The 144,179-nt window shown below is 40.7% G+C and overlaps 1 protein-coding gene across 1 annotated transcript; it reads right to left on the bottom strand.

The window, feature by feature from the left end:
- Positions 1-30,795: 30,795 nt before the first annotated feature.
- LOC122795036 (ubiA prenyltransferase domain-containing protein 1-like) lies at positions 30,796-80,381 on the bottom strand. Its single transcript, XM_044063617.1, has 2 exons — positions 79,841-80,381; positions 30,796-31,283 (listed from the first exon to the last, which is right to left on the bottom strand). Exons 1-2 carry the CDS (start codon positions 80,379-80,381, stop codon positions 30,796-30,798), a joined length of 1,029 nt encoding a protein of 342 aa, XP_043919552.1.
- Positions 80,382-144,179: the final 63,798 nt, after the last annotated feature.

The following is a 144,179-nucleotide window of genomic DNA, read 5'->3' as shown; positions in this document are numbered from 1 at the left end:
GCCTTGCTCTAGTAAGTGAACTAGGGAACAGTAATTCTTTAGATTGGTCTGGAAAATATAGTGAGATCTGTTAAGCATTGTTTTTCTATATCTGTGTGAATCTTTCCATCTGTGTTATTTTTAATATTTCCTGTGTCTGAAACCCTGGTGTTTATTCTAAATAGATATTTAGTATTTTCATGTTCTTTTATTATTGATTAAATATACTTGAACTTTTCATTGTGGCTGGTCTTTTAGAAAATATTTTAACCTTTGAGACTATATTTATTTGGTGAGACTGTAGCCACTCCTGAAAGCCTTTCTGCATTGGTTAAACACTACCATTTGTATTAGTATTAATTTTACTCTGTATAAGTAGGTAACCTTGAAAGAGCCTTAGAGTAGCTAGCTTTGGAGTGGTCTGGTGGCAACACCTTCCTTACAGTCTGGACAGAGGGGTTACAGCTAGAAAATCTGTGCCAGCCTTTCTGAGGTGAGTGTGTGTGTGTGTGTGTGTGTGTGTGTGTGTGTGTGTGTGTGTGTGTGTGTGTGTGTGTGTGTGTGTGTGTGTGCGCACGTGTCTGTGCGAAAATCAAATCTCAAACAATGTGCATGTCAGCTACTTGGACCAGGGACACAGAGCATTGGTTTTACAGAGTGGGTGGCAGAAGATTTGGCTTGGAACTCTCGGATGAGTACTCAACCCTACAGCTGTATCAGTAGGGAGTTTTTTTGGAGGCCTGGAGAGAGAAAGAGAAATCCAGCCCCAGGGCTGAGTGTGTTCCCTGTGTTCTGTTAAAGGAAATTGCACTTGCTGCAGACAGCTGCATCTGGAAATATTGTGTGTATCCATTTTTGTTCCAAGTGAACATTCCTTATCAGTGTCTATGGTGAGGACTGGCACTCCTTGACTACTGGCCTAGAGAAGGGACATCACAACAAAAAAGAAATTAGTATTATTTATTAAGAACTCTGGAAAGGCAAAAATGATCAGGCTGGACTATGCTTGAAAACTGAAAGAAAAACCCTTATCCTGAACAATTTTTATTCTGAACATCTAGAGTGAGGACATTGTTCTGTTTAACAAGGCAACACAAAAAGCGATGATCATCTAAGAAAAGTACTCAACACAGACTTAAACTAAATTGTCTAATACCAAAAAAAAAACATCCAAAGTTCCCATCTAAGCACAAAAGTAGTAATATATTCAGAACTTGGATCAAAGCAAAACACTGCCAGATAATCTTCTTCTTTTTCTTCTTTCGGCTGCTCCCGTCAGGGGTCGCCGCAGCAGATCAATTGTCTCCATTTCTTCCTGTCCTCTGCATCTTGATCTGTCACACCAACCACCTGCATGTCCTCTCTCACCACATCCATAAACCTTATCTTAGGCCTTCCTCTTTTCCTGTTACCTGGCAGCTTCATCCTTAGCATCTTTTTCCCAATATACTCTGCATCCCTCCTCAGCACATGTCCAAACCAACGTAATCTTGCCTCTCTGGTTTTGTCTCCAAACCTTCCAACCTGGGCTGATCCTCTAATATACTTATTCCTAATCCTGTCCATCCTCATCACACCCAGTGCAAATCTTAACATCTTCAACTCTGCCACGTCAAGCTCTGAATCCTGCCTTTTTGTCAATGCCACTGTCTCCAACCCATGTAACATAGCTATAAGCAATATATTAGTTAAAAATAAAAAATAATTAACATTAAATGTGTGGTTGTTATTTCTTTAAGAAATAAATAATCTGTCACATCTTTACACGGGTAACCATGTATGATGAACAGATACCCAGAATACTTAAAGGAAGAAAATTGAAAATAAAAATTAAGTTAAAACCATTTTTGAAATATTAAGAAAGAATTAAACTAGGCTGTAAAAACTATTATCATAATACGGTTTAATGCATTGAAGTAAAGTTAGTGCTGCTCGTGACTTAAGGGAAAAATGATTAGCTGATGAGTCATTACAATTCCACAAAAATGTAGGAATATTAAAAATATTTAAAGTTTAATGTTAAATACACATAAAATCATAAAGTAAGTAAGGCAATAATAATAAAACGTATGTGAATAACTTAAAACATTTAATAATAAATAGTGAATGCATAATATTAAAAGTAAGTGAATATGTTAGAGGGAGAATTCATATTTTAAACTGATAGCAATAAAGGTAAATAAGGTAATACAAGACAGTATTTAAAACTACAAGTGTGAAAATATATTGTTGACTACTCATTCATCAAGACTTCAAAAATATTAATGAAAAAATGTGACTAATTTATTCAGCCCAGGTTTTTAAAGATACTAAGCTGCTAAATCAGGAATGAAGACAAAACAGGAATAAAGTAAGAAGAAATTAAATGACAAATGCTCTGAATATCCTGCTAATATGGTAGTAAGAATACAGATATGAAAATGATAAAATATGAAATTACAAAGTATATGTCCTCTTTCTTTCCTTTGATGAAGGAGACTGTTGGCTGTCTTTTGCTTTTTATTAATGATGTCCATACATTGTGATCTTTCAGATTATCTCTTTAGTGAAGCAGTAATCTAATTCATCTCATCGGTGAAGGAAATTACATTATTGTTTTTGATGTATACAGTAACTTCTTCCAGAGAGCTGAATGCCTTAGGGGTAGACTACAAAAATATTTGAATTCTAGATGGAAAAAGAACCTGAGTTTTAATATTGTTTTGTTTTAGCAGTTTGGTTAGTGGCCAGCATTTCTTTCTCTTTGTCTTGTAACATTGTAATTGTCAAATCTAATTAAATTTTGACAGAGCTTAATGGATCTTTAGGCCATCCAGTATTCAGTAATAAGTCTTTATGTAGAAAATCCAACTCTTCCTCAAAGACATTCCTCTACAACAATTCAGGCACCGTTGAGGTTTTTAAGTATTAGGCCCTCAACTTTGGCATGCACTCCTTGAAATCAAGTCTCTGCCTCACAGCCAGTTTAAAAAAAAACTTAAAAGTAAATGACTACCTTAAAGATGAATCAGCTTGCAAATGTGTAGGCACAATAAGTTAGTCACAACCTAACTGAGATACGATGGTCTGGGGGCTGGCCGGTAAGGATGAGTGTGACATACATTCTTAGTATGATGCGGACAGTAGTTTACATACTCTTTTATAACCTGATGGAGTTATGGTTCATAAATTCATAGCTGTATATTAGGCTAATGCCCATTAGTGCCTTTATAAGCCTAGCTGCTCAACCAAATGTGTCCCTTTAGCTGTTATATCTTGAGAGTTTATAATGAGAAAGCGGTATGTTAGTTTGGTCGTTACTGTAGATTATATAGAGGTTGCATGTTAGTTAGAAAATGGTTTACTGACTGCCTCTATCCATCAGAGACATGGGGTCCAGACCTCAGATGAATTTCCAATTTTTCATCCACTGATCTAGGTTATGCTTGAAAAGGGTTAGTGATGGACTCTGCTTCACATCAATGGGGATACTACTCCAGAGAATGGAGATTCTCTGAGATACCTATTGGTCTTTCCAACATGTCCTATTCATGTTCCAAGCAAAATTTAAATCCTTAGATCTACAAGTTCTGATGCTGTTCATTTTGCAGATGTGCAAAAGTTCCATCAGAGCAGAATCCAAGGATGCCTCATATGTCAGGCATAGATCACCTCTCAATAGTCTGTAGGAGACCAGGTATAGAGACAGGGCTTTAAGGGGATTCCCGTAGGACAATGTGTTTATGCCCTGGATTATTTTGCCAAGGAACCTTTGCAGATGTTGCAGCTATTGCAAATGTTTGGTCAGTTATATGCCAAAGGAGGAATTATACTCAGTGATGGGTCTGATGAGGTATTATGAAACTGTGCATTGTTACAAATCTACATTTTGGTAGTATGTAACTGTGCATTATGTAGAACATGAACAGTCAAAGCATGTGTTTGAGGGAATTGAGTATGTGACAGTTTGTATGTATTAAAATGTACTGTGTACTGTGAACTTTGAATGAACTCTGAGAAACGAGAAAATACTGAAAAACAAGAGTCGGCCTGAAAGCAGAAAATGTGCCTTTTATGGAAGTGCATCCGATTTTCCTTCTCTGCCTAGAGATATGATGATGTGAATTGTCTTATGTTTACGGGTAAACCTTTGATTGGTTAATTGCCCTGTATAATGATCTAATTGGTTCATTTTTATATTTTTGTACTGTCAGCAATATCACCAGTATATAAGCTTGTTTATTCCTTTGTTCTGGGAGTCTCCCTGGTACTTTCCATGAGGCTCCTGCACGTGTGTACTGTAGATAATAAAAACCACTGAAAGAGAAAAAGAACTGTTTGTCTTCATTTCTAAAGCATTGTGTAATGTAACAATTATTATAAATCTAAGTTTTTTTAACATCTTTATTAAATTATCACTTAAGACACAGTTCACACTAACATTAATAGAAAATAAAACAAACCATATTAACATTTTTTTTCATTTACATACATTATGCATTACATATATGTCTTCTTTATTTATGCTAATCAGATTAGATTCATATGAAATAAAGGCAACTATTAACAGTATAAAAGATACTTAGGCCTTAGTAGATGTTGAACATTGAGCATGTGAAGGGGTGTACATCATGTGATTAGTGCTAAGAAATTCTAAGAGATACGGTAAGGGAAAGAACTAGGCAGAGCAGAAAATACATTATAGTAAAGAAGTGGGATATAAAGCAGGTACAAAGATAGTTATATATGTGTCTGTCATAAGGTTTTTATTAGAAGTGGGGGTAAGCAGTGTCACAAAACTATGTATATGGCAGAGAGATGCTAGTAACACTATTCAGGTACTGGTGAAGACTGGTTGCGGGACATAAGATTCTGAATGAAAAGAAACAGTTTGACAATATGGCAAGCTGAAGATAACAGTCACATTTATCCTGGATATATACAGGAGCAGATCCACTGATTTGATAGATTAAGTTTTAATTGTGTTTTAAATCAGTTTGCATTCTGAATTGATTTCAGTGGTAATGGGATGTGGTTCCATAGTTTAGCTACACTGAGTATAGAATGTTAGCTGCAGTATTACATAATTTGGTTACAGTGAGCTGAGATTTTTCTCTATATGGTAAATTTCTATGTGGGGAGTGGTGTTGTTTATGTTATTAAAGGCTGGGCAATCTTCTGGCATATAGATAGAGCAGTTAGTTAAGAGAGAGCTAGGTGATCTGGTAGTTCTAACCAGATTAGTTCTCTGAGGGTTAGGCACCGGTGTGTTCTAGTTTACTAAATATTTGGCTATTTTGTTATAACAGAGGTGAAATAACAGTAAGAAAGTAGAGGCTCTATGTCTTCTGGCTGTGTCAATGAGGTAGTTTTTCACTCTGTGTAATGTACCTAGTTTGTGATGAGTTTTTTTTAACAATGAGTGATAACATGATGGTCAAATTTCAATTGGTGGAAAGAAATCATTTTTTTTTCCATTTGACTGCTTCTGCTGTGTTTGAGACGTAGCTATTGGACCATTGCAGTGAAGAGCTGATGAGCCCTAAGGATGAAAGTTGATGTAAGAATTTTTAGCAGGAGATAATATCAAAAGTTTTGACAAACTCTAGGAAGATAGTGGAGACTAGACTTCCAGTATGTTAATGGGCATTGACAGTATTAACAAAATCCAGCAAAGCTGTGATTAGAAGAAGGGTGTGTTGGGCTAAAGGCAGAAGCTGGTTGTCTATTAGATACTTGAGAAGTTGTGTATGAATACATTTTTCTAATATTTTTGCTTGGGAAGATAAAATGGCAGTTGTCCTATAGTTAGAAAAATCTGTATTGATTCCACCTTTGAGCAGATGAATAGTGAATGATTTTTTTTCCTAGAGAGGGAACTTTATTTTCACATATGGATTGATTATCAGAACTGAAGCTGGCTATGCCTAGCTCTAAGTCATGGCTATGCCTAGTTCTAAACCAGCTAGCTCCCTTACATACGTACATGCAATGCTAGATCTGCCCACTAGGTGGCACCCTTATCCCATCTTTAATCCCCTGCTTATCCCTCTGTATTTCTTCTGTAATTATGCTACATCTCTTAAGTCCTAGACCTGCTCTTATTTTCTCACTTACCCTTTACTTCACTGTCTACACCCACCTGTTTTTTTTTCATAGACTTCTGTTTTATCTCTGATCTTTCCCACTCTTGAATTGCCTAACTTTCTTTCAGTTCATAGGTTCATAGATTAGTACTAGGCTAACTGCCCTTGTGGGCCATTTCAAGCCTAGCCAATTACCTCATGTAAGAATCAAACCTTGCACCTTGTGACTGTAAGGTAAACACCTTAACCATTATGCCAACCTCCCTCCCAGTTACTAGCATTGCTGATAGTTTCTTCTCTAGCTTCTCCTTCACTTGTCTCTACCCACTCCATTTGCCCTGCGGGCTCACTCTGCTCCCCTACCCTACCCCCAAATCTCACCCACCCCCAGGGGTCCCACTCTTATACCATCTAACCACACCTCTTCCCTCTTCCACCAATCACAAACCCTTCACCAATGACCACTTAACTCCAATTCCTTCCTTTCACTTACCACTCCCTATCTCTCCCACCATACCCTCCACCTATTCCTTTCCACACCTAGTATACATCCGAGCCTATAACAGCACCTAACAACTTACCCTTCCAGATGTTTAAGCTACCCACCCTAGCCCTCTTACAGGGGTTACTCATACTTACACTTCTACCACCTCTAACTTTAGCTTACCTGCTAACCTCCTATGAACACCCAATATATCCACACCTTCTCTACCTTAATACACTATCTACCTCTCCTTCTCTACCTATTTTCACTAACCATGTTAACATAACATCTACACTCAGCTATCTACTAGCAAAATACCATAGGATAGCCCACATTAGATATTACTCTCCCAATCCCAGAAAATCTCTACCTCTATATAGTAAATTCCCAAATCCTAGACTTCAAACACTACTCTTCTCTTTAAAAGATGGAGACATTCACCCAAACCCAGGCCCAACAACTGCTACTACCACTCAACTCCTCAAGCCCAACCCCTCTACTATCCATTCCCTTGTCAAACCACCTAACTCACTCTTATTAGCTCACCTCAACATACGTAGCATTAATAACAAAGTTGCACAACTCCATGCTCTTTTGGTAGTCTACTCCTTTGACATTCTTTGTTTAACAGAAACTTGGTTAAAACCTGTAACTAAAGACAATGAAGTCATCCCACCCGGTTATAATATTTTGCGACTTGACCTTGCAACCAAAAAGGGTGGTGGTGTAGCTATCCTATTTAAATCTGGGTTACAGATTACTACCGATGTCTATAAACCACCTCAAGACTCCAACACTGAAATTCTTATTACCAGGCTTCAACTTAACACATTCAAATCCATCTATATTTGTATCTATCTTCCTCCTGGTAATAACATTGCCACCACAGAAAATATCCTTTGTTGGTTAGCCCAAAATTTACCCCAAGAAACCATAATCCTAGGTGATTTTAACATTGATTAGAAGTGTTGTAGCAGTAGCCACCCTACCAGCCATATTAACCTTTTTGGTTTTTCTCAAACCATTACCTCCCCTACCAGGATAAACAAGCCTAATAAGAAAGAAAGTACCTTATATTGGATTCACATAAATAATCATCCCCAGACATATGAAGCTGGAACCCTCCCTGATGATGTAAGTGACCACTCACTAACCTGCATCATCAGGCTTAAATCCAATCTACCTAATCCAACCATATCTAGGACAGTTAGAACCAAAAAAAAACTTCAACCCCGATCTCTTCCAGAGAGAACTAAGAGCATGTAACTGGTCTCCCTTAAAATACCTCACACTGGAGGAAGCTGTTAATTACTTTAATTCTAACTTCCTAGCCATACTAGACCACCATGCACCAACCTGCTCTATTAGAATGAGAACTAAGTCTGCCCCATGGCTTTCAAAAGAAACCAGGCAAAAAAATCCATCTCAGAAATAAATACTGGAATAAATCTCATTTAACTAAAAACCCAGTAGACCAACAAAACTTCAGACAGCTGAGAAATGAAACTAAAAAAGATATACTGTCTGAGAAAAGAAACTACTACCTACAATTCCAGCAGACTCACCATAATAAACCACAAAAGTTCTGGGTGAATATTAATCAATTATTACACCCAGGTCAATCCATCACACCAAACCCACAATGCACAGACCAGGAGAATCCCAAGCAGACTGCTAATGCCTTTAATACCCTTTTCACTGAGGCCATTCAAACTCTTGCCAGTCAGTTATCTACTCAGAACTTAAGTATATCTAACTCTAACTCTAAACCATCCCCTCCATTTCTCTTCCAACCAGTCCCAACAACATATATTCTTACCCTTATCCAAAAACTGAAACCGTGCACTCCTTCAGCAGACCAACTACCCGCTGAATATCGACAAAAGGCAGCTAAATCCATCACCTATCCCATTTCCATTCTCATCAATAGAACCATCAGTGAAGGACACATCCCTAAAATCTGGAAAGTATCCCATATTATCCCCCTTCACAAGGGTGGGAACTCTACTGAACTCTCCAATTACTGTCCCTTAGCCCTATTTTCTCCCTTAGCAAAGATCATGGAAAAATGCATCCACAGACAATTGCTAGACCACTTAATCCAAAATAACTTACTTTCAAACTCTCAACATGGTTTAAGACCTTCCCACAGCACTACTACTGCCCTCCTTTCCTTTACTGACTGTATTAACAAAAACCGTAACCTCAATTTGCTTTCCTCTGCACTGTTTATAGATCTGTCTAAGGCATTTGATATGATAAATCACCAGATACTTATAAATATCCTCAAATCCCTGTCACTAGATGCACTGGGTATAAAATGGTTCCAGTCCTACTTAGATAACAGACAACAGGCTGTACTTTGGCATAACATTCTATCTACCCATCTGCCCGTTAACATTGGTGTTCCTCAAGGGTTCATATTAGGACCTCTCCTGTTTTCTATATTTATCAATGACCTTCACCTAGCAATCCCCCAAGCTACATGCATACAATATGCAGATGATGCCACACTTATATGCTCAGCCACATCTATATCTGAACTTCACTCCCTTACCCAAAATGTGTTTAACACAGTTCATAGGTAGGTACTAGGCTATTGGCCATTGGGCCTATATAAGCCTAGCCAAAGGTACCCTGGCTTTCGCCACCCAAAAAAATTATTTTCCTGTGCCACTGTTGAGCAGAGCCACAGAAGTGATCCCCAGGGTGAATTTCATATCTCCCATCCAATCATCAAGATTTTTCTTGAAGAGTGCTAATGAGGAGCTTTGTTTGATATAGATAGGTAGTTTGTTCCAGAGTATGGGAAGTCTCTGGGACAGGAATCTATCCAATGATTTACACAGCGCTGTCTCCTTCTGAACCCCAAAAAAACTAAACTCCTCCTTTTTACTCCTACTTGTAAGTCCCCCCAATAGACTTCACAGTAACATCCAATAATGGTACTCTCATATCCCCAGATCCAACTGCCAAACTACTAGGTATCACCATAGATAACAACCTTAACTTCAACACCCATATTAACAATACTCTAAAATCTGTTAATAGAAAACTAGGCTTTCTCTACAGGATCAAACCCTTCCTCTCTCCTGCAGCTAGAATAACTATTGCTCACACCCATCTAATTTCTACTCTCCTCTATGCCTCACCCATATATACTAATCTCTCTTAAAACAACCTTATAAAATGGAAAACTCCTACAATAACATAGCCAGATTTGCTACAGGTAACCCTTTCAGAACCCACCACTGTTTTAATCTAAAGCAGCTAGGATGGCTTGAATTACAAAATCAGCCTAAATTCCACCAACTGACCATCACCCATAAAACCCTTTACCAACCTACCAAGATCCCTATACTATCTACCCTCATTACCCCCTACAACAATCTAAAGACCTTATGATCATCACATAAACTTCTTGTAAATATTTGTAAGTCAAACAACAGGGCTGGGGACTCTCTTTTCTCTAATACTGTTAGAAAATCCTGGAACCTTCTTCCTAACTAACTTTCCTCTCTTCCCTCTATATCACTCTTTAAAACCAAATTGAAACTTTTCCTCAGAACACACTGGTTGTGCCCTTGTACTAAACCTGACTGATAACTAGCTCTTCCTACTTGGTTCAACCTACCCTCCTCTTCTCATTAATCAAGTTCCTTTTCTTAATAACAACTTACCTTGTCCTTTTATACTATTACTTACATCTTCAGAATCTCATTAAGGAGACTACTTTTACTAATATATTGTATAATTTCAGCTCCTACTTTTTCTTTATGATTACTTGTATACTAATATATTGTATAATTCAGCTGCCATCTTTTTCTTTATGATGTATTGCAATTACATTTGTATTGTACTAATTGTATCTGTATATTTTGCACTATGCTATGAACGAATGACCTCTTTGATTATTCTCTGTACTGCACTTGTAATGTTCATTGTATACATTCATTTTGGTATATGTGATTTTGTTTGTTTCCTCGGAGCTTATCTCCCCAGGCCTCTACTGAAAATGGACATATATCCAGTTAGACTAGCTCGGTCAACAAATGTAAAATAAATAAAATAAATAAATAAATAAATATGCAACAGCCTCAGCTGCTGTTTAATATATTTGCCAAGTAGATTGTCAGGGGCAGTTGTAGTAGGCTTTAATTGTTTCAGGTATTTTATGATGGCATCTGTTGGAATGGGCTGGAAGGAAAAATGTTGAAGGAGGTTATTTGATTAAGTAAGCTGTGGTGGTGGTGCTGCGGAGCTGCGGTGGTGGTGCTGTGGTAGCGTTGTCGCCTCATAGCAAGACGTTGTCCCGTTCGATTCTCAGCTAGAGCGTCTTCTGTGTGGAGGCATATGTGAATGGGCGTGCCTTCGTTGAAGGTTGTGCGTCAGGGCTGGTAACCCGGTACGTAAAAATCCACTACCAATCATTAGCGGACCGGAGTTCCGCTGTGGCGACCCCTAACCCCTAAAAGCTAAAAGACACAAACAAAGAGAGACATCAAGAGCTTGATTAGTCACTTCTCTGTACTGTCTGAATAAAGTAGGTATTTAATTGTTTGTATAGAGTATCATTTTGTTTCTATGTGTTTGTTGTTGGCTGTTTAGCTTGTTCTGAATTTAAGAGTTTATTGATTGAGGCTCAGAACAATTATAATTTTGGATTATTAGTGTGTATGTTTTGATTGATTGAGTAATAGGTGTTCTTATCTTTGCTGATCAGTTGTTTTGTTGGGTTTCTTGGTTGTCTATATGCTATTAAAGTAGGAACTGTTTTATTTTTTGTCCATATCTTCCATAGTTTGTATCTTTGTTCAAGAGTTATTTGGTTGCTAAGGAGAGCCATGGCACAGCATTAGCTTTGACTCTTTTTATTCTGGGGGGGGGGGGGCTAATGTATTTACAACACCTAGGAAGATTTTATTGAACTCAGAGACAGCATTATCTATGGGGAGGGTCTTCAATGACACCCCATTAAGGAAATGTAGTGTATTAATAAAAGTGTCGTCAGGAAAAGTAGTAGATTTTGCTCTGTTTTGGCGCTGTTGTTTTGGTACCTTATGGCACTGGTTGGTAAATGATCACTTAGGTTGTCTGACAGAGTTCCATGGGATGATATTTCTGTATAGAGAATGGTAGGACCCAATCAAGGGTTGATTGCCTAACTGTCTTTGTTATACCTAGCTGGTGTGTTTATAAGTTGGATGAACTTGTAAGGATGTACATTATTAGATGGATTTGCAGATTGTATTATTTGCCAGTCTATATCGACATCACACAAAATGGTGGTTTCATGAGGGATTTTGAGGAGGCCCAGCAGAGAATATCTTCCATTATTTTAGCATTGTTACCTGGGGTAATTAGGGTTATGTGTCTGTATGTATGTGTGTGTGTGTGTGTGTGTGTGTGTGTGTGTGTGTGTGTGTGTGTATGTGTGCAGTCAAGGCATTTCAGTATTACTATACACTTATAGTTCCTTATTTTAAATGCCCTTTCATGGTATATTCAAAAATCTTTCTAATTTAAAAAAAAATCTTTCTAATTGACCTCTAATACTCTGTTGTAACAGATATCTGTTAGAAACCATAATTTCATTTCTTACGTTGAAATACAACTTTATCCTCTAGCTTTTTTCAGTATATATGCAGCTAGGATTTCACATAACTCTCAGCTGTATATATGTGGATCTAGGACTATTGAACAAAAGTTCAATAGTCCGAATCCACAATACCCGAACGCACTTTAACGAAAGCGCTTTCACTGAAAAAGCACTTTCGTTAAATTCCATTCAAAAAAAAAATAAATCTTCTTTTATGCAGGGGGGCAAGCCCCCCTGCACCCCCCATGTGGTGGGCTGTGCCCCCCACAACCCCCCTACTATTATATTCTCACTCCAAGGTTGCACTACAGTGGGGAAAAGGGAATTCTCCCTTAACCGCACCGTAGTGCGACCGGCACAACCAGCATACATAACCGAAAGTGCTGCTTCTGTGAACAGCGCTTTCGGTTATGTATGTTCTGTGATTTCTGCTTTGGCAGAAAGTGTGTCGGGGATCTGTATGGATCCCATATATATATATATATATATATATATATATATATATATATATATATATATTTTTTTTTTTTCCCCGATGACGTAGCAAAATTAATAAGATTTTATAATTAAAAACCTTGCCTGGATAATGTTTTTTCCCTAGTTTTTCCCTGAGATTGTTTGAAATTATTTACAGTTCTAGAGCCTAAATACAAGGTCTGACTGCATGAGAGTGTGAAGGCTTTGTAGCCACTGTTATCTCACTATCCACTGCCTTCTTCATTCTTAGCTTATGAATGCAACTGTGAGGGTTGTTCGTGTCCTTAGGCCCAAGGGACACAGAAATGATCAAATCTAGGCCCTCCTCAATACCTTCAATCAGGTCACAAGGAATGTGGGCCATGTCACTGGTCTGGAATGAATTGCAGTAAAAAGTTTTCACCTTTTTCTAATGAAGGCAAGCCTCTAAGCCAGGTTCAGACAGAACTACTCTCCACTTATGGAAATCCTTTCAGCCTGCAATCATGGGACTGCCCAAGCCATGAATGCTGCAAGTGTGTTCTGCAAAATGACCACCTGAATCCAGTTATCTATTTAAGGGACAAATGGAGTTCCATCTCATACAAGGCCTTTATCACACAGGCTAGCACTTTGTTAAGTATTGTAGGTGTGGATGAGAAGCTAAAAGGCAACACATTGTAATGAAAATAATGCTGTCACAGAGAAACCAAAAGGAGCCCCCTGGGCAGATCCAAGACATTGAAGTGACAAAAGGCATATGTCATGCCTAGAGCTGCATCCAGCACAAGGCAGCCCAGGCAGCTGCCTCAGGCCTGGTGCTTGCTGGGGAGGGGGGCAGTAAACCTTAAAAAAAAAAAAAATTGTCCCACTCCCTCTCACATCTTCAGTTATCAGTGGACTGTTGTTCTTTTGACAAGCAAAAAAAAAAAAAAAATTCAGGAAGTCTCTGTCTCATTGACTGAACTGTAGAGTCAGTGAGTGATTTCCTGTAACTTTTTCACTTAAAAACACAACAGCAGTATTTTTGGACAGGTTAAGAGCATAATTTAGCCTTGCAGGAAGTCCTGTGTTCACATTTTACCTGCATATGGAGAACTGCTGTCAAATAAGTACAGTTATGTTGGAAAAACTAATTCAAATAGCTGAAAGGCAATAGTATTTTGTGCAAATAAAATAACTTGTGCTAAAATATGGAGAGAAGCGTGCATAAAGGTCATAGTTATATGTAGGTGTAGTTAGCCAGCTATGTATCCAGTATTTAAGTTCTTTTTATAGGTTCATAGGTAGGTACTAGGCTATCGGCCCTAGGGCCCATACAAGCCTATCCAAAAAAATGTACCCTGGCTTTCGCCACCCAAGAAAATTATTTTTCTGTGCCCCTGTCGTGCAGAGCCACAGAAGTGATCCCCGGGGTGAATTTCCCATTTCCCATACAATCATCAAGATTTTTCTTGAAGAGTGCTAATGAGGAGCTCTGTTTGACATAGATAGGTAGTCTGTTCCAGAGTATGGGAAGTCTCTGGGACAGGAATCTATCCCTCCAGCATGTTCTGTTTATTGTGGTGACAAGGTTAAGGTCCCTAGAGTGTGTAGCTCGGAGGGATTGGGATTTCTTTAAGTGGAGCATGTCCAACAGCTCTGGGTTTGACATAGCTTTGTATGTTAGGCAGAGATCGCCCCTGAGTAGGCGATATGCGATGGAGTAAAGCTGTAGTTTTTTGAGATGGTCTGCATAGGGCATATGTTTGAGGCCAGTAATCCTCTTTGTGAGGTATTTCTGTGGTCTTTCCAGTTGTTGTAGATGTCTTGTGAGGTACATACCAAAAGGGGCGTTGTACTCTATAATGGGTCTAATGAGTGATGAGTAGAGGGGAACAATGACCTCTTTTTCTGGATGAGAATCCTTTTGTGATGAGATGAGCCACGTAGAAGGATTTCCTGACCACTGTGGCAATGTGATTATCAAAGGAGAGACTACTGTCCACCTGTGTCCCAAGGTCTCTTATCACATTTTCGGCATTAAGTAGACTACCAGCTATGTGGTAGTTCATAGGTACAGAGTTTTTACCAAAGGGGATGACAATACACTTTTTGCCATTGAGCTTCAGGCCATGGCTTTGACACCAGGTATCTGTCTCATTGAGGCCCATTTGTAGTTTGTCCACATCGTTAGGAGTTTTGATTATGGCTACTAGTTTGCAGTCATCTGCAAACTTTGTTAGCCAAAGACCTGCTGTGTTGGCCTGCACTTCAGAGAAGTAGATACCAAACAGGAGAGGACCCAGGACTGAACCCTGTGGTACTCCACTTGTCACTGGTCTGATGTCGGATTTGGAATCCGCTACTTTCACAGTGTGGGTTCTGTCCGTGAGCCAGTTGGCAACCCATCTTGTGACATAGGGATTTATACCTAGTTTAGTGAGCTTATCTATAATTCCAGAGTGGGGGATGGTGTCGAAAGCCTTGGCGAGATCTAGATAAGCTGTGTGAACCATTTTACCCTGATCTATGGCTTTGGTGACTGCTTCAAAGAAGTCAATCAGGTTTAGGAGACATGATCTGCCTTTTACAAATCCAAACTGTGTAGGGTCCAGAGTTTGGAGATTACCAATGTCTTTGTTTATGAGTTCCATGATGATACGTTCCATGGCCTTGCAGACCAGGCTCGTCAGGCTAATGGGGCGGTAGTTCCCAGGGTCCGTCGTGGCTCCCCTTTTGTGGAGTGGGATAACTGTCGCGGTGTGCCATTCAGTGGGTACAAAGCCTGAGGTGAGGCTATGATTGAACATGGTACTTAGGTAGGGTGCCAGTTCATTCTGTAGTTCATGTAGAACGCAGCCTGGGATATTGTCAGGTCCCATGGATGCTATGTTCTTGGCTTTGGAGAGTGTGTTTTTTACCTGTGCAGCCGTGATTATAGGAACTTTGCATTCTTCCGGTATAGAGATGGGCCCTCTAGTGGGTGAGAGGGGGGTAAAGTTAGCACTGAACCTATCTGCTAGGATGTTGGCAATATCAGTTGGTTCTGTATATTTAGTGCCATTATGCTGTAACTCAGAGCAGATCTGAGTGTTCCCATTTAGATTCTTGACATAGCTATAGAATGCTTTGTGGTTGTCTTTAGAGTCAGTGGCAATTTTGTTTTCGTAACTAGCTTTGGAGGATTTTATGAGGGATCTCAGCTTCTTACTGAGGTTGACCAGGGAGTTCCTCCAGTCATGGGATTTTACTCTTTTGCAACAGTTTCTTTCTTCTGTTGTAGAGTTTGTTTATGGCAGAAGTCCACCAGATTGGCTTCCCTTTTTTTTTTTTTTTTTTGAGGATAACATCTTGGTTCTATTAGGGATAGCATGAGCCATACACTCGTGTAAGTGCTTATAAAGTGCATTTGTGTAGGATTCGGCAGTCATACCTCTATTGTCTGTCTGCATGGGTGTCATGAAGTTTGCCACTTCTGTCTTAAGAAGTGTGAAGTTGGCTTTTGAGAAGTTTTTTACGATGGTTTCCCTAATTGGGGCTGGGGGTGGGATGTGCATGTCTAGGCTGATTAGCTTGTGGTCGGATCTGACCAATGAGGAATTGACCTCTGGTGTGGAACACCGGTTTCCCATGTCAGTAATGACCAGGTCTAGGATATTGCTGCCCCTGGTGGGGGTGTGAATAAGTTGATCCAAGGAGTTGGAATTTATGAATTCTAGAAAACGTTGAGCAAAAGAGTTGGTACATGAGTAGTTTTCCCAGTTAATGGTGGGGTAGTTGAAATCGCCCATTATTAGGGTGTTGGGTTGTACCCTAATACTTTCCAGTGTATCAAGATATGAGGAGTGTGAATCCTGGGGCATGGTGGGGGGTCTGTAGCAAGCTACAATTTGGATTGCGGTCTTGCCCAGAGTTAGTTGCACTTGGATAATCTCGGATGCATTATGCTGTGCAACTAGCCTGGAGGTGTGGATATCCTTAATGAATATGGACACGCCTCCGCCTTTAGTGCCTCTTTCTGGGTTAGGTGGTCGAAAGGTGTGGTATGAATTGAAGTCTGGTAATGCAGGGGTGCTCTCTGGAGCTTTGAACCAGGTCTCTGTCACTGCACAGATGTCAATGTTCTCCATTTTAAGGAGTGCCTCGACTGAGTGTATTTTGAGGTTTAGACTTCTAGCATTGAGTAGCATTACCCTCAGATTTTGCTTGCTTGTACCTGTTACATTGGTGAATTTGTCATTTGAGCCTTGCCTAAAAAAGGCACTATAGGGGTTGCAAGAGTCTTAGCCAGTATCCGGAATCCTAAGGGCGACAGGTGCAGGCCATCTCTGGCAAGGCATCGTGGACTGTCAATCATGTCGTCCCAGGCAGACAGATACTGGATCCCCTTAGAATGACACCAGAAGCTTAGCCAATTGTTGAAGTCAATCATTTTGTCCTTGTACTGTGATATCATTCTGGGTGATGGCAGGATGCTACTCAGGGTTAGGGTCATACCTGCCTGGGATACAAGATTGGAGAGCTCCTCCATGTCTCTTTTCATGTAGTCCAGGGAGGTACGTCTCAGGTCATTCACACCAACATGGACAATGACAGTGTCATATTTGTACTTATTGTGGAGTGACCTGAGTGCATGCGTTATGTGGCAGATCCTGGCACCTGACAGGCAGCTGACAGTAACTTTCTCCTTGTTTAGTCTAGTGAGTGGAACATCAGTGTGCCTGACTATAGAGTCACCTATGACTAGAGTGTTGGGTACGTTGTTATGCCTTATGGGCTGTGGTTGAGTGGCACACTGAGTTTATGGGCTATGTGTCATTTGGGTTGTGTTGGGGGGTGGAGTTTGCTTGCATTTATGCTTTGGATGTCCCTGATGCTTGGGCAGGTTTTTATTGAGAGCCTCCGCGAATGTAGGTGTGTGTTTTGTGTTTCTATGTGTGTGTTTTGGTGGTGTAGGTTTTGAGGGACTGTGTGATGAGTGTGGTGCGGTGCAAGTGTTTACCTTCTCCTCTTGACTGTCTAGTCCAGTCTTGGGTGAAGAGAGCTTTGCTTCCAGTTTGGCTATATAAGTGCATCTCTCACAGGTTGTAGTGTTGGGTGGTAGGAGGAGAGGTTTGTCTGTGTACATGAGGCAATTGCTGCATTGCCCCAAGATGCCCAGATTCATCAGGTAGACAGGAGAAATCACTGGGAGCTGAACCTTAGACATGCCTGGATAGGTGCTTATTTATTAAGTACTAAAAACTGCTTTCCTCTAGACAAGTGAGGAAAGTTGAGTGCTGTAGTAATTTGCAGCTTATGTAGTGCTTACAATGAGTTCTGAACAAGTGCTGAGATCAAAGAAACAGATTTGAGTGCTGAAACTAGAAAACTGGCTAGTTATTAGAAAAAAAAACTAAGCTAGAAGGCTTCCCTCCAACACAGAAGGGCTTGGGGGCTCAGAAGCCTACAAATAGTCTATACCACTTAACAGGAAAGGCAGGAAACAAGCTTAAATTTTTTTTTTTTTTTTTTTAGGACAGTAATTTATTTTTAGACCAGCTAGCATTGTGAAAGGGAGATGCTTTCACAATGTGTGGTTACCCAGGAAAAATGTATTTCTGAAAAGCTTTTACTTTTTTTCTTTTTTCTTTCTTTTCTGCCCAAAGGCAGAGCTCTACCACACTTAATTCTCTCTATATATATTTTTTAACTCATATTGTTAAGTGTACGGGGTTGAATTGCTTTAGTACATTATGTACTGTACGTACATGTTCATCATCATTCTGTTGTTGGGCATTTTGGAGTGAAATATCTAACCAAGAATATGTAACTGGATGTTCATGGCACTGTGGAAATCTCCATATTGATTTGTATTATTTATCTTGAGCAAGTCAAATACAGACTTCTGATTTCAGGTTTCCATTACTTTTAGCAAAGAATTAGTTATCTGGCAGCTTTCAAATTACAGGGTAAAATGACTCTTCTGAATGTTAACAGAACTCTGTAGATCTTTATTCATTCATTCACGGTCTGCTTATATTCTGAATGCACTTTTTATTTGATTATTTCTCTAGATTATCACTTGGTGTGGAGAAACCTGTGCTGTTGAAGACAACTGTTGGGGTTATCATTTTATTTTTTTGCTTCCTTCATGGCTTGCCCAACCACATAATGAGTGTCCAGTGTTACACTAATGTTTATCCACACCACCCGGTAATTATATATTCCAACTCCGAGGTCACACTACAGTGGGGAAAGAGCAGGTTTCTTTATAAGTATGTTACCAGAAAGTAAGTATTTGGTAAAGCTTCCTTTATGATGGTCAACTATCATCATTTGATGAAAATCATTATGATGATACCGCCATTCAATAAAAAGAAATTTTGACAATTAGTATTTGCAAACAGCTGTTCAATGAATGTACTGTTTGACAATTAACCATAGACCCTGACACAAGACCTGCTTTGCTAGCAAATTTCTAAATATGCTAGGTCAATACTTTAAATCTTTAACCAATTTTTAATGTTTATCTTGATTCTTGACCTAAGAGGGTGGGAGTGAGAGGGCTGTGAAGGGTTGCAACTTGCACTGCATGGTTCTTACAGCAGTTTGATTGCAAGCAAACATCTGATGTGTACATCATTGTAAAAGGGTCTGTAATTGATATCACATCTGTGTGCATATATAAATTCTTGTTTGCTACATCCCAGAGTAGTTATGGTGTAAAGGAAGGAATTAATTGTAGTAAACTGGAGCGTCATTATATGAATCATGTTCTTTGAATATGATTCTTGGCTTCTTTGTTTTGTTCACTGACAGAGTGCTCATTATTTGGCTGTGTATAAACTGGACAGCTTGAAGTATGAGTTTGATGTTAATATTTTAACTATGAAAACATTTTTAATTTAGCTTGTTTTTTTTGTTTTTTTGTTTTTTTGCAGGCACACAGGGTTGAAATGACTGTGTTTGGGCTTCAACTGTTTGTCAAGGACTTAATGCAGATGAGTAAGGCTTTGAGCCATTAAAGAATAAGGCTGTGAGCTGTTCAGTGCTCCTGAAAATGGGCACTTGCTTCCAGTAGGCTGTCCCAGACCTTTAGCAAATTTACTGCATGCCTTTTGAATTACTTTACCTTGCAGATTACAGCTATTTAAGGCTTCACAATATATTTGACTTAAAATTCCAATATGTGTCTTTTAGTTTAATGTAGTGGTTTTCAACCTTTTTACACTTAGGGACCAGTAAAAATAGGAAAGTTATTTCAGGAACTGCTAAGGCAGAAATAAAAAAAACATTATTTATAAGGAACCAATTAAAACAATTGCTGTTTGAGCATTGTATCCCAAAGGATATGAAGTGTAAAACTTCACTCCTTTTTATGAGGAACAGACCAAAAATGTGGGGCAAAAATCTGAACATTCTGCAAAAATCAGGACAGTTAAGAGGTCTGCTACCTACCTACCTCTTACATACACACACAAACTCACACACACACACACACACACACACACACACACACACACACACACACACACACACACACACACACACACACACACACCTCCCATAGCTCTCAACCAAAAAGGGACAAATCCCAACAGAATCAGGGACAAATGCAGAAATAATCAGGGACACTTTTAATAAATTAGAATTACTAACTTGAGACATTGACAAAATAACAGCATGAGTCAGTTATGCTTTTTTTTCTAAAGTAAAATAAGTCTGTAACTCTAATTAATGTAATTATTAATTAAATGTAATTCATCAAATCAGTCTCCAGAGCTGTGGACGAGGGTAAGGCAGTCCACACAACCTATCTGGACCTCGCCAAGGCCTTCGGCACCATCCTCCACTCTGGAATCATAGATAAACTTACTAAGCTGGGCATTAATCCCTATGTCATTCGATGGGTTGCCAACTGGCTTACTGACAGAACTCACAATTTAAAAGTAGCCGACTCCAAATCTAGGTCCAGACAAGTGACAAGTGGAGTACCTCAGGGTTCAGCTCTGGGACCACTCTTGTTTGACATCTACTTCTCTGAAGTACAGGCCAACACTGAGGGGACTCTGGCTAACAAAGTTCACAGACTGCAAGCTGGGAGCTATTACTGAATCCCCAAATTATGTGGATATTCTACAAAATGGCCTTACAGAAACAGATGCTTGGTGCCAGAGCCATGGGCTCAAGCTCAATGCCAAGAAATGTATAGTTATCCCCTTTGGGAAAAAACACGTACCCGTGAATTACCACATAGGTGGCAGTACACTAAACACCAAAAATGTGATAAGAGACTTAGGGACACAGGTGGACAGTGGTCTCACCTTCGATAACCACATCGCCACAATAGTCATGAAATCCTTCTATGTGGCACACCTCATCTCTAAGGGCTTTTCATCCAGAAATAAGGAGGTCATTGTCCCACTGTAGTCATCCCTCATTGGACCCATTATAGAATACAATGTCCCATTTGGTATGTACCTCTCAAGACATCTGCAACAACTGGAAAGGCCGCAGAATGCCTCATTAAAAGAATCACAAGCATAAAGCAGATGGCCTGTGCTGACCATCTAAAAAAACTCCAGCTATACTCTGTCACATATCTTCTACTCAGAGGCAATCTCTGCTTAACATACAAGGCCATGTCAAACCCAGACCTGTTGGACATGCTACACTTAAAGAAATCCCAATCCTTCACACGCTCCAAGGATCTAAACCTTGTCATTACAGTAAACAAAATATGCTGGAGGGATAGGTTCCTGACCCATAATCTCCCCAGACTCTGGAATAGAGTGCCCATACATGTCAAGCAGAACCTTGATGATTGGATGGGCGACAGGAAATTCACCCTGGGGATCACATCAGTCACCCTGCTAGACAGGGGTCCAGAGAAGTAAATATTGTGGGAAAAAATACCCAGGGAATTGTTATGGCTAGGCTTGTATAGGCCCTAGGGCCGATAGCCTAGTACCAACCTATGAACCTGTAAAGTTTTTCTCCAAAAATCACCACTTTTAGATGGGATTAAGAGGGGCAGTGCTAAAATTTCAATCAAAATCAGGGATGTCCCTGAAATTCAGGGACAGTGGAGAGGTATGCACCTCCCTCCAAAACACACACACCTACATACCTACCTCCTTCCCTCTTAGACACACACACACACACACACACACACACACACACACACACACACACACACACACACACACACACACACCATACCTGTCAACCTCTTAGCACAAAAAACATCTGGGCAAAGCCAAAAATAATGATAGGCCAAAGCCCCAAAATAGGGACAAACTTTAAATACTGCTCTCATATACTTATAAAGTTGCTATAATAAAAGGTATTGTGTTTATTGTAAATTTTCTGAAGGATGTGAAGTCTGAAACTCAAATGCCTGTCATTATTTAGAGAATTCTGTCTTTGTGGGTTTGCCACAATAAACCTAAAAAAGCACAAATTTTATGAGGAACAGACTAAAAATATGAGGCAAAAATCTGGTCAGTCTGTGAAAATCTGGACATTTGTGAGACACTTCCCTCCATCTTTTTACTCACACACACATCCGCACGTGCGCGCACCCACACACACACACACACACACACACACACACACACACACACACACACACACACAATCTTCCTACCACTTAAACACACACACACACACACACACACACACACACACACACACACACACACACACACACACACACACCTACCTCTCACTTGTCCGTTCATGGTCTATACATTTCAAACAACTTCTGGCATTCGAATTCTGCTCATGCGAAAGACAAAGATGTAAACAGCAAGTTACACAGATGCAGAAGATGAAAACAGGTTACACACACCTCTCACGTCTATTTTAATTAAAAAATAAGTCTCCCAGCAGGCACCACCCCCCCTCAGCCAGTGAGCCCTTTTTCAGCCATTGGACACTAGTCTTTCACAGACCAGCAGGAAATTTCTGCCACACTGGACTCAGTCTGTGCACCGGCAGTTGAAAAACACTGGTTTAATCGGTTGCTAGATGCATTCTCAATAAATGTTGTATCAAGGGAAGAAAAGTTTACTGTTGTTCATGCTAAATCTGTTTTCAATATAATACTTTTTCTTTAGCAAATGTCTATCAATATTTTTCTGTAAAATTTGAAATTAATGTTTTAAATTAAATCCAAATCTCTGTGAGCACTGTAAAAGTAGAAAAGAAATGTTATGTATATTGAGAGGTTTGAATAGTAACAAACAAAACAGGCAAGGAAAACATGAAAAAAATGTATACTAAAAAAAAACAATAACTACCCACACTCTACTATGTGGCAAACCAACTCCAGAAAGGAAGACCACTGTAGACAAGTGTCTCAATGTAGTAAACACCACAGAGCCAGCAAATAAATGAATTAAGCTTGTATTTCACTATGAGCTTTTTATCTTAAATCAAAAACAGACTTCATCAGATTGCATGCCAGTAACAAACCACAATTTTTTATATTCAGACCACAAGTTGATTAAGTAATTAAACAATTAGTTAATTAAAAACTAAATTAAGATTAAATGTGTTTAAAAATACATATGATAACACAAATAAAGATGTGCAAGGGTATGCATAGTGGTTTCTGGTAATTGAACAGAGTTGATAACTGAGGATAGATTGCAAGTGATGTGATATTGGTATGGATGAGGGGGTCCTGGTGCATTACCATGCCTAGGGCCTCATTTGACCATGATCCAGCACTGATCATGCCTAGCAACACCATCCAGGCGACTATAAAGCAAGAATGTGACTCCTGGAAGGTTATCGTCTGAAATTTCATGTACCAGATGTGCTCCCTGAAGTCATTGAGGTCCAAGATGAGATAACAATCTATTTTCCTCTTTAGAAAAGTAATGTGTTGCAATACAGCAAGATCAGACTCCACAGTTCTTTTGTGAAGTCAAAACAGGGACTTTTGCAACAGCTTTATGTAGCTGGCTTGGTCGCTCACAGAGCTCTTTCTGGGGGAATAACCTAACAGTTCTAAGATGTGGTCATCTGTGATGAAGTGAATAACTCACTGGTCTCTACAACTGCAGTGCAAGACAGGACTGAAACTTTCATACCAGAAACTTCCATACCAGATGCTTAGCATTTCCCCATTCTTTGAAAAAGCAACCTCCTATAGAAATAGGATGGCCTAGAATAAAAGAACGAGGGAAGTAAAGGAATCATCAAAACCTTGCACTAGGTCCGTTTCCATTTGCACAGGTCAATGGTGAGGTCCAAGTGAGCTTTACTATAGAGAAGACTGCTTCAGAAAGTTGGATCAAACATAGCCTGCATGAACTCAACTTTAAGAAGAAACATAGCCATGCAATAAAGTGCAGGCAAAATCCAGAACTTGTAGCCCATTATGGTATTGCCACAGACAATGCTGTAGACAGTATGAAGGCCTAATACAGCAGCTATAACAAGAAAGTTTTCAACTCAGGTAGATGAGGCTTAGTTAGTAACAGTTAGAATTGGAGGAAATGAGATAAAATGGTGATGTATAACAAATCTACAGGAAAGCCTCAAGAATTAGTTGGTCCTGTGGAAGTTTGGAAGGAGAAAAGAAAGTGATAAAGATCTGGAAGGTTTTGTTTAACAGTATTTTAAAAGGAAGAGAAATACCAACATCTTGGAAGAAATCTGTGGAGGCTGCAATACCTAAAGGTGGTAATGATCCATCAGATCCAGATTCATATAAGCCCATTTCAATTCTAAACCATGATTATAAAGTGTTTTAGCAAACATGATGACAAGATTGATAGTTCTAGATCAATGTGGTTTTGTCAGGGGGAGGCAAACATTTGATAACATTAATAGAAGAATGATGAGCCAGAGGAAAGTAGAATGTAAGAAAATACCACTGTTATTGGTGGTTCTTGATGCAGAGAAAGCATTCAACAGAGTAAGCTGGCATTTTATGAGAAGGGCAATGGAATCATTTGCATTACCTGACACAATAGTACTGTTAATTAGTAGATTATATGAGGAATCAGAGGTGAAAATTAAAGTGGGGGTTCCTCTCGATAAGTTTTGTTTGAACAGAGGAACCAGGCAGGCGTGTCCTCTTTTCCCCTTTGTTATTTGTGTTATATTTAGAACCATTGGCAAAGAATATAAGGGACTCAGAAATTCAAGGATATAATTGATATGGTAATCAAGAAAAGTTAGCTTTATTTGCAGATGATATTATTTTGTACCTGATAAAACTAGAAAAAGACATTTAAATGTTGTGGAACATTTTTAGCTGGTTTTATGCCTTTTCAGGATACAAAATTAATGAAGATAAAACAAAGGCAGTAGCTGTAAACCATGTACAGCACACAAATTGGATCAGTAATACCCACATTTATGGGGACATGATAAAATGAAGTTCTTAGGAGCATGGGTAAAAAAGATTCTGTTATGGAGTATGTAGGAAGAGACTAAACAAAAGATAATAAAAAACCTGAGAAACTGGAGGCTCTGTTTTATGCACATGGATAGCAAGATACAGGCAGTGAAAATGTTTTTCCTCCCTTTACTTTACGCACAGGTCAGGCATGTTTTTATCAACCAGAGGAAAAGCTGTGGATAGCAATTAAAAAAAAGTTGAAGGATTTTATCAATAGGAAGAGGGCAAGAGTCACTTGGGATAAGTTGATCCTTCCAATAGAACAAGGTAGAAGTATTTCAGAGCTACCTAGTTAAAACTTCTATACACAGCAAAGCAGAAAGCTATGATTTAAAGTGGAAAGGGATGATGATGAAACAGGAGGGAAGCTCAAGAAATAAGGAGAGAGTGGGATTTTGGAAGCAGATCCTTAAGGAGAATAACAATATTCATACAGAATATTATATTCATAAAGCAGCAGAAAGTATTCTAAGAACTATGCTAACACAACAGTTGAGAAAGGTGATTCTGCTGATAGGGATAACTGCAATTAGGGGTACAGATAATAGACAAGAGGGAATAGAATTTGCAGGAGAAAACTGGCAAAGGAACCAAGGTCTTGGGAGCAAATAACTAGTGAGGGAAAGGTAATAGAATGGGAAGAGACTAAGAATACATTTGGACTGCAAGCTAGAGATTGCCTTCCATATCAAGGATTGACATCAGAATACAAGCAAAGAGAAAGGAATCCTAAGTGAAAGACTGTCACTGGTAGAGTTTGTAGTAAAATCTAGAATAGAAGCTGTTGTTAAAGAGGTATAATTAGAAGGTCTTATAAAATATGCATGATAATTGCAGGAATCAGAGGAGGCTAGAAAGGATTGGGAAGAGAGATTGGATAAGCAATTCACAACAAAACAATGGAGGGATGTATGTATGGCTCCCAAACATGCAACAAAATCTAAAAGATTTAGGATTTTTGCTTGGAGATGTTTGCACAGGTATTTTATACACTAAGCAGAAGAATTTGTGCTCAGGTAGATTGCAAATGTTGGAGGTGTGATGAGGAAGAAAGAGGTAATTGGAAACATATGTTTTGGGAGTGTACTGAGTTGGCAGACTTTAAAAATTCCCTGCAGACTACTCTGTCAGAAATATGGAGTGAGCAAATTGGTGAAAATAAGGAAATTATTTTTTTTTGAGCTGTGATACAGAATTCAAATTGCCTAGACATAGTTAGGCCCTGCTGAGTTTAATTCTGGTGGCTGTCAAAAAAGCAATTATTGGAAAACAGAAATCGAAATCTAATCCAACCGTACTAGAAGTAATTAATATAGTAAGAGAGATTAAAAAAGGGGTTAGGAGCAGATTACATAGAAAAAAATAGGAATTGTGGAAACGATACATAGAAAATAATGTTTTGGAAAAGGAATGAGATTTAAGGGAAGTCAGGAATTACAGTATGTAATGTTCAATTGACAATGACTGCATAGAAGATTATATGTGATGTATAATGTTTGCAACTGAAAAAATGTCAATCTGATTTGTTTTCATTTACATAAATGTATGAATGCCTGTGTCAAAAGTGCTAATTCAATAAAGATGTTTCTTGTTTAAAAAAAAAAAAGAAAGAAAGAAGGAAATTTGCTAGTCCTCCTTGGATCCAGAATCAGTGAGATACACCAGGTTTTCTAGTGTCTGATTTATTAAAGAGGACTGTAGCCTAGACAGGTAAGACAGAGATATGTCAGAGAAAGGATATGTGTCAATCAATCAGTAGCACTTATACTGAATATTGAAAGACGATATGAAAAGTAGAGAAAGAACTTTTGCGGAGCCTCTCCTACTTAAGTACACTTAATCTGAGGTCGCACAACAGTGAAGAAAAAGAAAACTCCAGTGCTGGCAAAAGTTTCTTTACTCCTTTTTGTTTGATCATTCATCAGTCAATAAAAGTTTTGTGTCTGAATGACAGGTACCTGCAGAGAAGAAGACCTAAAGCCTTGAACCCCTTTTCAAGCAGTAAGTTGGAAAAGTGAAGCAGGCTTTAGGACCTATGCCAGATAAAAAAGCTCACATAGGAGACTGCCCTAAGATGGTTAGTGCGAATATCACTCAAGTCCACTCCACTGACTAACTAGTAGAGGAATCAACCATCTTAAGAGTAGAGGAGGCTGAATCTGGATATTGCAGGCTGCGTGCATGTCATCCTTGGGGACAAGTTCCATGACAGGGATGACGCATGACACATGACTCACTTTCCTTCTTGTTAAGATACTAATCAAAGCATTTCTGGGAAAAAGCAAACATACTTCAGGCTAGTCATTAATGGTCTTTACCAACCAGAAGGTCTCTTCAAAGCTTGAACCATAGAGAGGGATGTTACGTTACCTTTGTTTATATCAGAAAGAAAGGGACCTGGGTCTTTAGAGTCTGGTTGTCAGGACACTGAGAGAGACTCCTTCGCCTATGCTTACCTCTAGGAAGGACCTGCCTGGGCTCACTCAATGTGTGAGGCATCCAGTATTACAATACGTAGTGTGGCGATCCTAACCCCTGATAAGCAAATGACTGTAACTTTCTCCATACTCAGACTGGTGAGATGAACATCAGTGTTTCTCACAATGGAGCCTCCAGTGACCAGAATGTTGGATCTGGTCCTCACTAATGTGGGAGCATGCTGTACATCCCCTTGTGTAATGCCTTCTCTGGTAAGGTCAGACCACAAAATGGTTTCCTTTGAAGTAGAAATAAAACTTGGAACACCAGTTAACACTGAAATATTCAGGAACTACTCTAAGGCTAACTTCCTACTATTACCTGATAACCTGGCAAAAATGTCAAGCCCCATAAACCCTGAGAACACTGCTGCCTATGCAGAACTGTTCGCAGAAACCCTATACAAACATGGTAGTAGTTGCGCAGAGGTAGCTGTGCCAACTAAGAAGTACAGAACTAATTCAAAAAACAAGCCACGCTGGTGGAATCACAACATCATTTGGATTAATGTGGCCTCCCAGACCAAGGACAACCACAAGGAATTCCTTAGCTATGTCTGCAACCTCAAAGGCAATACACAATTGTGTACAGAGCTCATTATTAATGGAGCCACCTATACTGAACCAGAAGGTGCATTGGGGATTATGATAACATTATAATATTGAAGTAACTGCTCCTACTATCACTTGGAAACATGAGCCATAAAGCATTATACAAAATGATGACGTTTATATCACATGGGATCACCCATTACTCAGAGATTAAAAAATGCATGCGAGAAACCCAAATATAGTAGTCCATGAAAAGACTTGGTTGATCACTGAAATTGCTACACCTGGTGACTACAGTGTCTTATGTACAGAGAGACACAAAGTCATAAAATGCCAGGATTTGCAGGCAGAAATGACAGGAATGTAGAAGAAGGACACTCAGACAGTTTCAATAGTAGTAGGAGCAATGGGTCCTATAAAAAAGAATTTACAATCATACTTTGATGTGTCTTTTGGCTTTTCCCGGTTAGGGGTCGCCACAGTGGAACTCTGGTCCGCTAACGATTGGCAGTAGATTTTTACATGCCAAGTTGCCGGCCCTGATGCACAACCTTCAACGAAGGTACGCCCATTCACACGTCTTCACACAGAAGATGCTCTAGCTGAGAATCGAACAGGGCAACATCTTACTGTGAGGCGACAACACTACCGCAGCACCACCACCGCACCTACAATCATACTTAGATATATTACCAATACATGTAACTCCATATAAATTGCAGAAAGAGTCATTACTGGGCACATTGCAGATTCTGCAAAGAGCACTTCTGGCTAACATCAAAGATTGAAACAATGCTAATTTCATGAACTTTAATCATTCTTTGACTTAAGAATGGGGTCCATTCCCATCATGGTATTAGAAGCTAAAAGATTTGGGAAAATTAAAAAGGGAGAAACCAGAAAATATAGCAAACCTACTGTATGACAAATTCAGCTTCAGTTTTAACTCTCTCTCTCCCCTTCAGCCTTCCTTCAGGAAAATATCATCAAATATAACTCCCCCTACTATCACCAGGGAATAGGTTCTTAATGCTCTCTCTATGGCAAAGAACACTGCATCAATGGGCCCAGACAGTATTCCAGGATGCCTTCTAAATAGCATGAAACATGACCTAACAGGCCCTCTGGAACTGCTATTTAACTGTAAGCTTTGTGCCTTACAAATGGAGAACAGCAACAATAATCCCTCTGTACAAAGGTGGGCCATCTACAGACCCCGGAAAATACACACTCATAGGTATCACTAGTCTCCTACGCAAAGCCATGGAAAGAATTAACATGGAAATTATCAATAATGACATAGTAAACCTCCAGACAATGGACCCAACCCACTTTGTTTTGTCAAGGGCAGTTCTTGCCTACTCAAACTGGTGGACTTCTTTGAGAAAGTCACCAAAGCACTGAATGAGGGAAAAATGATTTGCACTGCCTACCTTGACCTGACAAAAGGCATTTGGCACAATAACCCACCCGAGCATTGTTGACAAACTCAGGAGGTTAGGATAAACCCTTATGTCACTTGGTGGATAGCCAGCTGGCTCACAGACAAAACCCAGGAAGTTAGAATTGAGGAACGCACCTCTACAAAGAGGCCAGTCACAAGCAGTATCCCTCAAGGACTGGTCCTGGGACTGCTCCTTTTTGGCACTTACTTCTCTGAAATTAAGGCCACTGTCAATGGCCTCTGTCTGACTAAATTTGCAAAAGATTGCAAATTAGAAGTCATAGAATCCCCCAACAAAAAATGTTCCTCAAGAAGGGCTGACACAGACATATACCTGGTGTCAGAACCATGGACTAAAACTAAATGACAAGAAATGTATAATGGTATTATTTGGGAAGTCATCCATCCCTGGTAACTATCATATTGACAACATAACCCTAAGAGGTGACCCAGTAGTCAGGGACTTGGGAGCGCACAGAGACAGCAAGCTAGCCTTTTACTATCATGTGTGTATAGCTTTGAGAAAATCATTCTATGTTGTGCAACTTATAAACAAAGGTATAGCACCTAGGTCCAAGGAAGTCATTATTCCACTGTATTCAGCATTCATCAGACCTGTCATTGATTACATTGCCCCCTATGGTATGTACCTAGCCAGGCACATCCAATAATTAGAATGTCCACAGAAGTTACTCACTTAAAGGAAGAAGGGTGTAAATAACATGTCCTATGCAAGACCTATTCCTACATTCTGTCTTCTACAGGTTGTTGAGGGGAGATCTATGCCTGCTATACAAGGCATTGTCAGACTCTGCCCTGATGGACCTCCTGCATATCCTCAAAATAAACATCACCAAAATTACCCATTCTAAAGACTTAAACCTTGCCTCTGATATAAATAGGACCTGCTGGAGAGATAAGTATGTATCCCAAAGACTACTGCTTCTCTAGAACAGGCTCCCCATCCATGTGAAGCAGAGTTCCTCTCTAACCCATTTCAACTGTAATTTGGACAATTGGATGGGAACAGGAAATTCATCACTGGTTTGGCCTCTGTGTCTCTAGTGGACACAAGGAGCCATGGTTCATCTCTCAGGCCACTACTTGTAAATGTTTCATCTCCCATGCCCCTGCTTACACTTATCAAGGGTACGAGAAAATGTCCAAGATCTGAGATGCATGGCTAGGCTTAAAAAGGCCCTTGTGGTTGTAGCCTAATAAACACTCATGAACCTATGAATATTGACATACTAACAAAGATACATGATTAAAGTTTAGTTGACAGAGAAGAGATACAGCTATTGAAGTGAACATTTCTGAATATTTTAAATAACAACTGCATAAGACAGAAGTACTATAATTTTGGCAAACTCCCAGATGGAGACAATATTAAAGCTAAAGTGAATAAAAAACCAATTAATAAATTAAGCTTGGCAGTTTCTTCAAAAATAGTGGCATAATTTTGGGTCCGTAACTGTCTCTCCAGTGAAAATGCCTTAGGCAAGGAAAGAAGTGTCAAAGCCATAATAAATGAATAACGACATGCTAAAATACAAAATATGATGTATGGTACAAATAACAAAAGGTTATATAGGATGTAAGATAAAGTCGGTCCAATCAGGATGGCGAGGGTAACAATTCCTGCCTTGTGGTCAGACTGCATATCTCTGGTGTTGTTGCTGTGCAGCATAGCCTCTGCACTTAGGACAAGAGGAACTGAATATAGACTTGGTGCAACAGACAGATGTCCCACTTGGGCAGAATAAGCAAATGTCACTAACAGAGGTCCGAACACGGTTAACATGGCAACATCACCAAGTGCAAAATATTTCAATCCAATACCTGTGAAAAGCAAAATAAATAGTTAGTGTTAGTATAATAATTCAAATAAATATTCAAACATACTTGATCTCCCCTGAAAAACACACAAAATTAATTTTATTTGTAAGTCATGGCTACAATATTTAACATAAAAGATGTCTGTAAACTAAGGCTGTTAACAGAATGGATGTTATTAAAATAAGGCACATTTGAGAGTTAAGAACTGTTCCATACTGATGTTAGAACTAACTTATTTTAGTCTGCAGGATTGTATCCAACCCATCCTCCTTTTTTATTCAATCCCTTTTTTATATTATTTTTTATCTTTTGTTAAATGTATTAGTCCCACTAGACTGTCATTCTCCTTTTAGGAAATACCTGAGATGGGATTTATTGTACTAGAGGAAATTTGGCCAGCACATCGGTGACCTTTCTGGGAGAATAGGTGCCATGGGGTATTTTACATCCACCTGAGCTACCACCACATAATGCAGATGGGGCCTCTGTTTAATGTCTCATCCAAAGGACAACACACTCAAGAGTGTAGCACCCTTCTTATACTGCTCTGTAGTATCAGCAATCGATCTACCCGGTGTGAGAAAAGAACTCACAGCTTTCCGCACAAAAGGCAAGTGCAATACCTGTTGTGCCAGTGACACAGCAAAGCTACCTTAAAACTGTTTGTTAAATGTTATACAGACTATACAGCACACTCAAACATAATACCATATGGTGGTGGGGTGTAGGGGTGTGTGTGTGTGTGTGTGTGTGTGTGTGTGTGTGTGTGTGTGTGTGTGTGTGTGTGTGTGTGTGTGTGTGTATACACCATACTGAAGGAAAGGACATATTCGCCATCCTATCAATTTCACAACAAAGTGAATCAGATTTCCCAACAACCAAATTAAACAGGTAGGAAAGCTGGAAACTTTTTTAGCAGTTGCTCAAGTTATCCAGACCCATGTTTGTCTGTGTGTGTGTGTGTGTGTGTGTGTGTGTGTGTGTGTGTGTGTGTGTGTGTGTGTGTGTGTGTGTGTGTGTGTGTGTGTGTGTGTGTGTGTGTGTGTGCATGTGCAGAGGAGTAGCTAGGCCACTGGAGCCCAGGGCAGGACCCTCATTGTAGCCCCACACCACGAACACCATCTACAGGACGATTTTATTTTTGAACAGGTGTTGGAAAAATGCCTTGACAACAACTTTTCACAAAAACATACATCAAGAGGTAGAAAAGCATTTAAAGAAACCACAGAGATATTAAAAATAAAGCAGAATTCAGCACAGTCCACCTCTCTTTGCAGATACAGTCCAAATGCCAAGAGCAACATAATAAATTATACTATTAATAGCTTGGTAAATAAAGGGTTTGATTCTTACCTTTGGGATGAGAAATTTGGCAAGGCTTAAAATGACCCACAAGGGTAGATAGCCTAGTACTAATACGAACTTATACACAACACAAACACACATACTAACACGCACACACAAACACACACACATAAACACATATACACAAGATCATTCTGATACTGCACAAAACAAATTATGATAGGTGTGTATATCCAACTCTCATGCTAGTCATCAATAAAGGAAGTGTCCAAGCTAAAATGACTTTCATTATAATTAAAACACAGATTTTATAAAAGCCCAGTAATAATCCTAAATATAGAATTCAATAACTACTTGTATATGGCATTACCCAACCACATCCTATTTTATGATACTCTTCAGCTGCTTAAACACCAACAGGAGAAGGAACATTTCCAAAGCCCTACACAAATCTGTGGCTCAGGCATACAGTGTCATACTTTGGGCAGCACAATTTGTTATTCTGTATCCAAAGCCCTACACCAATCTGTGGCTCAGGCATACAGTGTAATACTTTGGGGCAGAACAGTTTGTTATTCTGTATCCAAAGCCCTACACCAATCTGTGGCTCAGGCATACTGTGTAATACTTTGGGCAGAACAGTTTGCTACTCTGTATCCAAAGCCCTACACCAATATGTGGCTCAGGCATACAGTATAATACTTTGGGCAGAACAGTTTGTTATTCTGTATCCAAAGCCCTACACCAATATGTGGCTCAGGCATACAGTATAATACTTTGGGCAGAACAGTTTGTTATTCTGTATCCAAAGCCCTACACCGATCTGTGGCTCAGGCATACAGTGTAATACTTTGGGCAGCACAGTTTGTTATTCTGTATCCAAAGCCCTACACCGATCTGTGGCTCAGGCATTCAGTATAATACTTTTGGAAGCACAGTTTGTTATTCTGTATCCAAAGCCCTACACCGATCTGTGGCTCAGGCATTCAGTATAATACTTTGGGAAGCACAGTTTGTTATTCTGTATCCAAAGCCCTACACCAGTCTGTGGCTCAGACATACAGTATAATACTTTGGGCAGCACAGCTTGTTATTCTGTATGCAAAGCCCTACACCAATCTGTAGCTCAGGCATACAGTATAATACTTTGGGAAGCACAGTTTGTTATTCTGTATTCAAAGCCCTACACCAATCTGTGGCTCAGGCATACAGTGTAATACATTGGGCAGAACAGTTTGTTATTCTGTATCCAAAGCCCTACACCAATCTGTGGCTCAGACGTACAGTGTAATACTTTGGGCAGAATAGTTTGTTATTCTGTATCCAAAGCCCTGCACCAATATGTGGTTCAGGCATACAGTATAATACTTTGGGAAGCACAGTTTGTTATTCTGTATCCAAAGCCCTACACCAATCTGTGGCTCAGGCATACAGTGTAATACTTTGGGCAGCACAGTTTGTTATTCTGTATCCAAAGCCCTAACACCAATTTGTGGCTCAGGCATTCAGTATAATACTTTGGGAAGCACAGTTTGTTTTTCTGCAGATCTGCAGTCTTCCTCTTTCGGCTTTTCCCGGTTAGGGGTCACCACAGCAGATCACCTGTCCGCTCATGATTGGCAGTGGAGTTTTATGGTGTCGAGTTGCCAGCCCGGCGCCCAACCTTCCACAGAAGGCACACACACACAAGCACTCATTCCTAGGGCCAATTTAGAGTGTCAAATCCACCTACAGCATGTCTTTGGGATGTGGGAGGAAACCAGAGCACCCGGAGGAAACCCACGGGACCACAGAGAGGACATGCAGACTCCGGACAGAAGGCACCCCAGCCAAGGGTCGAACTGGCAAACCTCTTGCTTTGAGGCAGCAACACTGACTGCTGAACCACTGTGGTAATCATGATTATTTCAAGGTATCTAATGGAGACTTAGAGAAACCCATTAAGAATATAGAGTAGAGTCAGCTCTCATTTTGACTGATTTTTCTCCTTAGTTCACCCAGGCAACAAACAGACTTTTAGAGTATGAAACAACATGTGCTGAATACTTAGTCCTGACCCCTGACCACATCACTCACCTTCCAGATTTTTGCATAATTTCCAGACTTTCACCTCATAAGATTTGTGGCTTTTTGGCAAATCTGTGAGGATTGAACTCATTAAATATTGACATATATTTGTGTTTCAGACTTCACTTTTACTCAGAAAATGCATATTAATACCTGTTATTCTAGCCTCTTTCTAAGTTTAAACATTGCAAGAGCAATATTTAAAACCTGTCCCTTTTCGGGCCTCTAACCACATTATTTTAGACTTTGTCCAGACTTCTTGTGCTTAGAAGTTGAGGAGTATGCTCCCTTGACCCTCCTTTCATAAGAGGCAGAGACCTAATTACCTTTTTTCAGTAACCAAGAAGAGACTGGTAATATAAATGTGGAGTGTGTGGGTGGTATACCCCAATATTGGGGATGTAGGGGAGCTTGTCCCTCCCTGAAAAAGACACTTAAATTTAATTGAGATCTGTATTCATGGGGTTTAATCTTCAGTGAGGGAAGGATTTACTATATCCTTGTTTTAAAATCAAGAAGAACATGCATTAAAATAATTCTTGACATTGCTGCATTGCTGCCTATAAACAGTGTAGCTGCACTGTTTGCTTTCTTTCTCCAAATGTCATGGCAGTCCCTTCAGTAGTTTCTCCATGTATGCACAAGCATTTTACTGACATCAAAATGAATAAAGTCCCCCAATGACCTTTCAGTAGTTTGTCTGTGTATGCACAAGCATTTTACTGACATCAAAATGAATAAAGTCCCCCAATGACCTTTCAGTAGTTTGTCTGTGTATGCACAAGCATTTTACTGACATCAAAATGAATAAAGTCCCCCAATGACCTTTCAGTAGTTTGTCTGTGTATGCACGAGCATTTTACTGACATCAAAATGAATAAAGTCCCCCAATGACCTTTCAGTAGTTTGTCTGTGTATGCACAAGCATTCTACTGACATCAAAATGAATAAAGTCCCCCAATGACCTTTCAGTAGTTTGTCTGTGTATGCACAAGCATTTTACTGACATCAAAATGAATAAAGTCCCCCAATGACCTTTCAGTAGTTTGTCTGTGTATGCACAAGCATTTTACTGACATCAAAATGAATAAAGTCCCCCAATGACCTTTCAGTAGTTTGTCTGTGTATGCACAAGCATTTTACTGACATCAAAATGAATAAAGTCCCCCAATGACCTTTCAGTAGTTTGTCTGTGTATGCACAAGCATTTTACTGACATCAAAATGAATAAAGTCCCCCAATGACCTTTCAGTAGTTTGTCTGTGTATGCACAAGCATTCTACTGACATCAAAATGAATAAAGTCCCCCAATGACCTTTCAGTAGTTTGTCTGTGTATGCACAAACATTTTACTGACATCAAAATGAATAAAGTCCCCCAATGACCTTTCAGTAGTTTGTCTGTGTATGCACAAGCATTTTACTGACATCAAAATGAATAAAGTCCCCCAATGACCTTTCAGTAGTTTGTCTGTGTATGCACAAGCATTTTACTGACATCAAAATGAATAACGTCCCCCAATGACCTTTCAGTAGTTTGTCTGTGTATGCACAAGCATTTTACTGACATCAAAATGAATAAAGTCCCCCAATGACCTTTCAGTAGTTTGTCTGTGTATGCACAAGCATTTTACTGACATCAAAATGAATAAAGTCCCCCAATGACCTTTCAGTAGTTTGTCTGTGTATGCACAAGCATTTTACTGACATCAAAATGAATAAAGTCCCCCAATGACCTTTCAGTAGTTTGTCTGTGTATGCACAAGCATTTTACTGACATCAAAATGAATATTTTCCCCTCACCAATCACTTCAATAGTTTGTCCATGTATGCACAAGCAGTCAAATGCACAAAATAGATAAAAACAGCAAGTACTTGACTAAAAATATATACTTTTTTATTTTACATAAGAGAGTTGAGTCCCGGACAAAACAGTGGAGCTTTTCACCCTGGACCTCCACTGAAAAAGGGCTTCTGCCCAGTCGGACCAACTCGGTCAAGAAATGTCAAATAATAAATAAATAAATAAATAATAAATGATGCCAAAATTAATTATTTCCCACAAAGGTCTCTTCAGTAGTTTGTTCATGTATGCACAAGCACCAAAATTAAACACTTCCCCAATAACCTATTCAGTACTCTGTCCATGTATGGACAAGCACTCAAGTGATAACAGAATGAAACACGTCCCCCAATAATCCCTTCAGTAGTTTTGAGCACAGAAACACCACCAAAATTAATCATTTCCTCCCAGAGATCCGTTCTGTAGTCTGTCCAACTATGCTCTAGCACTTCAGTGACAAGAAACTTAATCTTTTCCACATAAAGATCCCTTCAAGAGTCTATCCAGGTATGCACAAGCCCTCCAATGACATCAGACTGAAACATTTTCCCCAACAACACCTTCAGTAGTCTCTCTAAGTAAGCACAAGTACAAGAACCAAAATTAAAGTTTCCCCCAATGCCTCCTTCAGTACTTTGTCCAAGTAAGCATAAGATCTAAAATGAAACATTTCACCCCAACCACCCCTTCAGTAGTATGTTCAGGTAAGCACAAGAACTCCACAAAAACACCAAAATGAAACATTTCCTCCAGTGACCCCTTTAGTAATCTAGCCAAGTATGCACAAGCACTCCAAGGACACCAAACTTAAACACTTCTCCCAATGACGCCTTCAGTAGTCTGTCTAGGTATGTACAATCACCAAAATGAAACATTTCCCCCAATGACCCCTTCAGTAGTCTGTTCAAGTATGTGCAATCACCAAAATTAAACATTTCCCCCAAATACCCCTTCACTGGTCTGTCCAAGTATGCAAAAGCACCAGAATGAACTAGTAAGTAACCTTACCTACTTCAGAGACTAGTTTTTTTTTTTCTTCCTAGTCTTTGTCACCACACACCAAATGGACCCACAGTGATCAATTTCAAATGATAAAACACTACATCCCTCAGCTCACTATGGGCACCAATGATACAGCCAAAGACACTGGGCAGGATTCACGAAGGCTTGCATGGAGTCTAAGAGTAGTGTAAGACTCCATGCAGCCTTCGCGATCCAGGAACAGCCCTAAAGTCCGTGTAAGAGACCAGCTAAAACGTCTCTTAGACGGAGTGGGCATGGATATGCTAATCACCTCACTTGTAGCCGAAAGGCATGCAAATGAGGTAGATTAGTGATCCACAAAGCCCAAAGCAGCCCGTGTAAGAGCCGTTTTAGCTGCAGAAATGTACTCAGTTGACAACTGAGTATGTTTCTGCAAAAATCACAATGGAGCCATATCAGCTCCAAATAAAGGGTGCATATGTGTCAGGCAGCATGCCAGTGGCCAAATATGTGGCCATTGGCAAGGTACCCTGATGCAAATATGAAAAATAATTTTTTTTTCGGCGATCGACGATGTTTAAACGCAGCGCAGCCCCGCGCAAACGGGCTGCGCTGTATAAAACATAAAAATGAAGGTTATAAACCCACAAATGTGGGTTTTATGCAATACATGGATTTACAATGCAGGGACCAGCAGACCAAAAACAACATGGCCACCGTTTAGTGGTTGCTAAGGGGGGAAGCTGAGTCTAAGACATGTAACTAAGCATTAGTAGGCAATCTGATGTAAATGAGTGTTAGGATACTGAATTCCACTGTTACATAGCAAATGAGTACATTCTGAGTAGTGTAAGAGATACATAAGGGGGAGGAATAGAGTAGGAGATAGGTGACATCACAGGGGGGAAGGGTAGAAAGAAATGCAGTTCATTGGAGGTCAGTGTTACATGACAGGTGTCAGACACATATCATGGAAAGAGGAGTGCCACAAGATAAGCATGGGAAAGTCAAGAAATGGAAGGTGTACACTGTTGCTTACACCAAAGTTTCTTGCTGGGCGTGCATGCGCACGTGTGCTCGCCATGAGGCGCAAGTAGGGCAGTGTGCACGCATGTAAGGCAGACTGAGCATGTGGGAGCATTTTGACAGACTTCTAAGACTGTTTGCGCTGGTGTGCACGTGTTTTAACCCGAATAAGCAGATTTTGAATCGTGTAAGCATGTGTGCGCGTGTTTAAGCCACTGTGAGCGTGTTTCTGCTGGTATGCGCATTGCTCCCCCCTGAGGAAACAGAAAGGAAAAAGGAAGCAACAGAATTAGTAGGAAGCTACCAGGGAATACTGCTGGAGCTAGCAGGTGAAAACAATTAGAAGCAGGCAATTACACAGGCAGAATAGTAGCTCAGCCAAGCACTTAAAACTCTGCAAACAGCAGTGCAAGATGTTTCTCTCAAGAGACACTGCAAGACAGGAGTAAGCTATTAGAAGTGAAAACTGAAAAAGCTGAACTCAGAGCAGAAATGCTAGGGGCTGTCATAGCTGTCATAAGGAGACATAGGCGACTTGCTGAGGGTGGTGACAATGCAGATGGTGCCAGACAACCCACAGTGAGGAGACGGAGAAGAGTGTACAGGCCCAGGGTCACCTACCACGGGTTACATGAGCTGGAGATAGTAGAGCGCTATAGAGTGGACAGAGACCTCCTGCAGCAAATTGTCAAGCTGTGCAGGCCACGCCTCACACACAGAACCAACAGAGGGGAACCCATCCCAGTGGAAACCAAGGTATGTGTTGGCCTAAGAATACTAGCAACAGGTACCTTCCAGAGACCAACTGGTGATATGATGGGGATATCACAGGCATCAGCCTCCAGGGTACTGCACCAGTTCCTGGATGGCATGTCAGCACATGTCGGTGATCATGTATATTTCCCCAATGCCCGTGAGGTATTGGCCAGCAATATGCATCTCTTCCAGTAAATAACGGAATACCCTGAGGTAGTGGGTGCAATAGACTGTACGCACATACGCATCAAAGCACCAGCCGGTGAGCAGGGTAGGGCCTACATTAACCACAAGGGCTTCCCCTCCATCAACTGCCAGGTCGTGTGTGATGCCCAGGGCATAATAATGAATGTGTGTGCTGGCTGCCCTGGGAGCTACCATGATTCCCATATCTGGCATTTGACACAGCTGTACCAGACATTTGCCAATGGAGACATCCCACATGGACACCTAGTGGGGGATGCAGATTATGCACTGGAGCCGTGGCTGATGGCACCCATCAGAAACGCACACACACCTGAACAGGATAATAATGAGGCACACGCACAAACACGTAATGTAATAGAGCGTGTGTTTGGGCTGCTCAAGTCATGGTTCCGGTGTCTGAACACATCTGGTGGAGCCTTGCAGTACTCACCAGCTACATGTACCCAAATTGTCATGGTATGTGCTATGCTACATAATATGATCTTGCAAAAACAGCTGCAGCAGGACCAGCATAGGGCCAGGCCAAACAGCCCCCACCATTGCCAAGGCCATCACAGGCAGAGCGTGACTCGGAGGAGGAACAACCTGAGCCTGCCCCAGTAGGCAGAAGGAGGCGTGCCCAGTATGCCCTGGCCTTGGCAAAGAGGCAACGCATAGCACATACACTGGCTCAGTAGGAACCCTGGGAATGATACCCCTCTGACTCACTCATATAATAACAGGGATGCCTAAAATGACATAACCTGCTCTCAAACATGTACAGGGAGTGTAGTATGTGCATCCGACAGAGGCAGCCCTGCAGCACCACCTGAGGCATGAATGCCATGTGTTAAGCAATGTAACACCATGTAGTATATGCACACTTGAGGACCCTGACTAACATCCTACCCTCACCAAGCATGATGCCACAATATGACGATGAGATGATCAATTGCAATAATTGGCTGAAGTATTGCAGTTAGTCAAAGGGGATCCAATGTGTGCCAGCCCGGGAATGACACGCTGAGCATGACATGATGCTCCACCTGCTAGGGCTGGCATGCACCTATCAGTGCAGGCCATATGGATACTGGCAAAGGCTGTTGTTGCCCACAGCATGCCCTGAATAGGTAAGGCTCAAAACACAAACCCACCTCCATAGGTATCACAAGGGATAAGAACCTATATGTAATGCTACCCAATGTCAGAAGTCTAAACAGCAAGATGCATGCAGTCTAAACTCACCCAGTATGGAGAATGTTGATATCTGTGCTGTAACAGAAAACTGGGTCAAGGCTCACAACAGCACCCTAACACTGCCAGGTTACACCTCATACTGTGCTGTACAGCCTCAAAACATGGAACAAGCTACAAAAGGAGGGTGACTAGCAATAATTGTCAAGGATAACCACACCCCCATGTTGGTACCACAACAAGAAGCAGCATGGACTAGCCATGGTCAAGTAACAGTGGCTAAAACTGCCTCCCAGTTTATAGCCTGCTACAGACTACCATCCCAACACCAGGAACTGCACCTGGCCTATGTTGGAATACATGAATATATCAAGTCCTCCAAACCACATTATATTGGGTGACTGAAAATACCCAGACATAGACTGGGAGCATTATACTAGCTCCAACACTGTAGGACAAAAGTTCCTAGAATCCATAAACCAAAATGCCCAGGAACAACATACCACTCCCACAAGAGGAGTAAGCATACTGGATGTGATAATCAGCAACATGGGTACTGGATGGCAAGATGAGAAGTGTATCCCTCACTGGTAAGACCAGACCATAGAGTAATCACACTGGATATACACATCCTGACCACAGTCCCTGGCCAGAAAACCACAGTGAAAAACATGTGTAAAGCAAAAGTTGCACTCCTCCAAACTGATGTGGAATCCATTAAAGGCCCTGTGCAAGTGCAAAATATGGGCCACACCTCAGAACCTGTTATACAGGCATTCCATGAACACTGCCAGGAATGCTTGGATTATGCAATCCTAAATTAAAACAAGACACAATGCCATACACGCAGGCATCTGGCATGGTGGACTCCAGCCATTACCAAACCATGCAAGAGAATGAGGAAGCTACTACATGATAGAGAAAACATAAAAAGGGACGTAATCACTGATCAGTAGTATGGCAATAAAATATGTCCACACATACAATCCACTAAGGCCAGCTACAACAAGTTGAATCTGTGAATCTTGAGACAATGTTACACCTGCCCCAAGTACACAGACAACCCTCAACACCCCCCAAGAAATACAAATATATGTGAGAGATGCAACCATTTATCCAAACTGGAGGCTGAGCTCCCTCAACTCAGTACTGTCAAAACTAGTCAGGAGGAGAAGGTAACCACACACCACAAACCCAGTCCCACATAGACCTATCACAACTGTAAACCAAAGACATAAACACAGAAAAACATTCCCGGAGGCCCGAATTACAAACACACCACACCAACAGAGGCCTCCAAAGCAGACACCCAAGCAACCACAACCTCCAAACATAGCACATGCAACACATAGTACACAAAGCTGGTGTGCCAAACAGTCACAGGCCAGAAGGAGAAACAACATGCCTGATACAGTTGTAATAGGTGACTCCATAGAGAGACATGCTGCTGTCCCGCTCACCAGACTGAACAAGGGAAAGGGTACAGTAAGCTGCCTGTAGGCTGCTACAATACGCCACATAACACAAGTATGCAGGTCACCCCAAAGCAAGTAGAAATATGATGCAGTCATAGTCCATGCTGGTGTGAATGACCTGAGATGTACCTCCCCAGACTACATGAAAAGAGACATAGATGAGTTCTCCAATTATGTAGTCCAGGCCGGTATGACACTGACCATTTGCAGCATCCTACCCTCACCAAGAATGATGCCACAGTACAAACACAGAATGATCAGCTTTAACAAGTGGCACAATTACTGGTGTCATTCCAAGGGGATCCAATGTCTGTCTGCTTGGGATGTCATGCTTGACAAGCCACGCTGCTGTTAGAGGGATGGCTTGCACCTGTTACCCCTGGGCGTCTGGATATTGGATAAGGCTTTTGCCACCTCCATAGAGCCTTTCGTAGGCAAGGCTGAAAAGACTAACCCACCACCCTAGAAAACACAAGTGGAAAGAAACATAAGGGTAATGCTGACCAATGCCAGACATGTAAACCTCAATATGCATGCTCCCGAGGCCCTCCCCAGTATGGAGAACATCGATGTCTGTGCAGTGACAGAAACCTGCTGCAAGCCTCCTGACAGCACACCAGCACTACCAGGTTATACCACATATCATGCGTTATGGCCCCAAAACCTGGACCAAAACATAAAAGGAGGGTGAGTATCCATATTCAGCACAGACACCCATACGTCCAGGTAACTGACAATGCAGAAAGCATTGGAGTCCACCCATGTGCAACTAACCGTAGGCAAGACTGCTGTACAATCTGTAGCATGCTACAGACCACACTCTCACACACAGGAACCCCACCCAGCTGTCCTGAAGACACTGGACAGTATGAATGTCCCACCAAATACCAAACAAGGTACTCACAAATTACCACATAGGTGGTAAACCATTATGTATGGAAGGAGTAATCAGGGACCTAGGGACACAAGTGGACAGTAACCTGTTATGTGACACTCACATTGCCAATGTGGCTAGGAAGACTGTCTATATTGGACACCGTATCATGAAAGGATTCACATCTACGTCAACAGAGTTCATTGTGCCCCTATACTGTTCTCTTATCAGACCCATAATCTAGTACAATGCCTCATTTGGGATGTACCTTACCTGACACCTGCAGCAGTTAGAAAGACCTCAAAGGTACCTCACCAAGAGGATAAAGGGTCTCAAATATATGTCATATGCTGCCTGGCTGTAGACACCCCAGCTGAATGCAGTCACATACTGCCTACACAGAGGCATTGTATGTCTGTTGTACAAGGCCATGTCCAACACAGGAGTAATGGACATGCTCCACCCCAGAAAACCCAAAGCCATCGGAGCTGTGAGAGTGAGAGATGTCAACATCAACACATAATGAAATAGGATGTGCTGGAGGGACAGATACATAACCCAGAGGCTCCCCACACCCTGGAACAGAATCCCACTCCATGTTAGGCAGAGCCCCTCACTGACACTCTTCAACAGGAATCTTGCCAAGTGGATGGATGATCGTAGATGTACACTGGGGTCTTCACTGTGTCAGGTCAGACAGAGGCACAGTAAAGTAAATCATAAATGGCCATAATATTCACATAGCAAGGGGTGGCGAAAGCCACACACACTCTGGCTAGGCTTATAAATGCCCTAGGGTGGATAGCCTAGTATGAACCTATGAACCTATGAAGATACAAATTGTACAGGACACTAAGGATAATCACAAGGCTTTCTCAACTGATGGTAGGAACCGTGTTGGGAATTCACAGATATGCTCTGAATCACACAAATATTACAAACAACATACCAAACACACACACATATTGCCAACATACAACCTGACAGGTGCAGTGCAAGCCCCCCTCAGAATGCAAAATATCTATCCCAGCAGACTGCTGGCCCCCTGACATTGCAGATGCTGAGGTAACAGCCAGCATCTACAAAGCAAAACACACAGCAGCAATGGTATGAGATGGTGTCCTGGGCTGAGTCCAACATGGACTCCAAGAAGAATGGAATGCCAAATCACACTACTGCTCAATGTCAACCTTACCACAGGATATGCACCCAAAGAGCAGTGTACAACAACAGTGGTCCTTCTCAACAAAGGTGTTGCCTAAATTGATACTGCAAACTACCACCCCAGAATCCTGAGAAGCATGGTCTGCACAGCTATGGAAAGGATCAGCATGTACCGCAGACATAAAGATATTGGGGACCTACTGACACCAGACCCTACCCAGTGTGGCTTTCTTAAGTGCAGATCCTGCCCCTTAAACATGTTTGACTCATTTGAAACAGTCATTAAGGTCATTGATGAGGGCAATGTGGTCCACACAGCGTAGCTGGACCTTACAAAGGCTTCCATACAGTACCCTACGTGTTCATTATAGATATGCTCACCTGCTTAAATATAAACCCCTATGTCAGTAGAGGGATTGCAAACCAGACCAAGGACAGAACTGACATGGTCAGACATGCTGCAGCCATGTCAGACTACAAACCAGATATAACTGGCATCCCACAAGGCTTGGTCCTGGGACCTCCCTCGTTTGGTATATATGTCCCATAGGTACAGGCCAACATGGAAGGACTGTGTCTGAACATGTTTGCAGAGGACTACAAACTGCCCACCATATCTGACCCTCCAGCTGACACAAGCATCCCACAAAAGGGCCACATAGAAACAGACAACTGATGCCATAGCCATGTTAGCAAGCTAATTGCAGAAAAGTGTATAGTCAACCCCCGTGGATATACAGTAAGTGCCCACCAATTACCACATAGGTGTTAACCCATTCGCATTACTTAACATGTAATGAGAGACCTGGGGACACAAGGTGATAGATATCCTGCATTGGACAAACATGTGGCTGTAGTGTTTACAGAAACATACCATATACCCACCTAATCATGAAGGTTGTCAGATCTAGATAAGGGAGGTCATTGTGGCTCTGCAGTCATCCTTCATCAGCGTTACAATTGACTACAATAGCCCCTGTGGGATGTACCTCAGCAGACACCTCCATCAACTGTAAAGTCCCCAAAAGTACCTCACCAGGAGTATCAAAGAGCTTGAACAGATGCCATGTGTTGCCTGATTAAACAAACTGCAGCTCCACACACTGCCATACTGCCCACCCAGAGGCAAGCTGTGCCTGATGTATAAAGCCATGTCCAAGCTGGAATCAATGAACATGCTGCACCTTGTACAATCTGAATGGCAGTGAGCTATGCACATAAAAGACCTGAACCCCAGCACTGACATACATAGGACAAGCAGTACTGCATGATCCATAACACAGAAGCCACCCCCACTCATGAGTAAACTCCCAGTACAGGTTAGCCAGAGAGTCACTCATCGATTCTCCTCAAGAGGAATCTTGATGAGTGGATGGGAGATGGTAGGTTTACCCTGGGTATCACTGTTATGTCACAGGTAGATGGAGGCACAGTATACTAACCATGACATATGTCATGGCAAACTCCACTTACAATGTGTGTCGAAGGACAAACACACTCTCTGACTAGCATTAGAAATGGTCTAGGGCACATCGCTAGTGTTTGCCAATTTACACCTATGTTGTGGAATACACTACCAATGTTGGACAAGCCTGGTTTAAGCAGTTCATATCTGAACATAATGCAACATGGTCAGATGTGCACAACTGGCCCCTAACCAGGCTGTTGTGCTCACTATGGAAATGTAAAGCAGTGATAGGACTAAAGCCCAGGATACTGTCCACCACAGTGAAAGTACTGAACCAGTACACTATACGGTACTACAGTGTTAGGTCAGTATGAAAGGATGTTGACAACTCTATGCAAAGTATCTCATGTAAACCCTGCAGGCACAGTATAATCCCTGTTGTGTTCAGATGCAAAGCAGTTGGACAGTAACTACACAACATGACACACAACCATAAACGGGAGATATTGTTGAAGTTCACACTCATCCACAAATGTGGTGGGCTGCAGAGTTCAACATATGGAAAGCTCACACTGGGCATGCTCGCACACTTTGATAAATCAGCAAAAAGTAACTATTCAGGATACACCACGAAAACACCTTCTTCAGATAAAATCCTCTTTATTCCAAAGTCATGAAGTAAAAAATGAGATGAGCGCTTTCACTTGCGACTGCAAGCTTCTTCAGATCAAATAACAAGTGTAATACAATGGTTTATATAGCACTGGTTGTATTCTCTAATCACATCATTAACAGGTTCATTGGGTGTGTTCAATTAGAACAATCAGAACCTCACCCAGTTTGAAGGGAACTTTCCTATGTTTAGTGAATACAAGGCTTCTGTGCAGAGATATATGTAGCATCTATGGTTAATTTAATATATATATTTACCCTTGTCTCTGTATAACATTAAATGGCCCACAAAATCTGTGCTGTATTACAATACTGATTTAGCCAGTCAGAGCAGAGTAATTTGAAACCTGAAACGAACGCTAAGCTTGTAGTGTTTAACTGGCTATGCACAACCCTTCAATTCCATTGCTTGAGTACATCTCATTTGTTTAAAACACTCACTCTATTCGTATACTCAAATGTTAAATCTGAATAAAACAAGTGAAATCAACATAAAAGTAAAATGAAGTAAAATAACATATTCCATGTTTAACAATCCAACTCTAAAATCATTCTTGCAAACAAAACAGCGTGTCGCTTGAATTTCATGTTTGTAATATATTAAAATTCATATATTTATATGTAAATATTCATTCGAGACATTACCAGGTTATTACTATCTTTAAAGCATTCACTATAACAGAGGATAGCAGAGACCAAACTATCACTAGATGAAATACCGAACATTACATAAAACATGACTGCTAGTTCGTTTTGTCAGGTGGGTGTTTGAGATTGAAGTCATTCTTAAAAACAAAGCAGCACATCGCTTCAGTTTTCATTTGTGAGGTGTTAAAGTTCATATATTGCTATGTTACTGTTGCTTCAGAACATTTTCATATTATTTCCATGTTAAGGGCATGTATATATGATAGAGCGTAGCAAAGCCAGAATATCGCTAGACAGATTACGAACATTATATATAACTGCTGGAGCATTTTATCAAGTGATGTCATTGTTGTTTACTTGCTGTTACTATATCAATATGCATCATTATATTCATAGCAGTGAGACAGTGAATGAATAGAGGATAAATAAATCAATAAGTGAATACATGAATATGTATATAGCTTGTGTCAAAGGCCTACATAGCATTAAGTAGATCTCATATGCAACGTTCAGATGAAAGACACCTCTTCTGTAAATAGCTGAAGCTCCCCATGAATCATTCTGTATAACTATGATAGTCACACTGATCATAAAACATACTTTCATAACATCTCTAACCTCTCAACGAGAGTAGTTTATTTATAGATGTAGTATCGTAAATTATACTTATATGGACTATGGGTTATCAAATGAATCTATCTTATATTATTTTAGTTTGTTCTTATTTACTAGATATGATGGCATTTTTTCAAAACATTAGCAGTCTATTTCACCATTGAAGTGCCCCTTCTTTCAGTGTCTTATATATGTGATGATTTAAAGTAGCAGCATAAAATTGCTGACCTACATATAATTGTATATGAAGGGACATATTCACTATCAATATAATGGATCATTGACATAAAAGCAATGTAGAAAGATATAACAAGGGTGGCACCTGTGATTAAAATAGTGCCAAGAATGGATTGAATAATTGCTATAAATCTAACAATGCTACAGAATTATACCTTGGAACCAACATAAGATAAAATGAATACAGACATCACTAGCTATCTAAATCAGTTGCTGCTATTTATTCAAGAAAAGGTTTCACTGATACATAATTGTTTATGCCTGGTGTTCTATGTGCTCCAGTCCTAAAAATCCATTCCATTTCTAGTTTCGCTAAAGCTCTCTCATTGTCCCCAAGTCTCGGACTAAAGTTGATGGTTTGTAAAACCCTGAATCTAAATATATGTGTGGGGTATAAATAATGATAAATGAGACATATGTCAGACAACATGCCATGGGAAGGCTGAACTGGGCATGCTCACACACTTAGGCCAAATCTCAGTTTAGCAGTTGGTCACACATATCTGGTATTTGTACGTGTTATTCCAGGAACCAACCACATTACAGCAATCTGCCCAGTGCACACAGTTAAATGACTACAGAGACATACGTGATATAGTGGATCCCTCCCATATTCAAACATCTTCCACAGATACACAAGTTGTTCATACAAACAGGGAATGCTATGGCAATAAAGACCTGCAAACAGTCTATCAGCAACAAATAATGTGCATCTGACAATTAAACATATGGGCGTAGAGGTCAACACTAGGCTGTTTGCCCTAGAGAATGACAGCTTAGCCAGAGTGTGCTTGGCGTCTGCCTCCCCAGTACAGTAGGCTACTGTGCCACTGTAAAGTAGGTCACATAAGGCACCGTGTGAGGCTAGTGTGCAATTATATGTGTGAGACAACTGACCCTTTTGCTAACCAGTACAACACACCAGCTGCGGCATATTTCAATCTCTACACAGAGATGATGTCAGCACCCTACAAGTACAGCGGAAGAGGGCAAATCTCCCAGTAATGCAAATAGCATGCTCTGCTACTGCGTCTCTCACTACTGTCATAGCACAGTTAGTTATGGCTTTGAATTCCACACATGCCACGTGTGTTTTTGTCACACAGAATGCCCATGTGTGTGGGTTGTTGTTCACAATAATGCATGACATTGATTAAACCAGTAATGGCAATAGACACAGATGATGTATGTGTGTGCCAAATACACATATGTACCTGTGACCTTCAATAGTTACCATGTCTGACACCTGCCACATGTGAATACATGCTATTTGCACTGGATAACATTATGACTGTGGTCTTCTGTGCAGGTGCTGCATGTGGTATGTGTATATACAGTGTGAGATGTATATGGTATCATCCTAGCAGCGAGAGATACACATCTGGTCTGGGGCATATAGTCTACATGTTGTTCATGAACAGGTGCTGCATGTTTTTACCTATTGTGGGAGTGGTAACAAGTTGTTCCATAGCAATGCAGTGACTACATGCTAGGAACCTTTCAGCTATGATGTTGTAGCTACAGTAATTCATCAGCATTCAGTAATACGTCAGCATTCCTGGTGAGGGTATGATGCCAACCAAGGTCAGGGTCATACCAGCCTGTGCCATATGCTCAGAGAGCCCTTCCATGTTCCCTATCATGTAGTCCATGGAGGTACATCACAGGTCAGCCATAGTGGCATGGACAATGACTGAGTCATATTTGTCCATGCCTCTGACTGACCTGTATGCTTGTGTTATGTGGTGGACCATAGTGCCCCACGGGCATATCACTGTGACCTTCCCCTTGTCCAGCCTGGTGAGCGTGACCTCACTGTACCGGACAATAAAGGTACCTAACACAACTGTAGCAGGTGTGCTGTCTAGCCATATAGGCTGTGACTGTTTGGCACACAGGATTTGTGTGCTATGTGTTATGCGTGCTGTGTTCTGGCATAACATATGCCTGTGTGCCAGCTGCAGAGGTGTCTGCCGTTCTTTCAGGATGCTATTCTTAGGCTCCATGAATGGCCCAGTGTGTTCACGTGTTTGTATTGCTGTCAGTGTAGGTCTACATCAGACTGGTATTGTAGTCACTGTAGTATTTCATGCCAATTGACAGGTTATGCCAGTACTGGGTTCAGAGTGCTTAGTCCCCAGTTTGGCTATGTGGTTGCATCTCATACATGTGTTGTACATCCATGTGTAGGGGAGAGGGTTGACTGTGTACATGTGGCAGCTGTGACATTGCCACATGACCCACATATTCCTCAACTGTACCATAGAGGTGACTGACAAGTGACCTTTGCACATGCTACCATAGTATTGTGATTGCCATGGTGATTAACAGCACATAGGGCCAATGGGGAACAAGGTACATAGGTTCATAGGTTCATACTAGGCTATCTGCCCTAGGGCATTTATAAACCTAGCCAGAATGTGTTTGGCTTTCGCCACCCATTGTAAATTTATCTTGCTATGTCCTTTTTCGAAGTTAGTATACTGTGCCTCTGTCTAACAGTGACACAGAAGTGATACCCGGGGTAAACCTACGATGTCCCATCCACTCATCAAGATTCCTCTTGAAGAGAGTCAATGAGGGACTCTGCCTAACCTGGACTGGGATTTTATTCCAGAGTGAACGGAGCCTCTGGGTTATGAATCTGTCCCTCCAGCATGTCCTATTTATTTCAGTGCTGAGGTTCAAGTCTCTCGAGCGTGTAGCTCGAGGGGATTTGGATATTCTGAGGTGCAGCATGCCCATTAATTCCAGGTTGGACATGGCTTTATATGTCAGGCACAGATCTCCTCTGAACAGGCGGTATGCCACTGAGTAGAGCTGGAGTTTCTTTAACCGGTCAGCATATGGCATCTGTTTGAGCCCTTTGATCCTCTTGATGAGGTACTTTTGGGGTCTTTCCAGTTGCTGCAGGTGTCTGGTAAGGTACATCCCAACAGGGGCATTGTACTCAATCATGGGCCTGATGAGGGATGAGTAAAGAGGCACGATGTCCTCCCCTGATCTAGATGTGAATCCCTTCATGATGAGGTGGGCTATATAAAATGTTTTTCTAACCACTTTAGCCATGTGGTTGTCAAATGAGAGATTGCTATCAACTTGGGTCCCCAGGTCCCTAATTACTTCTTCTGTACTTAATGGAGTACCACCTATGTGGTACATTGTGGGCACTTTGTTTTTGCCAAAGGGGATGACTATACACTTTTTGGCATTCAGCTTGAGACCATGGCTCTGGCACAAGTTGTCTGATTCTATGAGGCCCTTTTGGAGGATGCTTGTGTCGGCTGGAGAGTCGATTATGGCGGCCAGTTTGCAGTCATCTGCAAATTTGGTCAGCCACAGTCCTTCCGTGTTGGCTTGTACCTCCGAGAAATATATACCGAACAAGAGAGGTCCCAGGACTGAGCCTTGTGGGATGCCACTTGTAACTGGTTTGGAGTCTGACATGGCTCCAGCAATTCTAACCATGTGGGTTCTGTCCTTGAGCCAGTGTGCAATCCATCTAGTGACATAGGGTATTATATTTAAGCTGGTGAACTTCTCTAGAATGCCCGAGTGGGGTATTGTATCGAAGGCTTTTGCGAGGTCCAGGTAGGCTGTGTGGACCACCTTCCCCTCGTCAATGGCCTTGGTGACTGTTTCAAAGAAATCAACCAGGTTTAAGAGGAAGGATCTGCCCTTAACAAAGCCAAACTGGGTATGATCCAGTGTCTGTAGGTCCCCAGTATCTTTATTTATGAGGTCCATGATGATCCTTTCCATAGCTTTGCAGACCAAGCTAGTCAGGCATATGGGGCAATAGTGTCCAGGATCCGTTGAGGCACCACCTTTATGGAGAGGGACCACTGTTGCTGTACACCACTGTTTGGCCACATATCCTGTAGTAAGGCTGGGATTGAACAGTAGTTTTATGTTTGGGTGTAGCTCTTCTTGGAGTTCATGTAGGACACAACCCGGGACACTGTCTGGTCCCATTGATGCTGTGCTTTCTGCTTTGGAGAGGGCGGCTCTTACCTGAGCATCTGAGATGTCAGGGGGGCAGCACTCTGCTGGGATAAATATTTGCCCTTTCGGTGTGGAGGTGGGGGAGAAGTTTGCACTGAACCTGTCAGCTAGGATGTTGGCAATGTGTGGGTTTGGTGTTTCTTTTGACATTTTGGACTACCTCTGAGCATATCTGGGAATTACCACCCAGGTTCCTAACATAACTAAAGAAAGCCTTGTGATTATCCTTAGTGTCCTGTGCAATTTTCTCTCGAAGCTGGCCTTAGACAATTTTATGAGTGCCCGTAGTTTTTACTAATACTGATCAGTGATGCCTTACCTTTTTGGGATTTTGTTGTATCATTTAGTAGCTTCCTCCTTCTGTTGTATAGTTTGTTTATGGCTGGGGTCCACCAGACAGGACGTCTGCCTTTGGAGTATTGGGTCTTGGTTTTATTTGGGATTGCATGATCCATGCATTCCTGAAGGTGTCCATAGAATGCGTTTATAGAGGAATCTGCGGTCTGTGCCGTATTTTCCACAGGTCCGAGGGCTTTGAAGGTTTCCACCTCGGTTTTGAGGAGTGTGAATTTGCTTTAGAGAAGTTGTTCACTGTGGTGTTCTGGGCAGGGGGTGGGGTCGGGATGTGAATATCCAGTGAGATTAGTTTATGGTCTGATCTTACCAGTGAGGGATACACTTCTGGTCTGGAGCATAGAGTCCCCATGTTGGTGATGATCAGGTCCAGTATGTTTTCCCCTCTTGTGGGAGTGGTAACAAGTTGTTCCATAGCATTTGAGTTCATAAATTCTAGGAATCTTTGGGCTAGGGTGTTGGAGCTAGAGTCATGCTCCCAGTCTATGTTTGGGTAGTTGAAGTCGCCCAATATAATGGTGTTTGGAGAGACCTTCATATTTTCCACTGTTCTCAGGAAGGCCAAGTGCAGTTCTTGGGTTTGGGAGGGTGGTCTGTAGCAGGCTATAACCTGGAAGGCAGTTTTACCCACTGTTAGTTGCACATGGATAGTCTCTGATGCTTGGTGCTTTGCCACCAACCTGGAGGTGTGGGTATCTTTGATGAATATCGATACTCCCCCTCCTTTTGTGGTTCGGTCCAAGTTTTGGGGCTGAAAAGCATGGTATGAGGTATAACCTGGTAGTGCTGGGGTGCTCTCGGTAGCCCTGAACCAGGTATCTGTTACTGCACAGATATCGATGTTCTCCATGCTAAGGAGAGTTTCGAGTGCGTGCATCTTGAGGTTTAGACTTCTGGTTTTGAGTAGCATTACTCTTAGTTTCTTATCCCTTGTGATACCTATGGAGGTGGGTTTGTCTTTTGAGCCTTGCCTAACAAAGGCACTATGGGGTAGCAAGAGCCTTTGCCAATATCCGAAAGCCCAGGGGTGACAGGTGCAAGCCGTCCCTAGCGAAGCAGGTGGTTCAACAGAAGGTGAGTATGTGAGGGTGTAGTGCCTGTGATTAGTTAGCAGTGGCATATATGACTGCTCACGTGGACAAATGCCAGGTAAGTCATATGCAATGTGTCACAGGCAACGTACATGTGAACAGGACAAACAGTGACGTTCTGTCAAGTGAGACATGGACATACATATAGTAAGCTATGCAGATGTCACTAGGAATCCACAGAAGCTCTGTAACTCTGCATTGCAGGTGGGATCAGTATTCCAGGGTAACTGCAAGCAAACATGCATGCAAACAAAGCTACAGTAAGCAGGGCTGCATGTAGTCCATTGTACAACAAACAAGCTGTACCACTTCCAGTAGGTAACACTGAAAATATGCAGGCACTATGCACATGTACATGGAAATACACAGGTCAGATGGCTAGGGTCCAGTCTCAGCGCACACAAGTGTACAGACAATGTACCGTCAGGATGTACAATAACTGGATGGAAACCCATGTGCTCATACCTGCAGTAATACACATGTCAAATAACAGAGCCTTCACTCAGTGGTTCCATATTTAGTAGGATGTATGCTACCTGGCCTGCAACCACAGTATCCCTGACATGTATGGGGACTCTCCCTCCTGTGACAGTTAGTTTTGTGTGTTGGGGATGTCTAGCATGGTATGAGATGTGAGCTTGCAGTGCTGGGGTGCTCCTGTGTGTCCTGTACCAGTCGTGTAGTACTGCACACATATCAACATCCTCAAACATACGCATTGCAGAGTCCAGTGTGGGCAACATGCCACTTACAGTTTACATGTCCATCATTGTGTATTAATACTTTCATTACCTTATCCCCTGTGCTACCTATGTATGTAGCCTTCTGTTGACATCCTTACCTCCAGTATGCCAACGTGTGCAGATGATACACTAAGGTACTTACCATGAGTGTAGACAACAGTACATGATAATCATACCCTTACTGCATCAGGCATGCTGTGATATACCCACAATTATATCAGCACACAGTACTGTTAACAACATGATACTATTACTACACGTCAATGTAGTCATCCTGTGCATCAGCAACATGTTAACCTGTACCTGCACTGATGTTACAGATTGCAGGAGGTGGCACAGTTTCATCATATGCACAGGGTGTGAACTTGGTATGCCTGGATCAGCCACCGATACCACCAGTTGACATGTATGTGTATGTGTGTTGGTGAGGGAAAGCAGTACAAGGTGGGGCAATGTTGATGCAGTGTGTGTGTGTATGCGGTAGCCCTAGGTGTTGTCAATTCGCATGTGTGTATGGATGCACACAGTTCCAACTCATGGCTGCCATATACAGGTGTTTGTGGACAGCCACAGACTGTACCTGCCAGGTCATACAGATCAGTGTCTCTGGCCATGGACATGGTACCTGTGCCTTTCAGGGGTGCTACGGACCATATCCGGTACCAACCCAGACTGGGTACTGTCATCAGAAGCAGGTGTTCATTGATTGGACACAGATCCCTGTCGGGCCTGGCCAGAGCCACGTACACGTGGTCTCCTGGGGTGTTCTGATGACAGCACAGACCCAGGATTGCTGGGGCTGCTGCTGGCACTATGGGGGCGGCCGCGGCCCTGTTGTCATCCGCAACGACTGCCAGCTGCTGCTGTTGCTGGCATATGCCCACGTCAATGCCTCAACCGTCCACCATCACCCTGGCTCATGGACATGTAGTTGTGGAACCGGTCTAATATGTCCCCACAACGTCTGTCTATGACATCGGTGAAATTACGGATGGCAGCCGCAATGTCACGCATATTGTCAGTCATGGCTGTGCGACATGCTGTCAGCTCCCTCAGACCCTGTCTGGTGTACCGTTCCATACGTCAATGTGCCTGCATGACAGCCCAAAACATAGCTGAGGTTGTAAGACCAGAGCAGCACCAGAACCTGTGGGAGGGAAACAGGAAACACAGTTTACAATATCTACACAATATTACCAGTGATGCACACATCCACACATGCACAGGTCCACACATGCACACATGCACACGTGCACACATGCACAGGTGCACACATGCACACATGCACAGGTGCACACATGCACACATGCACAGTTGCACACAGTTGTACACTACTCAGTATGCGAGATATCAACACACAGACACAGACACACCTGCATGCATACACAGAGCACTACTCAGTGAGCCTAATATTACTATTACTATCAAGACTATTAAAGGTATTGTTAATACACACTCACCAGCATGGATAGGCTGCATTGCTGTTACACCGGAGGGACCTGCAGGAGTGAGGAAACTAATGTCAGTGGGCACAACTGTGCCATTGTTACTGAGTATGATACAGGTCAGTAGTACAACAGTCGCCTTTCACAGGTCAGCTGCTGATATTGAGGATATCACACTTGCACATTAAATACTATGATGACAGCTACAAACCAAGGACACACCTCACACATGCATTAACTACCAGTGTACACAACAGTCAACTATACATATGGCATATTACCTGCACGCTCATAGTCTTGCTGCGTGGCTCCAGCCTCCATCATAATGCATGTCTGCTGCTGTTGTTGTTGTTGGCAGGCTGGAGCCACTACACTCATGAGTAGTCCCTCCAGTCTGGTGAGTGGGGGATGTGTAGCCACCCCACCACCTGTGGCGACCTGTTGCCTGTGGCTATCCGACGCACGCTGATGGACATTTCTGATTAAATCACTGCAGTGATGTCGTACCTGCTCATATGTCCTATTATACGTGCCTATGTCATTTACCTGACGGACCAGGTCTTGCCACAGTGCAGCCCTCTCCTGCTGATTCTGGCTGGTGTGGGAAAAGAGTATTGCATAATCCCGCACCAGGCTCTGGTGTATCTCCTCATCCTCAGCTGCAGAGTAAGCTGGATTTCGCGGGTGAGCCATGGTCCTGAAAAAGGAAATAACATGATACCAGCAATATATGTCAGCAGAATTTGGCACACATACTACACATGCTACTCGACTGTTGTGATACAACATATCTCAGATATATATAGCATCTGTCTGTCTATTGGTGGATACACATGTAAATGGCCAGGTATCAGTGCTCAGCCAGCAACTGTGCAACAGTACCTGGCACACTCCATTCGACATACTACCAAACCCCAGCAGTCAGAACACTGATTCAGGTCCAGAGCACCTCCTCACTCTGGGGGTTTGTATCTAGGTACTCTATGGGGTACATCATCAACTGCTGTGAGCTGACCACAAACTAATTGCCCTGGATATACATATCCCACCTCCACCACCAGCACAAACGACTATAGTGAATAACATTGCAAATGCAAACTTTACACTTTGTAACAGTGACATGGTATCCTTTCAGCCCACTGGGCCAGTGGAAGACACAACCCACAATGCTGACCCCTTCACAAATGATTTCTACGGACATCTCCGAGAAGGCATGGATCATGCAATCCCATATAAGACCAAGACACTCTCCACAAAGGGACAGCATCCTGTCTGGTGGACCCCAGCCATAGACATATTGTATTACAAAAGATGGAAAATACTGCAAGACAGAGCATAATTCCATAAAGGGAAGGCACGTCTGATCAGCACTAGCAAGGAGCTATTTTCTCTCATACAAACATCCATGGGCAACTTTGAGAGGGAAATCAACAGGGACACTACAGATAACCTCAAGGCCTTCTTCAGTTATGTTAGCAACCTGGTCAGAAACCCTCCACTATGTTCATAGTTAGTACACAACAACAAATAATTCACTGAGCCCACAGATATTGGCAACATTGTGGCAGACAGGTTCAGTGCAGGTTTCCCCCCTCCCTCTCCCCCAAAATAAGACCTAGTTATCCCAGCTGACTGTAACCTCCCTGTCATCACAGATGTCCAGGTGAGAGCCGCCCTCAGGAAAGCAGAATACACAACATGAATGGGACCTGATGGTATCCCCGGTTGCATGCTACATGAACTCCAAGAGGAGCTAAACACACATATAGAAGTGATATGTAACACTAGCCTGACTACAGGATATGTACCTGTACACTGGCGCACAGCAGCAGTGGTTCCACTCCATGAAGGAGGCACCTCTACATACCAATACAATACAACACAATACAATACATTACAATACAATACTATACAATATGCTATTGCCCTTGGGACTACAGCAGCATACTGTTCTGCTACCCTGACCATTGTGACACATGTGGTGTGATGGTACCTGCTGCTGTCAAACAGTTACACAGGGTGACTCATATGGCATATTACCTATCTGACTAACATTCAGCAGGGGTATGTGTGACATGTACTCATGGTGGGTCTTGCTTCTTAACACTGTGTGGTTTATTGCAGGGTATGTCTTATCTGTGGGTAGGAACCTGTACCTCCACCATGTGCTCTCTATTGCAGTGGCACAGATGACACACAGCAGTCATTTAGGTTGTGGATGGTGTGAGGTGTTACTATGGTTGCTGGACATCTGTCATGGGTGTGACTTAAGTATGTAAATCCAGGAGTGGTAACCTCTATGTGGGTAGTATGTGTGTACTCTGTGGTGTTGTCAGTCACTGTGCATTGGTAATGTGTTTGAGTGCATTGTCACAGTGTTGTACATGTCACTGTGTCCTTCTCCATATCTGTAGCTGTCATGTGAGGTACATACCATGGCAGCCATTATGTGGTGTGGAGGGGTACACTGAACTACATGTCCGTAGGTGACACACCATGTCTGCTGACACATACCATGTGCAGGTATTCCAGGAATAGTGTGCCACTGTGAATATCATTGGGGGGACTATTGTACACATTTATGACCCTGTTCACCCCTGACACATGCAGTGGTGGGCAGCCAATCACATATCTGGTGGTTACTGGTGTAGGTGATTTGAAATGGGGTATGGTACTTCAGTTTTGACACTGGTGTTCACTCCATGCCTTTGTCACAAGGCACCTGTTGCAATACATCTGTACACATGTGCCTCACTCAGAATATATATACATCTCTCTCTCTCTCTCTCTGTATATATATATATATATATATATATATATATATATATATATATATGTATATAGATATATCTATATGTTTATATATATGTCTGTATACATATACACATATATATATATATATTGATGTACATATATTGTTATAGATATGGCGAGAGGGGGGGTAACAAAGAGGGGGTGAGAGTGACAGAGGGGGTGGGACAGGGGGAGTGTGAGATCGTCATATACAGTCATACCTGTAGATAGTCAGATCTGTCTGTCTATGTATATGTATCTACATATATCTATATCTGTATGTGTGTATTACATATATATGTTTGTACATATTCTATCTATCTACATCTGTCTATGTATTCCTACATCTCTCTCTATGTATGTATACATATATGCATATTATATATATATATATATATATATATATATATATATATATATACATACATATATTGACATACATACGTATCCATATGATAGATAGGTATATCAACATGTTTGTTTACCATACTGTATACACACACTAACATACTGCTAAACATACATAACTGTTAAACCTACTTTGTACATTGCACTACAATGTACATTCAACCTACATTGATATGTGCACATAGATGCTCTCACATACAAATGTATGTACAGCCTTCACTGATAGTTGCTGTATGTCCCCTGCCCTTTGCACATCTTCATATACATATGGATACAGACCAATGACACATATGGAGGGTTCACAGTATGTAGACTTTTATAGTATTACTTTACATTACCTGTGTTTGTCACAGCTGCTTGTGTTGCCATCTGGTTTTATGTCCTGCTGCTCCACTTGCCAGTTGTCAGCTTTCAGGTGGCTGTTGCTGACCAGTTTTGTTTGTGTATGTTTAATTTTGTTTTTCTCTGTCTCTCTCTCTCTCTCTCTGTCTCTCTCTCACTACCTCCACAGGGTGCAATGAAAGTATTGCATGTGTGGACTGGGAGTACAGCATGCTTTTGTAGGTATCTGCATATGTCCATGTGATGGCCTCTGCACCAATTGTTAGCCAGCATTTGCTAATTGCATGCAGCTAGTTGTGTACTGATTGCAGGTCTCACTGTGATTTCAGAACAGTGCTATAAAAAGGTATGTGAGACAGGCGTAGCACTTTCAGATTTTAAGGGCAGGGATCATGCTGGTATGCTGTGGACACTGTTCTGTGAGTGTAAAGGTTAGTATCTCTCTCATATTTCCGGCTGTGTTGTAGATTAACATTTCTCCATTCATTTCTCCAGTTTCCTGTACTAAGTGTGTATGTACACTGACACCTAAGACTACTACTACTGTTAATGTGGGGGTGTGCTTTCCTGTGGGACATGTGGTGTAACTGGTGTATAGCAGTGGCTCTTGCACTTTGTTGCTATGGCTTCAATATTTGCCCTTTACAGTCACTACTTGTATGCCTGCTAGGTGTCTTGACTGTAGTGTGCTGCTGTGGCTTTCCTATTTTCCATGTACATTCACACCTTGGAATGCTTGCTATTTCTGCTAGGGTGTTACAGCATGCAGTGTGGTCTGGCCATGGTGTGGGCCTTGACATCTATTAGGGTATTTGAGTATGCTGCTGAGCAGGCCCCAGAGACTCTCAGGTGCATCTGTTATCTGCCTCATGGAATGGTACATATCAGTGGGGTACACCCATTAAATTGTCTGGTATTCTGCAGTTGTGACTGTGGGATAGCATGAGCATATGTATTACTACACTATTTCTGCTGTGCAAGTGGTGCATACTTTCAGGACTTCATAGTTACCATTGCATGTGTTGTAACACCTTTCTGCCTACTGTTTGTACATTTCACATGGAGTCTGTGGGGCATCCCTGTAACTCAGTCACTGTTGCTATGTCTAGGCTCTTAACTATTCAAATATGGCAGTGTCAGACCTCTCAAGTGTACAGATATTTGCAGGTTGTCCACATTTCTGCCTCATATTTTGGTCAGTATCTCATGCACAGCTCTTTCTGGCAAATCACTCTGGGCTCAATTCAGAATATAGTGACAAACATTTAAGTTTCAGACTTCATATCCTGCCAAACATCCAACAAAATGCAGAACCTGTTACTTTCTGAACTGTCTAACATTGTTGTAACATTATTTGGAATGTGTCCCTGGTTTTGGCCCTTTGCTCCACAAAGATTGGGTTTCGGGTGGCACAGTGGTGCAGTGGTTAACATTGTCACCTCACAGCAAGAGGTTCTCTGGTTCGATTCTCGGCTGGGGTGCCTTCTGTGTGGAGTATGCATGTTCTCCCTGTGTTCAAGGTTTTCTCCGGTACACCGGTTTCCTCCCACATTCCAAAGACATGCATCTGGAGCATTTCTCCCCGGGCCTGCTGATAACAGGCTCTGTGGAACCTAGTCGGACTTTCCCGGTCAACAAATGATAAATAAATAAAATAAAAAAATAAAAAAAAATATTACTTGGCTGGATGTGTTCCTGTAACAGGTTGTGGGGTATGGGCAGTGATTATCCTGCTGTGAGTATGTGTGTGGCTTGCAAAGTGCTACAGTGACATTATTACCTACTAGCTACCAACTAGCATGGCTGTTTCTTTTCACACACTAGTATTATAGAAATCCACTAGATTTGACAGTAAATATACATGACATGCTTTGTGTACTACACATCCTATATTCCCTTTACATTCATTCCTACTATTACATGATATATTTATTGCAGCACAATGTTCTTATATAACAGTCATGGCTTAGTGGTAAGTCATGCAGACTACTGTTTCCAAGGTCCTGGGTTTGGGACTGACAGTGGGATTTTATTTTGCTTTTGAGCAGATTACAGGACCTGTCATTCAGAGTGACTAAGGCACTTTTAAGCAGTTGTAACCGGGTTAGCGCTGGTTTGCGCAGAGCTCATGCATGCGCACTGGTGTTCAGCTCCGCGCACACCCGCTTACAACTGCTTAAAAGTGCTTACTCGCAAGACACCGCTATTTTCTTTGAAAGAAATGAAAATGGGGAGACAGGAAAGTGGTGAAAAAGGGGTCACAAAGAGGGTAAGACAGTAGGGAAACAAGCTTGGGTTTTGCAGGAGAGATGTAGGTAAGGCCCATAGTTGCCCATTTCTTCATCAGCAACAGCTGTGCATATGTTTGTAATTTGGTGTGACATTTGAAACCTTCCACCCCTGAGAGAGGTGTAAGGACAACAATAATACTTGTTGTACAGCCAATTGTAATTGATAGTTTCCATGTCCAGCAGACATGTGTGTGAAATGGGCAGCTATGTATGGGGCATAATTTTTTTGTGGGTACAGAGTGCCCTTTTTTTTTTTCAGGTGAGAGTGGTATGTCAGGTAAAGGAAGTCGGTATAGCTGGGGAGGTAGGTTGGGTAGGTCAACAGACAAGACAAACAAGACGCATACAGGGGTGGTGTATGACACGTGTGGGGTGGGTTACACAATTGACGGGGACGGATGTTTGGATATCCAGAGCCCATGAGCCCACAGATGGCAACAGTGGAACTGATATCCCCACCCATGGGCAGTTGCCACTGTGCCTTCACTGCCCAGGACGGGGCTGTGCTGGGGGCTGAGTAGGCTGGGCAGCAGGCATGCCCGTTATTTCTGCCACCTGTGCCTCAAGCTGGCGTAGGATCCCAAGAACAGCTTCCTGGATCTCCCTATGCACCACAGTCCGGACGCTACGGAGGGTGAGTGGTGGTTCTCCTCCGGCCACACTTGCAGAGGGGGGACGAGCCCCATCCCCTGCAGTGCTTCCACCCACAGGTGGCACAGGGCCACCGGAGGAGGGTCCGGCCTGGGCACTACTGCCAGGTACACTCGCCAGTTGAGGTGGGATAGGTGGGTCCGTTGGAACCCGCCTTCCCTGTCGTCCTATGTTTTGCATTATGTCATGACAGTTTGGGTTAGTAACATACAATACCATCCACAATTAGTTGTAACAGCATGCATTAGTATTCCCATTAACCAAACACCCAGATATTCACACCACTGAACAGCGAGCATAATACATGCATAATTTGAACAGCAATACACAGTCCAACAACATGCATGGTTGATTGATGGCAACAGGCCATCAGGTTTGGATGTATGAACAGGGCAGATGCATCAACATACATGCAAATATGTATGACCCAACAGGACAAATGTCCAGGGGTGCTAATTGTGATTGCACATACCAATTTCACGTGGAATGGATTATATGTGGTTATAGGGTAGGGTGCAGAAAATATAATTAACACCTTCAAATACCAATACATATACTGTACATTTCTAATAGCTGCAGATATATACACACTGCAGTTCTACCTACAGTTTCCTATGTGATAACTACTACAAGTTGGTGATAGGAATGTTACTGCTACATCAATATACATTTTCATTTTTATTCATACACGTTCATATCTGGCTCTGTTCAGCTACATCATCCTGTTACATTTGCTTTATATAGCTATAGTCAACTGGATGTTTGGTATTTCAGACAATCATACTATCTGCATATTGCAGACTGAGAGCAACATATCCAGATTTTGGGATACACATTCTAGCTGCAGGAACATTTTGAACACATTTCGCAGTTTGGTTCTGCTTGTCACATTCATTTCATTCTGTACTGACTGCAGTATACTTTATTCAGGAGTTATTACTACTTTATTGGTGGATTCATAGCTCTTTCTCACACTCTCTCACTTGTTTTATTTTTACAATTCAGGATGGTACTTACTTCTAGGCTTTATTGACATGTTTTAACTGTAGTTATTACAATCCTTTCCAACAATCTCACTTCTGTCATGTTTCAGTATTTCAACAGGGATATATTTCACACGTGTTTTGCTCATCTTCTGCAGCTGTACTTTTCAGCCTGCTGCAGGTTGTGTACTATTATATTACAGGTGGGACATCTTTATTTCAGACTTTATTTCAGACATTTACATTTTTCTGTTTGGATTACAGACTGCAACACACTTTTGTAATCAAGCAATACTTGCAAACACTCTTACACTGTTACTTGCACATTTTATTACTTAGTGACTACACTGCACTCTTTTGCTAACTGTCATACTTTTATATTTATTTACAGTTACAGGGAGAGGATTACTGACCTGCCTGGTGGCGCAACCGCACCAGCCTATCGCCATAGGCTCTGCGGTTTGCAGAACAGACACCTGCAGCTGTAATATAAATAAAGTAATATTGGAATACACATCTCCATAATATCAGCTAGGTTAATTTCTTATGTACATAATTAGATGTAACTTACTCAGTAGTGGGGCTTTGGGCATTTGCCGGGCCTCCTGGATCCAAAGGTTCAGTTGGTCCTGCTTGCGTCTCTTCAGGTCCGCATGGTGGTGACGGACCTGCTCACCAGTCCTTGGAATCCCTGTGGCACTGGTAAAATCATGAGCCAACCGGTCCCACACCTCAGCCCTATATGCTCCCCACAGGACCTGGCCCTGCATGAGTTGGGCCTCATGATTGTGGACAAGGAGCCAAACCATATATTTGGACTCCTCAACGCCCCACCTCTGTGCTCAAAAGCAACTACCCTCACCTACTCCTGACATTCTGGCTGCAAGTTAGTTCTACAATCGTTTATGCTGTGTATTCCCGCCTATGGGGCTTATATATGCCGTCTTTCCCGCACGTATCTGTGATTGGCCATTTTGGAATTGTATCAGCTTCACAAAACCTGCTTTGTCATACTCCTCTTTCTATTCATTCCTATATATTTGCTATTACTGCATTTCTAAGTAGAGCTGTCATGACTTAGTGGTTCAGTACCTTGACTATGGTGCATGGTATCCTGGGTTCAAACCTGGCCACTGCTTTTTATATTTTATGACTGTCTACACAGGCTAGGAGGTGTGTCTGTGTAAAGGCAGTTTTGTTACAGCTTGCTCAACATTGCCCTTTGGTTAGCTTGTTGGCGCAGTGCGCAGCTCCACGCTAACGGGTTACGCTGGTTTACGCCTCATTTGGCTGTCAGCATGCATATTACGCTCAGCTCAGCTAGGGGCACACAGTTTCAGTGTGTTAAACCACTTCTCACCTACGGGCACTCATTTTGCACGTTTTGAACCACTGCTCACCTTCGGGCACTCTTTTTACACATGTTAAACCACTGCTCATCTACGGGCAGATGCACTCAACTTGTTAAACTGTAGCTCAGCTATAGGCACATCTGGCATTTTTTATTATTTTGTTATCTCACATTTCTTCAAAATAAATGGCCCATTTCATTACATTTTACATAAAATATAATTTTATATGTGTACATATATGTCAGGGACTTGTTTCGTGCGTATTTCACTAAAAATAAAAATTGATGTTGTGGGGTCTCGAACCATGACTGCCTGCTCTTCAGCTGACGTCTCTACCGCTACGCTATTGCTTTTTGGCTTACTTTGCATAGTTAGTTCTTATATGCTTTTCCACTTACTGCTAACTGTGGCTAAGCTACGGGCACACCCAAAAGCAAGCACTCACGGGCAAACATCTTTACAATTTAAAAAAATATATAACATGTTCATTTATATATTTTATGTTCATAGTCTGTGGGGGTATGTGTTGTATTGTGTTTATTCACATTTCCATGGACTCTGTCGTGGGGGTTTACTTTTGGCACTTTTACTCTTCTGGGGGCGTGTCCGTTTGCAGGGCTCGGCCTACGGACATGCCCCCTACTGTCTTCCACGGACCGTGTAAGCCTTAGGTGTGATTCAGCATGCCCTCATGCATATGCATGACATGCTGACATCACACCGTTTAACTGCAGCCTTGTAACTCTTACACAGAGGCTTCGTGAATCCTGCCCACTGTCTTTCTTGCACTTGAAGATGTCTTATGCAAGTGGGAAGGCAAGCAGAAGCATCTCAGACATCCATTTGGAAATAAAAACAGCAAATAATTGACTAAAAATATATATATTTTTCATTTTACATAGGCGAGTTGAGTCCCAGACAAGACAGCGCCCAGGCCAACTGCTCCATTCACCCCACCCTAACTACTCTATTGTGTGTGTGTGTGTGTGTGTGTGTGTGTGTGTGTGTGTGTGTGTGTGTGTGTGTGTGTGTGTGTGTGTGTGTGTGTGTGTGTGCAGTCAAAGCATTTCAGTAGTACTATGCAAATATTTCCCCGATTTGAAATGCCCTTTCATGGTATATTCAAAAATCTTTCTAATTTTCAAAAAACTACATTTTTTCTAACTGACCTCTAATACTCTATTGTAACAGTTATCTGTTAGAAACCATAATTTCAATTTTTACATTGAAGTACAACTTTATCCTTTAGCTTTCTTCAGTATCTATGCAGCTGGTATTTCACATAACTCTCACCTGTCGACACAAGCATAGCTGGCTCAGCCAGCACCCCACCCCCTCAGCCAAAAAAAAAAAAAAGTGCTTTATTGTATCTGTAGTAAGCAGATCTATTGATTGGCTTATTACAGATCCACACCCAGCCCCCTGCCTTCCCAAGCATTTCCACTGAAGAACAAAAAAAAAAAACAGACATTAATCTTACTGCAACACGAACCAGGGGACAAGATGCACAACATGGCCCCTCTCTCCTGCTCAGCCATGTAGGTCCTGTTTCTGTGCCCTGCCCCAACTCCCCTCATAGGTTCATAGATTAGTACTAGGCTAATTGCCCTTGTGGGCCATTTTAAGCCTAGCCAATTACCCCATGTGAAAATCAAACCCTGCACTTTGTGTCTGCAAGGTAAACACCTTAACCATTATGCCAACCTCCCTCCTTTTATTAAATACATAAGTAACTATTTATTCTTATAATCTGTAACAAATTGCTTGTTACAAATATAGGAAATAGTTGCTACAATTTATACGGCACTCAAGTTTTAGCAAAAAATCTTGTTATAAATTGTAGCAAACAGTTGCTCAGTTTATACCCTGACTATGTGGAGCACCACAGTGTTCAGAGTTAAAAAAATAGATTTTTTTCTACCTTTTAAACTGTAGTGACCTGTTTAATACAATCTAGTAAGCAGTTGCTACAATTTAGACCACACACAAAGCACTACAGTGCTCAGGTGTGACTGCAAATGCAATACCAACATCATAAAGCTGGTATTGCATTAGATATCAGCATCAGCTGACTGTGCCCAGCAATACTTTGTGCCTGGGGCAGTTGCCCCTCTCACCTTGCCCTAGCTACACTGCTGCCTTTTCAAGATTAACTCTGCCATCTCTAATATCAGCGAAGATCCTGCAGGCATAATCAGAGTCTGAAACTGAAACTAGAAGCAATTTACTCCAGTGATTGCCAGAGACTAGCAGTTAAGGCAATAGATTAAGGCTATGCCCAGTTAACAAGCTCCTGCTTGAAGTACAGAGTTTGATTCCTCCAGCCTTCATTTGCCTACTGTGTGACTCTGAGCAAGTTACTTAACAAATACAGTGCTTTGGGGAAGTTCGGAAATTCATCTAGACTTTTCAATAACCTCTTGGACTACATGCCTACCAACTACTTATTAGCCTATTCATTATAGGTTCATAGGTTCATAGGTAGATACTATCCATATCCTTTATTAAATGTAAAGAGTACATTCCTTCTATTCCAGGGTTTTCCAGTGGCAACTTTGGTGGAATCTCCATATTTGTCAAGGAACATATTACCTCCAGGTAGATCCTAGGGACTCACAAACTTAATTTAGTGAGCTTCAAATCACTCTAGGTAGGATTATTTATCAGCTAAAAGCCTGTTACAGAACACCCACTATGTCGCCTAATGACCATGAAAGATTCCTGAGTGTTATAAATTATCTCCCTGTTAGCAAATAAACTCTTATTCTGGGTGACTTTAACTACCATTCAATAAACTGGGACACTTATAACTCTAATAAAGGATATGCCCAAATATTCCCTTGAGTAGCTGGTAAATAAAGCAACTAAAGTACACCATGTTCTTGACCTGATTCGTACAAATATGGCTGACTCATACACCACCCCTCAGGTATCTCTCTCCCCAGTAAAGTCTGACCAAAAACTTGAGACTTTCTTTTTTAAATTCCAAAAAGCTCCTAGATTAAAACTCACTGAATTTAAGGACTACAAACATGCTAGCCTCAACCAACTCTGACAAAATAATAAAATTCCCTTAAGACTGCAAACCACATGACCTTAACATAGCAACAAGTTTTTCTGAGGAATTCTCAGCCATTTTAAAACATGCACGTAGCTAGCCCTCCCCACCAACATAAAGTATCACCTCTACAAAGAGGCCAGTCACAAGTGGAGTCCCTCAGTTATCAGTCCTTGGACAGCTCCTTTTTGGCATTTACTTCTCAGAAGTCAAGGCCAATGTCAGTGGTCTCTGGCTAACTAAATTTGCAGATGATTACAAATTAGGAGCTGTCATTGAATGTCACTCAAACACAAATATTCTCCAGGAGGGCTGACACAGATAAACAACTGGTTTTTCAGACATGGACTAAAACTAAATGCCAAGAAATGCATAATAGTATCCTTTGGGAGGTCAACCATCCCTGGTAACTATCATATTGACAACACACTCCTTAGAGCTGACCCAGCAGTCAGGGACCTAGGGATACACATACATAGTAATCTAGCCTTTGACCAATGTGTGTCTACAGTGGTGAGAAAATCATTCTATGTTGCTCAACTTATAAACAAAGGTATGGCATCTAAATCCAAGGAAGTCATTGTTCCACTGTATTTGACATTCCTCAAACCTATCATTGAGTACAATGCTCCCTTTGGTAAGTACCTAACCAGGCATATCCAATAAATGGAATGTCCACAGAGGTTCCTCACTAAAAGAATACAGGGTGTAAGTACAATGTCCTATACAGACAATCTCAAGACCCTATCCCTGTATTTTGTATTCTGTCTCCTACAGGCTTTTGAGGGGAGATCTGTACCTGTCATACAGGGCATTGTCAAACCCTACCTCCTGCATATTCATAAAACACACAACACCAGAATTACCCATTCTAAAGACTTAAACCTTGCCTGTGATATAAATAGGACCCGCTGGAGAGATAGGTATGTATCCTAGAGACTACCACGTCTCTGGAACAGGTTCCCCATTCATGGGAAGCAGACTTCTTCTGTAACCCAATTCAAGTGCAACTTGGACAATTGGATGGGAAACCAGAAGTTCATCCCTGGTTTGGCACCTATGTCTCTAATGGACACAGGTAACCTGTAAATTGTTCATCTCTCAAGCCCATGCTTATACTTATCAAGGGTATCAGAACTTATCAGAGATTTGGAATGCATAGCTAGGCTTAAAAAGGCCCTCATATTTGTTAGCCTAATAAATACTTATGAACCTATGATCATTTTAGTTACAAGGAGTCTTTCCAACTGCCTAATATGCTTAGTGAGGTACATTGTAAAGGGAGCATTGAATTCAGGGATGAGTCTGCTCAGTGTGGGGAGTACAAGGAAGTGACAACTTCTTTCGACCTGGAAGAAGAAATAACCTTTGCTATGTTCTTTGCAAATTAAAAGAATTTCCTAGCCACTGTTGCAATGTAATGGTCAAATATAGAGTCATCCACCCAAGTTCCTAGATCTCTCACTAGTTTTTTTATTTTGAAGTGGCATATTATCTTTGCTATAAGTTGTAGCTAAGGTGTGCTTGCCAAATGCTACAATTTTTGGAATTAAGTTTGAGACCATTTTTTTTTACATGAAAGTTACTATTGGACTGTCTGTATGTCAGCGGGGGACTTGGTGACTCCTACCTTTCAAAGAGATGATATACAAAGGCAGCAGACATTCCCCCTTTGTTCAGTCAACTTACTACAAGAAATATGTCCCACTGTAACGCTGGACTATTTAATAAACAAGTTTATCCCTTTAGGAGTTCTGAATCTAGAATGGAAAGGTGAAAAACCTCAAGACCTTGGAAAAGAACATCTCTGTCAACAATTTATCCCAGTTACTTAAAATCCACATTTGTGCAAATCTGCAGAAGGGCAGAGAGCATGTGTTATCCTAACAGGCCACAGAGGATTCAGAAAATCAACATAGTGCCCAAGTCATTGATTGGCCATTGTTTGGTGTTGTCACAATGGTCTTTCACAAATAGGACGAGAGCCACAAACTCTGTAGCAGGGAGATCACTTCCACAAAGTCTGGAGATGGGTTTGCTTACAAAATCAGAATCCATAAATTGGGATATAGTATCCAGAGACTTGACTATAATAATATATAATCATGGTCTTTAAATCCTTTGTCTGAAACGTGGGTCTGATTTAAGACAAACTGCTCACAATGCAAACTAGAAGACTGAAAAAATGCCCCTTGCTAATACTACATTAAAAGCTCAGCTAAGAAAATGTGAGTACCCTTTGGAAAACTGGAAAGCACTAACAATATACCTCAATAACTCATAGGATAACATAATTCCTATTTGCTAGTTGCTTCCAACCTCACTCTCTGTACTCTCCCTTTTCTGACCGTCCTTAAAGTGTAAAACTTGTACCACCTCCAATCTCATACTGACTTCTGTTCTTCCTACTCTGTTTTTTTTTCCAGGTTGATAACTCAGGCAACTCAGAATGTCTTCTAAGTGCTGTTGTGTGCTTTTACAGACACCCGAACATCTGATTCCACTTAGTCGTAATCAGCCCTACCAACAAAAGCATACCTTTCAAACTTGTATGTTCACCCTAAGTTACTGTGAAACAGTTTATTAGCTACATAACAAGTGTACTGTACATCTCTGAGCTGTGCTGACTGCACTAAGTTCCCCTCATCACCTGCTTCCATACTTCCTTCCCTGCTGTTCTATACATTCTACTGCCTAATTTAACCCACCTATAACTTTAACAGCTTATAACTTAAACATGTTTCCCGGTACCTATCTCCTCTTCTCTTCTCTTCTCTTGCCCCCTCAATATTATTTTCTGCTGCATTCAAAATTCTCTTATCTGGCCTGCTACATAAGCCATTATATAGTGGATGTACTCCTCTTTCCGGGCTTCTCCGATTGTATTTTTTTTACACTAACCTTCCTCTTTGACCTTTCTTTAGATGAAGCCATTCTCCAATTCAGCTCAATCTTCTAAGGTTTTTCCCAACCTCTCAAAACTCCTTCTCTTCTCCCCAACAAAACTGACCCCTTCCTCCCAAACTTTCACCATTCTATCCAAAAATAAAACCACCATCAACCCTGCAACTCATACCAAACTGCTGGATGTAGAAATCGACAACAACTTGAAGTTCGATATACACATAGCACAAACCATTAAGAAGGTCCACAAGAAACTAGGTTTACTTTACAGAAACAAACAATTCCTAACTAGACACTCAAAAGCTACTATTGCTTGCACGCATCTCCTATCTTCACTCCTATATGCCTCCCCAATCCTAACCAACCTTTGCAAATCTGAACTAACCAAACTCAAAGCTTGTTATAATAAAATTGCCAAGTTTGCCACTGATGCCCCATACAGAACACATCACATTCTTAAATGACTAGAATGGCTAGAACTTCTTTGGCTACTATGCTTTAATCAGTTAACCTTTGCCCACAAAATATTGCATCAAACAGACAAAACCCCTTGTAACTCAAACTTTTGATTAACTGGAGCTTTTCTCCCTGAGCCTCCACTGTAAAAGGACCTGTGTCCAGTCGGACTTTCCTGGTAAACAAATGTTAAATAAATAAAATAAATAAACACTTTAAACTCCCTGATTCCCCCCAGAACTGTCAGATTCAAATCTCAGTGTTCATCTTGGCTCACCATGCCAACCCGCTCTATCATCCAAACCAGAAATTTTGCATGGAAACGCTGGACCACAACAAAATCACTCATTCATTTCCAAAAATATAGGGAACTTCATGACCTGGCCAAAAAACACATAAACACTGACAAGAAAAAACTTCTAACACATTTCCCTAACCACACAATCTAGAAACCCCCCAAAATTGTGGAATTCTGTCAACCAAATTCTCTACCTTGGTAACTCTTGTACACTCAGTCCCTGCCCCAATAACTCTCCCCAAGAAACTGCTAACATCTTCACTTTATTGATACCACTTTATTGACAACATATGCGAGAGATGCAATAATACAGCCAAACTGGAGGCTAAGCTGTCTCCACACAAGACTGGGACAGTCAAGAGGAGAAGGTTAACACTTGCACCACACCTCCAGCCACACATAGACCTACTAAACCAGCACTGGCAAAAAATACACATAAATACACAAAAATCATACTCAGAGGCTGTAAATAAAAACCTGAAAAGGCATCAGAGACCTCCAAAGCAGACACCCAAACAACCTGCGCCTCCTGACACAAACCAGAGGGCATTTATAAGCCTAGCCAACACATAAAACACAAAATCAGTGTGCTGCACGATCACAGCCCTTAAGACAAAATAACATACCTAACACACTAGTAATAGGTGACTCTATAGTCAGGCACACTAATGTCCCATTCACTAGGCTGGACAAGCAGAAGGTTACTGTTAGCTGCCTGTCAGGAGCCAGAATCCACCACATAACACAAGCACTCAGGTCACTCCAGAACAAGTACAAATATGACTCTGTCATTGTTCATGTTGGTGTGAATGACCTGAGACATACCTCCCTGGACTAAATGAAAAGAGACATGGAAGAGGTCTCTGATCATGTAGCCCAGGCTGGTATGACCCTGACCCTAAGTAGCATCCTGCCCTCACCAAGAATGATATCTCAGTATAAAGAAAAAATGATCAATTTCAACAAATAGCTTAACTTTTGGTGTCATACAAAGGGGATCCAGTGTCTGTCAGCCTGGGACGACATGCTCGACAAGCCGCGTTGCTTCACAAGAGATGGCTTGCGCCTGTCACCCCTAGGCTTTCGAATACTGGCCAAGGGTCTTGCTGCCACCATAGTGCCTTTTTTAGGCAAGGCAGAAAAGTCAAACCCACCTCCATAAACAGCACAATTAACAAAAAAAACTGAGGGTTATGCTACTCAACGCCAGGAGTTTAAATCTCAAAATGCACATGCTCAAAGCACTCCTCAGTATGGACAATGTCAACATCTGTACAGTAACTGAAACCTGGTTCAAGGCTCCAGAGAGCACCCCAGAACTACCGGGCTACAACTCGTACCACATGTTTCGGCCACAGAACACAGACCAAAACACAAAAGGAGGGGCATGTATCCATATTCATCAAGGATACCTACACCTCCAGGTTAGTGGTGCAGCACGATACATCTGAGATCATTCATGTGCAACTAACATCGGGAAAATCTGCAGTGCAAATTGTGGCCTGCTACAGATCACCCTCCATGACCCAGGACCACCACTCGACATTTCTGGAGACACTGGAAAACATGAAGGTCCTACCGAACACCCTGATATTGGGCAATTTCAATTACCCTACCATTAACTGGGAAAACTACTCGAGTACAAACTCACAGGCCCAGCGCTTCCTGGAATTCATCAAGTCAAATGCCCTGGATCAGCTGGTAAACTCCCCTACCAGAGGTGAAAACATATTGGACCTGGTCATCACAAACATGGGTGACAGGTGTTCCACACTGGAGGTCAACCCGTCACTGGTTAGATCAGACCATAAACTAATCACTCTGGATGTCCACACCCCACCACCACCCCCAACTAAGCAAGCCACAATACAAAAAACTTCACCTTACTTAAAACAGAGGTGGTAGGTTTCACAGCCCTAACACTAAAGGATAACACTGCCCAAGATGCAGAAACCTTTACAAATGCACTCTATGAGCACCTACAAGGATGCATGGATCATGCCATCCCTAGGAAAACCAAGACTGACTCCTCTAAGAGAAGGAAACCAGTTTGGTGGACCCCTGCCATAAACAGGCTATACAATAGGAGGAGGAACCTAGTTAAAAAAAAAAAGCAAATCCCAAGAAGGAAAGACATCCCTGATCAGTATCAGTAAGAAACTAAGGTCCCTCATAAAATCATCCAAGGATAACTTTGAAAGAAAAATAGCCATGGATTCAAAAGATAACCACAAAGCCTTCTTTAGCTATATTAAGAATCTAAGTGGCAACTCACAGAAATGCACTGAACTAATACAAAATAGCACAAAATATACTAAACCTACGGATATTGCGAACATCCTGGCAGATAGATTCAGTGCAAACTTCACCCCCTCTCACCCCCAAATGACCCACAACAATACCAGAAAAGTGTAGCGTCCCAGAAATCACAGATACACAGGTGAAAATAGCCCTTTCAAAAGACAAAAACACAGCGTCACTGGGGCCAGATGGTGTCCCAGGCTGCATCTTGCACAAACTACAGAACAAACTAAACCCCCCCACCTAAACACGCTGTTCAGCTTCAGCCTCTGCACAGGCTATGTGCCCATAGAATGGCGCACAGCAACAGTTATTCCACTCCACAAAGGAGGGGCCACAACTGACCCTGGTAACTATCACCCCATAAGCCTGACTAGCCTGGTCTGCAAGGCTATGGAGTGCAACACAGGAGGACTATGGCTAACCAAGTTCGCTGATGACTGCAGACTGGGAGCCATAATTGACTCTACGGCTGACATGGACATCCTCCAAAATGGCTTTACTGAGACAGACACCTGGTGTCAAAGTCATGGCCCCAAGCTAAATGCCAAAAAATGCATAGTAATCCCATTTGGGAAAAACAAAACACCTACAAATTACCACATAGGTGGAAGCCCCCTTAATACAGAAGAGGTAATAAGAGATCTGGGGACTCAGGTAGACAGTAATCTCTCCTTTGCCAATCATATTGCCAAAGTAGTTAGGAAATCCTTCTATGTGGCCTGTATAATTACTAAAGTGTTCGCATCTAGAAATAAAGCGGTTATAGTGCCCCTCTACTCTTCACTCATCAGATCCATCATAGAGTACAATGCCCCATTTGGGATGTACGTCACAAGACACTTCCAACAGCTGGAAAGACCACAAAAGTATCTCAACAAGAGGATTACTATCCTCAAACATATGTCTTATGCAGCCCGACTGAAAATATTCCAGCTGTACTCAGTGGCATATCGTTTACTCAGAGGTGATCTCTGCCTGACTTACAAAGCCATGTCCAACTCAGAATTAATGGACATGCTCCACCTAAAGAAATCCAAGTCACTGCGAGCCACGCACTCTAGTGAGCTAAACCTCACCACAACAATAAATAGAACATGCTGGAGGGAGAGATTCCAGTCACAGAGACTCCGCATGCTTTGGAACAAAATTCCAAACTACATTAGGCAGAGGCCCTCACTAACACTCTTCAAGAGAAACCTTGGTGAGTGGATGGGGAACAGAAAATACACCCCTGGGATCACTTCATTGGCTCTGCTTGACAGAGGATCAGTTAATTAATCAATGGGGCAGCAAAAGCCGATACACTCTGGCTAGGTTTATAAATGCCTTTGGGCAGATAGCCTAGTACCTACCTATGAACCTATGAACCTATTAGCAAACTTATGCCAACTTCCAACCCAGCCAATCACTAACCTCCCACCACCCCCACCACAAATTGCCATTTATCTCTTAATCCTATCCCCACTAGCTATAGTAAAAACCTCCCAAACTTAAAATACATTCTCCATCAGCAAATAACCTGCCATCTCTCTTCCTAAAGGCTGCTGCCAGCTGCATAGCATACCCAGTCTCCATCCTCATTAAACACTCAGTCTGTAAATCCACTGTCCCAACTCTTTGAAAGAAATTCCACACCACACCTATCCACAAAGGTGGAAACTCTGTTCAACATCTAACTATCGCTCTATGGCCATACTCTCTCCCCTGTCCAAAATTCTGGAGCACTGTGTGCACAAACAAATTCTGTCTTATCTCACTCGACCAAACCTCATCACCCCTACCCAGCATGCCATCTGCCCCCACCACAGCACTACTACTGCTCTCATCTCCTTTACTAACTCCATCTCCCTAGCCAGAAACAATAATAAGCTAGTATCCTGCCTCTTCTTAGATCTCTCCTAAGCCTTTGACACTGTCTCCTACCCAATCCTCCTCTCCAAACTGGCTAAACTAATCTTCTGCCCCACAACGATCTCTTGGTTTGCAAGCTATCTCTCTAACAGACAACAATCTGTCAAATGGCTCTCTACTCAATCTTCCTTTCTCCCCATAAAAATGTGAGTCCCACAAGGCTCTATTCTAGGTCCCCTTCTATTTAACATTTTTACTAAAAAGCTCCAGTCCTCAGTCATCCCTCATACAGTATGTGGATGACTCCACTATCATTACCATCACTGCAGATAACCCTTCTGACCTGTTCACCCTAACTCAAACCTCTTTTAACCTCATTGAATCTTGACTTACTTACAAATAATTCATACTGAACCCTAAAAAGACAAAACTCCTCCTATTCCTACCCAAATCTCTCAACCATCATAAGTCCTCTTTCACCATCTCTTTCCGTAATAACATCACTATCTAAACTGAACCCCACACAAAGCTCCTTGGAGTTATCATTGATGGCCAAATTAAATTCATCCTCAGTGTACACCACTGTATAAAGAAAACCCACCAAAAACTTGGCCTACTCTGTAGAAACCAAAGATTCCTCACCCCAACTCCAGAATCTCACTTACCCAGGCTTATCTTCTCCCTAACCTCTTCTACTGCTCTCAAATCCTTACTAACTTACAGTCCTTCTGCTTTCCAAAATCAAAATCACATATAACAAAATAGCTAGATTTGCAGGTAACATGCCACCAAAATCATACCACTGTCTTGCTCTACAAACACTCACTTGGTTAGAGTTTCCTAACCAACTCTTACTTATTCAACTTCTTATCATCCACTCTATCCTAAACAAGCCATCCTCCTGCCCTAGCATATCCTCTCTTGTCTCACTCTGTAACCCACTACACTCCCTCAGAAGCTCAGTCTCTTACAGATTTATAAACCCCAAAAAAATCACTAGGACAAAACCTCTATAGCTACCATCCTTCTCTAGTATGGAATACGCTTCCCGTGTCCCAAAGAAATAACACCCATGCAAATGAATTCAAGACAACTCTCAGAAATCACCTAATCAGCACTTGGAAATGTAAATGCAATCACCCCACCTAAATCTTCCCTTCCCTCTTCACTAACACCCCCCCCCATTTTCCTTTGCCATAGATATTCTAATTTTCTGTGTATTGCAACTATAATCAATGACTGCTCCCTATACCCCCCAAATTCCTGTCCCCTGAATTATGATACTAATTTTCTCTCTGTCTTGTATCTATCTCTCTTATCCCTCCTCACACAGTTGCTTGTCAAACTTATTTCTATGAATCTAACACTAGACCTTCAATACTGTTTCTTCTGCTATTTGCCGCTTTGTTTTTACTGACCTTCTCAATACTCACTTCTAATTAGTCTGCCCCACTTGCACAGTTCTTTAACTTGCTTTACTATTGTCCACCTGTTTTAATTTTTGTATATACTTTTTACTGTACTTTCAAAAGCTGTACTGTGAATTTTTTACTTGCAAAATCTAAACTTTGAATTTCTTTTATAATTTGTACTGTGGAGCTTTTCTCCCTGAGCCTCCACTGAAAAAGGGTGCAAGGTGAGGTGGGCTAACCCAGTCAACAAATGTCAAATAAATAAATAAATAATAAATAAATAAATAAATAAATAAATAAATATGGCCCACTACCAATAATTTCTAGATATTAGAAGGAACATCAGGACTGCTACCATATCAACAAAAGATACTTGTGGGAGAACATGGCACAAGATCCCACTCTCCAAAGAAACGGCTTCTTAAATAGCCTTAGACTACACATCTATCATTAATCTTAGAGGATACTAGTACCCTTCGCTTGTGGAATCCGTATCCCAAGCCACCCCAAATAATTGGAAATGAAGAATGTAAAGACTTAAACAAAGATATGTTAGTAGTCCTGAAAAGGACTTTTGATAGTTGCAGATGGCAAGTGTCTAAAGTCCTTTTCATGATTACCAGTATATCTGTATGTAGGCCTTTATCATAAATCATAGGCTACTGTTAAAAATAATCAAGAAACTTACCTATAAACAACTAATAGAACATAAAGAACTGTTAGTATTGCACATTCAGAAATGTGGGTTCAACATCCTAAATGCTACTTACTGTGTGACAAATGCAGTCGTCAGTAATATGAAAATGAATCTAGTAGCACATGACATTTTCTAGACTTAAAAAGGGCATCTGAGTCAATCAATCATTACTGGCAACTCAGAATATTGAACATATTGGGTCTTGTTACTGGGCCAGTCAAACTGGTTTAATAACTACCTGAAGGACATTCTTAGACCATTTTACTAAGTCTGAGCCAACCGTCAGCAAAAAAAGTCAGATGAAAATTCAAATATATTTAAGTGCTCGTTTCCCTAAGTATTTTACAAAGGGGGTCACCAGCTTTGGAAGATGAAGATAGTGGGTACAACCTCCACCCCTTGCCACAACAATTTTGATGACTAAATTTGCACTGCTTTTCTTCCACAAGTAGTTGGTATAGTTGTAACAGCCTTAAAAAGACAGACACTACTTTGCTTATTGCAATATTTAAGAAATATATAAATATGCTGCATGATTTCACAGTTATAAGACTAATATGGTTTTAAATAAGTAATGTATGAAGTGATATGATGCCACAAGGCATTCTATAGTTATGTCAAGAATCTAAATGGCAATGCTCAGATCTGCTCTGAGCTACAAAAGAATGGCATCAAATATACTGATCCCAAGGATATTGCCAGTATCCTGGCAGATCGATTTAGTGCCAACTTCACCCCCATCTCACCCCCTAAAGGGCCCATCTCAATACCAAAAGATTGCCAAATTCCGGTAATCACGGCCACACAGGTAGAAACTGCACTCTCCAAAGCTAAGAATACAGCACCCATGGGACCAGATGATATCCCGGGCTGTATACTACATGAACTACAAAATGAACTGGCACCTCACCTAAGTGTCATGTTTAATCATAGCTTCACCTCAGGTTGCGTGCCCACTGAGTGGTGCACATCTACAGTTATCCCACTCCACAAGGGGGGATCCACCTTGGATACCGGGAACTGGCATCCCATCAGTCTGATGAGCCTGATCTGCAAGGGCATGGAACATATTATCATGGAACTTATAAACAAAGACATTGGGCAACCTTCAAACACTGGACCCCACCCAGTTTGGATTCGTGAAAGACCAATCTTGTCTCCTGAACCTGATTGACTTCTTCAAATAAGTCTCCAGAGTTGTGGACGAGGGTAAGGCGGTCCACACAGCCTATCTGGACCTTGCCAAGGCCTTCGACACCATCCCCCACTCTGGAATCATAGAAAAACGTACTAAGCTGGGCATAAATCCCTACGTCACTCGGTGGGTTGCCAACTGGCTTACTGACAGAACCTAGACTGTAAAAGTAGCCGACTCCAAATCTATCTCCAGACAAGTGACAAGTGGAGTACCTCAGGGTTCAGTCCTGGGATTGCTCTTGTTTGGCATCTACTTCTCTCAAGTACAGGCCAACACTAAGGGACTCTGGCTAACAAAGTTTACAGATGACTGCAAACTGGGAGCCATTACTGAATCCCCAAGTGATGTGGATATTCTACAAAAGGGCCTTACAGAAACAGATGCTATGTGCCAGAGCCATGGGCTCAAGCTTAATGCCAAGAAATGTATACTTATCCCCTTTGGGAAAAAACATGCATACATGATAGGTGGCAGTACACTAAACACCGAAAGTGTGATGAGAGACTTAGGGACACAGGTGGACAGTGGTCTCACCTTCGATAACCACATCACCACAACAGTCAGGAAATCCTTCTATGTGGCACACCTCATCACTAAGGACTTTTCATCCAGAAAAAAGGAGGTCATTGTCTCACTGTACTCATCCCTCATTAGACCCATTATAGAGTACAATGCCCTGTTTGGTGTGTACATCACAAGACATCTGCAACAGCTGGAAAGGCTGCAGAAATACCGTACTAAAAGAATCACAGGCCTAAAGCAGATGCCCTATTTTGACTGTCTAAAAAAACTCCAGCTATACTCTGTGGCATATCGTCTACTCAGAGTCGATCTCTGCTTAACATACAAGGCCATGTCAAATCCTGAGCTGTTGGACATGCTCCACTTAAAGAAATCCCAATCCCTCAGAGCCACACACTCCAGGGATCTAAACCTTGTCATCACAATGAACAAAATATGCTGGAGGGATAGGTTCCTGACCCAGAGACTCCGCATACTCTGGAATAGACTGCCCATACATGTCATGCAGAGTGCCTCCTTGGCCCTCTTCAAAAGGAACCTTGACAACTGGATGGGAAATAAGAAATTCACCCTGGGGATTACGTCAGTCACCCTGGTAGACAGGGGTCCAGGGAAGTAAATATTGTGGGAAGAAATATCTGGGGAATTGTTTGGCTAGGCTTGTATAGGCCCTAGGGCCGATAACCTAGTACCAACCTATGAACCTATGATAAACATGTGAAGTCAGAGCGATAAATAAATATCTGTATGCAGTTTCCTGCAATATGTTACTTAAGGTTCTAATTAATCCTGATGTTGCTCATACCTGCAGTACTATTTTGGAATCGGAAATATTCATTCAAACACACACACACACACACACACACACACACACACACACACATACAGCAAAGTTTTATCTATGATTCTGTTGTGAAAAAAAAAACATGAAAGTGCTAATCAAACTTACCTCCAGTGTAATGAAATGAAATGAAGACAGAACAAAAGTGCATTAAAGCCAAGTATTCCAGTCGGAGTGGAGACAACAGACATAAACCTATACAGCACAAGCAGCTCAGGATGTACAGAAAAGATCCATATCTGATCACATCCTGTGGCTCAAGAATTCTGTCTACAATTGTTTTGTCATAAGTATTTTTATCATCAATCCCATTGAGAAAATCATAATATGTATTGACCAAGTTAGAGCCACCATGCATAGCTACTGCAATGACAGTGCAGAGAGTTAAGATGAAGACATCAACAGTTGTGTCCACCTGGTAGGCCAATGCAGTTCCTACTGCTGTAGCAGTTAGAGATGGAACTAAGCCCAAAGGCCTAAGGGCTATGATATAGGCAACATATTTATGTCGAACATTAGCCATGTATCCTGTGCTTTCGGTTGAAATGTGCTGATTTGCTCTTTGTGTAAGAGGCATTTTCACTTTTCTGTCTTTGTCTTTTGGAAGAAATGTATCCGTTGTCTCTTCTGCTGTAATTGCTTTGTTCATTCGCTTCTCTTCCTTGTTGCCTAGGTTTTGTCACGCGCCAACAGTGAATGGGAAGTGTTGCAACACGTTTCAGAAAATATCTACAATTGAAACTAACAGAAAGTGGGATCAGAAATTATGTAACAGATAAGATGGAATAACTATTTAAACAGACTGACCAAAATGAACCATTTCCACTTTCAACATAAGCCACAGCCTAAAAGGCCATATGTTGAAAACAGAAGTCATAACGATTATATCATATTACATTTACTTTTGGACACAATACACATATAATCAGACCAACCACACTAAGTTTACACTGAGTTTATGAAGCTGAGTAACAAATGTTACTACAACCTGCTAAATGAAAAAGGAATAGGACTACTGAAACACGGGCGTTATAATGCAAATGGGAATAATACTTCTAAATTAAGTAATACAGATAAATTTTATCAGTTTATTTTATTAGCATGCAAACTTTTATCAAGTATTGTATTATAGTCAGTCTGTCCATCCACTACTCCACATACTTCATCTGGTAAACATTCTTTGCTTGTTTAGATCTGTATCTACAGTCATAAGTGTTGGTTACTCAGCTATATCTAGAAATCCATCTATCTTCTGTCACCACAGCAGTGTTTCTATGCATTTCCCTTTTCTTATCTTACCTGATAAATCCTAGTACCATCTTAAGATGTATGGTTTTCAAAGAATTTTGTCTTTCCCGACTATTGAATGAACTAGAAGCCACAGCCTTGTCCTCCGTAACCTCTCAGTCAGATTGTGAAACAGCCTTGCACGTTCTTTTCAACACACTGCTTCCTCTGCAGGATAAACACTATCCTTATAAAACCAAACAAATCTTGGATGCTAGTAATCTACTCATTAAATGCATGCATTTTCAATTACAAATAAGCCTGGAAAATGTACAAGTACATGAAGGAACCAAGTGATTTCCAGGACTATTATGTTATTAGAAACCAATGCAAGAAGAGTTTTTTTCCCCACATAGAACAATTTTGTGAGGATAAATGAATGGACATGTTGATATCTTAACAAGCACCTGGTTTAAATGACATTTGTAGCTTAAAGCTAGTTTTAAAGGTGCGTTTGTTGAAGTGGTTATTATTAGGTTTTATAGATACTGATTTAGTGTTTATCTTTGAGATATTCATTATGTAAACTAGTTGGATGATATAACTGCATGAATTTATTTAAATGATTAAATTTCTGTTATCATCCTTAAACCTGATGAAGTACAAAGTGTGAAAGCTTTTGAGCTGTTTGTTTTAAGTTTTTGTATTTTATTACATTTGTGGAGTTCCTTGATGTTGTTTGAGACGTTCTTGTGACTCTGTTAGGCCCAGATCAAGTAATAGTTCAGCAGGCAGGGTTAGCACAAGATTACCTCCGCATACCTCTCAACTGTACAGATTTTTGCACAATGTCCAGATTTTTGCCTTACATATTTGGTCTGTTTTTTCATAAAACTGGGGTTTTCTGGTAAATTAGTGACAAATCATTAAAAACTAAAGATAGAAAATAATAACAGATGTTTGAGCTTCAGACCATACCCTTCAGAAAATTCATGCCAATGCAAAACTTGTTATTCTATCAACTTTCTAAGTTTGTAAGAGCAATGTTTAAAGATTGTCCTATTTTTGGGCTTCTGTCCCACTTTTATTTATGTCTTTGTCCAGATTTTTTGCTCTAACAGGTTGAGAGAGATATTAACAGAATAATAGTTTCTGCACCACAAAATGGCTAATACATTTGGTGAATTTTCTAAACACATTACATAATCTTCTGGAACAAAAAGAGCAGGGCAGTATTTCTGATATGGCAGTTGACATCAGTTTTACAAGAGTTTCTATTTGTAATATTAATAAATGGCTCTGTGATGTTCTAAGTTACAGACAAGCTGGTATTGATGACGTTTAACAGTGAATTTATTTGTGTCTGCAACACATTATTTCTGACCTTTACTGGCATGTTATAAATTCCACACTTCACACTGGAACTTTATCAGAAATGTGAACAATCTGAAAATGTAATTCCTCTACTCAACAACACCCATTCTGAAAAGGCCTATACTAAATAAGAGGTCCCTGGTTTTATTATTTGCCATCCTAGTACTTTTGAATTTATAGAGAATTCCTAATTAAAGAAGTTGAGAGGTATGCTGCTTTCTGTTCAACAGTGCTAAGTGTTTTTGCAAACTTTCAAAGCTGGTAAAATGTGCCTCTATGGTTTCCTTTTCTTTTGTTTCCTCCTTTCTTTCTATTTTTTCCTGTAACTGACATTCTGGACAAGTCCAGAATGTATGCAGTTCAAACATCTATAGTTTTCTCCCTAAAAGTAATCAGTCCACTGGTAGATAATGATTTATTAACTTTATATCTGTTTTATTAGACTGTTTGCCAAGTCATATTCATCTTACTAAAAATAGTATCAAGTTCCTTATTATTTTTGTTATCTTTCACTTCAGTACAGGTGTATTTATTTTTTTATTTATTGCCTGACTGAGTGACTGACTGTGCAGCTTTCTGGTTACATTATAATAAAACCTGCTGCAGACTACAGAAGACATGCCAACTCACTACAGAACTGTTTTTCCCCTCTAATGCATCATCAGAAGACGTGGAATTGGGAAGTAATTGGACAGTTGCTCAACAAACAGTAAACAGAAACACCAGTTTATTAAACTTAATAAACCTAAGTCTACTGAAGTTAATAAAGTAAACAAACTGCACAGTTTAGAATAAGGAAGCCCACTTTACAAAATCAGGACATAATTATAATAAACAGCAATGTTAAAAAATATTTGCAGTTGATCTTTTAGGAAAGCTCAAATCACTCCTACTGCCCTCCTAGCATTTACCAACCACAGTGCAGTGAAGGATGCTAAGCTCAAAGAGCAGTGTTTGCAAACTTAACTAAGGCATTTGACTCTATAAAAAACTCATCACTTTTCATAGAACTTTCAGTATATGATTAAATGTTCTTCATATTATACATATTTAGTAATTATCTGCACAAATCTTCCTTTCTTTAGCATTACCAGTGAGTAATAGGTATTTTCCCTCACCTAATACGAAAAGGAAAGGACTAGTTCTGGGGCCCCTTTTTCTTTAAATGCTTCCTTAATACACCTAGAAAACAGATCTCTCAGGTAAATCGTTCAGGTAAATAAATTACTTTACTGTGTTAGGTTGTCTTTCACGCACTTGTGTAATAGCCACTTGTCACTGAGGTGCTTCCAACTGAATGTTCATCTTTTTATTTAAGTGGTAGAAACTGAAATACATAGGCAGTATACTTAAAGGGTAGAGATACAAGGCCTTGCCCCCTGCATGAAACACTTTTTCTTTTGGCTTGCTGGTAATATTGAGTACAAGCTATTTCAAATAATTCATACTGAAATACTGGATGCAAGTGAATGGCTCCATCTACTGAACTGAAACCTGTCCATGCTCTCTATGGTTATCTGGGTTTCAACTATATCAATAGCAGCTTCAAAGCTACATGACAACCTGGCTCAGCTCTGTAACCTTCCCAGCAGTTTCAGGCTGTGGGTAGATTGAAGGAAAACCAAAACCATGCAGTTTGGGACTCAAATATGCCTTTGCATGATTAATGATGACCAGAGAATTCCTATTCCGGAAAAAGACTGCACTGTACCTATTAATATTGTAAATGCCTTGGTTTTGCTTAGGCTCTGCTTTAACTTTTTCAGCATGTCAATAAGACATTTAAAAGAACTATCTCAAGTGTTGCAACCTGCTACTGCATTAACGATTTGCTAACAAATAAAGATTAAATCTAGCTAAAGGTCATTGTATCCAAATATTTAAAATGTTCATCAGGATATCATCTGTACTGCTGCAAATTCTGAAATTGTTGCACTTTGTTTGCTGTAGCATAGTCTAGATTCAGACCTGCTGAATCGAGTTCTGTTTGTATAATCTGAGAACTAAACCAGACTGCACCCTAGTGGCAGAAGTGTGCAGTTAGAACTCATCTTATTAAAGGCTGCAAGAACAGGTCTCAGTTTTGAGCTTTTTCATTGGTTAATTTGTTTAAATCAGTTTGCTACATAAGTACCTTGCTTGCGCGGGTTTGCACTTGTTTGCCCATCGCACACTGCTGAGCAGTGGTGGGCAAAATTGGCGGTTACAGACACAAACACTTCTGCCTGCAAATTTTCCCTTAGTACTCTGCTGGTACTCCATTGGTGAGTTCTCAAGAGTGTCCCTCACTAACAAGTGATGCATTCAGCAAAGTTCCTGAGGTACCAACAAAGATCCTACCCGCTAGCCCTTCATATTTTTTGTCCACTTCTCCTGTCCTCCACTTTACTTGGTCCTTCCTGTCCTCTCAATGTTTACTGACCAAATCAACTTACTTAGCATTATGTCTGGACAATTTCCCACAGTTTCTCCAGCCAGGCTGGTCAACATGGGCATCCTGAGACAATATAACAATTGCCTCTTGTACACTGACAACTCACTTCTTCTAGTCCACACAAATTCATTATGTGAAAGATCCATCCATATCAAGAAGCTAGAATCCAGGCTGTCTCCCTCACCAGTCAGATCATCTGATACTAAGCAGGTTGTTAGCATGCACACCTCACCTCCTGCACCTACCAAACCAACAACACATAAACCTACACATGCGGACATCCTTACCAGAAGCTTAACTAAACTTCATGGACCTCCCAAACAGAAATACAAGCATGATTCACATAATACATCCTCTGCAGAACATAGTACATATACTATATCACACACTGTTGTCTCACCGGTCAAGCCCCTAAGGCATAACATAAAAACAAACATCTTAACAATAGGAGACTCAATTGTGAGGCACACAGATGTCTCTCTCACCAGGCTAGATAGGGGAAAAGTCACAGTCAGCTGTCTGTCAGGTGCCAGGATCCACCACATCACATGTGTACTCAAATCTGTCAACAGCAGGCACTATTATGACTCTGTCACAGTCCATGTCGGTGTGAACAACTTCAGATGTACCTCACTTGACTATATGAAGAGAGACATGACTGAGCTCTCTGATTATGTGTCTTATGCAGGTATGTCCCTAGCCTTAAACAGCATTTTACCCTCACCTAGGATAATACTGCAATACAAACAAAAAATGATTGACTTCAACAATTTGATTAGTTTGTTGTGTCATTCCAAGGGGATGCAGTATCTGTCAGCCTGGGATGACATGGTCAACAAACCTCAGTGCTTTGCCAGAGATGGTCTTCATCTGTCACCACTGGGATTTCAGTTACTGGCTAAGGTTCTTGCCACCCCCATAGTGCCTTTTTTAGGCAATGTCACAAGAAGAAAATTCCCAGTGTAAAAATACCATCTAAAAACAACCTCAATGTTATGCTGCTAAAGTAGGAGTCTAAACCAGAAACTGCACTCACTGGAAGCAGTCCTCACTTTGGAAGATGCTGATATTTGTGCAGTCACTGAAAACTGGTTTAAGGCTTTGGAGAGCACCCCAGCTATACCAGGTTACATTTCCTTCCACACGTTCAGACCACAAACTGAAGGCATGAGAAGTAAAGGAGGTAGTGTATCAATATTCATTAAAGATAAATAGACCTCTAGATTGTTTAAACAGCACAATTAACTTTAATTGCTTCAGGTGCAATTCACTGTAGGTAAGAACCCTCTTCAGATCATTGCCAGCTATAAGACCCCCTCCATGAATCAGGACATCCACTCAGCCTACATGGATCCACTTGAGTCAATCAAGATAAAACCAAGCACCCTGGTTTGGGGTGACTTTAATTACCCATCCATTGACTGGGTAAATTATATGTGTTCTAATTCATTTGCCCAAAGTTCTCTGGACTTCATTAATTCTAGACTTCGTTAATTCCACTGCCCTGGACCAGCTGGTTGACCTCCCCCCCACAAGGGCTCAAACATCTTGGATCTGATGTTCACCAACATGGAGACCACTCACCATCCCCAGTGTGTGGTCAGCCCTGGTGAGATCTGACCACAAATCAGTCTCCCTAGAAGTCACTATAACACAAGACCCCCTTATCAACAACTAAACTTAAAAACTTCTCCAAGGCCATTTACAACCTCGTATTTGACAGCATAAATAACTTCATAGCCCTCCTTCCACTGATGGACAGACCCCTAAGTTATACACCAATGCTTTATATGAGCACCTTACAATTGTATTGACTCTGCCGTACCTGACAGAACCAAAGAAGGTTTGACCTGGCCAAGGCAGGTATGACCTTAGCCCTGAGTAGCATCCTGCCTTCGCCCAGAATTATACCACAGTGTAAGGACAAAATGATTGACTTCAACAATTAGCTAAGCTTCTGGTGTCATTCAAAGGGGATCCAGTATCTGTCTGCCTGGGAAGACATGATCGACAAACCACAATGCTTTGCCAGAGATGGTCTGCACCTGTCACCCCTGGGATTTAGGTTACTGGCTAAAGCTCTTGCCACCCCTATAGTGCCTTTTTTAGGCAAAGTTCAAGGACAAACCACCACCGTGCAGTAACTGAGACTTACAAGGCTCCAGAGAGCCTGCTGCAATCAGGCTATACTTTACTTTTCACAAACCAACCAACACTCCTAATACTGGGTGATTTAAAGCCAACTTCATGCTACTGAAGTCAGAAGTGACAAACTTCATAACACCCATGCAGACGGGATCTGAAAGTTTGACTAAAGAATCCTACAATAAGGCACTGTACAAGCACATCCACTTGTGCATGAATCGTGCCATCCCAAATAGAACCAAGATGCTCTCCTCCAAAAAAAGGAAGCCAATCTGGTGGTCCCCTGCTATAATCAAACTATACAACAGAAGGAAGAAACTGTTGCAGAAAAGAGGAAAATCCCAGGATACAAAAAAATTCCCTCATCAGCCTTAGTAAGAAGTTGTGATCCCTCATAAAATCCTCAAAAGCTAGTTACAAAAATAAAATTGCCAAAGATTCCAAAGACAACCACAAGGCATTCTATAGTTATGTTAAGAATCTAAATGGCAATGCTCAGATCTGCTCTTAGCTTCAACAGAATGGCATTAAATATACTGATCCCAAGGATATTGCCAATATCCTGGCAGATCGATTTAGTGCCAACTTCACCCCCCTCACCCCCTAAAGGGCCCATCTCAATACCAAAAGATTGCCAAATTCCGGTAATCACGGCCACACAGGTAGAAACCACACTCTCTAAAGCTAAGAATACAGCATCCATGGGACCAGATGACATCCCAGGCTGTGTACTACATGAACTACAAAATGAACTGGCACCTCACCTAAGTGTCATGTTTAATCATAACCTCACCTCAGGCTTCACGCCCACTGAGTGGCGCACAGCTACAGTTATCCCACTCCACAAGGGGGGATCCACCTTGGATCCCGGGAACTACCATCCCATCAGTCTGATGAGCCTGATCTGCAAGGGCATGGAACGCATTATCATGGAACTTATAAACAAAGACACTGGCAACCTTCAAACACTGGACCCCACCCAGTTTGGGTTTGTAAAGGGCCGATCTTGTCTCTTGAACCTGATTGACTTCTTCGAATCAGTCTCCAGAGCTGTGGACTAGGGTAAGGTGGTCCACACAGCCTATCTGGACCTCGCCAAGGCCTTCAACATCATCCCCCACTCTGGAATCATAGATAAACTTACTAAGCTGGGCATAAATTCCTATGTCACTCGATGGTTTGCCATCTGGCTTACTGACAGAACCCAGACTGTAAAAGTAGCCGACTCCAAATCCAGCTCCAGACAAGTGACAAGTGGAGTACCTCAGGGTTCAGTCCTGGGACCACTCTTGTTTGGCATCTACTTCTCTGAAGTACAGGCCAAAACTAGGACTCTGGCTAACAAAGTTCACAGATGACTGCAAAATGGGAGCCATTATTGAATCCCCAAATTATGTGGATATTTTACAAAAGGGCCTTACAGAAACAGATGCCTGGTGCCAGAGCCATCGGCTCAAGCTTAATGCCAAGAAATGTATAGTTATCCCCTTTGGAAAAAAACATGTACCCATGAATTACCACATAGGTGGCAGTACACTAAACATTGAAAGTGTGATGAGAGACTTAGGGACACAGGTGGACAGTGGTCTCACTTTCGATAACCACATTCCCACAACAGTCAGGAAATCCTTCAATGTGGCACACCTCATCACTAAAGGCTTTTCATCCAGAAAAAAGGAGGTCATTGTCCCACTGTACTCATCCCTCATTAGACACATTATAGAGTATAATGCCCCGTTTGGTATATACCTCACAAGACATCTGCAACAGCTGGAATGGCCACAGAAATATCTCACTAAATGAATCACAGGCCTAAAGCAGATGCCATATGCTGACCATCTAAAAAAACTCCAGCTATACTCTGTGTCATATCGTCTACTCAGAGGCGATCTCTGCTTAACATACAAGGCCATGTCAAACTCTGAGCTGTTGTACATGTTCCACTGAAAGAAATCCCAATCCCTCAGAGCCACACACTCCAGGGATCTAAACCTTGTCATCACAATGAACAAAACATGCTGGAGGGATAGGTTCATGACCCAGAGACTCTCCATACTCTGGAATAGACTGCCCATACAGGTCAAGCAGAGAACCTCCTTGGCCCTCTTCAAAAGGAACCTTGATGATTGGACGGGAGATAGGAAATTCACCCCGGGGATCATGTCAGTCGCCCTGTTAGACAGGGGTCCAGAGAAGTAAATATTGTGGGAAGAAATATCCAGGGACTTGTTTTGGCTAGGCTTGTATAGGCCCTAGGGCCGATAGCCTAGTACCAACCTATGAACCTATAAGATCTTCAAGGAAAAAAAATGCCCAGTGGACAACTGCCATTAATAGGCTATACAACAGGAGAAAGAAATTGTTGTCTTAAAGTAGGAAGGAACGGTCTCAAAACTGAAAACACTCCCTCCTCAACATAAACAGGTAAATAAGACTACTACTGAAGTCCTACAAAGCTAACTACAAATCCATATTAGCTTCTCCAACTAAGAATGACCACAAGGTGTTCTTTAATAACATCTGCAACCTCAAAGGTAAGGCCCAAATTTGCACTGAATTAGTAGTTAATGGTACTATATACCGAACCTGTGGATACAGCAAACCCACTGGATGACAGGCTCAGTGAAAACTTCTCTCTCCTGCCCCCCCCCCCCACATATACCCTAAAGCATCCCTATAACTTGTCCCTTACCTAGTATCTCCCAGGAGCAGGTCTTAAATGCCCTCTCCAAGGCCAAAAACAACATCCCAGACTGTGTTCTACATTGGGTAAAACAGGAATTAGCATCACCATTGGGCACGCTTTTCAATCACAGCCTAAGCACTGGCTTCATCCCAGCAGAATGGAAAACAGCTATCGTCATCACTTTGCACAAAGGGGGTGCATCCACAGACCCCAGGAACTATAGACCCATTAGCCTGACCAGCCTTATCTGCAAGGCTATGGAATGAATCATTATGGAACTTACTAACAAAGATATAGGAAATCTCCAAAAGCTCGACCCCACCCAGTTTGGCTCTGTCAATGGGAGATCGTGTCTTTTAAACTTGTTGGACTTCTTCAGACCTGCAGCAGTCCTATAATCAGTGTTGTTCCTCAGAGATTGGTTCTGGTACCTCTACTGTTCTGAATCTATTTATCCAAAGTACAGACTAAAACTAAAGGACTATGGCTGGCAAAGTTTTCTGATTACTGGAAACTGGTAGTGATCATTGAAACTCTTAGTGATGTCAACATCCTGCAAGAAGGTCTTACTCTTTATTCTCTCCTTTGGCAAGGGTGATGTTCCTGTAAACCGCCACAACAATAGCAATACCCTAAGCACACAATCAGTGGCGAGAGATCTGGGCACACAGGTCAACAGCAAACTTAACTTTGATCACCATGTTTCCACAGTGGTAAAAAGGGCACTTTATATTGCTCATCTCATAAGTAAGGGCATTGCCTCCAGAAAAAAAGAGGTTATAACCCCCCCCCCTGTATGCCTCCCTCATCAGGCCAATAATAGCGTACAACACTCCCTTTAGTATGTTCCTTTCCAAACATATGCAGCAATTGGAGAGACCACAAAGGTCCATACAAAGAAAATACAGAGTCTTCAAGATCTGTCTTATGCAGACAGACTACAAACTAAAATCATTGTCACTTTACTCTGTGTCATACAGACTGCTCAGAGGCAACCTGTGTTTTGCATATAGAGCAATCTCTGACCCAGATTTAATGGGAATGCTGCACATTCACAAGTCAAATGGCACTTGGGTCACTCACTCCAAGAACCTTAATCTGGTATGTTACATCAACAGATTTGTGGGAGAGACAGATATGTTTCACAGAGGATGCCCCACCTTTGCAGAAAACTTCCTATTCATGTTAACCAAAGCCCTTCATTGGCCTTATTTAAGCGTAATTTGGACTATTGGATGGGTAACCAGAAATTCAGCCTGGGGTTCTACATTTGTCCCTCTTGGACAGGGGCAATAGGTACTGAATTTAGTGTCTGTATGAACCAGACACCTTTGGAAGCATGGGTTTATAAGGGCCCTGGAGGCATTAGCCTAGTAAACTCCTATGATCCTATGAACATTCAAAAAATTTATTTTAGAATTCAAAAATTGATTTGAAAATTGTAAAAAATGTTGTGGTGGATTCTAAATATGTAAATAAATTGAACCAATCTATCACAGCCATTCCCCCCAAAAAAAATTGTCATCCAAAAATGCAAATACACTTCCATACCCTAAAATATCACTTTTAAAAATTAATTCCTTCTACAATCTACCAATAACATTTTCCAATAGCTTAAAAATGTTGAACTGTAACCCTCTGAAAACTCTTCCTCTTGACAATGCTGTAACTTATTCTAACATTACTTTTATTAACCTACTAAACAGCTTAGCACCTCCCAGAACTAAAACAGCAAAATCCATTACCACCCCATGGCTTTCCAAAGAAACTTTAACCCTCATGCATACTCTTGACAAATCATAGAAACTCTACCAAAAATATAAAACACCCTACACCCTCACTTAATACCAATAACTTTGTAATAAAGTTAAAAGACAAATTGTTTCTGACCACAAATCCTACTACTCCAAGTTTCAAAACAACCTAAAGTCCAATCCCAAAAAAGTTTTGGGAACGTATTACTACTACTTTCCTCAGTCCCGGATGAAAAGACAACCCCTGCTCTGACTTCAGCTCCCCAGACCATATCATAGCCTACAAATTTAACTCCTTCTTCATAGACTCAATTGCCAAACTCACCACATCTTTCCCTCAGTATTCCACCACTGTCCTCACTTCTGTTACCAACAACCTCCTCTCCATCTACCACACTTTCATCCCACCCCTCTCTCTTCTCCTTTAAATCCATCCCAGTCACCACTATAAAAAACCTCCTCCAAAAACTAAAACCTTGTTCCAACACCCCAACAACCTTCCTACCAATCTTCCTTAAGTTAGCTGCAGATGGCATCACTATCTCCATTTCTATATTAATCAACAATTCAGTCCAAGAATCCTACATACACCTCCTCTGGAAAAAAAGCCTTTATCATCCCCTTAAATAAAGGAGGCAACAACACTGACATTCCCAACTTCCGCCCTATTGTCATCCTCTACCCATCTCAAAAATTCTTGAAAATTGTATTCACCTTCTACTTTTACCCTACCTCTTAGACAACCTCTTACTTACCCCTACACAACATGGATTTAGACCTGGTCATAGTACCACCCCAGCCCTTCTATCCTTTCTTGAAAACATCAACAGCCCAGGTGATTCTGATAATATTGTATCTGCTCTTCTCTTAGACCTTTCTAAGACCTTTGATACAATATCCCACAACCTACTTCTCTCCAAGTTCTCCCACTTTAATCTCTCTCCCTCTTCTTTGAATTGCCTTTCCAGTTATCTCTCTGATACACAACAAGCCAACAAATGGAACAATTCCTCCTCCTCTACCTTAACACCCAGGCAGACGTCCCCCAAGGCTCTATCCTAGGCCCACTTTTACTCAATGTCTTCAAAAACTACTTCCATCGATGCATCCCCAATGCTAAACTTGTGCAATATGCAGATGATTCAACCATTATTTGCTTTGCAGAATCCCTTCCTAAACTCATACAAATAACACAAGCTGCCTTCAATAGCACAGAGATTTGGATGCAAATGCATCCAAAACTAAAATCATAGTATTTTCTCCTTTTAAAAATACCAAAATAGACACAAATGCCTTCTCTATCATTAGTCATAATAAAACTCCCATCGAAATAGTTTCCAAAGCTAAGCTTCTGGGTGTTCTTAGCAATGATTAGTTAAAATTTGACCATCACATCCAAACTAACATTCAGAAAACCCATCAGAAACTAGGAATGCTTTACCGGCATAATCGCTACCTGATATCTTCAACTAAGCTTACCTTCTCTACCACTTACTTCCTTCCCTCCCTTATGTACTGAGCTCCCCTCCTTACCAACCTGCAAGCAACCCTCAAAGCTAAACTAGCATCCTGTTACAATAAAATCGCCAAATTTGCTACCAGCTCAAAATCCTCTTCCCACCACTGTGACTCCTTACACTCCCTTAATTGGCTAGAACTCCCTAACTATCTATCCTACATCCAGATCTCCACTCCTCATAAACTCATTTTTAAACCTTCTCTATGCCCCTCTTTATCCACGGTCCTTACTATGCATCTTCCTGACTGGACCCTCCGATCTAATAATCAAAACCTCCTTGAAGCACACAAACCTTCATGTATCCCTGGTCAACTCCTTCTATCATTCTCCCTTGCGCGAAAATTGAATGCACTTCCTCCCCACATTCATATTACACAGAATCTTTCCCCCTTTAAGGCCTTACTCCATTCTTATCTCTCCACTACCTGGGACTGCTCCTGCTCCCACCCATCCTATTCTTCATCCCACTACTCCTACTCCTTCTAGCTTACCCTAGCACAGATATGTATTCTGCCTGACAAATAGCACAAAATATATTCTCACTATTTAACGTTCTATACTTCTGATGTAATCAACTCTATTGTAGTATATAATTTACTGAGGGTCTATATTAGATATTCGAACGCTTAAATGTTCGAATCATTAAAGAATGAACTTTAGTGATCGAACACTTCAATGTTCGAATATCTATAAAAATAATATTTAAAAAAAAAAAAAGAAAAAGTAAAGGGTTTAAGCAGGGGGCAAGCACCCCTGCACCCCCACACCCCTTGCTACTTAAATATACCAACTCTGAGATCACACTTCAGTGTGCTACAATGCACACTGAAGCACACTGAAGTGTGCTACAGTGTGCTACAGTGCTGAAACAGAAAATTTCCCATTTCCTACACTGTAGCGCAATCTTGGAGTTGGTATATTTAAGTAGCGGGGGTGTGGGGTGCAGCCCCCCACATGGGGGGATGCAGTGGGGCTTTCCCCCCTGCTTACACTCTTTAGTTTTTCTTCTTTTTTTTAAATTTTTATGTATATTTGAACATTTAAGCATTCGATCACTAAAATTTGATCTTTAGTGATTCGAACATTTAAGCATTCGAATATCTAAAATAGATCCTTTATTGACTTTTCCTTGTTTGTTTCTATAACATTCTGCATTAACTCTTGGTATTATCTATTGTAAGTACATACAATTGAGCTACTACTGTTTTAATTATTGTTATTACTTTTGCTGATTTTTTTTTTGTTCATATTTACTATGGAGCTTTTCTCCTCGGACCTCCATTGAAAAAGGGGGTCTTCTTGACCCAATGGACTTTCCCAGTTAACAAACAGCAAATAAATAAATAAATAAGCAAAAACAAGGGAAGCATATACACCACTGCTACTCCAGACCTCTATTTAAGCAATTTACCATCAAATATAAAAAAGTGTAATAAAACACATTCCATCAACTCGCAAATTAAATCAATGTCTTTGTTATCAGCCTTCCTAATATCCAGCAAAATATCACGAAAGAAGGCATGTCCAGTTTTTACAGAATCACAGGGTATAAATCCTCAAAATCAGCAGTAACTAAAATAAGTTCATTGTAAGGAAGTAGATCACACATGATATCTAAAAAATTTAATGTTTCTTTCAATATTTTAGAAAAAACATTCTGTATAGCTTTTAAATGATGACACCAAATGGCTCTGTAATACTATCTTTTGTGGTTATCAAATGACTCAAAGGGGATAATTAGGATCTTTGTGAAATTTAAAAATATCACATATATAAGGAACCACAGGATATTCCAAAAACAGAAAGTCAAAACAATCCTTGTCAATGGTACCCTCTAAGAATAAATCACTGAGCCACAGTTGAATAGACTTACATATGATATTAAGTTTATTACTCAAAACAGTTTCATAAAATTCATGATTATGTAAGATCTCTAACATTTTACTAGAATATCTGAAGTATTCATCAGTAATTTCCCTCCACCCTAATCTGCATTTATAACACAGATAGAAGGAACACAAGACAATTGATTTAACACTGTAAATTCTTCTGTACCAAGACTGTAAAAATATGTTGAAATGTTTACATTTCAAAAGAGAAAAAATATCCTGCTCCACTAATTTTTCAAATAATTGAAGTAGAGCTTGAATAGGAGGATTAAAAAGAGTACATTGACCAAGTGGTTTATAAACACTGATGTTAAAATGAGTTTTCTCAAAAACATTTTAATCTGACAAAGACATCAACAAGATCTGCAAATGTAAAGCCCTTATTAAAAATGATCATATGTAATGGTATAATCATCATGTCACTAAAATCAGGTATATTAATATCTAGTGTATTATCTACAACATGAGTATCCATATAAACAATGTCTGTGTAACAAGATCCACCAAAATGTTCTAAAAGAATAGTTCCTACATCATCAGAAATGGCATCTAATATGTCCAATGTCCCACTTCATGATTGTCCTTGTATTGCTCTTATCTCCTTCTGGGAAAACATTCCAAATATTGTGGACAGTTTCTTCTAAAAAGTGGAAAGTATTCTTACTTTCTGAGTTACTGATGAAAGAATAAGGATTATATTCACTGAAAGAATCCAAGGTCTATAAAAGTTCAAGCTGCTGGACTAACAATTTGTTATTGTAAGAACGTTGATTTGAGAAGCCATTCAAATCTTTTCCTCTATGTTGGCCAAGAAAATGTTTGCTTTTACAATATGTGGTAGGTGGTTAGCAGTAAACATGAAGCAATTGCTACATTGTCTCAGGATACCAATTTCAACCAAGCTAGCTACAGCAATGGCTAGAAAATGCAAACTCATTCTTTCAGATGTTTACTACTGTGGGCTAAAAGAGGAATTGCACCCATGAGGTTTGGAGTTGATTTATTGGAGTGCTATCTGCCTAAAAGAACTAAGTCTACACCCAAAGAGTAACAGATGTCTTAGCAAAAAACAGACCTTCTCTGTGCAACTACTGAGAAAAGCATTTCAGCTCATATTTAAGATATTGGTTTGGGGTACATTAATAAGTTTGTTAATAAGTGTTGATAGAGAAATATCGCTTGACCATCAACTCCAGATAGGTAGGTAGTAAATAATTAGTCTAGACTGCACATGGTACCTGTAAGTGGAATAATATGACTTCAGGAAGTATCAATATCCATACGTGCACATGGGCATTGTAAGTGGAATAATATGACTTCAGGAAGCAGCTCTGCACTACCATCAAACCCTCTAAGTAAAAATACCTGACAACCAGTGAATAAATCCAGACTCAAACATCACTTTTTTTATACATATTTTATTTTACAGGAAGATGAACTGGACCAAAAGGCTCATAATCAGTTATGACTCCGTACAGTGAACAGCACAAAATTTAACATTTATTCTGCATAGTATTTCTATATGCAGTTTTAAGAAAAAACGTGTATTGTCACATGGGAGATCACCTTGTATTTTGTAAACCAGGTAAAGTAACAGCAGAGTAACACTGACATATGGATTCAGGAAAAAGTCACACCTTAGTTTTAATATTCTTCATCTATGGCACCAGGAACTAAATTCCAGATTTCTGGCCCCATGCCAGAAAATGAATGGCTGTTAAAAATAGGCGATATCCCAGGAGGATTTAATATATATGACAAGGAAGAAGTGCACCATTGTGTGGAACAAGTTCTGTGGAGAAACTAATTACAAAGCAATGGGGTTGTGGATGGGTGGATGGATGGATGTATGGATAGTGCCATTATGACTCTAGTGTTTGAAAGATAGTATATGCAAGCTTCTCTTCTCTACCCTGTCAATATCAAAACAGTCTAGAAGCTTATTTCCATGCTAACATATAAGAACTAAGTTCCTGACAATTTTTAATTTTTCTACAAACAATGAGTATGAAGTTTCTACAAACAATGAGTATGAAGTTTGGAAACAGAAGTGCAGGAATTGCTTACTGACTTAGCAGTCCAGGTTTATGGAATCAAATATGTGTGATCTTACATAATTATTCTGAAGTTTTGCCCAAAATGTTTACAAGATAGACCTACTTATATGTTCTGTGTGGCTAATATTGTTTCCCTGCTTAGCTGAAGAAAATATTGTAATTAAGTACAGAGCCTCAGAGGTAAAGAAAATTCCCCCAGACTTTGCAGTTCAGTTTACAAAAGAATTAATCTGAAATTAAAAATCATGCCAAAAACGTATTTAGATCCTAAGAACTACTGCTGGAATTAAACTAAAAACAAATTCATTTTATACAATTGTAGGATTACTGATGTTACTTCTAAAAATCTTAAAAAATACATTTTTTATCTTTTCTAAATCTAATCACTGACTTTCTCTTTTACTTTGGACTTTAGTAACTCAAGCGACAGTAGAGGTCTTGGTAAAAAAGCAAATTAAGGAACAAATCTGTAAAATCTGAAATAAATTGAAAAGAATTATGCACATTGTTCTTGGAATAGTTGCATAAAAATAAACTTACTTGAAAGACAGACTCAGTCTGTTCAGTTATTGAGCCATCTGTGATAATGCAGTGGAAGTAGAGATGTTCAGTTAAATTTATAGGAATGCTCAATCCTCTTATCCAAATATGATTTATTGACAGTCATGAGTTAGTTCTTAACAACCATTTATTTACTTAGAAACTCCTGTTGGCATTGGCGTCTTCTTTTTTAAGCACCTTTATTGAATTAACACTTGTGACATAGGCAAATTTACATTTACGCAACAAAACAGGATTCACACAAGGAATTAACTGTGCTGAATACAAAAACAAATACGAAGTCTCAAAACAACGTTTGTTGAATGGCAATGATTATTAGACTTATATTGCATTTTACAGGAGATTTGTAGATGACATTTATTTATTGTGGATGGGTAGTGAGGAGCAGTTACACCATTTCTTAGCATATATACATACCTCCTTTTTGAAGTTTACCAGCCATTATTCTAGAGAAAGGATAGTGTTTCTTGATGTTTGTATTTCTAAAGATACAAATGGAGCGTTCACTACAGTGCTTTATTGGAAACACTTCAGGAGGAATGTTGTATTGCAATGATAAAGCATGCACTCCTTATATATATATATGTGTGTGTATGTATATATATATATATATATATATATATATATATATATATATATATATATATATATCAATATTCTTAAGGATAGGGGATACATGTTTCAAGGCTAAACAATTCTTAAAAAGCATTTAATAGGGATTTGATATTGTTGAGTGGTGATCTTTTAGATAGGGGATATGGACGAAGAGAGGTGGAAGATATGTGCAATGAGGTCTTAGATCTTAGATCCAGTAGAGCAAGACCTTACTTTTCTGAAGCCGATCGAGATATTAATTTTATAGGAACAGCTGCCAATAATGGAGCCAGAGGGGCATACAGTAGTTTGGTCCCCGTTTATGCTGTTTTATGCTAGTGATATAGGGGCTGTACAGAACATCATTGAATCTAATTGGTAAATTGTATTAGCTTTTTTGTAAACTGTATTAGCTGATGACCGTATTAAAGGTATTGTGGGAGAGAGACCATGGTTTAGGTATAAAAATAAAAAGTCCCTTAAATGCAGGTGTTGTCTTTCCATTTAATATTATAGTTGATTGCTGGACTCTAAGTGTGGTTTATCTTGCTGTTTGTAAGTCATGTATCAGTTTTTATGTGGGCAAGACTAATCACCCATTTTTTTGAAAGAATAAGGGAGCATCTCTATAATATGCATGTTGGTGATATCAGGAATGCCTTAGCAAAACACATAGTGGATTGTGACTGTACACACACCTTTAATTTTATGGTCATTGAGACTACTGAACAGCATGTGTGCATGCGAGATTTGAGAAATTTTACAGAGACTAGAGAACTACACTGGATCATTAAGCTCCAGGCAGATACGTTATCTGGATTGATGGTAGGGTCTCTTTAAGGCTGGTTTTGAAGTCAAGGGATCTAGTAGATGCATCTGGATTTGACTGTTTAGTTATTTTGATTTGACGTTTTTAATCAGAAGTAATTCATCATTGGTTGTTTTAGTTTCGAATCCCTTTATACGTTTTTTTGTAATTTGTTTTGTTTTAGTATGGTCTGAAGAAGAACCTTATTGTGACAAAGTGCTTACCCTCTTGTTTTTACTGTTAAAAGTGCCCTTTTTACATTTAGCCTCTACCGTGTTTCTGTTGCTGAAATCTACATTTATATAAAAGTAATCAAACCCAGAATTTGTAGTTATTGGCCGTTTGGGCGGTCTTCCATCTCTCTCAACTTTCTGATTTGAAGGCCTGTATTTGCACTCTTTTCTGCCCATCTCATTTGCTCACTCAAAAAAAAAAAAAAAATTGTATCTGCTTTTACTGTATTTGTGTTTCTTCTTACTTTAGTTTGCTTTTGCGTCATCTTAAAAGTACTCAATTGTATTTATTACTGCTTGGTGTAACTCATTCTAAGCCTTTTAGTTTAAGCCCTTGGGCTTCAGACCAGTTGTTTTACATTAGGAAGGTTTGTGGTCGGCACTGTGGTGGCAGGACAGGTAGCTTACATCCTTCTAAGTTGGGAACTGCTGATTGAGGGCTCAGTGTCTGTTATTCTAAAAGTGTATTAATTCTGTTTTAAGCACTTGGGCTTCAGGCCAGTTATTTTACATTAAAAGGGTTCGTGGTCTGCACTCTTGTGGGATGAGAGGCTGGACTTTGCCCTTCTAGCTGGGAATTTCTGGTTAAAGGCTTATAGTGCCTGCATATTTAAACTGCTTCTTACTAAAATTGGTATACCTTGTTTGCTGTAGCATACACTAGATCCAGGCCTGCTGAATCTAGCTTTGTTTGTATAACTTGAGCACTAATCCAGGCATTCTTTAAAGTATTCAATTGTATTTATTACTGCTTGGTAGTAACTTGATTGAAGTGTAGCTATCATTCTAAGTCTTTTGGATTAAGCACTTGGGCTTCAGACCAGTTGTTTTACATTAGGAAGGTTTGTGGCCTGCACTGTGGTGGCAGGACAGGTAGCTTACATCCTTCTAAGTTGTGAACTGCTGATTGAGGGCTCAGTGTCTGTTATTCTAAAAGTGTATTAGTTCTGGTTTAAGCACTTGGGCTTCAGGCCAGTTATTTTACATTAAGAAGGTTCGTGGTCTGCACTCTTGTGGGAGGAGAGGCTGGAATCTGCCCTTCTGAGCTGGGAATTTCTGGTTAAAGGCTTATAGTGCCTGCATATTTGAACTGTTTCTTACTGAAATTGGTACACCTTGTTTGCTGTAGCATAGACTAGATCCAGGCCTGCTGAATCTAGCTTTGTTTGTATGCTTGTTGTTTGTTTGCTTGTTATTTCCCTGAAATGCTAATTCCACCTAAAACCCGGCTTTTCAGCGCTTTTGTGGATCCCTAGTGATATCTGCATTGCTTACTGTACTTATTTCCTTGTTTCACTTGAAAGAAAGTTACTGTTTGTCGTTTTTGCATTTAAGTTACCTGTAACACATTGCATTTAGGTTACCTGGCACTTGCTCACTAAAGCAATTATATAAGTCAGCACTAAAATATTAAAAGCACTACACCCTCACAAACTCCTCTTGAGTACCTCGTTCCCCATTGGCCCTTTTTTTTCAATTATAAAGGAATTCCCAATACTATTCTAGCATGTCCAAAGGTCAGTTGTCAATCTCCTCTCTGGTCCAGCTGGTGAATCTGGGAATCTTGAGGCAATGTTACAACTGCCTCATGTACACAGACAACCCTCTCCTCCTCCCAACAAATTCCAACACATGTGAGAGATGCAACCATATAGCCATACTGGAGGCTAAGCTCTCTCAACTCAGTACTGGTGAAACCAGTCAGGAGGAGAAGGAAACCACACTCACTACAATTCCAGTCTCACATAGACCTTCCACGACAGCAAACCAAACACATAAACACACAAAACATACTCGAGGCTCTAAATAAAAATCTGCCTAAGCAGCAGAGACCTCCAAAGCAGACACACAAGCAACCGCTACCCCAAAACAAAACACGTGCAACACATAGCTCACAAAGCCAGTGTGCTGAACAGTCACAGCCCTTAAGGCTAAACAACACACCTGATACACTTGTAATAGGTGACTCTATCATCAGGCACACTGACGTCCCACTCACCAGGCTGAACAAGGAGAAGGTCATGGTGAGCTGCCTGTCAGGCGCTAGGATCTGCCACATAACACAAGCACTCAGGTCACACCAAGGCAAGTACAAATATGACTCAGTCATTGTCCATGCTGCTGTGAATGACCTGAGACATACCTCTCTGGTCTACATGAAAAGAGACATAGAGGAGCTCTCTGAGCATGTAGCCCAGGCCAGTATGACCCTGACCTTGAGTAGCATCTTACCCTCACCAAGAATGATGCCACAATATGAAGACAAGATGATCAATTTCAACAATTGGCTTAAGTATTGGTGTCATTCAAAGGGGATCCAATGCCTGTCAGCCTGGGATGACATGCTCGACAAGCCATGATGCTTCACTAGGGACGGCTTGCACCTGTCACACCTGGGCTTTCAGATATTGGCAAAGGCTCTTGCTACCCCCATAGTGCCTTTTTTAGGCAAGGCTCAAAAGACAAACCCAACTCCATAGGTATCACAAGGGATAAGAAACTAAGAGTAATGCTACTCAACACCAGAAGTCTAAACCTCAAGATGCATGCACTCGAAACTCTCCTTACCATGGAGAACATCGATATATGTGCAGTAACAGAAACCTGGTTCAAGGCTCCCGAGAGCACCCCAGCACTACCAGGTTATACCTCATACCATGCTTTTCGGCCCCAAAACTTGGACCGAACCACAAAAGGAGGGGGAGTATCAATATTCGTCAAAGATTCATCTTCCTCTCTTAAAACCCTCTTTTGCGCGGTTTTGCGCATTTTTGTGCATAGCGCAAAAGCGGGCAGCGCCACCTAATTGGGTTTAAACTATTCCTGGCTCCACAAAGTCTGCTCTTCACTTTTTCCCTTAGAACTGCTCTATCTCTCAATTTAAACACCATATTCTCATTCTAAGGCCCTTCACTGGTCCAATTAAGTAATCCTACAAGTTAGCACTATTAAACCATAAGCACTACTTACTCTTATACTCTCTACGATTACCCTGTCCCCTATTGGTCCGTCTTAAATTCAGTTTCCCTATATTACTCTAGCATGTCCAAAGGTCAGTCAATGGTTTCCTCTCCAGTCCAGCTGGTGAATCTGGGAATTTTGAGGCAATGTTACAACTGTCTCATGTACACGGACAACCCTCTCCTCCTCCAAACAGGTTCAAATATATGTGAGAGATGCAACTATTTAGCCAAACTGGAGGCTGAGCTCTCTCATCTCAAAACTGGTGTAACCAGTCAGGAGGAGAAGATAACCTCACACAACACAATTCCAGCATCACATAGTCCCACCACATCAGCGAACCAAACACATAAATACACAAAAACATACTCGGAGGCTCTAAATAAAAATCTACCTAAGCAACAGAGACCTCCAAAGCAGACATCCAAGCAAACGCTACCTCAAAACAAAACACACACAACACATAGCCCACAAAGTCAGTGTGCCAAGCAGCCACAGCCCTTAAGGCTGAATAACACACCTGATACTCTTGTAATGGAGGACTCTATTGTCAGACACACTGACGTCCTGCTCACCAGGCTGAATAAAGAGAAGGTCACGGTGAGCTGCCTGTCGGGTGCTAGGATCCGCCACATAACGCAAGCACTCAGGTCACTCCAAAGCAAATACAAATATGACTCAGTCATTGTACATGCTGGTGTGAATGACCTGAGACGTACCTCCCTGGACTACATGAAAAGAGACATAGAGGAGCTCTCTGATCATGTAAGCCCAGGCTGGTATGACCCTGACCTTGAGCAGCATCTTACCCTCACCTAGAATGATGCCACCGTACAAAGACAAAATGATCGATTTTAACAATTGGCTAAAATTTCGGTGTCATTCAAAGGGGATCCAGTGTCTGTCAGCCTGGGATGACATGCTCGACAAGCCACGTTGCTTCGATAGGGACAGCTTGCACCTGTTACCACTGGGCTTTCGGATATTGCCAAAGGCTCTTGCCACCCCCATAGTGCCTTTTTTAGGCAAGGCTCAAAAGTCAAACCCACCCCCATAGACAGCACAAGGAACAAGAAACTAAGGGTAATGCTGCTAAACGCCAGAAGTCTTAACCTCAAGATGCACGCACTCGAAGCTCTCCTCAGTATGGAGAACATCGATATCTGTGCAGTGACAGAAACCTGGTTCAAGGCTCCAGAGAGCACCCCAGCACTACCAGGCTATACCTGATATCATGCTTTTCGGCCCCAAAACCCGGACCAAACCACAAAAGGAGGGGGAGTTTCCATATTTATCAAGGATATCCACACCTCCAGGTTAGTGGCATTGCACGAAGTATCGGAGACCATCCATATGCAACTAACAGTGGGCAAGACCGCTTTTCAGTTTATAGCATCCTACAGACCACCCTCTCAAAGTCAGGAATCCCACTCGGCTTTCCTGAAAACATTGGAGAACATGAAGATCTCTCCAAACACCATTATATTGGGCGACTTCAACTACCCAAACATTGACTGGGAGCACTACTCAAGCCCCAGCACCTTAGCCCAAAGGTTCCTGGAAATTATAAACTCAAATGCTATGGAACAACTAGTCACCACTCCCACAGGAGGGGACAACATACTAGACCTGATCATTACCAACATGGGGACTCTATGCTCCACACCAGAAGTATATCCCTCATTGGTAAGATCAGACCATAAATTAATTTCACTGGATGTCCACATCCCGACCCCACCCCCAGCCCAGAAAACCACAGTGAAAAACTTCTCAAAAGCAAACTTCTCACTTCCCAAAACCAAAGTGGAATCCTTCAAGGCCCCAGGGCCAGTGGAAACTACGGCCCAAACTGCAGAATCCTATATAAACAGATTCTACGGACATCTCCAGGAATGCATGGATCATGCTATCCCAAACAAAACCAAGACCCGATCATCCAAAGGCAAGCGTCCAGTCTGGTGGACCCCTGCCATAAATAAACTGTACAACAGAAGGAGGAAGCTACTACATGATAGAGCAAAATCTCTAATAGGGAAGGCATCTCTGATCAGTACTAGCAAAAAATTACGATCCCTCATAAAATCCTCCAAGGCCAGCTTTGAGAGAAAAATTGCACAGGACACCAAAGACAATCATAAGGCTTTTTTCAGTTATGTTAGAAACCTGGGATGCAACTCCCATACTTGTTCTGAGTTGATTCTAAACGACAAAAGTACACTGAACCCACAGACATCGCCAATATCCTGGCAGACAGGTTCAGTGCAAACTTCTCCACCCCCTCCCCCCCAAAAGAGCAAGTATCTATCCCAGCAGAGGGCTGCCTCCCAAACATCTCTGATGCTCAGGTGATGGCTGCCCTCCCCAAAGCAAAAAACACTGCTTCCATGGGACCAGATGGCATCCCAGGTTGCGTCCTACATGAACTCCAAGAGGAACTAATCCCTCAAATAAAACAGCTATACAATTTCAGCCTCACTACAGGATATGTGCCCACAGAATGGCATACAGCAACAGTGGTCCCACTCCACAAAGGTGGAGCCTCTACGGACCCTGGAAACTATCACCCCATAAGCCTGACTAGCTTAGTCTGCAAGGCTATGGAGAGGATCATCATGGAGCTCATAAACAAAGACATTGGGAACCTACAGACACTAGATCCTGCCTAGTTCGGCTTTGTCAAGGGCAGATCCTGCCTTTTGAACCTGGTTGACTTCTTCGAAACAGTCACCAAAGCCATAGATGAAGGGAAGGTAGTCCACACAGCCTATCTGGACCTTGCAAAGGCATTTGACACAATACCCCACTCGGGCATCATAGATAAGCTATCCAGCTTAAATATAAACCCCTATGTAACAAGATGGGTCACAAACTGGCTCAAAGACAGAACCCACAGAGTGAGAGTTGCTGGAGCCATGTCAGACTCGAAACCAGTCACAAGTGGCGTCCCACAGGGTTCTGTCCTGGGACCACTCTTGTTCAGTATATACTTTTCCGAGGTACAGGCAACGTGGGAGGACTATGGCTCACCAAGTTCGCAGACGACTGCAAACTGGGCCATAATCAACTCTCCAGCTGACACAAACATCCTTCAAAAGGTCTCACAGAGACAGATAACTGGTGCCAGCACCATGGTTTAAAGCTAAATGCCAAAAATGTATAGTCATACCCTTTGGCAAAAACAATGTGCCCACAAATTACCACATAGGCGGAAACCCATTAAGTACAGAGAAAGTTATTAGGGACCTGGGGACCCAAGTTGATAGCAATCTCTCCTTTGAAAACCACATTGCCAAAGTGGTTAGAAAGACCTTCTACATAGCCCACCTCATCACGAAGGGTTTCACATCTAGATCAAGAGAGGTAATCGTGCCTTTATTCATCCCTCATCAGGCCCATCATAGAATACAATGCCCCTTTTGGGATGTACCTTACCCGACACCTGCAGCAATTAGAAAGACCCCAAAAGTATCTCACCAAGAGGATCAAGGGTCTCAAACAGATGCCATATGCTGCTCGATTAAAAACTCCAGCTCTACTCAGTTGCGTGCATCCTACTTGAGGTGATCTATGCCTGACATACAAAGCTATGTCAAATCCAGAATTAATGGACATGCTCCACCTCAGTACATCTAAATCCCTTAGAGCCACACGCTTGAGGGACTTGAACCTCAGCACAGAAATAAATAGAACTTGCTGGAGGGGCAGGTTCATAACCCAGAGGCTCCCTTTGCTCTGGAATAGAATTCCAGTTCATGTGAGGCAGAGCACCTCACTGAATCTCTTCAAGAAGAATCTCGATAGGTGGATGGGGGATCGTAGGTTTGTCCCAGGGATTACTCCCGTGTCACTATTAGACAGAGGCACAGTAAACTAAACCTTAAAAAGGGCACAGTATACTCAAATCAAGGGGTGGCGTAAGCCATACAGAATCGGGCTAGGCTTATAATTGCCTCAGGGCAGATAGCCTAGTATGAACCTATGAACCTATACCCACACCTCCAGGTTGGTGACACAGCACAAAGCATCAGAGACTATCCATGTGCAACTAACAGTGGGTAAAACTGCCATCCAGTTTATAGCCTGCTACAGACCACCCTCCCAAACCCAGGAACCCCACTCGGCCTTCCTGAGAACACTGGAAAATATGAAGGTCTCTCCAAACACCATTATATTGGGCGACTTCAACTACCCAAACATAGACTGGGAGCATTACTCTAGCTCCAACACCCTAGCCCAAAGGTTCCTAGAATTTATAAACTCAAATGCTATGGAACAACTTGTTACCACTCCCACAAGAGGGGAAAACATACTGGACCTGATCATCACCAACATGGGGACTCTATGCTCCAGACCAGAAGTGTATCCCTCACTGGTAAGATCAGACCATAAACTAATCTCACTGGATATTCACATCCCGACTCCACCCCCTGCCCTGAAAACCACAGTGAAAAACTTCTCTAAAGCAAATTTCACACTCCTCAAAACCGAGGTGGAATCCTTCAAAACCCCCGGGCCTGTGGAAAATATGGCCCAGACCGCAGAAGCCTTTATAAACGCATTCTATGAACACCTTCAGGAATGCATGGATCATGCAATCCCAAATAAAACCAAGACCCAATCCTCCAAAGGCAGACGTCCTGTCTGGTGGACCCCAGCCATAAACAAACTATACAATAGAAGGAGGAAGCTACTACATGATAGAGCAAAATACCAAAAAGGGAAGGCATCTCTGATCAGTATTAGCAGAAAACTACGGGCACTCATAAAATTGTCTAAGGCCAGCTTCGAGAGAAACATTGCACAGGACACTAAGAATAATCACAAGGCTTTCTTTAGTTATGTTAGGAACCTGGGTGGGAATTCCCAGATATGCTCAGAATTAGTCCAAAATGACAAAAAATACACTGAACCCTTAGACATTGCCAACATCCTAGCTGACAGGTTCAGAGCAAACTTCTCCCCCCACTCCCCACCAAAAGGGCAAATATCTATCCCAGCAGAGAGCTGCCCTCTCCAAAGCAAAAAACACAGCATCAATGGGACCAAACGGTGTCCCGGGCTGCGTCCTACATGAGGTCCAAGAAGAGCTAAACCCAAACATAAAACTACTGTTCAATCTCAGCCTTACTACAGGATATGTACCCAAAGAGTGGCGTACAGCAACAGTGGTCCCTCTCCATAAAGGTGATGCCTCAACAGATCCTGGAAACTATCGCCCCATAAGCCTGACTAGCTTGGTCTGTAAAGCTATGGAAAGGATCATCATGGACCTCATAGATAAAGATATTGCGGACCTACAGACACTGGATCCTACCCAGTTCGGCTTTGTTAAGGGCAGATCCTGCCTCTTAAACCTGGTTGATTTCTTTAAAACAGTCACCAAGGCCATTGACGAAGGGAAGATGGTCCACACAGCCTACCTGGACCTCGCAAAAGCCTTCGATACAATACCCCACTCAGTCATTATAGATAAGCTCACCAGCTTAAATATAAACCCCTATGTCACTAGATGGGTTGCAAACTGGCTCAAGGACAGAACCCACATGGTTAGAATTGCTGGAGCCATGTCAGACTCCAAACCAGTTACAAGTGGCGTCCCACAAGGCTCAGTCCTGGGACCTCTCTTGTTCGGTATATATTTCTCGGAGGTATAGGCCAACACGGAAGGACTGTGGCTGACCAAGTTCACAGATGACTGCAAACTGGGCACCATAATCGACTCTCCAGCCGACACAAGCATCCTCCAAAAGGGCCTCATAGAAACAGACAACTGGTGCCAGAGCCATGGCCTCAAACTAAATGCCAAAAAGTGTATAGTCATCCCCTTTGGCAAAAACAAAGTGCCCACAAATTACCACATAGGTGGTAATCCATTAAGTACAGAAGAAGTAATTAGGGACCTGGGGATCCAAGTTGATAGCAATCTCTCATTTGACAACCACGTGGCCAAAGTGGTTAGAAAAAATTTTATATAGCCCACCTAATCAAAAAGGGATTCACATCTAGATCAGGGGAGGTCATTGTGCCTCTTTACTCATCCCTCATTAGGCCCATAATTGAGTGCAATGCCCCTTTTGGGATGTTCCTTACCAGACACCTGCAACAACTGGAAAGACCCCAAAAGTACCTCACCAAGAGGATCAAAGGGCTCAAACAGATGCCATATGCTGCCCGGTTAAAGAAACTCCAGCTCTACTCAGTGGCATACTGCCTGCTCAGAGGCGATCTGTGCCTGATGTATAAAGCCATGTCCAGCCCGGAATTAATGGACATGCTGCACCTCAGAAAATCCAAATCCCATCGAGCTATGTGCTCGAGAGACTTGAACCTCAGCACTGAAATAAATAGGACATGCTGGAGGTAGAAATTCATAACCCAGAGGCTCCCTTCACTCTGGAATAAAATCCCAGTCCAGGTTAGGCAGAGTCCCTCATTGACTCTCTTCAAGAGGAATCTTAATGAGTGGATGGGAGATCATAGGTTTACCCCAGGTATCACTTCTGTGTCACTGTTAGACAGAGGCACAGTATATTAACCTCGAAAAAGGGCATAGCAAAATTAATTTAAAATGGGTGGCGAAAGCCAAACACACTATGGCTAGGCTTATAAATGCCCTAGGGCAGATAGCCTAGTATAAACCTATGGACTGTATTAACAAGTTTATGTTTACAAACATTATACTTCGCATATATTGCTATATATCATATAACCTAAGAAACATTATATAAATTATTCAATTCCTGCCCTTTTTTAAAACAAGAAACATCTTTATTAAACAATGACGTATGACATACGCAATCCTATATAATAAATGTATAAAAATGTTAGAGAAAAATACTTTAAAAAGACCAAAAACATAAGGTTCAGTTCAGGTATCTTTATTTTTGCGCAAGGAGACAAAAAATACAGTTACAGAGTTTGTCTGACTAAATCAGGAAGTGTCAAAGTTATTATACCTTTCTTTCAAGACATTGCCCACTACGACTGATGTAGCAGATCACCAGTTTACAATTCTGTTATTTTACAGATATTTCTCATGTTTCTAGCTGACTCTTCAAAGTTTAAAAAAGATTTTTCAGTAAATAGGATGGCCTTGATGACTACTGGTCAATTATAACTTTCTTGCTATGTGATGTTACAAGTCTAGGTACTATGGCTAATTTAAGCACAATGCAAGTACAGATTTCTGTAGCAGTTTATTGTTCATAATATCTAACTATCTTGCAGCTTGTGCACTTTTTCATCAACATGAACAGAGCTTATTGTCTATAATGAACGGATCTACAGAAATTATTATTATTCTCCTTTTAATTTCCTGACCTAGCAGAAAATCACCTGCTTTCCAGTACATTTCCAAGGCATAAACATGTATTTTGCTGTGCTAGCAAACTAGGTCAGAGTGCATCTTGCAGTGTCAGAAAGCACAATTTCAGAAAAGCACATTTTTAGTCTCAAATAAAATTAATGCTGCATATAGAATAAAAACGTGTTAATCTTCCCTTATTAAATTAAGCATTGTACACATATGTTAATACATATTTTTTTAACATTTCCCCCCTGTTAATACTTTTTATTCTATTTCAAAAGCATAAACAGTTTGTTTCTTTTCCTAACCTCTTCCTTTGAGGATTTGCAGCTAAGTGAGTCATTCAGTTTAAACTTATGAAAGTGTTTCCTTTTTCAACAGTTCTTCAATTTCAGTACTTTGATACAAAGTCTCAGAAACTGACATGTCTATAAAATCTTTGATTAATTTTTTCATGCAGGGAATTCCACAGCATATGCATGCTCCTAACAATAGTAATCCCACAAAAATGGCAATCAGGATGTTCATTAGAATGGAACCCCACCCCCCAAACAAATTCTGGAAAAAGTCCATCAGTGGGTTTGGGCCTGGCCTGGTTATGTCTGACACTTGTTGGATCACTTCCAAATGATCATTAATTTCGTGCTTATGGTCGGGAATGAACGAACAGCATTCGTCTTTGATTAAAGCGCACGTACCACCTCTCGCCGCTAGGGTGAAGTCAAGAGCCATGTGGTTTTGAAGCACCACAGTTCTCATTGCATTCAGTTCATCAGTCATTAATTCAAGAGCATAAAAAGTTGCATTGCTCATGACCTCGAGAAGTTTGGATAGCTTTCTTAGTTCCCAAATTGATTTAACTGCACCATATGCAGGGGCTATGCCAGCCCAGGATATGATAGTGTCACAGAAGTCCATGTGTGCTAGTTTACTTTTGTCTTTCACGGAGTTATGGTTCCTCCAGCCTGCTACGATCTGTCCCACTGGATTCTCAGGTTTCTTGATTGGATTTTCAGGTTTCTTTGCGACATCTCTGACGTTTCGAATTCTCCCATGAGGCAAAGCTGTAGTGCGTCATATGGCCAGGACCAGGTAACCCAAAAAACAACTGCCGGACCAATTCTCAGGCAACCATTTGTATGCCTTTTTCCCACATATGAACTAACAGTTTTCTACCTTAGTATTGATATACACCTTCCCTGCATGAAACATTTTCTTATCTATAATAGACAGTTGCTTTAAAAGAACAGGATTATGTTGTATATCACTGACAGTTTATGCAAGGACTCAAAGTATGAGTCGTAATCTGCATCACAAATTGTTTCTGTATTTTTTGCATTTTTAGGTTTAATATAACATTTATAAGAAACAGTCACATTACATCTACTCCAACCTACTTGAATCGTGTCATTCTTAAAAAAGCATACAATTCCTGTTTGTGTAACAGGTAGAAATAATGCAATTTTGTCTCTAGATTTCACAGGTGTAGTCTCAAAAATCAAGTTTTCCCAGGTCTCATTGACCCCTAGGCTGACAGCAGCCATCAATAATCCCCCGCATGCTGTTGGTATAGCTGTGCAAATCCAACAATTTGAAATATTAAAAGTCTCAGCATACACATATTTGATTGCTTGGTAAGTGTTAAAGTTCGGATGCCAGTCTATGAGTATTGAATCACGTTTGTTCAGTCTAGCTGGTGTGGCTGAAGATAAGAAAGGCCACAGCAAAAATAACATTGTCATTAATGCAGTTATTAAGATGATTATGCAACACTTTTGAATATACTGCTGAAATTGTTTAGTATTTCTATTGTCTCTAGGTCTTGTCGTCATTTTACTGCTGCTGTGTGTTAGCAAGAGTTTTATCAAGTTCAAAGTTTTTGACTAGTTTACAGTGTGTCAAATGAATCCAAGATGAACGTTCCGCAATCTTGACTGCTGTGGGCGTGCTCAGCAGTACTTGATACAGCCCTTCCCACATTGGTGTCATCCAATTCTTCTTTTTGATTGTCTTCACCCAGATCCAAGTGCCTGGGGCTACTGTTACTTCGAAGGGGTTAGTTTGGTCTTTATCTGAAACAGAATTAAACTGTAAAAGATGTTTGTTATTTAGCATATTCCTCATGTAATCTGCAAGTGTCCAATCTGCTTCCTGGTCTGCAGGCATGAGAGGTTTCCACTGAGGTATATAATAAGCTCTTCTGAAAATCTTTTCGAAAGGTGCCAATCCTTTTGCATTTGGAACAGTTTTCATGCTCAACAGTGCAGGGGCAAACAGTACACCCAATTCTTTTGTGTTTGTACTATAAGTTTCTTAAGCTTATTCTTTAAAACTCCATTGTGCCTTTCTACCAACCCTGCAGATTGAGGGTGATATGCACAGTGATGTTTTAAAGAAATCCCAAAATACTGACTTATCTGTTGTATAGTTTGGTTAACGAAATGTGTACCATTGTCACTGTAGATCCTTTCCAGTATGCCAAATCTAGGAATAATCTCTTTAATTAGGGTCTTTGCAACAGTGGCTGCATCTGGTTTACTAGTCGGAAAGGCCTTCACCCATTTGGAGAACATATCCACAATGACAAGGCAGTACTTTTTGTTTTCACATTTATTCAATTCTATGAAATCCATACAGATAGTATGAAACGGATATGGTGGTGTAGGGAAACTCCCTTGCTTGGGCTTTAATGCCCCTTGTGCATGATGTTTATTACAAGTGTGACATGACAGGCAACATTTTTTAGTGTAGTTTGTAAACCCATATGTAGCGAACACCCGATTCACTAACTGTGCCATCCTCCCTGTTGAGACATGGCTCTGCCCATGGCTCAACAAAGCTGCATATCTAAATAAATTAGACGGTAATATTGGTTTTCCCTCTTTGGAGATGTACAGCCCTTCCTTGAGAATTGCTCCTTGTCTTTTCCATTTTTGTTTTTCAGCCTGTGTAGTAAGTGTCTGCATTGTTTTCAACATTTCTAAGTCTAAAATCTCAAAAGGTTGTAATTCCTCGTTCAAAAGAAATGCTTCTGAGGCTGCTTGCTTTGCAGCTGTGTCAGCTCTTGCATTGCCTTTTGAAATCCTATCTTGTTGTTTTGTATGAGCTATGCATTTACAAATAGCTACTTTCTGAGGCAACTGAACAGAATCTAACAAATCTAAAATAAACTGTGCATGGTTAATCGGTTTGCCAGTAGATGTCACCATTCCTCAATTCTTCCACTGTTGTGCAAAAACATGTACAGTAGAAAAAGCATACTGGCTGTCTGTAAAAATGTTTACGCTTTTACCCTTTGCTAAGCTACATGCCCGTGTCAAGGCAATCAACTCTGCTGCTTGTGCAGATAAGTTATGTGGTAGAGGTTTTGCTTCTACAATCTCAGTATCAGAAACTACTGCATAACCTGCTAGGTTCTGTCCTGTAGGACTCCTTTCGCATGAGCCATCGACGTAATATGTTACCTCGGCATAATCCAAGGGAACATCCGTGAGGTCTTTTCTAGGCAGTGTCTTTTGCTCAATTACCTGCAGGCAGTTATGGGGTGTGCCATCCACAGGAGTTGGGAGCAAGGTAGATGGATTTGAAAGTAGTACATCGTTCAGTTGTCATGTGAGGTTGGCTCAGCAATATAGTCATACAAGAAAGATGCCTAGCAGGGGAAGGATATGCTATTTTTTCTTGCAGTAAAATGATTGCGACTGCATGAGGCACTCTCAATGTGAGAGGGTGGAATAACACTACTGAGGCCGAAGCCTGCACTGCCATTGCAGCTGCAAGTACTGCTTATACACAGTGGGGTAGAGACTGCACCACTGGGTCCAGTTGTGATGAATAATAAGCAATGGGGTGTTGCTTGTCCCCATGCTGTTGAGTCAATACAGATATCATATAACCTTGCTTGCAATCTACAGTTTGGAAAAAACGTTTGTGATAATTTGGTAATCCTAAAACTAATGATGATGCTATCAATTGTTTCAGCTTGCAGAAAGTTAATTCTGCTTCTGGAGTCCACTGTATTAAATCTTGTGCTGCCATGGGCTTCTTAAAAATCAGGTCGGTTAAAGGTGCAGATTCCAAAGCATAGTTTGGGATCTAGCTCCAACAAAAATTAGTCGTACCCAGGAAGGGCATCATTTCCTTCTTGGTTGTGGGTTTTGGTGCTTGTAAGATCGCTACTTTTCTGTCCTCATCTAATGTTTTGCCATCTTTGGATATTACATATCCAAGGTATTTCACTTGTTTTCTCCAAAGCTGCAATTTATTTTTACTTACTTTGTGTCCTTCAACTGCTAGGAATTTTAATAATGCTATAGTATCTTCCTTACAATCTTGCTGGGTAGGGGCGGCCAGCAGGATGTCATCAACATAAAGTAAAATTTGGCTACCTCTCGGTGAGATAAATCCTGCTAAATTACTTGCCATCTCTTGTGAGAATATTGTTGGACTTTCACTATAACCCTGTGGTAGTCATGTATATGTATACCGCTTCCCCTGAAATGTAAATGCAAACCAATACTGGCTGTCAGGGTGTATCGATATCGAAAAGAACGCATTGCTGTACCACAGAAAAGTACTTCTGTTGAGGTTTTAAATCATTCAACAAGGTATGTGGATCTGGCACCGTAGGTGCTCTTGGAATTACTGCATCATTTACAACTTGTAAATTTTGGACCATACGCCATTCTCCGTTTGCTTTTCTAACTGGGAATAAGGGTGTGGTACATGGTGAATCGGGAGATTCCACCAGTATTCCCTTCTTAAGCAAAGCTGCTATGATAGGTTTAATACCTGCCTCCGCATCTTTTCTCAGGGGGTACTGTCTCTTCTGTGGTCTAAATGTTGACTTTGGCGTGATAGTAACTGGTCCTGCTGTGCGAATAAGTCCTATGTCTGATTTTCCTGTTGACCAGACAGTTTCTGATATGTCTAACAAAACTTTTTCTCCCTCTTCTAATAAGAGGGCTTCTCAGCTGTCTTTGCTGGACTGCAAGTGTACAGCTGGATGTGTTTGTGTTATCCAGTTCACTTTCTGTCTTTGTATTCCCTGTTCTGACAGTTCTGATTCTGTCTGTTTTTCCCATTTTGTGACTTTTTCTCCTAGGTCTATCCATTTTAAATCTTCCTCTTTAGTTAAACTAACATGCGGTATTAGATTTGATTTGTAAAGTGAAAAGAACTCCTGGGGTAATTAACAGCTAACTACACTCCTCCCTTTCATGTCCAAGTACAAATTACACAGTACTAATCTGTTTGCACGATTTTTAAACAATTTTTGTTCATATTCTTTGTCAGGTCCTGGTGTATTACAATAATACAGAGTACAGTGCAACAGGTGTTGTATGTCAATGCAAAGGGAGGGGAACTTACTGATAGCTTCATTCATTAATTCTTCAGTTACTGCTCCAGGGCCAGTCGTAACTAAGTCCTGGCTGTACCAGTAAAATGTCTCACCTTCCATTTGCACTGCAAAAGTATTGGTCTGCCACTGTGCTTCCATACCCTGCATGGTTGAAACTACTGCTATGCCTAATAGTTGCATAAGATCTCTGCCCAAAAGGTTCACTGGGCATTTTGCAGAAACAACAATGTTGCTTTTCTGGGTTAATCCTGAAACAGGATCTGTTATTGTAATGTTATGGGAGAGAGGCTCCCGATACAGCTGTCCATTAGCTGCTTTTACTAGTATAAAGTCATGTGATTCTGAATTTTCTGGTAGTTTGGAGGGGTGTACCAGGGTTCGTGATGCCCCTGAATCGCACAAAAATTTGACTTCCCTCCCTTTTACCAGGACTGTCACTTCTGGTTTTGTGTCAGCCAAATAGACTTCTAAACTCAATAAGGCTAGGTCTAATATTTCGTTTTCTTCACTATCAGTAGCTTCCTGCACTTCCTCTACTATCACATTCTCTGCTCCTTCTATCACATTGTCATTTGTCCTTTCTCTATTATTCCTATCTAGTGATTCCTGACTTTCATATAGTTAGTCCTCACCTTCATCGTTTTTGTCTTCCACTGCTGCCTTCTTATTTTTCCTGCAATCCCTTGCCATGTGTCCTTTTCTCCCGCATTTGAAGCACTCACCTCTTTTCTTTCTCCCTTCAAAGTCCTCTGATCGCTGATCAGATTGTTTGTTTCCCTGGGCATTCTTTTTGCCCTTTTGTCCGGACTGTACTAAATAAACTTCTCCATCTTCTACAGCAAATACTTGGGCTTTCTTTTTCTTTTTGTTGTTAAAATGCCTTTCGGCATGTCTAGCATATTCAAGCAGTGATTGTAATCTGCTTGTACGATGGTCTACCATATGTTTAGTAATGAAACAACTTATGGGTGCAATACTGCCTTTCAAAAATGCATTCTTTAACTGCTGCTCATATGGGGAATCTTGTGTCTGATCTTCAGGCACTTGCATTCCACAGTGATTGTTAAAACATTCCAATAATCTGGAAAAATATCTATCAACAGTGTCACTTTCTTGTTGGATGCATTGATTAATGCAAGTCCAGTCTGCCCTAGGCTACCATTTCTCAGAAATTCGGTCTGTCAGACCTTTCACTCTGTTGTCTAGTTCTGCGCTGCTATGTGGGAGGGGCCTAAGTGCAACGTCACGGGGATTCCAGTTGCCACTGATCATGTGCCAATCTGGACCTACTATTTGTCTGACCACTTTTTCTACTTCCTCTCCGTTTAAGTGATAACTTAATCTCATGCCCTGTAAGTATTCTAACAACTTTCTAAAATTAACTTTTGGATGGGGAATTCCCTCTGTGGCTTTCCGGATGTCTTCCGGTGTCCACGGTCTGTATACTAAGAGAGTTGGGTTCTGCCCTTCTTGTCCTGCCTGAGGATTTGGTACTTCTATGAGTGGGCATATCTCTTCTTCACTCATAGCCCGTGAATTTCCATTCATTTGATATAATTCAATATCCCCTTTTAAATTATGTGTTCGAGACCTAGTCTCGATAGGATCTCTAACAAACGGTAGTGGTTTTATAGGAATGACTGGATATCGTGGAGGTGGGTCAATTTATTCTTTTGCTTCATATTCTGGTAAGGGAACTGGTAAGGGAACCGAAGCCGGAGTGGGCGGAGGGGCCGATGCTATAACCAAGTTATTATCCTCTTTGTCTAGAAACATTGCTTTTGAATTTTTATTCTTTTGTTCTCTTCGGTTTGCTTCCTCAATCCACCTGTGTCCCCGAGGAACTCCTAATTTACGCTGTTTTTTAACCCGACCTTTAGAATCGGTTTTTAATTGTCTAATAAGTTTGATAAGCAAGGATCTTTCTAGTTTCCCATCAAATTAATATTTATTAACCCATTTAGTATAATATTTAACGTTGTCGGTGCACTGTGATTGCATATATTTTGCGTCTTCGGTTAACGGTGGGCTTTGGGGTTTTTTCGTTTTTGTGCACATGTTACCCATTTTGTTCTAACCTTTTTAAATGTTACGTAACCCTTTTGTTTTTAATGTGGTACTACCAAGTGTCTACAGTCTCTACAGACTACCTGCCTACTTATCCTGTTTCCCTGATCTATGACAAGATAGCAATATTTCTGTCCCCGATTCTAAAAATTCTCACAGAACAAATACAATCAAGTCCCTGATCTAAAACAGAAAAAAGTAGATTCACCTTACCTGAGCCTCAGCGATTGGTCACTCACTGTTCAAATGGAACCCGCCTTCAGTCGTAGATCAGAAAAGTGCCTGGCCTCTTTTGCACGACAATTCAGTCGGAGGTCTTTCAATGAAGAAGATCCGATGTGGTATCTTCCCTGCACAGTTTCATGCCACCTGGCCCATCTGATCCCAGACTAAACGAGGGTTTCCAGCTCCAAAGGACCAAAAAATGTTAGAGAAAAATACTTTAAAAAGACCAAAAGCATAAGGTTCAGTTCAGGTATCCTTATTCTTGCCAAGGAGACAAAAAATGCAGTTACAGAGTTTGTCTGACTAAATCAGGAAGTGTCACAGTTATTATACCTTTCTTTCAAGACATTGCCCACTACGACTGATGTAGCAGATCACCAGTTCACAATTCTGTTATTTTACAGATATTTCTCACGTTTCTAGCTGACTCTTCAAAGTTTAAAAAAGATTTTTCAGTAAACAGGATGGCCTTGATGACCACTGGCCAATTATAACTTTCTTGCTATGTGATGTTACAAGTCTAGGTACTATGGCTAATTTAAGCACAATGCAAGTACAGATTTCTGAAGCAGTTTATTGTTCATAATATCTAACTATCTTGCAGCTTGTGCACTTTTTCATCAACACGAACAGAGCTTATTGTCTATAATGAATGGATCTACAGAAATTATTATTATTCTCCTTTTAATTTCCTGACCTAGCAGAAAATCACCTGCTTTCCAGTACATTTCCAAAGCATAAACATGTATTTCGCTGTGCTAGCAAACTAGGTCAGAGTGCATCTTGCAGTGTCAGAAAGCACAATTTCAGAAAAGCACATTTTTAGTCTCAAAACAAATGCTGCATATAGAATAAAAACGTGTTAATCTTCCCTTATTAAAATAAGCATTGTACACATATGTTAATACATATTTTTCTAACAAAATGAAAACAAACCAACCACACTGACACAATCCTAGTTCCAAGCATTTTGCATCACAGACCATACTGACACACTCCAAGTTGCAAACATTATATATCATTTATAATCTACTGAATCATTTTCAGTCAAACATTGCATAGCTCATTTAAGTCCTGCCTTCTTTTAAACCTCATTCCTCCACTGTATGCATTATTCCTACAATTGCCATTTTTCCTATGTAGTTTGCTCCTACCCTTTTCTAAAAATCTGAATTCCAGTTGTTTTATCTCTTTTACTATATTCACTACTTTTAGTATAGTTAGTTTAGATTTTGATTTCCATTTTCTAGTAATTGCTTATTTTGGCAGCCACCATAATTAGACACAGCAATGCCCTACCATGTCTAAGCACTTCCGATTCTGTATCATAGCTAAGAAAAGTCATCTCCCTCAACACACCAATCTGCATACCCAGCATCCCTGACAGGGAATCCTTAAAGGCTGCCAACTAATTGCACTTCCAGAAAATATGTTCCCAATTACCTCTTTCTTCTTTGTCACATCTTCAGCATTTGCTGTCGACCCAATGAAAAATTCTCTGGAGTCTACTTGGAGTATAAAAATATCTATGTAAATATTTCCTAGGAAAAGTCCTAAATCTTCTAGATTTTGTTGCATATTTGGGAGACATATATATATTCTCCCATTGTTTCTTTGTGAATTGCTTATCCAGTCTCTCTTTCCAATCCTTTCTAACCTCCTCTGATTAATTATTATAGTTATCGTGCAATATTTTATATGCTCTATTAATTATTCTTTTTTAAAGGCAGCTTTTCTTCTAGACCCCCGCTATTTCTTTCTCCTTGCCTATACTCTGATATAATCGTTGATAGGGAAGGCAGTCTCTAATCTGCAATCCAAATAAATTCTTGGTGCCTTCCCATTCTATCATCTTTTCCTCTCTAGTTATTTGCTCCCAATACCTTGGTTCCTTTGCTAGTTTCCTCCAATAAATTCCAGCCCCCTCTTGCCTATTGCCTATATCCCTAATTGCAGTCATCCCTATTGGCAGAGTCTCCTTTCTCCATTCCCATGTTGGCTTAGTTCTTAGGATACTTTCTGCTACTTTATGGATATAATATTCTGTATGATTTGAATTATATCTCATTCCACTTTGAATTATAGTTTTCTGATTCTGCTATGTACATGAGCCCTAACTGTGTAGTGTGGAAATACCCCTTCAAATTGAGTAATCCCAATCCACTCTGTTCTTCTGGAAGAATCAGCTTATCCCACGTGACTCTTGTCATCTTATTAATTGCTTTCCACAACTTCTACTCTAGTTGATAAAAATATGCCTGACCTGTGTATAATACTCATAGGACTAAAACATTTTAACGACTTGCATCTTACTATCCATATCCTTATAACAAAGCTTCCATTTTCTTAGTTTTTGTATTATCTTTTGTTTAGTCTCTTCCCACATATCTATAACTGCCACACCAGAATCATTTTAATCCATACTCCTAAATACTTCATTTTATCATATCCCCATAAATATGTATATTCCTGAACCACTTTGTGTGTGGGTACTTCATTTACCACTATTGCCTTTTTTTAGCTTCATTAATGTTGTATCCTGTATGTTGTAACTGTCTCAAAATGTTCCACAACACTGTAATGTCTCTTTCTAGTTTTGTCAGGCAAAAAATAATATCATCTGCAAATAGAGCCAGCTTTTCTTGATGACCATAGGTTCATAGGTAGGTACTAGGCTATCGCCCCTAGGGCCTATATAAGCCTAGCCAAAAAGTTCCCTGTTTTTGGCACCCAAGAAAGTTATTTTCCTGCACCCCTGTTGAGCAGAGCCACAGAGGTGATCCCTGGGGTGAATTTCCTATTTCCAATCGTCTACTCCCGACTATTGAATGAACTAGAAGCCACAGCCTTGTCCTCTGTAACCTCTCGGTCAGATTGTGAAACAGCCTTGAAGTTATTTTCAACATGCTGCTACCTCTGCAGGATAAACATTATCCTTATAAAACCAAACAAATCTTGGATCCTGGTGATCTACTCATTAAACTCATGCATTTGCCAATTGCAAATATGCCTGGAAAATGTACAAGTGCTTCAAGGAACCAAGTTTTTTTTCTGTTGACTATACCTTTAGAAACTTTATATCCTTGTCTCTCAAGCTAGTTTTTCACTATCTTTTCTGATTGTTTCTATAACTTCATCTTGACCAGGGTGCTAGCCCTGCTCCATTCACTCCTCTACCCTACCCCCATTCCCACCCTCCCCATTACAACTACCTTTATACCTAACTATCCCTCCCCTTCCTGTCCCACTAGCCACTAAAATTCCACTTTCTGCCTATTGCCACAACCACCTTACTAATCTGTCAATCTCGACAACACCACTTCATCTATACCACTGTCTCTCTACCTACTCTATCTGACCATATTTTATTCCAACATGTATTATTTTCTAATATCTTCTACACTACTCCTTATTCTCTCTATCTCCACCTCTTACCACTCCAATCTATCTGACCCACTCCTATGTTCACCAACTTCTCACTCATGCAACATATATCCAACTACTTCATCTTTTACTATCTCCCCTAATCTCTTTACTACCTCTATCTCAAGTCTATATAAACTATCCATAATACAGGTTTTTAAACCTTCCCACAAAGCTAAGTCAAAACTATACAAACTCCATCTAGCATCTACTACACACTCTCTCCTCAGTAAAAACCTACTTTGGTCTGGAGATATCCATCCCAACCCTGGCCCCTCTTCTCTCCCCAAAACTACCTCTACACTCCCCCCATCTTACTCCTCTAACAGTCACCAACCTCAGTCACAACAATCATCTCCATCCAAATACTTAACTATTTACTCATTGAATATTCAGAGTCTAGCAAATAAAGTGACTGAGCTGCACACATGGATAGCTCTCAATACCCCTCACATCCTCTCCCTATCTGAAACCTGGCTCAAGCCACAAATCTCAAATAGTTAAATACTCCCACCAGGTTATAATATCTTCCAATCTGATAGACCTGTAAAAAAGGTGGTGGTGTGGCCATCTTCTACTCAAACATTCTTAACCTCTCACCATACCCTTCCCCAATTCCTGACTTCCTTCCAGCTGAAATCATCATCCTTAACTGCCATCTGAATCCCCACAAAAAACTTGCAATTGCCTCTATCTACCTTCCTCCTGGTAACAATCTGCCCATTCTTGAAAACATCCTATCCTGGTTCTCCCACAACATACCATATGAGACACTTATCCTTGGTGATGTTAACATTGATTTGTCCAAACTCATAACTGACTCCCCCCAACTCAGTATCCACCTTCACGGCTTCCACCAACTTATAACATCTCCCACTCGCTTCCATAAAAATTCCACTTCCAGCTGCATCATTGACTGGATCCTTACCAATTTCCCCCACCAATACCACAATCCCACCACCTTACCTGACTCCCTCAGTGATCATCTCCCTACCACCATCTTAAGACACTGCTCCCATATTCCTAAACCCCACCTTATCAAAGACTGTCGAAAACTATCGACTTTCAATTCATCCCAATTTAACTCCATTCTCCACAGCATAGATTGGCCCATTCTAAAACACCTCCCCCTAAACGATGCTGTAAGCACTTTCAATAACATCTTCATGAATACTCTAAACTCCTTAGCTCCCCCTAGGAAGATCACAGTAAAATCAAACCATGCTCCCTGGCTCTCCAAAGAGACTAGGTCCCTTATGAAACAAAGAGATCATCCTTGGAAAACCTGGACTAAAACTAAACAACCACCTTTTCTTCAAAAATACAGGCAACTGAGGAACCTTGCAAAAAAACATACAACTAATGGCAAAAAAGTTATACTATAGCTCTGCTCAGCTTAACAACAAATCCAATCCTTAAAAAATTTGGTCAACTCTCAACAAAATCCTCTATCCTGCAAACCCCTCTAATCCCTCCCCATACCCTAACTCTTCCTCTCAGAAAACAGATACCCTCCTGAATAAACACTTCATATCTTCCATCCAAAATCTGGTAACCTCTAAGCAAAACTCTACTTCGACACCCACCTCTCCAAGTCCCACTAACACAACTTTGTTTTCTTTTGAGCCAGTTCCCATTACTTACATCAAATCTCTACTACTCAAACTAAAACCTTGCTCTCCTTCCACTGACAATCTATCTCCTACATTCCTCAAACTTGCTGCTGACTCAACTGCCTATCCTGTATCTATACTAATTAATTGATCTATTCTGGAATCAACTGTCCCCACCCTTTGGAAATCTTTCTTCACTATCCCTCTTCATAAAGGTGGAAACTCCACTGACCCCTCAATCTGCCGACCCATTGCCATTATGTCCCCCCTCTCCAAGATATTAGAAAGATATATTCACTCACAGCTTCTCAATCACCTCCTCACACACCACTTACTTACCCCTACCCAACATGGATTTCGTCCTCACCACAGCACCACCACTGCCCTCCTCTCCTTCACTCATATCATTGCAGAGGCCCTAGACAACAATAAACTCACTTCCTGTCTCTACCTAGATCTCTCCAAAGCCTTCGATACTGTCCCTCATCCTCTACTACTATCCAAACTTGCAAATCTCCACCTATCCCCCTCCGCACTTGCCTGTTTTAATAGTTACCTATCTGGCAGGGAAAAATCTGTCAAATGGCTCTCATCCTCCTCACCTTTCCTTCCCATCTCCACTGGTGTTCCCCAAGGCTCCATCTTGGGACCCCTTTTGTTTAACATCTTCACCAATGATCTTTACACCTCATGCAAAGAATCCTCCCTTATTCAGTATGCCGACGACTCCACACTTATATCCATCTCAAATAACATTCCTGAACTACACTCCCTGACCCAACGGGCCCTACTTTCCACTGAACAGTGGCTCTCTCACAACCTATTGATCCTAAATCTGAAAAAGACCAAACACCTACTTTTCCTTCCCCGTTCTCTTTCTCATCACAAAACCTCCTTTTTTATTACATCTTCTAACAATGCAAATATCCAACCTGACACCCACACAAAACTCCTAGCAGTCATTATCGATGATGAACTCAAGTTCAACCTACACATACTCCAATGCATAAAAAAAAAAAAAAAAAACAGAAACTAGGTCTGCTATATCGGATCAAAAAATTCCTAACCCCTGAATCTAGACTTACCTTGGGCCAGGCACTCCTCCTCCCCTCCCTCTTATACGCCACCCCAGTTCTTACCAATATCCAGGCCTCCACTCTAAACAAACTGCAACAGACTTACTATAAAATAGCCAGATTCATTACTAACTCCCCACACAACTCACACCACTGCATTTCTTAAAACTCTCTTCAATGGCTTGAACTTCCCCAGTTTCTGCTATCTTATCAATTTCATATGCTACAATCTATTCTTTATAAACCCTCCTTCTGTCCATCTCTATCTTCCTTAGTCTCCATTTACATCCCATCCCGGACCCACTTCTAACCAACAATTACTTGATATCTACCACCCAAAAAGGTCAGTAGGCAAACTACTCTACAAACACTGCCTTGCCCATGCTTGGAACAAACTTCCCCCTGACTTACGTTCAATCTCCCACACCTCACACTTTAAAAATGAACTAAAAGCTTATTTTCTCAATTCCAGACCTGCCTTTGCCATGACCCTACCTAGTCTTCCTTCCCTTTATGTACCCTCAAAAGGACCATACTTAGTACCTCATTACACCTCTCTCTCCAATGTGTCTACTATGCATTTGCACAATTTTATACAAACAAAAAATGTTCATTGTTGACCTATTGAACTATATCAATGTAAAATTGTTACTTAGCTTCTTTTTAATGCAACTTTAAATGTATGCATGTATCCCAACATATGTGAATCATTTTGCTATAACTGCTATTATATCAATATTGTTTAAAATTGTACTTGTTTCAAAATGTATTATTGGAGCTTTTCCCCTCGGGTCTCCACTGAAAATGGGCCACAAGCCCAGTTGGACAAACCCAGTTAACAAATGTCAATAAATAAATAAATAAATAAGAAAGCAATGCAAGAAGAGGTTTTTCCCACATAGAACACACTTTATAAATATACATAGAAAAGGTACGGCTATAACAAGGAAATGTACCTTTCTTTTGTGATACTGATTTCTCTTTTTTTCTCATATATTTGAAAAGAGTTATACTTTGTTCATCCAATAATGGAGGCTAAGTATAGGTTTCATAGTTTTGCAACCTGTAGTACCACTAATGTGATTTACATTGCTATCTATATGAAGTATGAATCATTCTGTGAGGGAAAGATTAATAGAAAATTAAAATAAATGACTACTGGACATCTATCTGATATAAAAAAAGAGAAGTAAAAACTAAGGCATTAGCATAACATATATCAGAGAATGGTGGCATGCATTATTTTAGGTTTGTGGTATTGCAAGTAACAGAAGAGAGTGCTGAAGTGGGGTTTAAAAAGGTAAGACAGAAGTTTGTAAGGATAAATGAATGAACACGTTATTTCAAGTACCTAGTTTAAACGATATATGTAGCCTAATGCCAATTTTAAAGATGCATTCATTGAAGAAATTATTATTACATTTTATAGATATTTTTTCAGTGTTTATCTTAAGATATTATTCATTATGTAAATTAACGGGTTTTGTCATTCTATAAATTTTTTTAAATGATTGAACTTCTGTTATCATTTTTAAACCTGATGAAAAACAAAATGTGAAAGCTTCTGAGCTAGTTGTTTTAAGTTTTTGTATTTTATTAAATGTGCAGTGTACCTGGAAGTTCTTTGACACGTTCTTTTCATTGTGTTAGGCCCAGATGAAGTAGCAGTTCTGCAGGCAGGGTTAGCACCAGATTACCTCCTTAGATACTGATAGAATGATTGTTTTTGCACCATAAAATTGGCTAATAAATCTGCTGAAATGTCTAAACAGCTTACATCATCTTCTGGAACAACAAGAGCAGGGCAGTATTTCTGATATGGCAGTTGACATCAGTTTTACAAGAGTTTCTATTTGTAATATTAATAAATGGCTCTGTGATGTTCTACGTTACAGACAAGCTGGTATTGATGACGTTTAACAGTGAATTTATTTGTGTCTGCAACACATTATTTCTGAGCTTTACTGGCATATTATAAATTCCACACTTCACACTGGAACTTTATCAGAAATGTGAACAATCTGAAAATTTAATTCCTCTACTCAACAACACCCATTCTGAAAAGGCCTATACTAAATAAGAGGTCCCTGGTTTTATTATTTGCCATCCTAGTACTTTTGAATTTATAGAGAATTCCTAATTAAAGAAGTTGAGAGGTATGCTGCTTTCTGTTCAACAGTGCTAAGTGTTTTTGCAAACTTTCAAAGCTGGTAAAATGCGCCCCTATGGTTTCCTTTTCTTTTGTTTCCTCCTTTCTTTCTTTTTGTTTTCCTGTAACTGACATTCTGGACAAGTCCAGAATGTATGCAGTTCACACATCTATAGTTTTCTCCCTAAAAGTAATCAGTCCACTGGTAGATAATGATTTATTAGCTTTATATCTGTTTTATTAGACTGTTTGCCAAGTCATATTCATCTTACTAAAAATAGTATCAAGTTCCTTATTATTTTTGTTATCTTTCACTTGAGTACAGGTGTATTTATTTTTTTATTTATTGCCTGACTGAGTGACTGACTGTGCAGCTTTTTGGTTACATTATAATAAAACCTGCTGCAGACTACAGAAGACATGCCAACTCACTACAGAACTGTTTTTCCCCTCTATTGCATCATCAGAAGACGTGGAATTGGGAAGTAATTGGACAGTTGCTCAGCAAACAGTAAACAGAAACACCAGTTTATTAAACTTAATAAACTTACCAATTGCACCACAAGGAGGCTAGCACGTAATACCAAACTTCATTTTTTAACAAATTAAACAGAGGAGAACAAAATAGCTTTTGATTTAGTTTTACAGTGAAATTAGTATTATAAACAGCAGTCAATCCAGCACATAGGTGATGCCATGTAGCAAAATTCCCACCAATTATGTGGTCGGCAATTTTTTGCTTCCTTGACAATATGTGTTAAGAGTCGATTTTTAGTTCTTGTCACCTGGTGGTTGACATATGTATTCTGGCACACAAATAATTAACTGAACTACTAAACTAAGCTGTATCTGGTATTCCCTTCAAACTTAATAAACCTAAGTCTACTGAAGTTAATAAAGTAAAAACTGCACATTTTAGAATAAGGAAGGCCACTTTACAAAATGAGGACATAATTATAACAAAAATCAATGGTAAAAATAACTTTGCACTTGATCTTTTAGGAAAGCTCACAGCACTTCCACTGCCCTCCTAGCATTCACCAACCACAGTTCAATGAAGGATGCTAAGCTCAAAGAGCAGTGCTTGCAAACTTAAGAAAGATAAAAAAAAACATGCCGGACCACAGAGACTCTGACCAAAATGCTGAAATCTAACCACTAAAAATGAATAACCAAAAAGAAAATGGCACACAGTAACGTAGGATAAGCAATTGTATTTAAATAAAACTTCATCAAATCAATGTTACATGGCAAGAAGCAACTTAAATACTTAATTTAATAAGTCACATGACAGCCAAGCCCCCAAGACAAGAAAAAAGAATTAAAGCAACATGACCAAAATTTGAAAAATCTTTAATTTACAAAGTTAAAAAATTAGAAAATAATAAAAGTTATAAAATTTATCTTTCCAGTGTTTTTAACTTTAGTAAACGGCTTATTTAGATATGTTCATTCAACCCTTTGTTCAACATAAGCTGCCAATATAATTCACATTTCTCTAGCATTAAAGGCCACAGTCTACCACATCACTAATGTTCACCTTTTCAAATATTGTAAATTTAAAAACATATCTTGGGAATTCACCAACATGTTCAGCTTAAGCATTATTCTCTCTAATTTTCTTGATATTGTAAACATGTCCGCAATCTTAATCTCTGAGTTTGTGTTCTGTTTTTCCAATATAGTATCCAAGAAAATGTTGACAAATTGCAGCATACATACTACCACCAGTGTAACAGTTAAAAGTACCCTGTATCTTAATAGTAAAATCTTTTATTTTAAATTGTTCACATAAAAGAATAAAGCTACAAATAGAGCAACAACCACACTTGTTCATTTTAAAGAATTTATGAATATTGTTCATAATTTTAGAATTAAAACTTTCTGTGATACACTTCAAGTCTCGACCTTTTTTGTATATCATTTGCGGTGTTTCCCACTTTAGCTGAAGTATATCTGTCATCTTTTAAAATAACCCATTTTTTTATTGACAGTATCCTTAATAATATAACTCTCTGCATTATTCTATTAACTTTCTAAGTTTGTAAGAGAAAAACTTAAAAAGTGTCCCTATTTTTGCCCCTTTGTCCCTTCCATTATTTGTGGCTTTGTCCAGATTTCTTGCTCTAAGAGGTTGAGAGGTGTGGTAAAAGCTATTTCATCACCATGGATCTCATAAACAAAGACATTGAAAACCTCCAAACACTGGACCCCACCCAATTTGGCTTTGTTAAGGACAGATCTTGCCTCTTAAACCTAGTTGACTTCTTCGAAACAGTTACCAAAGCCTTAGATGAAGGAAAGGTAGTCCACACAGCCTACCTAGACCTCGCAAAGGCCTTCGACACAATACCACACTCTGGTATCATAAATAAACTTACCAGCTTAAATATCAACCCATATGTCACAAGATGGGTTGCAAACTGGCTCAGGGATAGAACTCACATGGTCAGAGTCGCGGGTGCCATGTCCGACTCTAAACCAGTTACAAGAGGCATCCCACAAGGATCAGTCCTGGGACCCCTCTTGTTCGGTATATACTTCTCTGAGGTACAGGCAAATACGGGAGGACTGTGGCTGACCAAGTTCGCAGATGATTGCAAAATGGGAGCCATAATCGACTCTCCGGCTGACACAAGCATCCTCCAGAAGGGCCTTACAGAGACTGATACCTGGTGTTAGAACCATGGCCTCAAGCTAAATGCAAAAAAATACATAGTCATCCCCTTTGGGAAAAACAAAGTGCCCACAAACTACCATATAGGAGGTAATCCACTAATTACGGAAGACGTAATCAGGGATCTGGGGACCCAAGTAGATAGTAACCTCTCCTTTGACAATCACATTGCCAAAGTGGTTACAAAAACCTTCTATATAGCCCACCTAATCATGAAAGGGTTTACATCTAGATCAAGAGAGGTCATTGTGCCCCTCTACTCATCGCTCATCTGGCCCATAATTGAGTACAATGCCCCATTTGGGATGTACCTTACCTGCAACAGCTGGAGAGACCTCAAAAATACCTCACCATGAGGATCGTGGGCCTCAAGCTTACCGCTTACTCAGAGGTGATCTCTGCCTGACATACAAGGCCATGTCTAACCCGGAATTGTTGGACATGCTCCACCTCAAGAAAACCAGATCCATTAGAGCTACACGCTCCAGAGATTTAAACCTTAGCACAACAATAAATAGGACATGCTGGAGGGATAGATTCATACCCCAAAGGTTTCCCATGCTCTGGAATAGAATCCCAGTCCATGTTAGGCAGAGCCCCTCGCTGACCCTCTTCAAGAGAAATCTTGATGAGTGGATGGGAAATTGTAAATTTGCTCCTGGGATCACTTCTACGGCCCTGCTGGACAGAGGCTCAGGAATCTAGTCTAAAAGGGAGGTGAAAGCCAACACATTCTGGCTAGGGCTTATAAATGCCCTAGGGCAGATAGCCCAGTACCTACCTATGAACCTGTGAACCTATGTAATTTATACTGAAATACTGGAATGCAAGTGAAAGGCTCTATCTATAAAACTGAATCCTGTTGATGCTTGCTATGGTTATATTGGTTTCAAATATATCAATTGCAGATGCAATGCTACATGACAACCTGGGTCAGCTTTGTAATCTTCCCAGTAGTCTGAGTCTGCAGGTAAATTGAAGGAAAACCAAAACCATGCAGATTGGGACTTAAATATGCCTTTGCATGATTAAAGATGACGGGGAATTCCTATTCCATAAGAAAGCTGCACTGAATCTGTTAAAACTGTAAATCCCTTGGCTTGAGTTAGGCTCTGCTTTAACTTTTTCAGCATGTCAGTAAGACAGTTAACAGATCTATAGTCTTGTAACTTCACACAACACTAACAATTTGCTAACAAATAAAGCAAGACAAAATCTAGCTAAAGGCCTCCTTATCCAACTATTTCAAAACGTCCATCAGGATATCATCTGTACTCCTGCAGAGGACATGTTTTGAATGCTAATGACTTTAACAAAAATGTGTTGGATTATTCCGATGTTCCAAGATCAAAGCATCATTGTATCCCTCTTCTTACCTTCTTAACTATGGGTTACAAGTTATCTTGGTTCTACAGGCAATGGCCACAAAAGTATACAATGAGATAATTCAGTTTTACTCACTTTTATTTTAAATTTGTAAGACTGTAATGTTAGGGTAAAAAAACTCACGCCTTCAAGACATTTCAGTATACTTATTTCATTAGTATATTAACTGTACTAATAAAAAAAATTACATATATTTTCCTCAGTAAAATGAATAAAAATGCCACCAGAAGTAAAACATTACAATATTGGAAGAGTACCAGGAACTCAGCATTACTGCAGCACAGGTTAAAGCTACATTGTCCAAGGCCAAGAATACAGCTTCCATGGGACCCAATAATATCCCTGGCTGTGTTCTACATGAACTACAAAGTGAACTTGCACCACATCTGTGTGACCTGTTCAGTCACAGCCTCACCTCAGGCTTTGTCCCTACCAAATGGCACACTGCTACAGTCATCCCTCTCCATAAAGGGGGAGTGACTACAGACTCTGGGAATTATCCCCCAGTTAGCCTATTGAGTCTGATATGTAAAGCTATGGAGCACATCATCATGGACCTGATTAACAAATTTATAGGAAATCTCCAAACTCTGGACCCCATGCAGTTTGGCTTTGTGAAAGGGAGATCATACCTGCTCAACCTGGTTGACTTCTTTGAGTCAGTCACCAGGGATGTGGATGAAGGTAAGGCAGTGCATACATATAGAAAGGCCTCACTGAGTCCAATGACTGGTGTCAAAACCATGGCCTTAAGCTTAATGCCAGAAAATGTGTCATCATCCCTTTGGCAAAAACTCAGTTACCACTAATTACCACATTGATGGGAGCCCACTGAACACAGAATGCATTATAAGAGTTCTGGGGACACAGGTTAACATCAACCTCTCCTTCGACCACCACATTGCCACTGTGGTCAGAAAGTCCTTCTATGTGGCACATCTCATTACCAAGGGTTTTGCATCCAGGAGGAAAGAGTCATCATCTCTCTCTCTCTCTACTCTTCCCTCATTAGACAAATTATCTAGTATAATGCCCAATTTGGCATGTACCTCACTAGATACCTGCAGCAGCAGCTGGAGAGGCCACAGAAGTACCTCACAAAGCGGATACTAGGCATTAAACACATGTCCTACATGGACAGACTAAAAAAGATTCCAGCTATTCTCTGTCTCATATCGCCTACTTAGAGGCAAACTCTGCTTGACTTACAAAGCCATGTCTGACTCAGCTCTGTTAGAAATGCTACATCTAAATAAATCCCAATACCTCCACACCACATGCTCCAGAGAATTCATCCTCATTACCACAATCAACAGAACATGCTGGAGGGACAGGTTCCTCACACAGAGACTGCCCATGCTCTGGAATAGACTTCCCATACATGTCAAGCAGAGCACCTCACTGTCTCTCTTCAAGAGAAATCTTGATGAGTGGATGGGTAATAGAAAGTTCACCCCGGGAATCACTCCAGTGGCTCTACTTGATAGAGGCACTGGGATCTAATGCTGAGCAGCATGATGCCAGGGCACTTTTATGGGCTAGGCTTGTAAAGGCTCCAGAGCCATTAGCCTAGAACACACCTATGAACCTGTACTGTTCATTAACATTGCTTGTCAGCTACCCAATACAATAGCAGTCCATGGCTAGCTAATCCTCATTCTGTTGTTATGGGAAGTAAGCACTTGAAAATGACTGCTCAGAGCAATCAGTCTCAATGCTTATCCCCACTGATCACTAGTCACTGGACTAGAGAAGCCAGTGGAAGCAAATGTTCCAATCTACTGTATCAGTATTCTCTTGTAGGTATGTTTCAAAATAATAATGACACTTCAGTAAATATGCTTGTGTGCTGTGAAAACTAACAATAGCATCACTATTCCATTTTTTTATTTCAGTGATCAGAGTGGAAGCTACATATTAAAGCAGCAAATTAAATACATTATTGTAGTCATGATTCCTTTCTCTCTAAGGAAAACAAACATTTGACTGGAAGCTCAAATGTCATGGTTCAGTACCAGGGAGGCAAACTCTGTGAAAGCAAATTTACATTAATTAATTAATTACTATTAGATTTACATCAGTGTGATCTGCCAAGATAGACATGCATAACCAACAAGCTGACATACATTATTGTGGTTGTTATTTATTTTAATTTCATTATTGTCAAAAATCTGAGAGGTAAACATGCTGGAAGGTGGTCAGGCAGACTTATTGAAAGGCAAATTAAATGACTGCTGTTAAACAATCATTAATACTGCTTGCCAGGAATAGCAGTATAGAAGAAACACAAACTGAAATACATTAGATGAGTGGATGGGAAATAGGAAATACACCCCGGGGATCACTTCTGTGTCTCTGCTCGACAGTGGCACAGGAAAATAACTTTCTTGGGTGGCATAAGCCAGGGAACTTTGTTGGCTAGGCTTACGTAGGCCCTTGGGCCGATAGCCTAGTACCTACCTATGAACCTATGAACCTATTAGTCTAGTCATTATATCTTCCACTTTGATCAGTCAAATAGTCAAAATGTGGTAATTCTTTGCATGGTGGGTGAGGAGGTAGACTACATGAAAGCAAAGAGACATTCCATGATCACTGTTAAACAATCACTGACATGTTTTACTGGGAGGGGAATAGTACATTCTTATCAAAGCACTTTGTTGAAATATTTTGCTATTTTGTATGTAACATTTGCTTAGTTTTTCTGTTCCCACTATGTATTGTACTTCATATTATGGAGCTTGTACTATGTATTATCGGAGCTTTTCTCCTGGGCCTCCACTGAAAACGGGCTCTTTGAGCCCGGTGGACCTCCTGGGTCATCAAACTGGAAATAAATAGATAAATACATTTCTGTGGCTACCTCTTTTCTTCTCATCACCAACATAAGAGTTGTGCTCAGATACTAGCCATCTTTGGGTTGCATGTTGTGTATAAATGAAAATGACAACTACATCTTTACCAAGTGTTCTTTCATGGTGATGGGGGTTGAGTTCCATTGGAATATGCAGGTTTTGTATAGCTGTCTGATGGTGAAATTTGTACTGAGTTTACTTGCTAATATGTTTGTGATACTTTTGGTCTGAGTAGATAGTGCTATTTTGAAGAAGTTCAGAGCAATCTTCTTCTTCTTCTTTCGGCTTTATCCCGGTTAGGGGTCGCCACAGCGGATCACCTGTCCGCACATTGAATGGCAGTGGAGTTTTACGGTGTCGAGTTGCCAGCCCGGCGCCCAACCTTCCACAGAAGGCACACTCACATGCACACCTAGGGCCAATTTAGAGTGTCCAATCCACCTACAGCATGTCTTTGGGATGTGGGAGGAAACCGAGCACCGGAGGAAACCCACGACCACAGGGAGGACATGCAGACTCCGCACAGAAGGCACCCCAGCCGAGGATCGAACCAGAGAACCTCTTGCTGTGAGGCGGCAATGCTAACCACTGCACCACCGTGGCCGCCCTGAAGAAGTTCAGAGCAATGGTGGGTGTTATTTCATAGGTTCATAGGTTAGTACTAGGCTAACTGCTCTTGCGAGCCATTTTAAGCCTAGCCAATTATCCCTTGTGAGACTCAAACCCCGTACCTTGTGTTTGTAAGGCAAACACCTTAACCATAAGGCTACCCTATTTCATAACTTTCTTAGGAAAGTAAAGAGGAATTTGCAATTATCCTTAGTTTCTGATGCCAGTCTAACTTCACGGGATGCCTTTGTTTTTCCTGATAGTATTTTTCAGTATCTTCAGTAATATTTTGATGTTGACAATAGTTTGTGGGTCTTTAGTCTTGTTGCATATTCAAAGAAGTTTCTCACTTTTATTGTAGTGTTTATTTATGCATGTGGAACACCAGATTGGTTGGTACTTAAACTTCCCATTTTGTTAAGTTCTGATAGGGACTGTCAGGTTGATATGTTTATCTAAGTGAGTGTAGAAAATATTTGCATAACTAATAGCTGTGTCAACATTTTGGAGGTTACAGTTACATCTGAATTTTTTTTAACTTTGACATAAAACTGTAGAAGGCTGGTACATTTAAAATATCTGAATAATTTGATATTTACATCTGATGATTTGGGGATTTTGAATCAAATGTTTGCCAGTTTGTTATCAGACTTCACTGGGAAAGGAAGGTAGTCATTTTTTTTATACTTAACTAGAGAAAGGGCATACCATTGGAATACTGTATACATAGGTTCATAGGTTCATAGGTTTATACTAGGCTATCTGCCCTAAGGCATTTATAAGCCTAGCCCAAAGTTTTGTGGCTTACGCCACCCCTTATATGAAAAAATACTGTGCCCATTAGTTTGTTGTGCCTCTGTCCAGCAGTGACACAGAGATGATTCCTGTAAACCTATGATCTCCCATCCACAGGTCAAGATTTCTCTTGAACAGAGCCAGCGAGGTGCTCTGCCTCACATGGACCAGGATTTTATTCCACAGCATAGGGAGTCTCTGAGTGATAAATCTATCCCTCCAGCATGTCCTATTTATATCCGTGCTAAGGTTTAAGTCGCTTGCTCTAGTGGTTTTGGTGGATTTGGATTTTTGAGGTGGAGCATGTCCATTAATTCCGGGTTGGACATGGCCTTGTATGTCAGGCACATGTCACCTCTGAGCAGACGGTATGCGACTGAATAGAGCTGGAGTTTCTTTAATCTGGCAGCATATGACAGATTTTGGAGTCCCTTTATCCTTTTGGTGAGGAACTTTTGGGGTCTCTCCAATTGCTGCAGATGTCGGGTGAGATACATCCCGAATGGGGCATTGTACTCGATCATTGGTCTGATAAGTGAAGAGCACAGGGGAACAATGACCTCACTAGATCTGGATGTGAATCCCTTCATGATCAGGTGGGCAATGTAGAAGGTCTTTCTAACCACTTTAGCAACGTGAGTGTCAAAAGAAAGGCCACTGTCAACCTGGGTCCCCAGGTCCCTGATAACCTCTTCTGTGCTTAGTGGATTGCCACCTATATGGTAGCTTGGGGTTACCTTGTTTTTCCTGAAGGGTATGACTATACATTTTTGGCGTTTAACTTCAGGCCATGGCTCTGGCACCAGCTATCTGTTTCCGTGAGTCCCTTCTGAAGGATATCTGTGTCCGATGCACTTTCCACTATGGCCCAGTTTGCAGTCGTCTGCAAACTTTGTCAGCCAAAGTCCTCCCATGTTGGCCTGTATTTCTGAGAAGTAGATGCCGAACAATAGGGGGCCAAGGACCGAGCCCTGTGGGACACCACTTGTGACCGGCTTGGAGTCTGACATAGCGCCAGCAACTCTAACCCTTTGGGTTCTGTCCTTAAGCCAGTTTGCAACCCATCTTGTGACATATGGGTTTACATTTAAGCTGGTAAGTTTTTCTACAATACCGAGTGGGGTATTGTGTCGAAAGCCTGCAAGGTCAAGGTAGGCTGTATGGACTGCCTTTCCCTCATCAATGGCCTTGGTGACTGTTTCAAGAAGTCGACCAAGTTCAAAAGGCATGATATGCCCTTGAAAACTGGGTCGGGTCCAATGTCTGCAAGTCCCCTATATCTTTGTTTATGAGCTCCATTATGATCCTCTCCATAGCTTTGCAGACTAGACTTGTTGATGGGGCGGTAATTACCAGGGTCCGTAGAGGCACCGCCTTTGTGGAGTGGGACCACAGTTGCCGTCGCCACTCCTTGGGCACGTATCCTGTGGTAAGGCTGAGATTAAACAGCTGCCTTATGTGTGGGTTTAATTCCTCATTTAGCTCGTGTAGCACACAGCCGGGACACCATCCGGTTCCATTGATGCTGTGTTTATAGCTTTAGAGAGAGCAGCTTTCACCTGCGCATTTGAGATGTCTCTACACTCTGGGATAGTTATCTCTCCTTTAGGGGAGAGGGTGAAGTTTGCACTGAACCTGTCTGCCAGTATGTTGGCAATGTCTGTGGGTTCAGTGATTTTTGTATCATTTTGGACTAATTCTGAGCATATCTGGGAGTTTCCACCCAGGTTCCTAACATAGCTGAAAAGGCCTTATGATTGTCCTTTGAATCCATGGCAATGTTTCTCTCAAAATTGGCCTTAGTTAATTTTATGAGTGCTCGTATTTTTTTACTAATAATGATTAGGGGTGACTTCCCTTTTATGGATTTTGTTCTATCATGTAATAGCTTTCTCCTCTTATTGTAAAGTTTGTTAATGGCTGGGGTCCACCAGACTGGACGTTTGCCCTTTGTGGAAAGAGTCTTGGTTTTATTTGGGATTGCCTGATCCATGCAGTCCTGGAGGTGTTCGTAGAAGGCATTTGTAAGGGCTTCCGCAGCTTGGGTTGTGGTTTCCACTGGCTCAGGGGCCTTGAAGATACCACACCAGTCTTGAGTAGTGTGAAGTTTGCTTTAGAGAAGTTCTTCACTGTGGTGTTTTTTGTTTGGGGTGGGGGGCGAGATGTGGATTTCCAGTGAGATTAGTTTATGATCAGATCTTACCAATGAGGGATATACTTCCGGTGTGGAGCATTTTGTCCCCATGTTTGTGATAATGAGATCTAGTATATTTTCTCCTCTCGTGGGAACAGTGACTAGCTGTTCCATGGCATTTGAATTTATGAACTCCAGGAACCGTTGGGCTAGAAAGTTAGGGCTTGAGTAATGTTCCTAGTCTATATTCGGGTAGTTGAAGTCACCCAATATGATGGTGTTTGGAGATACATTTATACCCTCCAGTGTCTTCAGGAAGGCTGTGTGGGGTTCCTGAGTTTGAGAGGGTGGCCTGTAGCATGCTACAATTTGTAGAGCAGTTTTGCTTATGGTTAGTTGCACCTGGATGGTTTCCGAAGCTTCGTGCGTTGCCACCAACCTGGAGGTGTGGGTATCCTTTATGAATATGGATACACCCCCTCCTTTTGTGGTGTGGTCTGGGTTTTGGGGCTGGAACGCATGATATGAGGTAAAACCTAATAGTGCCGGGGTGCTCTAAGGAGCCTTGAACCAGGTTTCAGTTACAGCACAGACATCGATGTTCTCCATACTGAGAAGGGCCTCGAGTGCGTGCATTTTGAGATTTAGACTTCTGGCATTGAGCAGCATTACCCTCAGTTTCTTCCCATTTTGTTTTCTAGGGTGGTAGGTTTAGAATTTGAGCCTTGCCTAAAAAGGCACTATGGGGTGGCAAGAGCCTTAGCCAATATCCGGAATCCCAGGGTGACAGGTGCAAGCCGTCCCTTGTGAAGCAGCGTGGCTTGTCAAGCATGTCATCCCAGGCAGACAGACACTGGATCCCCTTTGAATGACACCAGACATTAAGCCAATTGTTAAAGCTGATCATCTTGTCTCTATACTGTGGCATCATTCTTGGTGAAGGAAGGATACTGCTCAGGGTCAGGGTCATACCTGCCTGGGCTACATAATCAGAGAGCTCCTCTATGTCTCTTTTCATGTAGTCCAGGGAGGTACGTCTCAGGTCGTTCACACCAGCATGGACAATGACTGTGTCATATTTGTACTTTCCGTGGAGTGACCCGAGTGCTTGTGTTATGTGGCGGATTCTAGCGCCCGATAGGCAGCTTACTGTGACCCTCTCCTTGTTCAGCCTGGTGAGTGGGACGTCAGTGTGTCTGACTATGGAGTCACCTATGACAGGTATGTTTGGTGTTGTATTTGGTCTTAAGGGCTGTGACTGCTTTGCACACTGATTTTGTGGTTTATGTGTTGCTTGTGGGGTGTCTTGAGGTAGCAGTTGTTTGGGTGTCTGCTTTGGAGGCCTCTGCTGTTTAGGTAAATTTTACTCAGAGCCTCCGAGTATGTCTTTGTGTGTTTATGTGTTTGATTCAGTGGTGTGGTAGCATTATGTGAGGCTGGTTTTGTGGTGTGTGTAGTTGCCTTCTCCTCCTGTCTGGTCTTGCCAGTCCTGAGTTGAGAGAGCTCAGCCTCCAGTTTGGCTAAATAGCTGCATCTCTCAAGTATTTGTGTTATGTGGGAGGAGGAGAGGGTTGTCTGTGTACATGAGGCAGTTATAACATTGCCTCAAGATTCCCAGATTCACCAGCTGGACCGGAGAGGAGATTGACAACTGACCTTTGGACATGCTAGAATAATATTGGGAATTCCTTAATAATTGAAAACAAGGGCCAGTGGGGAGTGAGGGTGTAGTGCTTTTAATTTTTAGTGCTGACTTATATAATTGCTTTAGAGAGCAAGTGCCAGGTAACTTGAGTGCAATGTGTTACAAGTAACTAAATGCAAAACGACAAACAGTAACTTTCTTTCAAGTGAAACAAGGAAATAAGTACAGTAAGCAATGCAGATATCACTAGTGATCCACAGAAGCGCTGAGAAGCCGCATATTAGGTGGAATTAGCGTTCCAGGGAAATAACAAGCAAACAAACAACAAGCATATAAACAAAGCTAGATTCAGCAGGCCTGGATCTAGTCTATGCTACAGCAAACAAGGTGTACCAATTTCAGTAAGATACAGTTCAAATATTCAGGCACTATAAACCTTTAACCAGAAATTCCCAGCTCAGAAGGGCAGAGTCCAGCCTCTTCTCCCACAAGAGTGCAGACCACGAACCTTCTTAATGTAAAATAACTGGCCTGAAGCCCAAGTGCTTAAACCAGAAGTAATACACTCGGACACTGGGCTCTCAATCAGCAGTTCCCAACTTAGAAGGATGAAAGCTACCTGTCCTGCCACCACAGTGCTTGCCACAAACCTTCCTAATGTAAAACAACTGGTCTGAAGCCCAAGTGCTTAATCCAAAAGACTTAGAATGATAGCTACACTTTAATCAAGTTACAACCAAGCAGTAATAAATACAACTGAATACTTTAGAGAATGTTTGGATTAGTGCTCAAGTTACACAAACAAAGCTAGATCCAGCAGGCCCGAATCCAGTCTATGCCACAGCAAACAAGGCACCAACTTCAATAAGAAGCAGTTCAGATATGCATGCACTATAAGCCTTTAACCAGAAATTCCCAGCTCAGAAGGGCAGATTCCAGCCTCTCCTCCCACAAGAGTGCAGACCACGAACCCTCTTAATGTAAAATAACTGGCCTGAAAGCCCAAGTGCTTAAACCAGAATTAATACACTTTTAGAATAACAGACACTGAGCCCTCAATCAGCAGTTCCCAACCTTGAAGGATGTAAGCTACCTGTTCTGCCACTACAGTGCAGACCACAAACCCTCTCAGTGCAAAACAACTGGTCCGAAGCCCAAGTGTTTAAACCAAAAGGCTTAGAATGAGTTACACCAAGCAGTAATAAATACAATTGAGTATTTTTAAGATGATGCAAAAGTAAAATGAAGTAGGTAGAAACACAAGTACAGTAAAAGCAGATTAAATTTTTTTTTTTTAATCTGAACAAGTGCTGAGATCAAAGAAACAGATTTGAGTGCTGAAACTAGAAAACTGGCTAGTTATAAGAAACTGGTAATAGACAATAAAATCCATGAACTTCAGGCTCCTTCTTTACTTTGAAAACTTTAATTTTAGATTTAACTTTAAAACAGCAAAGAACAAGTAAAACCACAATAAATCATCTCCCAGGCTTTTCAAGACAAGTTATAAGCCATTTTCTTTGACCTTTTATACAGGAATGTTATGTGCAATCATGTGATCAATTAAACATTTCATTATTTAATTGTCACAGTTAGTTAACTCTTTGTTTCAGAAAAAATACTTTTAAAAATCTCTGTGCTGATTATGTTGAATACCTGAGTAAAGAACTACTAGCAACATACAGTTCTTAGTTTCAGTATAACAATAGTTTAGTTTATGGTGTTAAATGGTTAGAAAACCTTTAAGTTGTTTGCATATTTGCATTTTAAGTATAATAATGTGTAAACCTGCCATCAAATTATTACGTTGCAGTAAAATTTCATCTCATATAACAAATGTATAAAAATATTTAAAACATTTAAAATGTAATGATACAAATAAAATAAATATAATACATGTATAAATAAATATATTGGCTGTTTTAAATACTTAAAAACTCTGTCTCAACAGCCCTGTTAAAATACATATTGAAAATACATGCCATAAATAAGGATTAAAAATATCCATTATCAATACGTTTAGCAAATACCTGTTGAAAATGCGTATAAAAATGCATGTCAAAGGAATACATATTCAAAATACATTAAAAGTATGCATCAAAATACATGTTAAAAATACATGTTAGAAATAATTCATGTGTAAGTCCAAAATGTGAACAAATAAAAATTATAATTAGAGTTGTAATTATAATGTCAACATCTTGTACCAAGTATGTGTGCCGGATCTTGCAGTGTTTGATAGCCATAGTCTCACTCTTCTTATTAAAATACTTGCATGTAAAAAACTTATTTGTAGATTATATACAACTAAATGTAAAAAATTGTTGTGGTAAAAAACTCCACCTAGAACATTCTTTGAATAGTCTTATAGTATGTTTATGTTATAATTTTGTAATTTTGCCCTTCTGAGTTTAAGTGCACTACTCAGACTTATAGCATCATTCAAGCCAGGGGGTCTTGAGGCATCCAATGTTAGCTGCCAAAGAAGTTCTTTGTATTCTAGGGAAGATTCCCAATCTCCACCTCTTGGGTTACTCTTCACTTGGTCTAACACTAAAAATTGTTTACATTTAGTTGTATATAATCTACAAATCAGTTTTTTACATGCAAGTATTTTAATAAGAAGAGTGAGGCTATGGCTATCAAACACTGCAAGATCCGGCACACATACTTGGTATAAGATGTTGACATTATAATTACAACTCTAATTATAATGTTTATTTGTTCACATTTTGGACTTACACACGAATTATTTCTAACATGTATTTTTAACATGTATTTTGATGCATACTTTTAATGTATTTTGAATATGTATTTCTTTGACATGCATTTTTTTCAACAGGGATAATGGATATTTTAATCATTTATGGCATGTATTTTCAATATGTATTTTAACAGGGCTGTTGAGACAGAGTTATTTAAAACAGCCAATATATTTATTTATACATTTATTATATTTATTTTATTTGTATCATTACATTTTAAATGTTTTAAATATTTTTATACATTTGTTATATGAGATGAAATTTTACTGCAATGTAATAATTTGATGGCAGGTTTACACATTATTATACTTAAAATGCAAATATGCAAACAACTTAAAGGTTTTCTAACCATTTAACACCATAAACTAAACTATTGTTATACTGAAACTAAGAACTGTATGTTGCTAGTAGTTCTTTACTCAGGTATTCAACATAATCAGCACACAGGAGATTTTTAAAAAGTATTTTTTTCTGGAAACAAAGAGTTAACTAACTGTGACAATTAAATAATTAAATGTTTAATTGATCACATGATTGCACATAACATTTCTGTATAAAAGGTCAAAGAAAATGGCTTATAACTTGTCTTGAAAAAGCCTGGGAGAGCCTGAAAGCTTGATTTATTGTGGTTTTACTTGTTCTTTGCTGTTTTAAAGTTAAATCTAAAATTAAAGTTTTCAAAGTAAAGAAGGAGCCTATTACCAGTTGGTTTTCGTGGTGCTTTGCACTTGAACTTTGTCTAGTTATAAGAAAAAAAACAAGCTAGAAGGTTTCCCTCAAACACAGAAGGGCTTGGGGGCTCAGAAGCCTACAAATAGTCTATACCACTTAATAGGAAAGGCAGGAAATAAGCTTAATTTTTTTTTGTCTGTTTCCCAGATGCTCTCTTTGTACACAGTAGGAGTGCCTGAAATCAGAATATGATCTCACTGCACTCAGTTGAGTGAGCAAATGAGATGGGCCCAGAGGCAGGCTGCGGGGCAGGCAGTTTCAAGGCCACTAAGATTACCACCAAAACAAAAACAGGGAGAGTGGGTGGGAATAACTGAAGAGCAGAGTTAAAACTGCCAGTTCGGTTAATATTCCTACAACACAGTTTAAATCAAATTAAATGCTGTATTTTTTAAAAAAAAGTGCAGATAAAGGTACTTAAATTCTCTTATACGTCCAGTTGAATATAACCAAGTTCTTAGCCGGCCAAAGCTGAGATTTTTAAGCAGAAAATATTTCACGCTGTACCTCTTAAATAGGCAAGGACAGGAAATCAAAGAATGTGGCTACCCCCACCCCTGTAATTACTAGCAAATAACAAAATTCAGCAAACACTAACTTCAGTTCAAGTTATTGAAGAGCAGAGTTAAAACTGCCAGTTTGGTTAATATTCCTACAACACAGTTTAAATCAAATTAAATGCTGTATTTTTTTTAAAAAAAAGTGCAGATAAAGGTACTTAAATTCTCTTATACGTCCAGTTGAATATAACCAAGTTCTTAGCCGGCCAAAGCTGAGGTTTTTAAGCAGAAAATATTTCACACTGTACCACTTAAATAGGCAAGGACAGGAAATCAAAGAATGTGGCTACCCCCACACCTGTAATTACTAGCAAATAACAAAATTCAGCAAACACTAACTTCAGTTCAAGTTACTGAAGAGCAGAGTTAAAACTGCCAGTTCGGTTAATATTCCTACAACACAGTTTAAATCAAATTAAATGCTGTATTTTTTAAAAAAAGTGCAGATAAAGGTACTTAAATTCTCTTATACGTCCAGTTGAATATAACCAAGTTCTTAGGCCAAAGCTGAGGTTTTTAAGCAGAAAATATTTCACACTGTACCACTTAAATAGGCAAGGACAGGAAATCAAAGAATGTGGCTACCCCACACTTGTAATTACTAGCAAAAAAAAAATTCAGCAAACACTAACTTCAGTTCAAGTTACTGAAGAGCAGAGTAAAAACTGCCAGTTCAGTTAATATTCCTACAACACAGTTTAAATCAAATTAAATGCTGTATTTTTAAAAAAAAGTGCAGATAAAGGTACTTAAATTCTCTTATACGTCCAGTTGAATATAACCAAGTTCTTAGCCGGCCAAAGCTGAGGTTTTTAAGCAGAAAATATTTCACACTGTACCACTTAAATAGGCAAGGACAGGAAATCAAAGAATGTGGCTACCCCCACACCTGTAATTACTAGCAAATAACAAAATTCAGCAAACACTAACTTCAGTTCAAGTTACTGAAGAGCAGAGTTAAAACTGCCAGTTCGGTTAATATTCCTACAACACAGTTTAAATCAAATTAAATGCTGTATTTTTTTAAAAAACAGATGCTATATTTGTAAGGACTAGATCAAGAATAATTTGTCCTTGACTTTTATGATGGCTGCACACTGATCAACTGGTTGATCAGAGTTTTCCCAGTACAAAAACAGCCAGCAAAAACTGGGCAGTCACTACACTGCCTCAGTGCCAGCAGAAAATCTGAAGAAAGAGCAAATCAACTAGACAGGAGAAGAAAAATCTCTGATAGGGAAGAGCCCTTCAGCTATACAGCAAAAAGCAGTACAGGTTACAGCATAAGAACAAAAGATGACTTCCAATGACTCAGTGGAAAAATAATTCAAATGCATTCAAAGGTGTTAAAAATAAGTGAGACACTGGAGGGATAAATACAGTCAAATGACAAAAGATGGGAAAGAAAGGAATAAGGTTTAAGCAGCTGTGCAGATAAGCTTATAAAACTGGAGAAATCAGAGACTGAAATGAAGCACCGACTGGCTGAATATGAGGCTTCTCAAGAGGAGCTGTTTTAAAAAAGTAGAGCTTCAAGACACAGCATGCAGAAAATGAACTTTTCTAATTTCTAAAGCCATCAATGTTCTACAGACTAAGTAGTTAAAATAAGATAAAGTTAAATTAGTAGCAATTCAGCAGACAGACAAGGCTAATGTGTTTATTTATTTATTCTTGGTCACTAAGTACTCCATTTCAGTACAAAAGTATACTGACTGCATTATATACTGATGCAAATGAACCCAAGCGCAGATGCTTTTTCTGCTATCACTATATAAATCAAATGTCAGTACTGACAATGCAGAAATCATTCATTTGTTAAGTAACAGTAATAATATTATTATAATAAACAAAATGAAAACACAGTAACACTGTGAAAGACAGATCAGTTTTCTATAAACAAAATGAAAACGCAGTAACACTGTGAAAGACAGATCAGTTTTCTATACAATTGTTCTCTGTACCTATTTATTGAGGCTACTCTTGAATCTGTGTGTGTGTGTGTGTGTGTGTGTGTGTGTGTGTGTGTGTGTGTGTGTGTGTGTGTGTGTGTGTGTGTGTGTGTGTGCACCTAAGTTCCAGGGGCCTGCAAAACTGAGGAGAGTGAATTAGTTTTTTGTAGTGAGGGTCATCTGAGAAATAATTTATGTGGGTGGTTTCTGCAGAGGTATAAGGCGTTCTGGTATTTAAGGCTTTCGTTAATTTGTGGATCACATGACCTAGATGCAACTAGTGCTTCTGGGTTACTCCTGCAAAACCAGTGACACCTTACTTAACATGCACACACTGATAGTAAATATTTTATTTGCCTTGAGTTGGTTAGGGATGGTTAACTTTGTTCTAGTATATAGTACAGTTGCCTCAGGGATCTAAGAAGAGACTGTAATTACTGGCTTACTATCTGAGAGCAACAGAAATGGATCTCGGCATGACCAAATGTTTACACTGTACTTGACTGTGGGCTGAACAGATGCTACACCTTCTCTTAGTACATAAGCTCATTTTTATACATTTTGCTAAGCATATCTCTCCACTCTAGTCTGTGTGGTGCCATTTGGGTAATAACATGGACTGACATTATATATTTAAAATTTGGCTTCATTAACTTCAAATCCCATAATTTTGATGCAACCATATAATGCACATAATCAGGGCTACTTTTTCGCCACTAGACCATATTATAACCTGTACAATTGTCTATGCTACACAATGAAACTTTTTGCCACAAATATTTAACTCCACTTGTGTATTCATTTGCAGTACACCTAGCTATATAAAAACACTAAGAATTATCACAAAATACTACAAATTTATCCATCCGTCACC

Source organism: Protopterus annectens, chromosome 2.part1 (assembly GCF_019279795.1).
Source record: "Protopterus annectens isolate FY-2018-M chromosome 2.part1, PAN1.0, whole genome shotgun sequence".
Classification (NCBI taxonomy): domain Eukaryota; kingdom Metazoa; phylum Chordata; order Ceratodontiformes; family Protopteridae; genus Protopterus; species Protopterus annectens.
Note: the sequence above shows the minus strand (reverse complement) of the source record. Positions and strands in the feature narration are given on the sequence as shown.

Coding starts and splice junctions, on each gene's coding strand:
- LOC122795036 (XM_044063617.1), bottom strand. CDS start 80,381: ATGAACAAAGCAATTACAGCAGAAGAGACAACGGATACATTTCTTCCA. Junction 31,284..79,840: donor TTCATTTCATTACACTGGAG/GTAAGTTTGATT, acceptor TGCTTTTCACAG/GTATTGGATTGAAATATTTT.